Source organism: Vicugna pacos, chromosome 11, assembly GCF_048564905.1.
Source record: "Vicugna pacos chromosome 11, VicPac4, whole genome shotgun sequence".
Classification (NCBI taxonomy): Eukaryota; Metazoa; Chordata; class Mammalia; order Artiodactyla; family Camelidae; genus Vicugna; species Vicugna pacos.
This window is the reverse complement of record NC_132997.1, coordinates 6426735-6570913: the sequence shown is the minus strand read 5'-3', so window position 1 is coordinate 6570913 and position 144179 is coordinate 6426735. Positions and strand designations below refer to the sequence as shown.

Sequence of the window (144179 nt, the reverse complement as noted above, 5' to 3'; positions counted from 1 at the left end):
AAATAAGGCTTTGCTAAAAAGTAATGAGACATTCAGCAAAGGATGACTCTTGTAATGATGACAAGAGCAGCCCTCCCTAGAGTTCCCTCTCCACTGACCCAGGACCCACTGACTAATCACAACCACAGTGGCATTTGGCAGCCTGCCATGTCCCAGGTCTTTGAGATCTCTCACTCACACAACATCCAGAAACACTTGCAGGTGAGGAGCCCGAGGCTCAGAGTGGGGAAGCAACATCCAAGCTCACCTGCGGGGAGCATCAGGATCAAGTCCAGGGGCTAAAGGCCTGGACCCTAGTTTCAAATCTCAGCTCTGCTGCTTGCCAGCTGTGTGACCTTGGGCAAGGCACTTAACCTCTCTGTGCTTCACTTCCCCCATCTATAGCAGGAATAATGATAGAGCCCATCTCAAAGGGCTGTGAGGAGGATTTCATGCTGGTACATGAAATGTGCATAGAGCTGGCCCTGGCACATGGCAGATTTCATGGGAAGTCTTACTTCTAGTTTTATTATTATCTAAACCTATGACTTTCCACACCCACCCCACCCACACAGTACACTCTAGAAATGGAAAGTCTGAGCACATGGCTCTCCTCCTTAAAACCTCTCACCGACCCCACAGAACAAAGCCCAAACTCTACCAGGCTCCCTAACCCGAGGCTGGGAGTGACCCACAGCAGGGCAGCCACCTCAGCCTCCCCTCTTCCCACCGTCTCTATGTTCCACTTGCTACCTTGCTTCCCTTCCCATGGGGAGGTGTGCACATGCTGTTCCCTTTGCCTGAAACACTGTTTCCCAGCTCATCATCTGACTGCTTCTAGGCTCAGCATAAATATCACCTCCTCCAAGAAGCCTTCCTGGCCTCCAGTGCTGCCAGAGACAAACAAGCCACCCTCAGGCCCTGAGAATGCTACTTCTAAATGCTCAATACACTGAATATTCTAATTGTCTATTTACCATTTCTTTTCTTTTTTTTTACATTTTTTAATGGAGGTACCAGGGATTGAACCCAGGACTGGGCAATGGGAACAGGGCCTGGCCACTTGGTGACCATGTGTCAGAGGAATAAATGATGGAGATACATGAAGGCTAAGGCTACCCTAAGCTTGAGAGGATCCCAACCCTGAGATGGTACCATATCCCCCAGGGCTAGACCCTCCTGATTGAGTCTCTGTGGGGAGCCCCTTGGACATCCCACCCAGCCCAGTTAAGTACATTGTCCATTCTCTGCACTTGCCCAGAACTTCTAACACCTGTCTCTCCCATTGTGGCCACAGCCAACCCTCAGAGCCCAATCCGCTGTGGTTCAGCAAGCCAAGGAGCCATGCCCACAGCTTCTGAGCAGTTCCCAGTGCCCAGGGTCCAGGCCTGGAGCTTAGCCATCATGACAATCACAGCCAAGGCCATGTACCAGCCACAGAAGACTCCAGCCTCCTCCTCGTCTGTAAAAAGGGGGTAACTGCTTCTCCATTTATTAAGCACTCATGATGGGCCAAACCCTGTGCTAAGCATTTAATGCCTGATTTCACTGAACCCTCACAACAACCCAGTAAAAGAAGTAGTGTGGTCAGCTCCATTTTACAGATGGGGAAACAGAGGGTCAATGACTTCACCAAAGCACATAAATGGTAAGTGATGGAGACAAGACTGGAACTCAGGTCTTGGGCATGACAATGCTCAAGTTGAACCAAACTGTTTCTGTGGTAGGCAGCCTCCAAATGGCCCCAGTGACACTTGCCTCCTGGTATTCACACACTTGAGTGGTCCCTCCCACCCACCTTGTACCAGGGTTGGTCTGTGTGACCAAGAGAATACGGTAGGAGTGATGGTATGTCACTTCCAAGACCATGACTGGTTATAAAGACTACTGCTTCCATCTTGGATCCTCTCCATCTCTATCTCTCTCGACTCACTCTCTCTGGGAAAATCCATGTCACAAGAAACCTTCTGGAGAAGCCCATGTGAGTAAGGAATGGAGGCCTGCTGCCAACAGCCACATGAGTGAACTTACAGTGGATCTTCTAGCCCTGGTTGAGCCTTCAAATGATCAAAGTCCTGTCCAATGTATTAATGGTCATCCCAGGAGAGGCCCTGAGGCCAGAACCAGCCAGCTAAGCCACTCCAAGAATCCTAACCCTCCAGAACTGTGAGATAATAAATGCTTATTGCTTTAAGCTACAAAGTTTGGGGGGCAATTTGTTACCCAGCAAGAGGGAACGCATATGCCATCTCCCTCTGAAGCCCCTGTCCCACATACTCTGGATCTATATGATTCAGATTCCCCACTGGCAGGCTACGTGGCTACGTTCTCTCTTCCCTGCTCAGGGATAGGGAAGGTGATAGGGAGGGGTGGCAGGTGGGGACCAGGTGTACACTCACGTCCAACTTCCAGCCAGACTTCCGCCAAGGTGTCGCCCAACTCATCGACAGCTCGGCCGGCATAGATGCCAGCGTTCCTCTCCTGAGCCGCCAGGATCTGCAGCATCCCAGAGCTAGAGGCCTCAGGGGCCAGAATCATTTCAACACCCCCTGGACCAAAGAAGAGAAAGCATCAGGCAGGTACCCATGGTTGCCGTGGAAGGCCAGGGAATCAGGCTGCCTTCCTGACCCTGCCCTCCTGCAACTTCACAAGGCTGGAACCTTGGAGGGGTGAGTGTGAGGGAAAGGTTCCCCACAAAAGTCAGGACCCCTATTGTTTAACAGGTACAGATTTTCAGTTTTGCTAAATGAAGAGTTCTAGAGAAAGATGGGGGGGTTGTATGACACTGCAAATATTCCTAGTGCTACTGAACTGTACACCTAAAAATTGTTAAGATGGAGAATATTATGTATATTTTATCATAATTAAAAAAATTTTTAAGTCAGCACCCCTGGGTCCAGTTCCCCGAGCCCCACTGTTGACCAGAAGTGAGTCTCAGCCTGTCCCCCAACATGTGACAGGTTTATCACCCAAGAACTCCTTGCCTGGGCTTCCCTACCAGGTCCCCGTGCCCTCTGCCCAGGTGCAAGGTAATGCTTGGATCAGCTCTGGGAGGGGCTCAGGGTCACTGAGATGACCAACCCCTATGGCTGCCTCTCTGAGGGCCTTTCCCTCATTTCTCCTGCCTGCTGTCCCTCTGTCCCTGCCTTATCCCCCTACCCCTACCCCACCCCCAAACTCCTGAGGCCTGAGGGACTACCCTGATTCTGACCCCTTTTTACAATTTTTTTTTTATTTTTTAAATTGTGGTAAAACATACATAAACAAAATTTTTACCTTTTAAGCATTCTGAGCGTCCAATTCAGTGGCATTAAGTACCTTCACATTGTTGTGCAACCATCACCATCATTCATCCACAAAATTTTTTCATTTTCTCAAACTGAAACTTGGCTTGTTAAATACCAACTCCCCATTTTCCACTCCTTCAGCCCCTGGCAACCACCATTCTCCTTTCTGTCTCTATAAATCTGCATATTCCAGCTGTCACCCATGTAAGAGTCCACGCCTACAAGTGGAATCATATAATCTTTGTCTCCCTGCGTCTGGCTAATTTCACTTAGCATAGTGTTTTCAATGTTCATCCACGTTGTAATAAAATTTCATCTCTTTTTCTCAACTAAAACAATAGATGGTAAAAAATACATACAATTCATTATCCTAACCATTTTAAAGTATTCGGTTCAGTGGTAACTCTATTCACATTGTTGTACAACTTGAATTTCATTCTTTCTTAAGGCTGAATAACATTCCTTTGAGAAATCCCCCTTCAAAAATGGGCACCCCAGCCAGGCTGGTGGGGCTCTCAGCCACAGCACAGTGTGACAGGAGCACTGAACAAGGAGTCCCAAGGCCTCTGCCACCACCAGCTGGTGACCAGTGTCTGCACATGGGAGGGGGCTGATGATGGAGACGGAGCCCAGAGTTCTGCTTCTAGAAAGTCTGCGGCTGCAGCCCCAGGACCCACGTCCATTGGTGTGGGCCCAGGAACAGCATCTGTGAATCAAACCCCAGCTCAGAAAAACCCTTTACATCCGTTAACTCAGAAAAGCCTCACCACCAGCCCTATTGCCACTATTCCTGTTTCTCAGATAATCACATCATCACCATCACCATCACCATCACCATCAATGTCACTAAGAACAGCGAGCCCAGCCCGTAATCCAGGCCTGTTCTAAACAATTGACACATATGGACTCATTTAATCCACATATGGACACAACCAACCCATCTTTGATCTTCCCCATTTTTCGGCTAAGGAAGCAGGTTCAGAGATGCCAAGTCACTCACCCAAGGACAACCAGGGGAGCCAGAATTCAAATCTGGGTCTATTCTAAATCCTGCACCTAACTACAGCACCAGCCTGCATCAGCTCTGTGGACACTGGGCTGGGCTGGGGCTGAGTGGGGTTGCTGGAAACGTCTCCCTCTCTCCAGACATTCCATTCAGAGTGCCCCCTGTGACCATCCTGCCCCCACCCTCTAGGGCCCTAGGGGGACCATTCTGCCGGCCCTTCTCCCACCTAACGTACCTTGATACCAGATGACCCGGGGGGCCTCACATGCCAGCACAGCCTCCTCCCCGACAGTAGCGAGCACCACAGCATTTATGACTGAGATGGATGGCGGCTCTGTGTGGGGAGCAGACGGAGAATTAGGGACCAGCCCACAGACTCCCTGGAGTGAGAATGCAGCTTTCCGCAGCTAGGGGAGGGGCGGTGGGGACAGGATGGTGAGCACCTGCCTCCTCCCCACCCCAACATGCCACTTCCGGAACCCGGGACAGTCACCCCAGAACGATGTAACTTCAGCTGTTTTTTCAAAAAAACAGTTACTCCTGGGGCCAACCCCCACCCTGTTGTCCCTCATTGAACTTGAGATAAAAGCTGAAATTCTACAAAGTTCTAAAATTCCCCTCCCCACCCCACCCCCACCCAGCCAGCCTCCTTGCAGCCCCTTTTCACCCACACTCATTCCCACCTGAGGGCCTTTGCTCCACCTGGTCCCTCTGCCTGGAATGCTGTTCCCATTCATGTCTGTGTCAAGGGTCACCTCCTTGTGGTGGCTGGTCCTGTGGGTAACAGCCATTTCCCCTTCACCCCACCTGCACATCACTCCATCACACTACCCTCCATCTGGACAGGGACCATGTGTTCACTGCCATATCCCCAGTGCCTCCCACACAGTAGATGCTCGGTAAGTATTGTGGACCACAGGGACGGAGAGAGGGCTGGAGATGCCTCTCCTGCAGATGCCCTCGCCCGCATACATGTAGAGTAGAGGGTGACCATCTCCACATCTGTGCCAACCTCATTAGCAGCCTTGCAGCTGTAATTCCCAGCATCCTCCGGGGCCACTCCCTGAATAATCATGGTTCCATGGGCATCCACACGGACTCTGGAGTCATGTCATGAAACGAGTTCAACAGCAAGGGGCCGGTTAGATTGAGTCACTTGCGGTTGCTCCAATCATTTATGTCAATTAACAAATTAATTAACAAGATCACTAGTGACACCGCTCTACACTGGCTGCTTGCTCTGTGCTGGGCTGTGTGGTCAGCACTTTACTTATGTGGTCTTTTTTCATTTGTGGGGCTCAGAGAGGTAAGGTGACTTGCCCAGGGTCACACAGCTGGAACGGCAGAGGTAGGATTCAAGCACAGGTCTGTGAGATTCTGGAGCTGTAGCTCCTGATGCCTGGGCCCATCCTGAGGCATTGTTATGTTGCCAAAGTGATCTCACTCCTGAGTCTCATGTCATCCCAGGAAGAAGGCAGGGCACACGCTACTCCTCCATTCTCAGTTAGGAAGACTGAGGTTCAGAGGGGTCCCTGGGAGTCCTTGACCACCTGTTCCCAGTCCCAGAGCTCCAAGTCCCAGGGCTCTCACCTGCTGTCCTCTTGCAGGACATGACCCTCACGACTCCAGGAGATGTGGAGTGCCACGTACCCAAAGGCTGAGCAGCTGACCCTCACCTCCATACCCTGGGAGAAGTGCTGGGACTGGTGTGGATGCTGACCTGGGGGACCTCTGTGGTTTAAAGAGAGGACAAGGGGAGAAGAGGCTGTCAGAGGAGTCATGCTGAACCAGGTACCAGCCCTGGGCCCTCTTCACCTCCCTGCAGCCACAGACGGCAGAGACAAAGGAAGCAAAGGCTCTGAGGGGCCTGCATCCCTGGGAACAGCTTCCTTGGGACCTGGGGTTGAACAGACAGCTGCTCAGACACATCCCCAGACCCCACGGGGACCTGATTTCCCAACACCCCCCAGCGGGGGCCTTGAGCTCTCTAGATTTCTGCCCTGTCCTAGGCGCCTTGAAGAAGCTTAAAGAGCTGTTGAGATGCCAGGGCAGGGGCCCTGAGTGGACCCCAAGGCCTGCCTAATTATGGGCTGCAAACTTAGGTTTATCCTGGCCCTCAGAAAGCTTACAGTACAGCAGACTTTCAGGCTCAAACAGGCCTCCCGGGCCAACTCATCTATCTTGTTCCACCACACTCACTCTTACACTTTGGGAAATAGCACCCGAAAGAGGAGGATCTATCTAATCCTGGGTAGAACTGAGGCTATATCCAGGCACTAACACTTCAAGACGTGTGCTCCTCCCACTGCCTCCTCTACCCTCATCTGGTCAGTGCTGCCCAGCCCCTGCCAAGCACATCTGATCTCTGGGCTTTTGGAAATTTCCAGTGTTCCTTCTCTGTCCTACATGTTGGGAGGGGTGGACAATGGAGTTGCTCAGTGGCACAGGAAAAGGACAGCCAATGAAATTGGTTTGGCCTACAGCAGTAGACACTTAGGTTAGATATGAGGGTGAACTTCCCAACTGTGGGAACTACTACATTTAGGCTGGAAGGCTACAGAATGCTTTCTCTGAAGGTTCAGGAAACACCGGTAGGGCTGATGTTGCCTGCCAGAGGTGACGGCTGGGCAGAAGAATGGCTTGATGGACTTTATGGGAAAACACTAGGTAGTGTTGAATTGGGATTATAGCAATCTCACACCAGGAGCCAGACAGACACCCTCGTGACCCTGTTGGAGTAACTGGCCATGCACTGGTACTGCCCAGCGTCACTGGGAATGATGTCACTGACCTCCAAGGACAGGTTGGCCAGCTGTGTGACTCTGCCCATTGAGGCTGACAGGACTTGCCAGTCCCAGACCCATGTCAGGTTGTAGGGGGACTCGCCCAGGACCCGGCAGGACAGGATGGTGGTCTCTCCTGGGCACATGGTCACATTGGGGACAGGGACCAACTGTGGTGGGGGTTCTGCAAGAACAGGAACATAGGAGGCACTAAGGGGCTGACATGGGGAGGGGGACATCCTGCAGGCCCACCATGCTGGGATGGCACCACCCTACGTCCATCATACACCCGCCGATGGTTGAGCGTGTGTGCCTGCTCCCCACACATCGGCCAAATGCAATATTTAGCAAGAGCCACACCACTCTTCACACCCTTTGAGCCAATAATTCCACCCTGGGGAATAAAGCCTCAGAGAAATGCAGAGCTATTCTCTGTACACACAGCAGCCCAATGTGGAAATAAAAAAGACCACTGCCCACAGGAGGAAAGAACTAAGAAACCCGCTCTCTCTCAAGAGGAAAAGGCCATAAGAAGTGACAGATCAGAAGCCATCTAACCAGGAACGTGGGCTGAGAACCTGCAGGAAAAATGCTGGGTCCACATGCCAATGACCATGATGTCCAAGCATCCTAAAGGGGGAATCTGACTCTGGACCAAATCAAATAGCATTAAGTATTACTTACTGTTCATTTCATTAGGTTCAATCACAGAATCTTTATTACACAGGAAAATCAATTTTTAAAAAAAAAAGAGATACATACTGAAATGTCACATCAACTAAAATTTACTTTTTATAAGTTTAACTATAAAGTGAGAAAGCAAATACGACAAAAGATTAGCACTCGTTAGGTCTGATAAACGCATATGCAAGTTTCCTTACTCTGTTTTACTTTTCTCTGCTCACCACTTATAAACAGTAAAACATTTGCTGACATGCTGTATGTAGTGTTAGATGACAAATTATCCCATTTTTGTTAAAATGCACACATAGACAAAGCTCCAAAAGGCAGTAAATCTGAATGCTCTCAAGGTCCTCTCCACAATGGAGGGGTCATAGGTCATTTCCATCTTCTTTTCCTGGTTTATATTTCCCCAGTTCCTATAAGGAGCATGCGTGATTTTGTGTGAAATTAGGAATACAGAGTGGTGATCTCTCCATGTTCTTTGGGCCCCTTTTCTTCTCTTCAAGCTAGGCTCATTATTTTAAAAATAAAGCCAATTTCATTTCAAGAGGGTCTGCGGTGTTTCCAACCTTCCTGAGCCCAATGGTGCCACATGGTGGGGCCTGGAGGAATTAAGGGATCCAGACTACAAGATGGACAATGGTTCCTGGAAGGGCCTGGGAGCTTACCAGGTCCCAGCGGCCAGACCAAGAAATCAAGGGTGGGATTGAGGCTGGGGGCTGGGGCCATGGCCCAAGTGCTGGTCCTCAACCTTCCTGCAACTGAGGCCCACAGGCCATTCGTGGGTGAGACAGGCCAAATGGGAGCCAGCAGGCAGGTACAGCATGGGCATTAGACTCCAGATGATGGACAGCCCCCAGCAGCTTGCTGCATGCTTGCTCATGGTTGGAGAAACTCTGGGAGGAAATCTTAGAGGGAAAACTCAGGAAGAGGGTAGGGAGGGCATATGCAGATGGGCCCAAAGGGAAAGACCTGTGACAACAGTCTGGGTCTTTGCTCGTCGGGTCCCAGCCCTGCTGATCACTGTGCACTCATAGGTGCCTGCCTCAGCCTTGGAGGCCCATGGGATCTCCCAGCTGCTGTTCCCTGACTCCCTGCGAACACAGAACAGCTGGAGGCACACAGTCACACTGACCCCAGTCAAGGTCCTCCAGCCTCATCCAGCCCTCAGGGGGCTTGGGCCCCTGAATCCTGCCCAGAAGGGAGGCCCAAATCCTCTTGGAGACATGGTGAGAAGAGGCAGGCAGCCAAGGACACAAGGACATGCAAATCCCACGATACGCTATGTGACTTAGAGCAAGTCCTTCTCCCTCTCTAAGCCCTGGACTTCCAACCATTAAGGGGGAGGGGCTCAGAGGTCCTTCCTGCTCTGACCAGCGCAGAGCTGGGCCTGCATGGGTTGAGTTTTCAGAATCTGGGGAAGGCCCATGACTCCTTCACAGGGTGATGACCCAGTAGTGGTCATGCTGGGAGGTTCCCAGGAACACATTATGACCAAGGCCAAGGTCCCACCCACTCCCCTCAGATCCCTCCAGGGCAGTAAGCTCCCAGGAGTCCTGGGGCTGGGGAAAATGAGCAGCCATCAATCACTAACCAAAAGTGCCTCTCCTTGCCCAGCCTGGCTCCCTCCTACCACAGCTGTAGCCGGAAGGGGAGGCCACTGTGCACTGAGTAGGAGACCAGCAGGGGCTTGTACAGGTAGCCGTGGATCCTGGGGGGCATGCTGACAAGGGGGGCACCTACGGGCAAGAGCCAGCACTCAGGATTCCTCCCCGCACACCCCCACTGCCTGTCCTCACCACACCCAGCTACACAGAGCCCCAGAGGGATGAAGCAGGGGCTGGGAGGCCAGGATTCAATCCCTGACTCCACCATCTGGTGGCCACTGAGAGCAGGAAGCATCACCTCTCTGAGTTTCAGTTTCCCCCTCTGTCAAAGGAGGTTAATTGTATTATTGACGTCATTGAGTCATCGCGAGGGGCTGGTGAGAGATAGAGCACAGAAAACACTCGGCATCTGCACGTTGCACAACCCGCTCCATTGACGAAAGCTCCTGTGGTTGTTATGGTTTGTAAGAAGACTGACCAGGATGGACAGGCTGTTGCCCCCATTTTCTCAACTGTATGGGACAGAGAAGTCAGCCCAGCCCTGAAATCTGATGAAATGCTCCCCAGTCAGGACTCTCCAGGGCTGTGGTTGGGGATGTGCAACTGCTTGTCCACCTGGAGGTTCAGTTTCACTCAAAGTTGTTGGAGGGAAGCCTTTTTTTATGTAAAAATAAACATAGTTGGAGCATGGCTGTGAACATAAAATTCACACGCATTTGTGAGATAAAGTAAGAGACTTCAGTGAAATCTCATAGCTTTGTGATGAGCCTCTGGGGACACCCATCAGACACCACTTCCCTCCTAGTCTGACCCTGGACTTGGGTGACATGTAATTCTTTCCTTGGCAATTGAAATTACTTCAGTGGAAAAATCTGAGAACTGCCCCCCAAGGTTGGTCTCCGGCCATCAGAGCCTTGCTGGGTGATTGTGGGCATGCACTCAACCCTTGTGCTGCCCTACCTCCTATCCCCACCACAGATGCTCCGAGGGTGAGACAATATGCCAGACCTCCTCCGAGCACAGAGCTGGGGGTGGGAGGGTGGAGGGTGACATCATGCTATGGGCTCCTAGCCATGTCCCAGGGGAGATGGGTGTCGGACCATCGAGCCACGTCCTAAGCTGTGTGCACAGCAGCCACCACTCACCCCAACAGCCTGGAAGCCTCTGCTAGACAAGCTTTGGCTCCCTCTTCCTGGGGCTGAAACAGCACACAGACCCCAGCCCCAGCCCTCCCCATTCCCATGTCTCCAAATCTACAGCTTCCTGCTCTCAAACTCCCAGCTTCCCAGACCTGAAAGGGATGGGAAGCAGCTAAAACCTAACCACCCGACTTTCATCTAGAGCTGACATGGAGCCCAAAAGCCGGAGTTAAACTCCAAACTCTTAGATCCACCTGAAAGGACAAGAGAGAGAGAAATAGAGGCAGTTATTCCCCCTTCTGAAATTCCTTCCTGAAAATTCCTTCTCCAAGCTCTAAAGGCCAAGGGAGGAGGAACCCAGGGGCCACAGCAGGGCAGTGGAGGCCAGGAGGCTAAAAGAAGGGGTCCCAAGCCCCTCACCCTGCCCTGCTCTCCCCTACTCAGGTCCTTAAAGTCCTTCTCCTTCCCCTGGGCACCTTGATGCCCTCCCTGCATCCCTGTGTGAGGTGGTCAGGGGAAGGGGAGTCTGAGCCCCCTCAGCAAAGCTGATGCTGGAACATCAGTGACACCCACCTCTGTGAGCCGCTCCCAGGCCACTGCCAGGGGCAGGGCAGCATGGGAGGGAGGAAGGAAGGAAGCCAAGTAAAGAGGCTGATGGCCAGTGAACTCAGACAGCCCACCTCCCTGCTAGGACCAAAGGCATCTGGAAAGCCAAAGACTCTGCCCTGCCTTCTGGGAACTTCTAGCCTGGATGGTGAGACCTCAAGGACACACAAGAAACCAGCAAAAAGCCATATATGTGGGAACCAACACAACCACAGCAGAAGGCAGAAAACACTGAAGTGAAATATAACAGAAATTGAGATCTAACTAAAAATAATTGCTTAAGTATGCAGCAGCCATCCCAGGGGCCTAGGATGGGGATACAGGTGAACTTACCTGTAGTTAAAATCCTCTGTACATCTCTAGGTGAGATTTAAAGGGTGTTGGAACTGAGCCCTGGCAGCACTCAGACACCCACACAGGCCACAGTGCCAGAAATCATCATAGTAGCTAATACTTACCAGGTGCCAGAGGCTCCACTGAGCACGTGGTGTGGGATATTTTATTTAATTATCATCATCTGTGAAGGTAAGTTCCAGCTGTTTCCACTTTCCACTAAAGAAACTCAGGCAAGGCAATAATTCTTCTCAGGTCACATCATTAGTGAGTGATAGACCCAGTGTGAGGGCCCGCACTTGGATGAGCTCATAAACACCAGGATACGAGGCTGCAGAGAGCAAAGCAGGATGCCAGCTTGAGTTCCAGTTCTAGTTTGCCATTAGCTTAGTCCAGAGCCCAATACCTCTGGCTCAGTTCTGCCCCAGAACTGCTTATCCTTCAGTGTTTCCTGCTCATAGAGTCCCTAGATATGGAGTTAGGTTTGACCTGTTTCCCTTTTTAATCCCTACAATGAGTCACTAAATCAGATGCGTTGTTTCTACTTACAAAATGCTCTGCTACCTGCCCCCCTCCTCACCACCTCTTCTCTCCCTGCCTTGGACCAAGCCCCATCATTGCCCACCTGGAGTAGTCCCACAGGTTCCCTACTGGCCTCATCTCCAATCTCCCCCACTGGAATCCTTTCAGCTGTTGCCAGAGTGATCCAATATACAATGTAAATCTAATTGCATCAAGTACCTCCCTTCCCCACCCCTTTAACATGATTAGTAGCTTCCCATGACCAATAAAATAAGGCACCACTTCCTTGGCTGAGCATATAAATGCTTTCATACTTTGCTCCAGCCTGCATGTGCTAGGCAGGAGTCTGTGGTGGCCCCAGGGATCCCTTCCTTCCTTCTGTTATTCACTCTCTGTGTAATCTCCCATCCCGATCCACTTCTAACTAGTAGAATATGGCAAAAGGGATGGGATGCTACATCTAAGATTAGGAAAAGACCTTGCGATGTGCATTGCTGGCACCTCCCATGTTTCACGCTGCTCTCCTTGAGCTTTGCTCACCTGGATGAAGCCGACTGCCATGTTGTGAGCTTCCCTATGGAGAGGTCACATGGCAAGGAAGTGAGGGAGGTCTGGAGCCAATGGCCAGTGAGGAACTGAATCCTGCCAACAGCCACGTGAGTGAGCTGGGAAGTACACCAACCCCTGGTAGAGCCTGCAGATGACTTTGGTCCTGATTGTAGCTTTGTTGGAGACAAGACGCAGACCAAGGGTGCATAGAAGCTGTGAGATAATACATGTTTGCTGCTGTAAGCTAAATTTTAGGATGACTTATTAAACAGCAATAAATAATGTATACACTATTTGTCAGCTTTATCTTTTAGCAACTTCTACTTACACTCCCAATATTCCAATCACAGTGAACTTCTAATTTGTCCCCAACACATCACACACTCATCATCCCCACACTTTTGTATATATCTTTTTTTTTTCTACTCTTAATGGCATTTCTTTCTTTTCTGCCTGGTAAACACATGGTCCTTCATCAAGACCCATCTCTAATATGACAGCTGTTCAGCTGCCTTTCCCTGTTTATAAGCTAGCTGCTCCTCCCTTCTGCTCCCAAGACCTTCACGTGTGCTGGTGAATGGTGAACGGGTGAAGGTGCTCCTCTATCTCCACCTTCTCTGTCCCTGCTCCCCTCACACATTCTCCTCTCCTCCCAGATTGAGAATCCCAAGTGGAAGCAACTCTGCCTTCATCTTCCTATCATCTCCAGCACCTAGCATAGGGCCATGTACATATGTGCCATGATGCTTTTAGTTAGACAAAACTTAAAAGTTTGATATTAAATGAATGAACCTCTCGGCTCAGTTTCTTCATATGTATAATAATAATAATCATAGTAAAATAACACTGTGCCATAAAAGCAATAACATAATAATATGGTAATTATAATAGTAATGATATAATACTACTAATAATAAATCATCATAATAATGTAATAGAGAAGGGCAACTCTGACTCTATATTGGATCTGTTCCTTTAGTTTTAATGACTGTGCCCTGCTTTCTAGGCTCAGTCTTGCTAGCTCTGCACTTTTTGTGAAACAATGTTGCCTTTAGCCTGAAATACACAGGAGAGCCTATTCTTGAGGCCCTGAACTTTAAGGATGTTAGCGCTTCTGCACTTAAGTGGAGATGGCAAGTTGTAAAACAGAGAATAACCTTTGTTTTGTTGGAAATTTACAGGGGCATCGTGTCCTGGCCCAGGTGGACAGCAGCAAGAACAAAGAATGCCTGCAGCAAGAAGTTTGCAACAACCAACACACCCTCTCCCCTGTTCTTTTTTTTTTTTTTAAATAAAAGGAACCTATATTATGATTACAGCAGTTTGTTTTCCAAGGCATTAATCTGCCATCCTCTTGGTCTGCCAGCTTTCCAAATAAAGTCGTTATTAGTTGCCCAGACACCTCATCTCCCAAATTATTGGCCTGTCATGGGGTGAGCAGAATGAATTTGGATTTGGCAACAATTATAACATAATAATAAAATAAATCCATGAACCAGACTCTACACTAAATATCTTCACGTCCACTATTTCTGTGCCTCAAGATATCCTACAGGTTATTAAGTTATATCCATTCCACACAGACTCAGGGAGGTTAAATAACTTGTCTAAAGCCTCAGAACTAATGCTGGTGCTGGGATTCAATTCCAGATCTGTCTGATTGCCGCATTGGTTTTCTTTCCACTATAATCTTTAATTAAAAGGTCCCCAAGAATAAATTGTTAAGGATGATGGGGGGGGCTTTTGGAAAGGGAACAGGCAGGTTTCTCCATGTTCTAAGACTGGTGTGTAAAGCTCCTCAAGGAGTTGAGTAGGGGAGGGGACAAAGGCATAGGTGATTCTTCTCCCCAAGCAAACTAGTAAAGAATGACTGGAGAAAAGATCAATAGTTAAGTTGTAGTGGGGAGGGTGATGTAGGGAAGGCACAGGGGGATCTCTAAAACTGTAAGAAAAATGCTCTCCAAGGGCCTGAAGCTGAGCAGTGGATCCAACTGGCTGACTGATATATGGAGAAATTTAGGATGGAGTAGTGTTGGAAAGGGGTGCACTTGGCCTTGGGAATTTTGGTGAGCTTTTAAAATTCAGTAGACACCAACATTGGAATTGTGGATTCAGGCCACCTCTGAGTTTTGCTGCTTGCATTGGAGAACACGAGGTGCTTCTCATCATGTGGAGCTGGTGGATGTCAGGACAGCTGGTGTGCTTCCCCTCCATATACCTTCTGATAGTCAATCATTTCATAGAGTTTCTCTCCATTACCCCCATCACTTGATTCAGCAAGTCTTGACTCAGGGGATTGGGGTAGATCTAGGACTTCTGTTGCAGCCCATTGGTGAGGCAGGGCATAACCATTGAAGGAAGGACACAGCAATTGAGGACAGGACAAACTGGTTAGAAGCAAGATAACAGAAGATTCTACTTCCAGGAAATCTTGAGCCTCAAGGCACAACCACTGGCCCATGATAGCTCTGAGGCTGACCATAAAAGGCCAGAAAGTGTGTGTGTGTGGGTGCTGATTCCCGGAAATCTCTGCCCCTTCCCCAAAGTAGTTGGAATAATCCTCCTACTCAATAGCATATGAAATTATTGAGCCCATAAAAACGTACAATCCCACACCTCATGGTCACTCTCTCTCTTGCCTTCTGAGATGGCCTCACTGTCTATGGACTGTGTATCTATTTTCACTTTAAACACTCCACACGCCTCAGTCTCCCTCCCTCTGGCCTTTTGAGATGGGCTGCTTTCTGCCTGTGGAGTGTGTATCTATCTCCTGTCACTTTCCCTTCTGAGTGAGATGGACCCTACTCTGTCTATGGAGTGTGTATTTCTCTAAATCAACCTGCTTTCACTTTACTGTGCCTCACTCTTGAATTCTTTCCTACCTGAGGCAAGAACCTAGTATCAGGCAACATTGAGTAATTGTGACTTTAGTGACACGTTAACCAATCAAGTTAAATGCAGGAACCAGGGCCCCAAGGGAAGAGGTGTGTTTTCCCTCTGGATGGTGTAGTACTTTTGCATCTATTTTAAAATCATATTTCAAATGACTGAACAGGTTTGAGGGAACGTTTTCACTGTTGGGGTTTAAGGCTTTAAGTCTGTTTTCCTTTTCAAAATTATAGTTTCCCTTATCTCTCTCCCCTTCCCTGTGAGCTGTGTTATTGAAAGGCAAATTTCCTGGAGGGGTTGGGGAGGTGGGTGTTGAGAATTAGCATATCAAACAAACCCAATAAACTGAATGAAAATTGAAAATTAGCAGAATCCTGACTGACATCTAGTCTCTGCACTAAATTGAAGTTAATGTGACCCTGTCTTTTCTGTTTTAAACAAAGATAAGGAAATAGAGTAAGTTCTATTCAATTTCCCTCTGGGCCCATTGGCATTCCTTCCCTGTGATGAAAATATAAACAAATAACAGGAGTGGGGAAAAAAGGGAGGGAAAAGATCCCAAACATGTTAGTGGAAAATATATGTATAATCTTTGATATATAACTTAACAAAAGTTTATGGACCAAGGATAAGGAAGCCACACTGAACAGATGTGCTGGTTCTGAAATATGGTCCAACAAAGTCTGTAACAGGGTGAGCTTTACTTTGAACATTCTCCAAGTTGAAATGAAAGCTTCACAGAACTGATACATCAGGCACCATCAAATAAAAATGCTGATATGGCACTGCTCCCAAAACAAGGGGAAGAGAGGCTTGAGGGCTGGATGGGGAGGGGAGGGAAATGGGAGGGAGCAGTGAGCCAGCCTCACCTCCCTACTGGGGGCTCAAACAGTTGCTGCCCTGTGACAGTAAATACACAGCAGCCATTTCGGTCATTCCTATTGTCAACTGAAATAAACACATAGCCTTAAAGTTAAACGTTGTTTTATTTGGTGGGAGGACTCAAGCTGGGATGACAGCCTCTCAGATGGCCCTGAGGGACTGCTCCCAAGAGGTAGGGGAGGAGCTAGGATATATAGGAGCTTTACAACAAAGACCAGGTAGTTGGAACAATAAGATTACTTGTTATCTAAAGAGAATCAGGCATCTTAAGTTAAAGAATTTAGTGTTTTTCTATGTATGGGAGGAAGTAAACATTTGGGCTCACTGAATTCATTCCTTTGCCAAGCACCTAGCTACCTAGGGCCAGTATCCTGTCCTTTCTTATTCTGTCTGAATATGTCCGAGTGCATCATTGTGAGTGGCTGCAGGGGCAGGTCTGCAGGCTTGCCCTCACTGGGGGGTGGCGGCAGCCACTGATGACTTGGTTTCAGCATTCTTTGTTTACTGATATGTTTGCAGTATTTTTGTTCACAATGCTCACTCTTGGTCCTAAATTAGACCAATATTTTGGGAGACATTTCGTGACCAATTTTGTCCCATGGTGCTAGGAAGGCTTATTCCTAGATTAGGTGAAGAATCTGTTGACATGCCACTCAATGCTAGTTTTGGATCAGGCCCTGTTGATATTAAAAATTCTCTGGATCACCTGTCTTACTAGTCTATTATGATCCAGGAGATGTTTACCCCTCATTGCTCATACCCATACCTAGAATCACACTATTACAATTATTTTATGCAGGGTTATAAATTTTATCTATTTCTTCAAGATGTTCAGCCATCAATCTTGTTGCAGACCTAGTTACACACAGGGAAATGGAGGAGACAACAATTTTATAAAAGACAGGATATAAGTAATATTGTTAGTAATGTTAATAAAGCCACAAATAAGGATTTAATAGCTGAGAAGTTACATTTTGGGGTTAAAATTTTGCTTGTGTTTCTGATTGAGTTTGAGTGATCTTATAAGAAAATTTATATTTATGGTCAGGCTCAGAGAAGGTATTATTAATTGGCCAGGTGAGGTCTCTCACCTTGTAATGTGAATAGTGGCCTAAATAGAACTATCATTCCTTTTTAGAATAAATTTTCTGAGGGCTATCTAGTTAGAGCCTCAGAGTAGGGAAACCCACCAAGGTAACACAGAAGTACTGGACATAAGTTATTTACCATAAACCTAACAATTGGATTAGTTCATAATCAAAGGTGTGAGCAAATATCAAAGTAATTGGTATACAGGTCTGGTCCAGTGTCTTGGGTCAGCTGTCTACCTCTGATGTCGTCTTCTTCTCATATTGGCTTGGTAGCTTTTTCTTCATTTGAGTATTGTTTTAAGGTGAGCAGTACTCCATAGGCCAGTCCACTGCAGGGGCTCTCTCTGACTGGAAACTAATCCAAAAGTCAATTTCCTTTAGCTTTCACTGTGCATGGTCTAGTGTAGAGTACCTGGTAATGGGTCCTTCCATTCAGGTTGGAGACAGTTAAGTCATGTCTGTTCCAGTATGTATAATCCCCTGGTTGCAGATCATGGGGCATTAGAACTTTACCAAAGGATAGATTATTGAGCTTCAGAAACAAATCTAGAGTGTCCTTTTAATAATTCAATTAAACTTTGCAGCAATGTAACATAAAAGCAAGGAATGATTTGGGAAGTTTCTTAGTAAATATAGACCTCAATTAACAAAACTAGAATTTAATATCCATTAAAATATAATCTTTTTCTCTCTAAAGTTCCCTCATTTTTATCAAATATAGTCAAATCAAGATTAATTTGTTTATAAGTTAAGTCTAATTATTTGATCATATAGGCTGTTTTAAATTGGCTGTGTTGGAACTTTTAATAAGAAGTCTCAGTCTAAAATGTTAATAAGGTTTCCTAAGGCCAGGAAAGCCATGTCAAGGGCTTGTCATAGATTTTTGTCTTACAGATTTAGGTAAATTGTTTTCTCTTTGAGGTCCTTAAAATACTTTGAGATTCCTATATCTGTTAGGAGATGATCTTTTTAATTTAATCTTTTTAATTTAATTTATCTGATAGAGCCACTGGGGACCTAAGAGTTTCCAGTCTCTGGAGGGATCAGATAGAAAAGATAACTGTTTCAAGTCTGCTTACATAGGTGTAATTCATCAAATTGCTGTGAGTCATAACTAGCTTAAAAAGAAGAGTTTCTTTATGCCTGGGAAACACATTAAAGCCAGTAATATTTCAGACAAAGTCAAAAATTATAACCATATTCATCAGTTTACTTAGTCCCCTGTAACTAACCCTTTTGTTAACACTGTTATGAAATCAGAGTTCTCATTAAACCTTTAAAATTTCCTACCCAGTTTAGTTTAGCGCTATAGTTTGAAATTTACTAGAAACCAGTAAATCTCCTTGAAAAGAAAGCATTTTGTAAAATCATCAGAATATAACAATAACTGTCTATAAATGGCAAAAGATTTAAAAGCATGATTAAACACCATTACACTGTAATCTATAAAGAAACCTGGTCACAATAACCAGAATTATGACTGGTAACATATCAGATATACCAGAATTTTAGGGAGCCTATATAAATTATATAATATCTATATTAATAATATTTTCTCATACAATATAACCTAGGAAGATTTATTATTCATTTGACAATACTTCCCATGTTATTTAACATACCAAATGAAACTTACTACTTTAAAATCTCTCTTTGGGATGTTTCAGGGGCCCTCTGTAGCACTCCAAAGTTAACTGGAGATCAAAAGAACATTAATCAGAAATTGATATTTGGGAAGCTTGTTAAATGGTTTCAAAACACTTGGTCAAATAAAAGTATAGATCACTGTAAAGTAGTACTTATTCATTAACAAGAAAATATTTCAAATGTAAAGGCAGAACAGATCACTTAAGGAGTATAAGTAGTTTACAATCTGTTACTGAAGGGAGATTAACATTTTAAGAAAACTTTGTCCATTTAACAAAGAGAAAACCGAATCTAGTCTTTTACAGGGTTACTTGTAAAATTCATTTACTTTGACCAAATTTATTCTAAACTTAGCCAATCCCGACCATGTGCAAAACTCTTTCCTCAGGGTTCCTCTTCCACAAGCCTTCCACAACTTTCTATACTCATATTATTTTGTCCCTTATTTTCTCTTTCATTCAGAAGTAACCAGCTTCAGGACGAAGTTACTATTTTCCATTAACAAAATATAATTCCATTCCTTATATCTTCCTTTACACATTCACCTTATTTTCCTAGGATACTGAGATGTTTCCCTTAATAGTAGAGAATATTTCAGGGTGGCGCCAAACATTTATTAACATTTTTAAACACCTTTAGTTTCTCTGTAAGAGGAAGTCAAATGTTAAGTAATATTTCAATCTTATTTTATCTGAAAATGGCATAGCTATTTAATAAACTCCCTTCATTTAACTTAATTTAGCACAACTCTACAATTTAAAGATACAAAATATTTAGAGATTTTAAGCATACATTTTTAAAAATATATTTTTAGAGAATTTACCCAAAAGGTCTCATCTCATTTGCATTTTAATTTACTTAGAATTTTATCACACATTATTATATTATTATTATTATTATTATTATGACAAATCTGCAACAAGTATAACAGGATCTTACTTGAATTTCATTAAACCTAGGTACAGTAAGGGTTTTATACTTAATATTGATGACTCTAAATATGTCTTTATTAATTAGAACAAACTTAAACTAAACTTAATACCAAGCATTAACTTAATATTAAATATTTTCCAGTTCATGTGAACCTGACAGTCAATTTGGTCAGTTTTTATTTTAAAAATACTTAATTTGTACGCTCTTATTTTTATGTCAATTAAGCAGAGCTCTTTGACTTTTTTTTTTAAGCAGTAGAAATATCTCATATCCATAATGTGCACACAGACTTATAAATAGACAAAAGCTAGAGATCTCATAGCTTCACTTTAAATCTTATTTAAGAGTTAGGTATTACAATATAAATTTACTGCTTATAAATAACAGTTGGAGTAAGCTGAATTTGCATGCTCAAATCACTAAGGCTTACTATTTATGAAAAAGACAATTAAGATTTCTTGACAAAGTCTGAAGGACCTGTCAGAGTTCTGAGTTTTCAAATGCCAAAAATTTCTTTGGCCTTAAGTTTATCTCGTTGAGCTAATTAGGCTCAGTCCTAGGTCATTGTTTGCTGTATTTACATTTCTGATCTGCAAGACAAAGACAGTTGCTTCCAGTTCCCCAAAGAATTGGTCTGTCACCTAGGCCCAATTGTATCTTCTTAATTTGCCTTTCTTTATCAGTGAGAAGAGCTGTAAACAAAGAATTACATGTTTTAAAACTTTAAGGTTTACTTTATCTTGTCTTCAAAAGCTTTCAGAAGGCATTTAGTAAGATCTGTTTTCCTTGAGTTATAAGTTAAACCCAGGGTAAATCTCTTATTTATTTATTTTTTTTTTAGCCCCTGAATATTAGTTTTTAGTTTTACTTTATATTGGATGGCTCAGGCAACTCTATTGGCTTCCTTTAGTTTGTTTAATGTTTTCTGAGGGACAGATATGTGCACAGACTTATAATACCAAGAAGGGGAAGTGTTTTTCCATGGAAATATATCTATCCCACAACATAATTTAGCAAAAGAGATTTATATAAAGCCCACTTAAATATATCAATTTTACAAACTTTTATCTCAATTTTATTAACTCTTATACCTTTAATTTTAATATTTATTAGGTTTAATCAATAATTCTTATTGCTAGAAGAGGTGCCAGGAGCCTTTTTCTTTTATTAATTTCTTGTCCACTTTATCTAATTTTATATAAAAGTCTCTGGGATCACCAATTTTGAGCCAAAGGACTTAGGCCTTTGTAAAATTTTCATTTGATTAATTGATCTGTTGCCCCAATCATTGATCAAGTATCTCAGTCTATATATATATATATTTTTCTAGCCCTATAAATATATACATTTTAAACTGGGGTAAATAAAGCAGACTTGTTTGAACTTTAATGTTGGGGACCAGTAGGTGATCCCTTTTGCCTTTTTCTTTTTTTTTTAACTTTACATAGTGTAGTATCAAAACCTTGTATCTAAATCCAAAAATGTCCATTTTATTTATCCCATTCAAAATAGCCATCTAAAAAATATTTATCCAATTGGGATAAATCCCTTATTATTGTTAAGAAAAAATCTTTTGACATTTTTACATTTCTTTTTTCAGTTACTCAACCTAATCAACATTAATTATTCTAATGATTTTATTAGCATCTCTAAAACACATTGAAGAAAAAGAGAAAACACAAATGTAGCTTTCCAAACCGGTCTTTTCTCTCTTTTAAACTAAGTTCTTAGGTTAACCATTAGATATATTTTTCTACCTTTAAACTTGATTGATTTTAATAGGTACCAATAAAACAGCTGTTTATAATGAGAGCTCTCTTAACTTTCACCAATTTAGAAGTTTTTCCAAATTAAAGGAGCCATCATATGGCCATCAATTAATATATGTATATATATATACTTTAAACCAATAAGATGAAGAGGCTTTTCCACATTAGAGTGGGGATGTTGCCTAAATAAAATTCAAAAGTTTACTCCCCAAAAGGTAAAGGCCTTTGTGGCCCAGGCTGATGCAACAAAGTTCAAAATGGCAAAATGCCTAAGAATTGGTACAATCAAAGAACCGCTGAGAATCCCAATTTATTTGCTTGGCCGCCACATGCACACAATACTTGTACCCTTTGCATGGCAGAGTACAAATTTTCCTTTAAAAAAAAGGAAACATATACATACATACACACACATGAAACACCCAGAAAAAGACAAAACATCTACATTTCAAGGACACAGAAAGAGAAATCCAAGTTCCCCCTAAAGGGGCTTTTGTTTTTATAAGGTCAGAATTCCAAAAAATGTTTTATCAGGCCTGGCTAGTTACTTTCAGAGTGAGATTGTTTTTTAAATTCCCAATTAAAGTTGTAAGTTTTGTATGTAAATAAACCTGGCTGGGTTATTAGCTGGAGGCTGGCAATCTGTCATTTCTTTTTCTTCTGTTTTGAAAGTTCTATTCCCCATTTTAAGGTCAGGTTGTCAGAATAAAATTGGTAGTAGGTTTTCCAGCAGGGACAACTGTATGGCATGAGGTTTTTGCTTCTACCACTCTTGCAAGTTTCTCAGTCACCTGAGAAAGCTGTTACCAGCCAGAAGGAGGGTCCCATTTTTGGAGTTGAAAGGTTTCTCATAAGAGTTTTACTTTTATCCTGACAAATTTAATGGAGGTAGCCAAATTGAGGAAAGCATTAGACCAGCCTCTTACCTAACCACTCAGTCCAGACCCCAGTATCTTTCAACTGGGCCCCACTCAGGATGTCTCCACTGAGTGGGTATTTCCTGGTATCTTTCAAACAGCCCCACCCAGCATGTCTCCACCTGGGTGGGTATATCTCCCCAGTATGTTTCAACTGGAGGACCAGGTACCTGGATTCACCACCAAATAAAACTCAGGATCATCAACCAATATGGGAGATCTGAGAACCAGGAGAGACTCACCCAAATTCATCTGGACTCTGCAAGGAGGCGGATGGGCATAAAGGGCCTCTGCTTGTACCAAGGCTCCGGTTCCTCATAGAGTTCAGTCAAAGGAGAGAAGTCTGTTCTGAGTCCCTTCGTGGTTGCCAAAACTGTCGACTGAAATAAACGTGCAACCTAAAAGTTATGTTTTATTTGGTGGGAGGACTCAAGCTGGGATGACAGCCTCTCAGATGGCTCTGAGGGACTGCTCCCAAGAGGTAGGGGAGGAGCTAGGATATATAGGAGATTTACAACAAAGACCAGGTTTATTATCTTATTGGAACAATAAGATTACTTGTTATCTAAAGAGAATCAGGCATCTCAAGTTAAAGAATTTAGTGCTTTTCTATGTATGGGAGGAAGCAAACATTTGGGCTCACTGAATTCATTCCTTTGACAAGCATCTAGATATCAAGGGCCAGTATCCTGTCCTTTCTTATTCTGAGTCTGCTCAGAGTGCACCATTGTGAGTGGCTGCAGGGGCTGGGCTGCAGGCCTGTTCCCACTGGTGGGTGGCAGCAGCCACTGATGACTTGGTTTCAGCAGCCACTGATGACTTGGTTTCAGCATTCTTTGTTTACTGATATGTTTGCAGTATTTTCATTCACACTATTAACGCATTGGTGGCAAATAGTGACCTATTGAGGGGATGGCAGGGATTGCCTGGTGTAATTAAGCTGCTTTCTAGCAGTGCCTTCAAAAGTACTTTGCCTATATCCACCATCTGTGATTCATGGCCAATGTTTCTGCTGAGGGAGGAGTTTGGTCTAAAGGCAGACAGAGTCCTTTCCTGCACAGCCCACCCCAGCACCCTCAGCCGAATCTCCTCCAGGAAGCCTTTGATGTCTGTCTAGCTCTTAGGACAATGGAGAGAATTCCTTCCAGCCTTTCTTCTTATTCTCTTCACCTCCCTGAAATGTTGTCATCCCCATCTCCTTTTTTTCCATGTGTTCTACAAGGTTGATTTCTCTGCAGAAGGTGTCTTAGGTGGAATCTAAGTCCTGGTTTGGTACCTCCAGACCTAGGTTTGAATCTCTGGTCATGGGTGTATTTCTCTCTAAGATTCTGATTCCCACTGGAATGCCCACAGCACACAGTTGCTGGGGTGAGGGGTTAATGGGATGAGATGTACTAGTGGTACTGCAGATTACCAGAACCAAGCCATGGAAGCTTCTAACATCAATCTCCTTCCCTTATGGAGTGGAAACCAAAACCTCTGTATTTATCATTGGGGTTCAGCAAAGCCATTCTGACCTTCACATCTTTCACAATATACAATGGCTTCCTCACAGAAAATATGTTTCCTCCCCTGTGAAGCAGTGTATCTGAGTTTGATGTCTCTTCCTTCATCCATAACTAGACCACCTTAGCCTGTTGTCTAATCCCTTGAGTCTCATTTTGCTCTTCTGTGAAATGGCAGTAGTAACAGCAATAATAGTATCTTCCATGGAGGGTTTTTATGACATTCCAGTACAATCATGCATGGTAAGGACTCAGGTGTGATTACTCTGGTCTTTTTCTCTTTGCAAGGACTCACTAAGCCTCACAGCAGCTGAATCAGTTTTCCTAGGTGCTGGAGAGCATCTCACAGAGAGATAGCTCCCCAGTGGACTTTTGCTTGTCCCCAAATCCTGTTGTCCTCCTATGGAGACCTGAACTCCTCAAGGGAGGGGTGGGTGTCTGCCACATCTTTGTAGCTTCCAGAGTCCAGCTGTTCTCTGGGCGTATCTGGGTACTAAATGAATCTTTACTGAATGTAAATCCGTGGTGTGGGTTAAATTTGCAGAAGTCAATTTCATTCCATAGACACTAGAAGTTTTCTTTCCAGACACAAGTGCTAAGCAAGTGGCCTCTGTCTTTGGGGCACCCCATGTCTCCTCTCCTCTCTCTTTTCCCTTGCTCCTCATCCTGTGTCTTTCTCATCCATCCCTGGCCTTGGGGAAAACACAAGATCCCTGGCACTTCATGCCTTCTCCCAGGGGATCGTTCCCAATTCTGAGCTCCTCCACAAGGAAGTAAAAGCCTTCACTCTCTGACAGCAGAATCCTGTCTCCACTGTGGACTTCCCTGGCCTCTGGGGAAGGTTTTGGGAATTCTCAATTAATCCAGTGTTGGGGAAAGAATTGGACTTGTGGATTCTGTGATTCCTGTCTGCCTTCTATGACTTTATGACTGTCTTTCTGCAATGGTTGGGTCTCGAGTGGAAAGTCAAATTTCTGAGAAAACCTGGTGGGACCTAGGGCTGTACACCCCACTAGAATCCTTCTGGAACTCTGGTCTACAAAATCACCACTGTTAGGGTTGAAGCAGCTGGGGTAGAGAGTGCGAAATCATCTCAAGGTCCTTAGGTCCTTTCTCTCCTTTCCCTGATGGATGTCCAGAATCTCAGCTGGAAAATCACAGTCTGTCCTGGGGTTTCATACAGGGTTTTTTGTGATTATGACAAAGGACCTGCCTTGAGCCCCAGATGTCCACCTTCATGGTGTGATTTGCCGGGGAGGCAGGGAGATCCAAACTGGATGCCCAGAGCCTGACCTGCAGCCTGAAAATCCAGGTTCCAGATTTATTCCTTTAGGCATGTGGGGCATTTCTTCACTAGAGTCCCTGTTAACAGGTAAGGTTCCTGGGAGTGGGCTGATGTTATCCCCATATCCAGCCCCTCTTTAGAAGGGCTTGAGTACTCACAAGAACTAGACACAGGCTCTGGGGAGGAGGCAGAGAATCACAAGGGAGGGGATGAGTAAGCTGGAAACTAAAAGTGACTCCCCTAGTTCACAGACATCCTCTGGAGCCATCCTGTGGAGGAGAAGTTGCAGGCAGGAGGCATGAGTGTTTCCTTAGCATCTACCATGTGCCAAGGTATCTCATTTGTCACAGACAAATAAACAGACAAAACTATGAAATAGCTCTTTCCTGCCTTCCGCACCCAATACACTAAAATATAATCTCCATAAGGGGGGAGGATTTGTGTTATTCACTGCTACATTCCCAGCATCTAGAACAGTCTCCCACTGCTCGATCAACATTTGCTGAATGAACAAGAACTATTATAACCCATTTTACTGATGAGGGAACTGAGTCCAAGAAATCTTCACTGATTATCACATTCTACATAACTGGTAGATGGTAGAGGCTGGATTCTAACTAGGTCTCCCCAACTCACTGATCAAGTTTTTCTACATGCATTTGGTTGTGATTCTGCCCCTACATGTGTCCACCTTGGAGCAGGACCCCAGGACCCCCACCCATACCCACCTAGGAGTGCCACCATTGAGCTTTGGTTACCAGCTTGAAGAAGCAGAAAGGGATCTAGGCTGAGATTAAGAGGAACAGTGCCCCAGCATCCGGAGCAAGCCTTGGGTGCATCTCCATATGTGCTGCCCTCCTTTGTGAAAATGGGATTATCAACAGCCTCACAGACAGGATGTGAAAAGTAAATGAGACCACGGGTGGGCACAGGAATTGGAAAGCCATAATGTGATAACCACATTTGAAGGAAAATTGCTCACTGCCTAAAACCTGCAGCTTCCTCAATTAGGAGGACTGCACAGAAAGGGAGAGGGAGGTGAATTGCTCTCATATTCTGACTGTGGTAATCAGCCCAGTTATTTGCTCCTCAATTCTGAACCCTCTTCCCTCCCCACTTCTCCAAGAAAAGGAGATTATTTTTAATTAGTTTTACACTAGATAAATGAAACTCCACAATAAGTTAATGAGAAGGACATTGCACCAGGAGACAGCATGTTTGATTATTTTTGCAGAATTTCTTAAGCTTTATTATTTCCAGGCCATCCCTGCAGGAGTCCCCATGTCTGGGGTGAAGAACATGGGAAAGATGCCCAGGATTTCTGGGTTGTTCATTTGTGGTACTTGAGACCAGAAAGAAATACTCTTTACTTTCATGAAGGGAAAGCCCGAGACTGCTGTCAATCATTTTGGCTGTTCTCCAAGGGAGCAATTTTTCTGATACAACTGAGTAGCCCAAAGTCCCCTTAATAATGACCATAGCATTGAACAGGATAGCCCTGCTTCTCTGCATCCTCAGTTTCCATTTTTGCTTAGATCCTATCATCACACATTTGATTCTTACAACATGTTCCTGATGGATGTCCCAGGATAACTTATCCTAAAATTCTTCATTGGCTGTCCTTGGCCTGAAAGATAATATCCAAACTCTTTGGTTTCTTATTATCAGAGCTTTGCCTCCATCTCCTGAGAAACCACACACCCTTGCTCTCTGGTGCCTCTGAACATTTAAATGTTCTTCCTTCTGTCTGGGGTCTTTTCCTTATCCACCTTCTTGACCCCTCAGGGCAAATTAGCAGGGAAGCACTGTCAGATCTTCTGAGGCAGCTCAGGGTTGGTGGGGTCTCAGCAACCATCCCAGAGTGCCACACACACAGGTCAGAACATGTATGAATGTCCCTGCACAGTAACAGTACTCAGGGGCTCTGTCACTATGTGCTGCTCCATCTGGAATGAAGAATGAAGGGAGAGGCTAGAGAACTGTACAAGGCTCTTTGCTGCCTCAACCTGGAAATGATGAAAACTAACATTTCATTGGCCAGAGGTGGTTACGAGGTCCACCTAACTGCAAAGAGGCCACAGAATGCAGGGGAGCAAATGAAACATTATGTGAGCCTTGCTGTCTGTGCCACACTGACCTTAATCAAGTTTCTTTTCATCCCTGGGTTCAAAGAATATTCTGTCCAACCTTATTATGTTATAAATGGGGAAACAGAGACATCCTCCAGCTCTGAGACATATATATATACATACATACATACATACATACCCAGGACCTTATGCATGCTAAGCATGCACCCTACCACTGAAATATACCAACTCCCCTCTACTATGGTTTAATTAATTCTAAAACCTGACAAGAGTCAAGATCCTTCTGGACCTTGTAGATTTCATTTAATGGCTCTGCTGAGGGACTGAATATACCTCCTGGACCTCCATCACAGCTCATTGCACCTGTGACTTCTGGCTTTGGGGGAGGAAAGTTCTCTACCTCTTTATTTCCTCATAGTCTTCCCTATAAAATACTGTGGGATCACCTTCTGTGAAGACAGCATCCTTTGCTTTTTAGCATACATCGGTCCTCATAGGAGAAATTTCTATGGTGACAACTATAAATGAAGGACTTTTGTAAGAAGGTAGATTGTCTTGACCTAATGCTTTGTGTTGCTTTGCATAGATACTGCCATCTCATGCCTGTAATACATAAGATCATGTAACAATCATATTCAAATTGGTTTAAAATTTTAAAGTTCACTTGCAGCCTTGGGCACGGAAGGAAGAATAAAGGAAGGAAACTAAGCATCTAGTGTCTTATCCCCAGCAAAATGAATTGTGGCACTTAGACAGAATAAGTCACAGGAATGGCTGTAATTCTGCACCTGCAGCAATCTGATTATCCAAGCAGAGAAAAGAATCAGAACCTAGGAGACCCGGGAAGGCTGCATGCCACATGTGGTTACCAAGGTTTAGATGTTTATTTTTAGAACAGCATGATGAGTTGTTATATCTGTTTGACCCAAGAGAGAACCTGGGAGGAAAATGCTGTCTCAATCAATATTGAAGCAGTTTGTGTCCATAACAGATTTGTTGTGAGCATAATTAAAAGCCAGCATATTTTTATTGAAGTCATAGTCTGTTTTCAATATTAGAGAGGGGGAAAAAGTATAATGTGTTCACTAGCCTCTATGAAGATTGAAGAACAGATTCAGTACAAACTGCTGGGTAGCAATTCAAAATCCAAGCCAGGATGTGGTCTTCACTGTCATGTGAGGAACTTGGAGGGTACACTGTGGGCTGAGGGGACCAGGGAAAGCTAATGAGGTGAGCAGACCAGGGTAACAATGGAAAGGCAAAAGGCTGTGTGAAAGGACTGCTCAGACAGGAGGAGCAGCACAGCTACTGGGTGGTGGGGAAGCTGTACAAGGTATTGGGGAGCTATAAAATAATTGGTCAGCTAAGGGGATAGCAGAAGATTGTAAGGGTAGATTTCCAAGCCAACTAAAAGTGGTATCTTCCTCCTCAGAGCCCTAAAGTCACCTCTTTTTAATGATCATGTCTTCCCTTTTCACTTGAGATCTGTAAATCTGAGATTTATCCACATTTGCAGAGTTCAAGCACTCTGAAAATAATTCTATTCTTTTCTTTCTGTCTCACTGGGCCAACCAAGCATATTGCCTCACATTCAGAAAATATGCAGTACCCTATATATGCTTTGAGTTGAGTTAAGCTGAATTGAATTGAATTGAACTGAACTGAACTGAATGGGACTAAAGCTAAATTTGAGAGCTTTATGGCCAGCTGAAGTCTAATGAGGTAAAAAGTTGGCCTGTAATCTTTAATCCCATGTTAAAGAGTTTGGTCTTTATCCTGAAAGCAATGGGGAGCCATTGATGATTGTGGGCATGGGTGTAATATGTCTAAAAGCTAATCTGTAGCTGGCTGAAGTGGAGAGAGTCAGGAGACCTAGAGACCCATTATCATTTATGAATGGCTTGCAGTTGCTCAGGAGCCAGCCTGAGGTGATGTGAAGACCACGTGCTTAGATGCTTGCAGGAACCAGGCAGCTTCCTGAGACAGGAGAAGGTAATTGGGCACATTTTGTGGGCAGATTCACTTTGTTTTCATGTTAAACACATTAAACTAGACTTCATCTACTAAAAGAAATAGCTCAGTCTGTTTTTCTGGATTCCAGAGTTGTTCTCCATCTGCATTGTCATTTTCCTGATTTCAACTGAGTCAGAGATGCAAAGAAATATTTCTTTCCTATAAGACAAACAACAGTCTGAGCATGATAATAAATGGTAGCTCACACTTGACCTCAGTGCCAGGAAGACTCTGAGGAGAGATGGGCACTGAGACAGGCTGCAGCCTACATTCCAGAATAAAAAGGGCAGTTCCTATTTAGCTACAATTGATTGTTCATGAGCAGAAATGCAAGTCTGTTCACCAGATATTTTTGAAAGAAAAGTGGGAACCCAGAGCTCTCTGACTTCTCTGAATCTTAAAATATTGGCTCAAATGTATTTAAAACACTGTTGATGCCAAGCAGGTGCTCATTCCTACTTTTTGATCTATGTTTGGGTACAAAAAGAAAGAGTCTTAAGCCCCTGAACCAAGATTTAAGTCCCAACTCTGACAACCACTGATCTTGAACAAGCTACTTAACCTCTTTGAGCTCCAAACACCTATTATAAAAAAGCAGATAATATTTCTCTCCTTGCAGAGTGGTGAGGAATAAATTAGAGGATAAGCATATTCTAAGTACTGAAAAAAAATCAATAACTTTAGGTTTTGAAGTCTGGGGTGCAAGGATCCAAGAGCACTATTCCTTGGGTGTGGAAAGATTAGAAAAATAGATCTGTGGATTCAACTTGGGGCAGTGATGGGGCTGGGGCATTGGTGACAGTGTCCCAAGAAATTACTTGGTCACAGAAAGCATCTGAAACTTGGGCATGGAAAATACCTTTGGCCACAGTTCTCTAAGACATTGCCAGCTGTAATCAGTGGTCCATGTAAAGAAAGGTACCTCTGTGAGTGAAATACGTATGACTTTTAGGTGAACACAACTCATCTCAGATGGTTGTTGAGTTCAGGGACCTGGGAAGGAGGATGTTCCATGTGCCAAGTTGAACCAATAGAAAACAACAGCAAAATCAAGGCATAAGGATGATAAACGCAGGTAGATTCTAGTCTCCCACCTGTGGAGAGGCCTGAAATCTGTCCTATGTTTAAAGCTCAGCTTGCATTTGGTTTCAGTTTGATAAGCTGTCACCGAAAGCCCCTTTTCATGTCCTCAGCTTTCACAATGGTTGGCAGGCTGAGCCACTGGAAATTATCCTACAAAAAGGCAACCAATGTTGAAAGGCTTTGGCTGTGATGCTCTTTCCAGAGTTAACCTTTTTCCAGTATTGACATCTGTTGCAATCTATTTTACAGACTTCACAGAGGGGTCAATCATAAAAAAAATTAATAAAATTAAGGAGCAGGCTGGATGTCTTTTAAACCATGTCTGTATGAATCTGGATATGTGAGGTTTCCAGTGGGATCCTTATCTATATTCAGATGTGTATGGGTATATTTGGTTGAGCAGGCCCCACCTAAAAGGGAGGAACTTCAGCAGAGGGCCAATATGACTGACAGCAAAGTATTCTCATGGGAGGGGTTGGGGGTGTGGGTGGGAGGATGCATGATTATGAAGAAAGTCAGGTAGATCTCACTCCAGTGGGGCCCACAGGATCACCATGCTTTGTGCCAGGAGACAGGATGTTGGGATGGTATACAATAATCTGCCTTACTTAAAACTTTGTACAACACTGAGGCACCATAGTCTGTGTGGGTTCATCACCAGCTGTGTGTTCTGGCCAGCAGAAGTCCCACTAAGACAGAATGAATTACTCTATACTCTGTGGAAAAGTCAAGAGAGTGAGAGGGAGTCGGGAGTCAACTCCATGAGCCTCTCAAATCTCTCATATTTACTGAATACAGTCAAAGGAGGAATGCAGGAATTTAGGGAAGGATAGGGTGGGATCAAAATGAGTACAAAAGGCTTTGTTTATTGTTGGTGTTTGGCTCAATGTCAGAAGACCCTTTTTGGTAAATCATATATGTGTTGAGTCTTTCAGCTTATCAGGGCAGAATGTATGAGAATCAGCTGTTTAACAAGATTTTTCTTGGACTCAGGTGGCTGTGCCTGTCTTAGGTTGCCCCCTCAGGGGATCTTACCAGTCATTGGCTAACCAGCTTTCTCACCTGTGAGTCTGCAGCTTTATACCATTCCAGCCCAAGGCTGTTTTGGGGGCAGAAGACTAACAGCAGGCATGCCCAGTGTTTATAGTCAGGGGCCTGGGTCATTGCTAAAACATCAAGGCAGTTGCTAAACACATCTTCTTTAAGGAGATAAGTGGCTGGAATCTGTTACACAATTTGTTAACCCAATCATGGGCTCCCACAGTCTGTTCCCTTATATCTGAGGGTGTCCCATATCCAAAGGTGACCAAGAAGAGAGCCCACTCTCAAGCCTCACTACTGACAAGTGCTATTCCATCATGAAATAAGTCTGCCAGGCAAAGCACAGTAAAATGTGCCTCTAAAAAATTATTTGTGGTTTATCTTAAGTTAAAATTTAACTTACAATTCTGTTTTTAGTTTGTTTGTTTTTGCTAAATCTAATAAACCTACTATGAAATTCTCACTGTTTTAGGGGCACATAGTACCTCACCAAAGTGGCCCCTAGGGGCTTTGCTGGGGGCTATGTCGTAAGGCAAGAAGCTCATAGTGAGAACCAGTGAAATGTCAGTGATTTTTTTCTGACAGTGTGGTGCCATTAGTCTCACAGGCTTGTGTAGTTTGAGAAAACTTAGGGTAAACATGGATAGATTTTTACAAAAAAATTTGAAAAATAATCGTGGTGGACCTTAAGGCAGCTCTTGCACAGATTTTTTTTTATTAAGGTATAATTATATACAGTAAAATCCACCATTTATAATGTACAGTTTTCTCAAATAATACAGTCACACAAACAATCAAGATATGGGACTGTTCCATCATCCTCACAATGCTGCCGTACCCAGTTGCAGTCATAAGAATATCTTAATATATACAGAAAAATCATTAGACAAAATTTAATATACGCATCATAAGTCTCTTATTAGGCTAGGAAAAGAAGGAATCTTCCTTAATATGATACAGAATAGTCTACAAAAATATGTAAAATATCATACTTAAAGATGAAATATTGAAAATATGAGCAAATGATGCCAAATACCATTGCTTCTATTCAACATTATTCCAGAGATTTTTACCCAGTGCAATAAAATACACTTTAAACAGATATAAAGGCTAGAAAAAACTTGACTATCATACTTCACAGATGACATGTGGTAAATTAAAACAGCAAAAGAATTTATAGAACCACTATTTGAATTAACAAGTGAATTCAGACCCTATAAAAATTGCTGGAAAATGCCTACATAAACATAACTTTTACTTTCATGTGACAGCAACAATTTTTCAAAAATGAAAAATTAAGGAGGAAATAAAAATACCTGCACATCATACACATCCAACCAAAGATTTGTAACTAGTCTATATAAAGAACACTTACAACTCAATAAGACAAACAATCCAAGAAAAATAAAGATTGTACTAAAGAAGCTATATGAATGGCAAATAAGCAAATGAAAAATGGCTCAAAATCTTCATCATTAGGAAAGTGAAAATAAAAATCACAATAAGATACTACCACACATCGACTAGAATGGCTAAAATTCAGAAACCATCCATGCCCAGTGTAAATGAAGATATAGAGCAACTAGAACTTGCATATGCTTCTGGCAGAAATTTAAAATGGTACAAGCAGTCTGGAAAACAGTTTGGAAAATCCTTAAAAAGTCCAACAGATACCTATCATAAGTCCCACCAATTCTACTCCCAGAAATTTAGACAAGAGAAATGAAACATATCCAACACACATGTATTTGAATATTTAAAGCAGCTTTATTTATAATAGCCCCACATTGAAAACAGCTCAAAAGTCCATCAACAGGTAAATGGATAAGCAAATCATGACATCTCCATAAAATGGTATGCTACCAAGTGATAAAAAAGAGAGAATTATTAAGATGCACGACAACCTAATACTGTAAACAGATGTCGACAAATGTCGACAGTCAAATGAACCAACTTTAATAAAAGCCATGCAATGGAGCACCATAGAGCAATGAGAATAAACGATGTTTGCTACAGACAGTGATATGGGTACATTTACAAACATAATGAGGGGGAAAAAAGCAACACAAAATAATACTCTAGGTTTTTATATATATAAAGTTTATTTTTTTAAAAAGATAAAACTTACCTATTGTGGTAGACCTTCGGGGCAGTGATTACTTTGGGGAAAAGGAATAAGTGACTTAGAAGGTGCATGAAGTGGATTTGGGGGTGTTGAAAGTGGTCTATTTCTTGATATGGGTAGTGCCTTTATAAGTATGTTCATTTTGTCAAAATTGATTGATCTATACGTATGATGCTTTTTCCTTTTACTCTAGTTCCATATTACTTCACTAAAATAATTTATTTTAAAAAGCTTAGGAAGAAACTAAAAGGGTCTGAATTGCCTTGGTTACTGACCTTTAATATAGACCCACTATTACTCTCTCAAATCTGGGTGGACCCTTATACACACGTGTCTCCATCTCAAGCGCGCAGCCCCGCCCTCAGGACACGGGAGCCAATCCGCGCACGTGCTTCCCAGCCGTGTCCAGGCGCCCTCCCTGGCCGTGCCCCTCCCTCCGCCCGCCCAACAGTCAGTTCCTCAGGCAGGCAGGCGGCAGTTGGTTGAGCGAATGGCGGCTCTGCGGAACTTCAGAGCGGTGCCCGCCTTGCTCCGGGCGGCAACGGCGGCGGAGCGGTCCCTCCAGGAGGGGCGGCATGGGCAGAGTGGCGGCCGCGGATCTTCGTTCCCAGCGCAGCGACGGCAGCGACGGCAGCGGCGGCGGCGGCAGCGGCGGCGGCTCGGCAGCCAACCTGGCGCCGGTGGCAGTGGCGGCGGGGGCGGGGGGCACAGCCCCGAGATGGTCCGCGGGCAGGTATTTGCTGTGGAGCCACGCTCCAGCAACCTCTTACATTGGGGAGGGCTCCCACATCGTCGAGTGGTGAGTGTTCTCGCTCTGCGTGCCGGCTGCGCCCTCCCGCATGGTCCCCCGCCTGGTCTTAGTACACGCAGCCGCGGCGTGGGCCCCTGACCACAGCCCCAACCCCGAGCCGGGCCGGGACCCCAGCCAGGCTGCCCCGTCGTCCTTGCGCAGGCGTCTTGGGCGGGGCTGGGCCTCTAGGCTGGGGTGTTGCTTGGGGCGCTTCCCAGCCGGCCCTCTCTGGTCGCGGGGAGTGGGGGAGTGGCGTTCAGGCGGTGAGCAGTGGCGCCAGGGGTGGGGTGGAGACCAGGACCTGGGCACCCAGGACTCCCCACCAGGTTGAGTGCACAGTGGCTTGTGTGCACAATCCTGAAATCATCATCTTGTTTGCCCTCTGTGGGAGCCATGATTGGGTTAACAAGTTGTAACAGAGCCCAGCCGCCTGTCACCTTTAAGAACAAATGTGCTTAATAACTGCTTTGCAACAAGGCGCTTGTGCATAGGCACTTCTGTCTCCTTGCCATAGAAAGCAGAGACAATGCCTTGCTTGCATAGTTGAGGTTTTAGATAAGCACTCTGCTCATTGCAAAGCAATGCCTCAGGACCTCCGCTATAAACCCTGGGCATGCCTGCTGTTAGATAATCTGTTATTCCCAAAACAAGGAACTGGCTGGTCTGGTAGTCTGCTTTGTAATTAACATACCTAAAGAATGTATCTTGTTCCCCTCGCCCCATGACTTCCCTAAAGATAAACCAAGCCTTTGTACTCATAGTGACTTCTCCAATCTCTAGCCCATCCTGTCTTTCCCTAAATTCCTGCATTCTGTCACACCACTGTTAATGATTTTTCCTTTGATTGTACACAATAAATGTGGGAGCATTTGAGAGGCACCTGGAGTTTTCTCCCGACTCCCTCTCGCTCTCTTGACTTTTTCCACAGAATCTCGGGTAATTCATTTGGTCTCTGTGGGACTTCTGCCAGCCAGAATCCACAGCCCACCTTATCTGCATTTTCCATGGATGGATTCGGTTCAGCACCTTCCGTGGTGCCAGTGGGAATTGCCCATCATGTCCTTGGGCCCTTAGAAGAAATAATGCTTAACTGTGTACTGAAGAAAGTCCTTAGGTTCATAACATGTCAGTTGAAAGATTTGTTTTTTTAATCTGATAAGAATTTTTCCTAGTCTGAAGATGATTTAGATTGGGTAACTTTCTATCACAGTTGTCCACTTAATGTGACTTACATCTCTATTAGGTGAAGTGTCAAGTCCTCTTAGTGTAATTTTTTTTCCTTTCTTAATATCCAAGTACAAATACTGGAATATTAGAATCCTGTTCCAGACGATAACTTTTAATCTTCAGGTTGATGATATTTAATATAAGTTTAATCTATTTTGTGCTTTATTAGTATTTAGTAAATGTTGGTTAAGAATGCTGGGTTTATAAAGGATTTCTTGATTGAAATAATATTTGAATAAATGATATATTTACTCATTTATTTATTTAAATTTTTTTGAATTGAGATATAGTCCGTTACAGTGAGTCATTTTCTAGTATACATCGTAATATTTGTCGTACATATATATACATGTACATATTTTTTGTTTTATATTCTTTTTCATTAAAGTTTACTATAAGATACTGAATATAGTTCCCTGTGCTATAGAGAAGAAATTTGATTTTTATCTGTTTCCATTTTTTATTTTATCTTCCTGATTTCTTGATTGAAATATTAATAATACTTGACTCACTGATTTTATAAAAGCTTAATGTTTCCAGAAGGACTTAAAAGATTTTAAGGAAGAAAAAGAAATCTTTCATTTTCTGAATCTGTTCTTTTGGAATTTTGCCTTTCCTATGCAAAATCATTTCCTAATCGTTCGGTAGAGGATATAAAGAGTGGAGTTTGAATTGAGCCTTTCTGAGTGGGTGTGGTTTTGATAGGAAGACAATAGATGCAAGTGACAATCTAAGCTGTGGAATCCAATCCTGGAAAAGAACTTAGGTGGCAAATTGTGGGGAACTCTGTAGGCAGAAGGGAGTTTGACTTTATATTTGTGCAATGGAGAAGCATCAGAGTTTTTGAGAAGAGGCAGGCACATGATCAGTTTTGAAATTTTGGGAGAATCTACATCAACACTGGTGTAAATGATGGTAGAAAACTCAGATGGGGAATAAGGCTATGCAACCTTCTAGAGGTGAAGTGATGTAGTGGCATGGAAGATGGAGATGTTAAGATCAGTAACAGTCTCTTCTCAGAGGAGTGGTGGACTTTCCATCATGGCAGGTATGGGATGAAGCAAAGGATGATGAGATTTTACAGAGTAAGAGGCTGAAGAGGTGAGATTTGGATTTGGGAGAGATTCTGAGACAGGACCTGGTGATGTAGTATAGGGAAGTTTGTTAATTCCAAGGCTTCTAGCTTGGGGGCATGGTGGTGCCATTAGAGGAGGAGTACTGTAGGCAGAGGAGGTTTGTTAAGGAGAAATAGTTCTGGTTTGGACTTGTTGAGTTTATGATGCTGGTAGGCTATTTAGGCTATAGACAGAAGGCATCCTGAAAATAAGAGAGACTTAGAATCTGGAGATGAAAATTTGTGTAATTTGTAGTCTGGCGTGGATGAACACAGATTCTTATTTGAGTCATTGGTTAGGTGAAATTGTGTGCATATATTCTGTGTGTTTATCTTTTTAGTAAAGAATCCATAGCATTCAGTACATTTTCAAAGTGTTCATTATCCCAGAGAGGTTAAGAATCAGTGAGACAGAACAGAAAGACTGAAGAAGGAACCTTGGTAAGCAAGTAGATTTAAGAGGTGGGCAAAGGAAGAGAAAGCTGAGGACTGGTGATATATAAGACTTGGGAAAAAAGGAAAAAATGATATGAAAGAAGCTGAAGCTGTATGTTTCATCATCTAATTAAGGTAAGTATCTATGTTGGATAAACTCAGTTTGAAACATTTTCTGAATGACTGAGAGATTGTGAAGTCATCTCCATAGAGGTCCTAATTGAAGTCTTGAGAAGGGACACGTTGAGAAAAAAAATTTGTGAGCTGAGCCAAAGGAATGTCTGACTTTAGGTGTCCTTAGTGGGCAAGCTACAGAAGAGGAGGAGGAGATGTGGTTAGAGACCAGAGAACTGGGAGCCCACGTTGTCAGAGGAGCTGGGGGACATAGTGGTCACTGGGGATCGGTGCTGAGGACTGTACAGAGCACAGCGCAGCTGGAAAACAAGCTGTTTGTTGACTTTCAGCTCTCCTCAAAACATGATTTTAACAAAAATTTCATTATGCTCACATTCCTGATGGCACAGTATCCAGTCTTGTTAAAGTGTCTGTGATTCTGGCAGGCTAGTGAGAACTACCATTTAGTCAACACTTTCTGTTTTCTTTTCTTTTTTTAAATATATATTAATTAGTCCTCTTAACCAAAATGCAGAGGTGGTTCCTTTCAGTAAGTGGAAGTTTGGACACAACGAGGTTGCTTAATTTGCCCACGGATACCCAACTAGAAAGTGGTAGAGCATCTCTGTCTGGTTCCTAAGTGATACTCAACCAAAGATCAGAGTTGAGAAAATACATGCTTTCAATAGTAGAAAATATCTGTTGTCTGCTTTCTGTGTGATTTTCTTTTTAGCCTTTTACAAAAACCTTTCATGCAAGGTCATTCATTTAGAATTCATTGAGTGCCAGTTTTCCACAAGGAGTCAAGGGGCACCTACCCTTCATTAGCTCTTGCTCCAGACAGTGGGGTGCAGTTAAGCAGGAGCACAGAAGGCCCGTGGGGAGTGCTGTGGGGACAGAAGGCCAGAGTGATGTGGGACTGTCTGTGTCTGGCTTCACAAACCTTCGTGCTTGGTGTGGATGTATGATTGGGAGTTTGCCTTGAGAAGTGCACCCCAGGTAGAGGAGAATGCACATGCCAAGGCACAGAAATCTGAAAATGGCACATCTGGTCAGGAAAACCAGGAGTTGTTTGGAAAGGGAGGGTGTGGGTGGGTGCCTTGGGGAGAAAGCTGGAGTGGAGGCAGCTGGGATAGGTGGGGCCAAGTTCTGAAGGATTTTGTTTTCTAAGGAGCTGGAACTTGAGTTGGTAGGTGAAAGTAACTGAAGGAAGCCCTTTTTCTGCTGTATCCTCATCAAATTTTGTTTCCCTCTTTGTCTGTCTTTGACTTTGTACCCACTGTAATTGTTCTGTTTTCTTTCTGCTAATTTAGGGGTACTCAGTGGGTGTGATTTTTTACTCTGTCTCCAGGGGCATTTTGAAATGTATGTGGGTTTTGTTTTGCTTTTTGTTGTTACATTGATTGAAAGTGTTACTGGCCTTTGTATATGTGGTGGAGGCGGATGTGCCAAATGACCCGCATACAGTGCACAAGTGGCACAGTCAGTCCCTGCACCAGGGGAGCATCCTGTTAAGATGCCAGTGGTGTTTCCCTCCAGCCCATCCCCAAGAAGGGCTGGGCCCTAGGCATGTCCTGCCTTCCTCTGAGGTACATCTCCTGCATGAACTTGTCCTTATTAGTTTCAGCTGTAGCCCTCCCTCTATCCCTCCCTGGGACTTTGCTGGGTATTGGTACCAGCTGTTTGAAAGGCAGGACCAGCAGTGCTATAAATCATCTACAGAGGCTCCAGACCAGATTCCTAGTTGTGCTGGTTTGACTGTTAATTTGACTTTTAATAAAGAAGTCTCTTGTATGGTTTTTGGAACTCAAAGATGTGAGGAGACCATCTTACATGAGCAACAGAAAATCCAGAGTTTCTGAACGGTTTTGAGTACAAGGAAAATGCAAACAAAATTCATTTTCATATTAGTAACATCCCTAATAATGTGCTCCCAGTGGTTGGCTATAGTTGATATGCCATTCTGATGAAATGAATTGGTATGTTCTCAATTCTCAAGCATTAATAAAAAGTTTTATGAAAAGCATTCTAGTTGAGTTTTCTAGGAACCATGTATAGTTTATTCCTCACCTTGCTCGCAGTAATGTACCTACTAAGTAGAAAACAACTGATTCCCCAACAGGCATCTCATGCTACCCCACCACTCATCCAGCCTGCTCTGCCCACCCCCCTGCCTGACCCTGAGATGCTCTTTCTTCCTTTTTGCTTCTCTTTTCTCTTTCACTTCCTGGGGCTCCTGTACATTGGAAATCCAATAGAATATATGTTCTCCAAGGTCTGTCTCAGATGCTCAGTCTTAGAGCAGGTTCTGGTCTCTGAACCCATCTGAGGCTGGTAGGAGCTGGGGGTAGGGGTGTAGGGGTGAGGTCTGCATGGACTTCACCACAACCAGCTGACTATCATTAGTTGCAAGCTTGCCTTAGGTGCTGTGGTTTCAAAGTCATTTTCATCCTCACCTTTGAGGTATTATTTTTTTCACTTTACAGATAAGGAAACTAGGTCTCAGGTAACTTGTCCAGGGTTCACAGCCAGTAAATGTAGAGCAGAACTGAGATTTGTCTAGACCTGAAAACCTGACATTATTCTTTTCTTCCCTAAACTTTATAGACTTTCTTCTGTTATGGTGAGTTACCTGGAAACATGCTTCCTGCAGCCTGGGTTCCTGAATGAGTTGGCACCAAAGTATAACATGATTGTCATGGCCAACTTGGGCCTAATGTAGAGTTGGAAGAGGGAGGAACCAGAAACTTGGAAGGGGTGAGGAAGGTAGGTTCAAAGCAGCATCATTTTTATCAGAAGAGTGTTTATCAGTGTTGACCCTTCTCACTCCTCCTACTTACCTCCACCAGTTTCTTGATTTTCATTCATTTAGTAATGTTACCGAGCATGTACCTGACCTGTGTGCTAAGCACTAGGATCAAAGTGGTTTTAATGCTTTGGTGTTTACAGTCTAACAGGAAAGTAATCACATTTACTGAATATGATGAGGTGCAGAGTGTTACCTTTTATACCCATAAAAAGTGGAGCAAAGTTTTGAGAAGTAGTCCAGGAGGGTTTCCTGGAGGAAGTGCTGTTTAAGCTGGGACCTAGAGAATGACTTGGAGGTAGCTGAGTGAAAGATAGGGACGGGTGCTAAAGTAATTCAGGCACTACTTGTAGCAAATGGGTTGTAGAAATTGGGGAGTTTGTGATTAAGATCCAGGGATTTCTTATGGTGTTGCACGGACAGGAAGAGTAGTTAAAGCTTCAGGCATGGATGTAACCAGGAACTAAAAACTAGACCAAGGCAGCTACTTCCCTCCCTCTTCACATTTACAGAATCTTCTTGCACCCTGCATCTCTGCACAGTTTTTTTTTATTTATTCTTTTCATTTTGCCACATCCCCATGCACTTGGCAGAAGAGAGCTGACCCTAGCTTCCCAGGGGTATATGTCTTTAGAGCACTCTGACTCCTGGGGGAGAGGATACAATCCAGCTTGGCCTAGTGTCCACCACTGGTCTGGGCACCTGAGGCCCAGGTGGAGACATTTGATAAGGCTGAACCTCTCTAAGGTGGCAGAGTGAGGTGGGGGTGGTACTGAGATGTCTCCCGGTGACCTCTGGCACTTACCAGGCCAGTTCTTGCTGCTGCTTCCCCTGCTGATCTTGTGCTGGGCTGAGGCCTGCTGTTGGGGGCTGAAGGGGGAGGAGAAGGGGGGAGGGCAAAGTCATTTATGCGGGAGAGGGCCTTTGGGTTGCTTTTAGGGTGCTTCTACTTTCCCATCTCTGTCAGTGTGGGAATGGTAGCCAAACTGGATGGCATTTCTTACAATGTATTTAACATTTGACAAATATATAACATGTGAGTTATGCAGCCTAACAACAAACACCCAAGAACCCACCTCCCACTGACTGACTTCAGACCAGATTGAGGCCCATGTTCTGATCTGTGGCTGGGAGTCTACAGTAGAGCGGGGAAGAGTGTGGTCTCTGGACATCTGTGTGTGACCTGAGCTTGTTTTTCTCTCCTGTAGAGAGAGGGTAGTGATACCCACCTCAGGGTTGGGAGGATTGGAGCACACAGGTGAGTGCTGAGCCCTTAGCCTCGGGTTAGTGCTCTAGTTGTTACTCCCTGGAAGTGAAGGGGCCTGGTGAGACTAGTGTCCTCCCTCCCCTCAGTCTCTTGGGCATCATCCTGGAGTGTGAAGCAGAGTCTGTGGAAGTGAGACTGTTATACTTGAGTCACATGGTTGTGTTGTCTAGGGCAACATCCTCTCCTGGCAAGATTTATCCATAGAGCATCTTCTCTGCCTGGCCCTGGTCCATGTTCCTGCCTGCTCTGAGAAATGCTGCAGGTGTAGGAGACAGACTGATAAGGGAATAGATTACTGTCACTTGGTGATACAACTGATATGAGATAATTCTGGACAGAGCTACTAACTCCACCTGGTCTTCCCAGTTACTATTCAGCAAGTGTTGTTGGTATACACTAGGACACAAACTAGTTCAGTTACTTCAGTGAATAAAGCACCTAGTCCCCAGGCAGCTGATGGACAGTGGGGTGCCTGTCTTGGAGAGAGCCCATTCCATAGGTTGTTTTGTTTTGCTTATGTTTTCCTTTGCTGTGCAAAATCTTGTAAGTTTATTTATGTCCCATTTGTTTATTTCTGCTTTCCTTTTTCTTGAGTAAACTGCCTTGGGAGAACATTGCTGGGATATATATGAGATAATGTTTTGCCTATGTTTTCATCTAGGAAGTTTATTTTACCTTGACATATGTTTAAGTCTTTAACTCATTTTGAGTTTACTTTTGTATATGGTGTGAGGGAGTATCCTAGCTTCATTGATTTACATGCTGCTGCCCAGGTTTCCCAGCACCATTGCTGAAGAGACTGTTTTTATTCCATTATATGTTCTTACCTCCTTTGTCAAAGTTTAATTGACCAAAATTTGTGGGTTCATTTCTGGGCTCTCTGTTCTGTTACATTGATGCATATGTCTGTTTTTGTACCAATACCATGCTGTTTGGATGATTGTATCTCTGTAGTATTGTCTGAGGTCTGGGAGTGTTATTCCTCTAGCCTCATTGTTTTTCTTCAGTAATGCTTTGGCAATTCTGGGTCTCATGTGACTCCATTAAATTTTCATATGATTTATTCTAGTTCTGTGAAATATGTCCTGGGTAATTTGATAAAGATTGCATTAAATCTATAGATTGCCTTAGGCAGTGTGACCTTCTTAACAATGTTGATTCTTCTAATCCAGGAGCATGGGATATCTTTCCATTTTCTCAAGTCTTCTTTAATTTCTTTCATCAGTGTTTCATAGTTTTCCATGTATAAGTTTTTCACCTCCTTGGTTAGATTTATTCCTAGATTTTTTTTTCTACTTTTGGTGCTATTTGAAAAGAGACTGTTTCTTTACTTTCTTTTCCTGCTGGTTCATCATTAGTGTAAAGAAATGAAACTGATTTTTGTACATTAATCTTGTATCCTGCTACTTTGCTGAATTCTTTGATTAGTTATAGTAGTTTTTGTGTGGACCTCTTAGGGTTTTCTATATATAGTATAATGTCATCTGCGTATACTGTCAGTTTTACTTCTCTTCCAATTTGGATCCCTTTTATTTCTTTTTCTTGCCTGATTTATGTGACTAGGACTTCCAAGACTATGTTGAATAGGAGTGGTGATAGTGGACAACGTTGTCTGATCCCAGATTTTAGTGGGAAGATTTTTCAGTTTTTCACCATTGAGTACTATGCTTACTGTAGGTTTGTCATAAAGTTTTTTTTAATATGTTCAGATATATTCCCTGTATACCCACTTTGGTGAGAGTTTTTATCATAAATGGGTGTTGAATTTTATCAAATGCTTTTCCTACACCTATTGAGATGATCATGTGTTTTTTTTCCTTTCTCTTGTTGATGTGGTATATTTCATTGATTGATTTGCTTATGTTGAACCATCCTTGTGTCCCTGGGATGAAACCAACTTGATCCTGGTGTATGATATAATTTATATACTGTTGGTTTCTGTTTGCTAATATTTTGTTGAGGATTTTTGCATCTATATATATCAGTGATATTGGTCTGCAACTTTGTTTTTTGGTAGTTTCTTTGTCTGGTTTTGGTATCAGGGTGATGGTGGCTTCATAGAATGAGTTTGGGAGTACACTCTCCTTTTCAGTCTTCTGGAAGAGTTTGAGAAGGACCATTATGAGTTCTTCTTTGTATGTTTGATAGAATTTCCCAGTTAAGCCATCTGGTCCTAGACTTTTATTTGTAGGGAGGGTTTTTATTGCAAATTCAATTTCATTTCTAATGCTCAATTTGTGTTCAAGTGGTCAGTTTCTGCTTGATTCAGTCTTGGTGGACTGTATGTTTCTAGAAACCTGTCCATTTCTTCTAGGTTATCCATTTTGTTTCTATGTAGTTGTTTATAGTATGTCTTTATGATGTTTTGTATTTCTGTGGTATTGGTGATCCTGGATTTTTGTTTGTTGGAAATTTTAAAGTTTACTGATTCAGTAACTCTCCTTACTAGTTACTAGTCTACTTTGGAGCTTTCTGGGCTTCTTGTAACTCAGTATCTGTTTCCTTCCCCAGGTTAGGAAATGTTTTAGACATTGTTTCTTCAAATATGTTTCCTGTCCCATTTTCTCTTCTTCTGGAGCTCCTATAATGAGAATGTTACTCTGCTTGATGTTGTGCTATTAATCCCATAAGCTGTCTTTACTTTTCCCCCCCTTTATTTCCCTTTTTGCTTCCATATTTGAGGGTGTTTCTCTCACCTGTCCTTGAGTTCCCTGATTCTTTCTCATGCTTCGTCTAATGTATTTTTAAGTTCAATATTGTATTCTTTGGTTCTGTGACTTCTGTTTGGAACTTTCTTATATTTTCTAACTTTGTTGAAGTTTTCACTGTGTGCATCCATTTTTTAATTCTCAGTTCAGTGGGCTTTTTTTTATGAGTGCACTTTGAATTCTTCATCAGGCTAATTGCTTATCTTCATTTCATTAAGATTTTTTTCTGGGGTTTTATCGTGTTGTTTCATTTGGAACATTGTTCATAGTCCTCTGTTTCTTCATTTCACTTGACTTTCTGTGTTAGTTTCTATGCATTAAATAAAATGACCTTCTCTCCCAGTCATGAAGAGTTGTGCAGGAAATGAAATTTGTCAATTAACCCTGACTACTCTTGGTTGTCAAGGAAACTGTGATTGTACAAGCAGCTTATATTATTTTTAACAGTTCCCAGCTGTGGAGGATGTGCCAAGATTTGTCACTATCCAGAAGGGGAGGCTCTCAGTCAGCACCTAGATTCAGGCTGATTAGAATAGAAACCCTCCAATAACTGCTTTAAAAAAATACAAATATATTGAGTCTTTGGACTGGAAGTGTAGGCCCTGCTGACCCCCAGAGCCAGGAAGCCTGGAGGTGTTCCCTGGAGAACAGTCGTAAGCAACAGGACTTCAGATAAATGCCCAAGCTCCTTTCTGGGAAATGTCAGTGAGTTGTAACAAGGCAGACTGATAGTGCAAAGATGGCACCTGCAGCCTGCCTTCCGTGAGAGCACCTCTGTGGCCTCCTGATGTGTGCCAAACCTGACCTGCCTCCAAGTCCAAAGCTCTAAGACTAGGAAGTAGGCCTTTGTTTCACATCAAGGCTAGGGGTGTATCTCAGTGTAATATGCAGTTCCCTGAAAGTGGTAGCCTGCCAAGAAGTGTCTCTCCAGTTGTTATAGTCCCATGGGACCCAGATATGCAATCGGCCAAGGCCTCCAGAGCCAGGTAGTGAAGGAGCATCCCCTGAGTGGAAGCCACAAAAACTGGGTCACCAGTGTGTAGACATTCCCTGCTTGGAGATACTGGTACTCTGGAGCCCATCAGAGGGAGAGTGTGAAGATGGCTGGAGGGAGGCAGTGGGAGAGTGCAAAGATGACACCTTCTGAATAAAGGGAAGCAGAAGAAAAGAAAAAAGAAGAAAGAAATATAGCAGGACAGAGGGAGAGCTGGGAAGATGGCTCCTGCTGGCTGGGGCATAAAGTTGGCTCCCAGAGGGAAGGGAAAAATAATAAAGATGGTACCTGCTGGTTTTATTAAGGCAGAGGGAGAGTAGGAAGATGATACCCACCACCAGCCTGAGTCTCTGGGGAGAATCCCAGCAGCCCCTACCCCTCAGACCAATGCTTCCAAATTAGGAAATGAATCTCTTTCACATAAAATCTGGATGCTTTTGAAAGGGCTGCTTCTGCACTTGGCCCTGGGACCAAGATCACAGGCCCTTTAAGAATGGGTCCTGAATTCACCACAACTCAGTGGGTCTCACAGGCATGTGACCCAAGTGTCTTCCAATTCAGATGTTTTGGGGTTTTCTCTCTCAGTTGTTAGTCTTCAAAGTTTGAGTCCCCATGCTGGGGTACAAACTGTTCACACCTCAGGGAGAAGTTCCCCATTTTGAATTCCCTCCTGAGTGTGTCTGTCCACAGCAGGCATGGGGTTTATGGTGAAATTGTGTCTCAGCCTTTCCCACCTCCTTTGATGTGGTTTCCCTCTGGTTTGCCTGATGAGAAGAGGTTGCTCCATTTCTTAGGCTTTTCCAGAGAAAATTGTTCCTCATGTAGTTGTACATTTGTTGTGTTTGTGGGAGGAGGTGAGTTAAGCATGTTTCCACGGTGCCACCTTGAACTGAAACCTATTGTGTATGTTTTAAATTTTGGTTTTCAAATGCTCAGTTCACTGCTAGAATATGGAAGTATGATTAATGTTGTGTATTTATGTTTATGTATGGATCTTGAATTCTGGGATCTTGCTAAAGCCATTTATTATAATTTATTATGAGTTTTCTTACAGATTCCTTGGAACTTTTTCCATAGATAATGATGTCATCTGTAAATAATGACAATTATATTTCTTCTTTTCTAATCAGTATGCCTTTATTTCCTTTTATTGCTGTGCTACACTAACTAGAACCTGTAGTGCCAAGTTGCAAACTGACAGAAGAGAGCAGACATTCTAACATTGTTTTTGAACTTGGGGGAAAGCATTAATTCTTTCACCATTATGATGTTAGATGTGGGTGTTTTGTAGATGTACCTTTAAGTTGAGGTAGTTCACTTCTGTTCCTAGTTTTCTGAGCATTTTAAATGTGAATGGGTGTTGAATTTTGTTTAATGCTTTTTGTGTATTAATTGATGTGACTTGCATGGGTTCTCTCCTCTAGACTCTTCATAGGGTAGATTACACTGTTGATTTTTGACTATTGAACCAGGCTTGCATTCCTGGAATAAATTCAACTTGGTGATAGTCTATTCACATGGATGCTTATGGTAGGTATTCTTGTGAATTTCTTGCAGGAGGCTAAATTACATTTCCCCAATGAGGTCCATATCTAATCACTTCTGTGACAATGTGTGAATGTTACCTTGTATGGCAAAAGAGAGTTTGCAGAAGTAACTAAGTTAAAAATCTTGAGATGAGGTTATCATAAATTTTCTCAGTGTACTTAATATAAAAGTAGGGACAGAGGAACTGAGTCAGAGAGACCATGATGTGAAAGGAGCAGAGATTAAAGTGATGCACTTTGAAGATGGAAGAAGGGACCAAACTCAAGGAAGGCAGGCATCCTCTGGAAGCCAGAAAGGAAAAGGGAACAGATTTTCCTGTAAGTTCTCAAAAGGAATCAGATCTGCTTGACACCTTGACTGATACCAGACTACTGAGCTGCAAAACATTATTATAATACATTTGAGATATGTTAAGCTACTAAACAGTAATTTGTAATTTAATGATACAATTTGTAATTTGTAATAACTTGTCATGACAGCCAGAGAAAATGAGCACACATATTTTGTTGAGAATTTGTGTGTTTGTGTATCCATATTCCTGGGAGTATTTGTCAGAAATTTTCTTTTTTGAGCTGTCATTGTTGGGTTTTGGTATTATGTTATGCTGGTCTCATAAAATATTTTGAGACATAATCACTTTGCTTCTATTTGGCAGAAAAAATTTTGTGGAATTCGTGTTATTCTCTTGAAACATTTAATGGAGATCTCTAGTGAATATATGGATCTGGAGATTTCTTTTTTGGGAAGAACTCTACCTATGAGTTGAATTACTTTAAGAGTTTTAATATATGTTAGATCATCTATTTCATCAGAGTTAAGTTTTTGGTAGCTAGTGGTTTTTAAGGAATTTACCAATTTCATGTCTGTTTTCCTTGTGTGTGGGTATATATATTATGAAGTGTAGTCAGTTTACAATTTTGTGTCAATTTCTGGTGTACGGTATAGTGCTTTAATCATACATGAACATACATATACTTGCTTTCATATCCTATTTCATTAAAGGTTAATTGTAAGTTGTTGAATATAGTTCCCTGTGCTATACAGTATAAACCTGTTGTTTATCTAATTTATGTATTATAGTTAGTATCTGCAAATCTCAAACTCCATATTTATCCCTTCCCATTCTTGTCCCCTCTGATAACCATAAGTTTGTTTTCTCTGTCTGTGTGTTTCTGTTTCATAAATAAGTCCACTTGTGTCTTCTCCTTTAGATTTCACATTTAAGTGTTAGATGGTATTTTTCTTTCGCTTTTTGTCTAACGTCACTTAGAATGCCATCTCCAAGCCTATCCATGTTGTTGCAAATGGCTTTATTTTATTTTTGCTTATGGCTGAGTAGTATACCATTGTATACATACACCACAATTTACTTATCCAGCCATCTGTTGATGGACATTTAGGTTGTTTCCATGTCTTGGTTATTATAAATAGTGCTGCTGTGAACATTGGGGTGTATGTATCTTTTCCAATTAGAGTTTTCTCTGGATATATGCACAAGAATGGGATTGCTGTATCTTAGGGTAAGTCTATTTTTAGGTGTTTGAGGAATCTCCATACTGTTCTCCATAATGGCTGCCCCTAACTACTTTCCCACTGACAGTGTAGGAGGGTTCCTTTATAGGAGGGACTGTTCAATATGCAAATACAAATCTGTTGACACCAGTCCACACACTTCCGGGATATTAACTGTGGAGTGCCTTTGCAGAATCATTAGCCCCTAAGGCCACAACCAGATGGGTCATCCTCCCTCACCTGGACAAGACACTCCTGCACAGAAGTCCCACAAATCCCACAGTCATGCTGAATGACATTCCCCTTTTACACACTTTTAACAGGTGCCCCATTAGCTTCCTCTCAGCCCATTCCCCTCATGTTCTTGGGATTAAGAGGGAGCTGTCTCCAACACTCCCCACATTGCAATAAACCTAGGAGACTAGAAGAGGCTCCCTCTACAATGGTGCAGAGATAAGGGAAGCCCTGTTTTTCAGGCCAAGTCTTCCTCTCTGGTCAGGACACCAAGGCAGGAAACCATGGTCTGTCATCTGGCCACCTCAGGGAAGCAGACTGAAGCTCCCCAAAGACAAATGTTGTCTCCAGGGTCCATTCTAGAGAACTGGTTAGTATCCAGAGGGCTGAAAGTCACAAAAACAGCTCTTCTTCTCTAGTTTGTTCAGGGATGCAGATGATGATGGAATGTGCCACAGGCCCATGGCCAACCAGGCTTGAGGGAAAAGGACAATGCAGGGGTCCCTGGGGAAATTGAGAGCTGCAGGCTGCCAGGAGCGTCTGAGGACCCCGTGTCAATGTGGAGGAAGATCTAGTCAGCCACCTGTGGATCCATAGCTCTGGGGAACTCCTCGCCCTCCTTCTTAGGACCTTTCTCTGCAGAGCAGTGCAAACATAAATAAGACTACAGTGGTCTTAGATTATTTCCAAACAAAACTATCATTATTCACATTTTACATACAACCCTCCAAGGTGCTGCTCCCTCCCACAGCCACCTATATCCACTTCCCCAACCCTCTAACTGCCCACCACCCCACTCCACCCTGGTCCTTATGGTCCCATCCTCCTTCCCTGCCCTTCCTCCCAGCCCCCCAGATCAGCTGGGGTCAGCACTGAATGAGGAGGAGCCCCTAAGGTACCCTGGGATCCCCCTGGGGGGCTGACACTGGAGGGCTGACCCACTATTCCATACTGGCTGCAGTTCCTCTTTCTCCTCCTCCTCTTCCCTGTGACAAAAAGGTCACACCTCTTTTTTGACTGTGAGGCATGTACCAGCCCCAGAGTCAAGGCCAGCATCCCGGAGATCCCAAGGTCAGGGTTAGGCAGGGACAGCTTCCCAGCAGACACTGGGCCCCCACTGGAGCCCGCTTCCTAGACTTGGCAGCTGGTGGAAGTGGTGGACTGAGGCCAGTTGTCTGAGGGGAGGGGGCCTGGGGATCCCCCTGAACTCCAGAGCAGACAAATCTCAAGGGCCCTGGGGCAGAGCTCTGGGACATCCCCCAGGGCCACAGGCTGTACTGAGAGGCCAAGAGGAAGGCCAGGGTGGGGAGCTTCTCCTTGTCCTCACTGCAATCATCCCCTGGCCCTGGGGCCTTCTTAATAGAAGACCTCTCTCTGAGAACTGAGGCATCCCTGGGTTCCAGGCTCCATCCAGTGCGGTTTTGACCCTGGGAAGGGGAGAGGGGCAGTCCAGCCGGGAATGGAGGGAAACCCTGATGTCTTTGAGAGAGAATAAAGTGTTTCATCCTGAACAGGTCACTTTCTGTTCAGTAGCACCTTAGAAGTTCCTTGAAATCAACATCTGGTGGGCTTTCTTCATCACTGACCCCTAGCTGGGGGCCTTGGTCATGCGTCAGGGCATCTTGGCTGATGTCAGGCTCACAAGGACTTGGGTCCAAACAGGGTGCACTGACTGGTGTGTGCCTGCACACCCAACTCCTCCTTCAGGACTAGGAGTCATTTCTGCACCAGCTGGTAGTAGGGAGGTGGACTGTGACTGGCCCTGCATACACAGGTGTGGGAGGAGGGCTGGGTGGTGGGATGATGGCACTAGTGTGCAAGAGAAGGGATGTCTCCAGCACTCCAGTCAAAGTACAGACACTAGAGCACTCCTGCTGTCCTCCTGGGCCTTATTCCCAGTTGTGTATCCTTCCTTTCCCGATGGGCCGCCATTCTCTCCTTCCTATGGTCCTGCATTGCACCCAGTCCCTAGCAGGTGCTCTAAAATGCCAGGCCTTCCAGGCAGGGGGGGATGAACAGAGCCCTGTGGGCCTCCTGTTCTGTGGTCCCATCCCTCCCCCATCTGTCCTAGGTCTTTGCTTCTCTTGGTTACCTAGGGGTCCCTCTCTCCTCTGGCTCACCTCTTCAAGGGTGAGTCCTTCTTCCTGTCCCAACTCCTCAGCTAGGATCAAGAGATACAGGTGTGGTTATACCGAAAGCAAGTCTGCCAGGGATTGAGGGTGAATGAGAGCCTCCATGTAAGATGGAAGAGGCTGTGAGTATCCTTGTCCTGGAGTAACTTGTATGCCATGAATACCTGGAGGGAAAGTGAAAAACAGAGACCCACCCCATGTCCTCCAAAAGATGGCCTGCTTTATTTAAACCACTGAGGCAGTCAGCTACACACACACACACACACACACAAAGCTGAGGGACAAGGTTCAGAGTTTAAGTCCCAAAGGCCTGGGACGAACCCCAATCCTGTTGCTGAGAGTGCCAGTCCCTGGAATCTTGCAGCCCCCAAGCTCCAGGCCCAGCCCACCTTGGTGATGAAGTCTTTCTGGTAACACAGCTTGTCTGTAGCTCAGGAGATCCAGGTCCGTGTAGGTCATGTTCTGTTTCTGCTTCAGTTCATTTCTGTCCTCTTAGAATTCTGCATCTAGCTCCCCAGTGGCTGAGGGGACAGGCCCCACCAGCTCCTACATGGTGTCCACATACTCTTTCACAGCCTCAGGGAATTTACTTAGGTGCCATGGTCTCCCAGGGACACTAGGATCTGTGTAGCTGCAGGTGGGTCGGCTGGGCCCTGGGGCCACCCTTCCTAGGCACACACACTGGGGCAGAGCGGGAGGAGGAAATAAAGGTTAGGGGCTCCTGCGTCCAGCTCCTGACCATGCAGTGCACATGTCGGTTCAGACAGTGTTTGGACAACAGGGACATGGGTTTGGTTGGAGTCCTGACCACCTGTATCTTCACCCACAGTGATGGAGAATGAGGAGGGAGAGGTAAGGGGGAGCTTCTGAGAGAGTCACATGTGAGGAAATGGGAAACTTCAACTTTCCAAGTGTCTCCCCATCCCGCCCACTTCTCAGGTAGACTTTATATGGGGTCCTTAGAAAGGAAGGTGGGACTGAAGTTACAGAACTGACCAAGTCAATACCCCAGAGTGACAAAGGGCAGCTGAGACCCCTCTTGGTCACTGTCGAGGTTGAAAGACCAATGAGCCCCTTGAGGGAAAAGGACTGATGTGGGGGTAGTGGCCATCCCTAAACCCCTGTTACCTTTGCATTCAACTCCAGTGGGCACATGGTTACCTGGCTGAGGGCACACTTTTGGGTCTGGGGGACCCCAAGTTTCCAGCCTTGGTGGTGCTGGAGGAGGCAGGCACTGCACCCACTTCATCCACTGCAAATGCTAAATCTGCATGTCCTCCTTTATCTCAAACTCCATGACCCTGGGGGGTTAGGGAGGCACAGGCCATGCTGAGAAAAAGGCCTCAGCTCTGGAGCCCACCAAGGGAGAAGAGATGGAGGAATCAGAAAAGGTTGTGCTGGGGACAGTCAAGGCCTGTGAGATGCAGCAGGGAGCTGCTCCTGGGGGAGATACCAGATCTATGGACACCCTTGCCTCCCCAGTATTGGATGGTGTTCGATAGCATAGACCGAGGTCGCTTAGTTGAAACAGGCCTGCATAGAAGGTCCACAGAGGAGACCAGGAAGGTGTCACATGGACTGTCCTGAGAGCACTAACTGGATGTGATATCATTTGGCGGTGTGACTCACAGGAGAACAGAAGCCCTGGAGGGTAGGGGTATTGTCTACTTGATCCATTAAATGATGGTTTTTCCTAGAAAAGCACTGGTCCCTAGTGGACCTTCTTATATATTTGAGGAATGAATGCGCCCAACAAACCCCATCACACAGATCTGAGTGGGCCTGGTAGCCACTTATACCTCCCAGGGATCCCTGCAACCCACACTCACTAAAATTGTTCCCAACAGAGCTTCTTTTCTAATTTTTATTTATTTTTTTTAACTTTTTAAAATTGATTTATAATAATTTTGCAATGTTGTGTCAAATTCCAGTGTTCAGCACAATTTTTCAGTCATACATGGACACATACACATTGTCACTTTTTTTCTCTGTGAGCTACCATAACATTTTGTGTATATTTCCCTGTGCTATACAGTATAATCTTGTTTATCTATTCTACAATTTTGAAATCCCAGTCTATCCCTTCCCATCCTCTGCCTCCCTGGCAACCACAAGTCTGTATTCTCTGCCTACGAGTCTATTTCTGTCCTGTATTTATGCTTTGTTTTTGTTTGTTTGTTTTTGTTTATTTGTTTAGATTCCACATATGAGCGATCTCATATGGTATTTTTCTTTCTCTTTCTGGCTTACTTCACTTAGAATGACGTTCTCCAGGAGCACCCATGTTGCTGCAAATGGCATTATGTTGTCAGTTTTTATGGCTGAGTAGTATTCCATTGTATAAATATACCATATCTTTATCCAATCACCTGTTGATGGACATTTAGGCTTTTTCCATGTTCTGGCAATTGTAAATAGTGCTGCTATGAACATTGGGGTGCAGGTGTTATCCTGAAGTAGGGTTCCTACTGGATACAAGCCCAGGAGTGGGATTCCTGGGTCTTATGGTAAGTCTATTCCTAGTCTTTTGAGGAATCTTCACACTGTTTTCCATAGTGGCTGCACCAAACTGCATTCCCACCAGCATTGTAGGAAGGTTCCCCTTTCTCCACATCCTCTCCAGCATTTGTCACTTGTGGATTTTTGAATGACGGCCATTCTGAATGGTGTGAGGTGATACCTCATTGTAGTTTTGATTTGCATTTCTCTGATAATTAGTGATATTGAGCATTTTTTCATGTGCCTTTTGATCATTTGTATGTCTTCCTTGGAGAATTGCTTAGGTCTTCTGCCCATTTTTGGATTGGGTTGTTTATTTTTTTCTTATTGATTCATATTAGCTGCTTATATATTCTGGAGCCAACAGAGCTTCTTGATTCCACAAGAATCAGAGAAAAGGTCTTGGGATGAACACACTGTGCCTTGTCCCCTCCAAAGCCCTTCCTAACAGTGACAATTAATGAGATCACATGTCCCATTTGAAATGGGAAAACATTTCCACTCAAGGTCAAAGTCTCAATGACACAGGAGACAGAGGCTTCCTCATAGGCAGGAGGACAATGAGCAATTAACCCAAACACAGCTCCTCTAGCTGAACTTTCCAGGGTCCAGGTCCCCAGAAAGCACTGTCCATGAAGGATCCTCTCTGTCCCTACCTTCCTAAGTCCTGATCCTCTCTTGACCCCAGTGCATACAGGGGCAAACTGAGGCTGAAGGAGGTAGAGTGACAATCCCACATATGACTGCTAGTAGGTGGCTGAGTTACCAATGTCTCATAAGGACAGAGTGCTCACTTTTGGAACAGAAGTTCCAGCATTTGCTGGGTGGTGTTGAAGGCTCTATAGATGCCCAAGAATGTGTTCAGGTAGGAGGGGTTGCTGCTCAGGATGGCAGGTAGCAGGTTTACCACCAGCTTCTCCAGCCTTTGTTGCTGGAGGCTCCACACCCTGTAGGTCTCATCCCTGCTCCTCCCTGATGGTCCATCTTCCCCCTGGGATGGAAGGTGAGAGACATGAGTCAGAGGCAGCACCGAGGACCACCAGGGGGTTCAGGCTGGAGCTCAGAATCCTCAAGCCTCATGGTCTTGTGCCAGAGGTGGAATAGGGGAGCCCTGAGCAGACACACAGTTCTTGGGATCAACAGTACAAGGGGTAGATGGTGATTATTAAAAGCATTGGTGTCTCAGATCATTGTGTCAGCACCACAGTGCCAGTATCTCCCTGCATCAACTATCTCATTCTTGTGACTGCAATCACAACATCCCATTCTAGAGATGAGAACACAGAAGCTGATCCCTGGGTGAGAGGGATCAGGATTGTCAGGCCAATGTAGACACGTGGAGACAGACAATAAACAGGACAACCTGTAGAATAATGCAGAAACACCCTTGACTTAACATGAACTGAGATTCTGTCAAAATCTCTTTCTATTTTCTGACTCATATGTGGGCACTGACTTTGCATCTGGCCAAGGCAGGGCCTGGGCTGTGAGGACAGGTGGGAGAGCTGGGGAATAGTTTCCTTTGCCAGCAGGTCTCTAAGAGGGAGCCCAGGGGAGGAGCAGGGCAGCTCTGGGACCTGGGGCTTCCTGGGTGTGGTGTCTCTTCCCTCACACTCACACTGAGCCCATCCTGGCATCTGTTGGTTTTATGGGGCACCTGCCCCTTTTGCAGGGAGATAGAGCAGGGGACTCTGGACCAGATCCTGTCCCATGTCCTGTGTGAAGTCCTGCAAACACAGTACCCAGTGGCCAGGCAGAAACCTCAGAGCCCTGTCTCACTGCCTTCCTGGTCCTCAGATCCATAAGACATCTCCACTCCAGTCACACACACTCAACTCTGCACAAACCTCCAACAGGGACAAAAAAGCTGGCAACCAGAGGGCCTTGGTTTCCCATTGGCATGGATAAGAAGGCCCCTCAGGAGTCCTTTTTCCCTCCTGCCAGCCCTGCCCAGGTGTAGTCATGACAGGATCACCAGGCTCAACAACCAGTTCATTTCAGACTGGACACATCCCCTCAAGTCCCCTTTCCCCCCACATGGAGGTGAGGGGAAGTGGGCCTGCCCAGGGAGGGCTCCTCGAGGTGACTGGTCCCAGACTGGCTTGTTCCAGTCTACCTGGTGTTACTTTAGGTGAGATCCTCATAAGGGACCAGAGGCTTCAGGGTTCAACAAATGCCTTCAGCAACTGAACAACCTCTCAATCAAGGGTTTCCTTATGGAGATGTCCTGGGAGATCAGGAAACAGGAAGAGAGCATGTTTCTTCATCAACTGTCTCCTGCCAAGTGAGCTGTCTCTGGGGCCGTCACTAGAGTGTGGGTGCCTGGTAACCAGGTTCCATTTCTGTTGGGGTCTTTTAAGGAAGTGATGTCACTTCCTGGAATCTACTTCCTGGAACCCCCTCCTCAGACAACACCTCCACACACATCCCTCTGGGCTGCTGTCTGCTCACCCCCTTCTTGATGCAAACCCACTTCTTCCACAGTTACAGCAGCCCTGCCCTCTCCACAGCTCCCAGGGATGGTCTGCATGCAGCTGTGAGGAGATGACCTGGCTTCTAGTCTCGTCTTCATTCTTACCTGTTTTCCATCCTCAATAAGTCCTGGTGTCTGTCCAGGCCTTTCTGTCTCCCTACCTGCACAGTGGGAATGATTCTAGAATGTTCTTCCACGGATGTCCTCAGGCATATGCAGAATAAGACCTGAAAAATGAGGAAGTGTTGTTATGTGTAGGTGATGCCTCCTATCCCTTTTTTCTTTGTTTTACTCCCCCATGTCTGTTCCTTTTCTGGTCCCACCCCATAATCCTTATTCTATGTCATTGAACATGAGTGTCTATGTGTGTGTCTTTGTGTGTGTGTGTTTAAGCTAGTACTCACACTCTGACCAGCAGAAAACTGCTCCCACATGGGAGGGATGTGCAAGATCATCCTGAGGTCTAAGGGTTTCTAATTTCCAATGCAAACACAATGATGGGGACTGAGGCCCTGGCTAGCAGATCAGAGCTCATGACTCAAGGCTATGCAGGTAGAAGGACTGGAACTTGGATCAAAGACAGTGTGTCTCCACTGTCCACACTCAGTCCCACAGTGCTGGGGGCAGTGAAACTGTTCAGTTCTCTGGTCACACAGTCTGTGGGCTGAACTTCTCCAGCTGGGCGTGTAGTGACCCAGGGACAGATGAGCAGATGATGGCTGTCATCACCAGGCAGACTTGACAGTCTCATTTGCTGCTTCCTTTATGTTCCTGTCTTTAAATCCTTATCCCCAAGACTGAGGCTGGCTGTCAGGTTTTATCCAGGCTCAATCCCAGTAGAAACAGAGATTAGGTCACCAGGAACAAGAGGCTCTTTACTCAGCTGGAATATCTCAGCTTGCTTGTAACTCGCTGAGAAGCAGTTTCTCCCAGTGAATTCATTATAAAGTGGTCTCAGTTTTGCCATTTGTTTAGATTCCTCATATTAGTAATATCATGCAGTATTTATTTTGTCTGACTTACTTCACTTAGAATGAAAATCTAGGTTTCCCAGACGTACACCCCAGTGCTCACAGCAGCACTCTTTACAACAGTCGAGGCACAGAAGCAACCTAAATGTCCAAGGACAGATGAATGGATTAGGAAGATGTCATATGTGCACACAATGAAATATTACTCAGCCATAAAAAGAATGAAGTAATTTCATTTCCAGTAACACAGTTGGACATGACGTTTATCATACTAAGTGAAGTAAGTCAGAGAAAGACAAATACTTCACTTGTATGTGGAATCTAAAAAAAAGATACATATGAAAATATTTATAAAACAGAAACAGACTCACAGACATAGAAAACAAGCTATGGTTACCAGGATGAAAGTGTTGGTGAGGAGGGTTAAAGTAGGAGTGTGGGATTAGCAGGTTCACATGATTATACACAAAATATATAAACAACAAGGACCACTTTATAGTACAGGGAACTTTATCCAGTAACTATTAATAAAGTATAATAAGATGAATATGAATCACTATATATATAATATATAATTGAATCACTATGCTATACAGTAGGAGGTAATGCAACACTGTAAATCCAATACACTTCAATAAGTCATGGGGACAGAGAGGGTGCAGGGATCCCAGAGGACATACAGCTGCCCAGCCCTGATGGGAGTGGGGGCTGAAGGATGATGAAGGGAGAGCACCCCCAGGCAGAAGGACTCCTGAAGGGAATGAATGGGGAATCATGTGATGGGATTGATGGCTCAGCTTGTAAGGACTACGCTGCCAAATGACAATGAGAATGGACCAGAACAGGTGAGGTGGGTAGCTTTGTGCCTCCCTGGGAGGCTGGCGCAGGAACAGACAGGCAGGAGGAAGTGTGAATGGGATCGGGCCAAGGCTCTGTGTTTGGGGAGAAGGGGAAGGATCAGAGGGGGCTGATGGAGGAGAGGTGAGAGGATCTGGGGATCACTTAGCCCAGAAGCAGAGGGAGACAATTCCCAGATTTCTGGCAGAGGAAACTGGGAGGATGGTGCTGCCATTCCCCAAACACAAAACAGAGAAAGTGGGCTTGAGGGAAGGATGATGACTTTCCATTTGGACATGATACTAAAGTGTCTGTAGGCCTCTGACTCTGAGTCTGGCTGCCTTGTGTTACTGGGAACTTTTAGAAATGCAATTTCTCAGGCCCTACCCCAGATCTCCTAAATCAGGAACCCTTTGGGTGGCTAGGGCCAGCAATCTGGGTGTTAACATCCCTCCAGCCCTTCCAGGAAGGGTGTGCTGGTCAATGTTTAACAACTCATTCCTGGGGACAGGGGAGGAGTCCTGATTTTAGTGTCTGCCAATTCAGTGGTGGGAACCATTCCACCACAGCTGACTTCTGGCCACTCGCCTGATGTCACTGCACACAGGGTTGTGAAGAGGCACAATTGTCACTTGCAGGCAGCATGAACTAGCTCCAGGTGGTTGTGATGTGAACCTAGGGCCCCAGAGACCCTGCTGGAGACCAATTGCATGAATGTATCTACTAGGCAGGTAGATGTGTGGGTGTAAAGCTCGAGGGAGGAATTGGGGTGCAGGAAGTGTTCTGAAGATGCCAGCGGAGATACAAGCTCTGACTAGGTAAACATAGGGACAGAAACATGAGTAATGATTCTTGGTTCCTGCCCTTAAGGAATGTGCAGTCATGTAGAAAAACAGAACAAAGTATTCTAGAGAATGACAGAAGCACCAAGGGTGTTAGACCCTCAATCTGGGAAGTTTCCTGGAGGAGGTGGCAGGGGCTGGGTTTTCAAACACAGGAAGGGATTTGGGTAGATGAGAGGGAGGCCAGTATGCCAAGCAGAAGGGAGAGGGAAGAAAACAGCAAACAACATCCAGGGGCTGCATGTGGGTGAGCACAGCCAATAGGAGGGGTTAGCACTGTCATGACAGATGGGAGGCCAGGGAAGTCAGGACCAGGAGGGAACTGGGCTCAGAGCAAAGGAATTTAAACTTCATTTTGAAACCTATGAGGAATTGTTAAAGAATTGGAAGGAGTGGGGGTCTATGATCAAAACTTTATGGAAATGACAGGCCAGCCAAGAAATAAGCACCACTCAGAGGGTTGGAGTACTCAGATTTATGCTGGCGGGCTCAGAGGGGCTTCTGCTCTGAAACTCTGAGCACCTTCAAGACGTGTGCTTGAGGTTTTATAGGATTAATTACAAGCTTGGGATTTTTAGCGAATAGGGGGTGAAGAGATCAGCAATATCACAAAAGGGAAGAAGGGAATCAGTAAGCTAGAACTTTTTAAAAAAGGAACAGATCAGTTACCAACACTAATAAAACTTAAAATTATGATTTAGTCTAGCAGAACTCAGATCAGTAATATGACACTGGTTAAACTTAGATTTATGAGTTAGGCCCAGCCCTGCTTTTCCTTCTCAAACTGAAAGGTCATGCTACCTCCTCAATCATCATGCTCTATTTGCTATGAAATTTCTTCTGCTTCTCAAACACATGAAGCTGTTTGTCACCTCCAGGTCTCTTTGTGTACACTTCCTCTTGCCTGGGACCCTCTCACACTAGCTCACCTCTGGGTTAACTTCAACAAGTTTCTGCCCAAATATCACCTCCATCGGGCCCTCCAGGGCCATGACATGAATTAGAACAGGCCCCCTAAGTTCTCTCCATCACAGCACCTCCTCCAGCTCCTTGTGAGAGATGGCATGAACCACAAGCTACAAGGATCTTATTGGTTTCTGTGGCTGAGTTTAAAATGTGTGCATTTCAACTCCAATGCCAAAAGGGAAAAACAACTGACTTCCCACAAATGAAAAAAAAATTAATTGTATTTAATGGCATTGAACTTTGCTCTCAAGGCCCTATTCTAATGTTCTCCCAGCTCAGGATACTTGGGCCAAGTTTTAGGTTTTCCAGATCCATTTAAACATTCTCTGTGCAGTTCAGAGTTTGATTACAGTTTTAACAAACACCCTCAGTTTCTCAGGGTGTCTTCGTATTCCCTCTCCCTTGTCTTCATTTTCAATGGGCCCTGGGCACAGGGAAAGCTCATACACCACAACCCTTGGAAGTGGGTCTGGAGAGGGGAGAGGCCTGATGCGCTGCTTCTGGATACCAGCCTTTAAAACTCTGACAGCTTCAACTGCAGTGAGATGGGGCAGGGCTTTCAAAGTTAAACACAGAATTATCAATTGATCCAGCTGTTCCACTTGTAGAACTAAATTTCCAAAAGAATTCTAACCAGGGTCTGTGTTCACAGTAGCATTCTTCTCAACAGCCTAAAGGGGCAAACAGCACGTGTCTATCTGCAAATGAATGAGGGAATCAAATGTGGTGAATACACACAATGGAATATTATCCCAATTTGAAAAGGAATTCCGTTCTAAAGTTAGGTTTACCAGTGGGTAATGTGGGCAGGAAGGTATATGTTGAGTATATGAAATTCACTCCTCTTGGGGAATGATGGAAATGTTAGCTATCTTAATTGTTGTCGTTGTTTCATTGCTGTGTATATTTGTTATGGAAATGACAGGCCAGCCAATAAACAAGCTCGACTCAGAAGGTTGGAGTACTCAGATTTATTACACCGGTGGGCTCTTCCACTCTGAAACTTTAAGCATCTCTAAGATGTATGTGAGGTTTTAAAGGGTTAATTACAAGCTTGGGGTATATTGGCCAATAAGGCATGAACAGCTCAGCAGTATCACTATCACAAAAGCAGAAGCAGGGAGTCAGCAAACCAACTCTCCAAGGCCAGATATGTCTCTCTGAAAATCCCAGTTGGCTAGCAAAAACATGAGTGGGGAATCAGCAAACCGACACTTATTAAACTTAGATTTATGAGTTAGCCCATCCTGGCTTTTCCTTCTCACTAATTCTTTGCTCTTTTAGTATACTAGCTAAATAAACAACCCTGTCCAAATTCAAGATTTTACTATTGAAAAAGCATGGATACTTATGAGCTCTAAAATCTCATCCGGATCATCATATGGTTATATAATATGGGAAGGTAGGAATGTTGCCTGTTGGTCTCTTTTTTAAACTGTCATACTTTGGGTGGGCATGCACAGGTGAATCCAGTCCTGCAGTAACTAGCGGATAATTATTTTGATTTGCAGAGGTTTTTAGAAGGATTTATCCAAGTAAAATAATTAATTATATTCACAGGATGAACATCATTCTAAACATTCTAAGAGGAAAGTTAAAAAATTACTTGGATAGCCAGAAGGAAATATTTTTTAAAAATAGAAGAGAAAATGTGAGAATTAAAGGCATTTTCTCTTTCACAGAACCTTGCTCCTCCTCACTCAGTCCCTCCCTGGTTCCTTCTGCTTCCCCTGAGTGTCTCCCTGCTCACCTCTCCAAGCCTTAAACTGACTCAGGGGAAGAGGAAGGTGGTAATCTTTTAGATGGGTGGTTTCCATTAGAGCACTTCTTTAGCTGGTAATAAATTACCTGCTCAGTTTGAAGACACAAGGTTATGTACTTCATGGCCTAGGCTGAGTCCACTTAGTGTCTTTGACAAGATTACACTTTCAGGAGTTCTTTATTATCCACACACCATGTAGCTAGAAAGGCAGAAATGATAAAGAGAATCACAGAAAAATTAAGAGCTTGGAGAAAAGTGCATTTCTGCGTAGGAGGGCAACAGATGAAGAACAGCTGTACTAGTCACTTGGAAAAGGCAAATAATCAAGGTATTACCTTAATTAATATAAGTACATTTAGGGAAACCAAAGTTCTCATGTGAATCACATTTTTCTTGTGTTAATGTGAAGGAAACCAGCCAATCCTAATTGGGTCACCAGCAAAGGTGATGCCATGAGAAGCTATCCAGAACTCCTGGGTAATGCAAACGTCTTTCTCATCAATTGATGTTTCTTATTTAAAGGCTTCATTTCCCCATGCCCCAGAATTTTGCAGAAGTACACCTTCAGTGTGTTTTCAGTTTACAGCCTACACATGGGAATGTACCCTGATTACTGCATGGCATTCATCAGCCAACAGCTGCATGGAATTCTGCAGTTAGTAGATTTTGCTCCTTTGATAGAACAATCATTAGATTAGGGTCTGGAAGATCACTACATCAAGGGACATGGTGGCCAAGGGAAGCTGACTACCTGCCACCCCACCCTCTGTAACTATGGAATAAATAGGGAGTTAAGAACTCATTGAGAAGAGTTGCTAAAAGCTGTACTTGAAGCCTTTCCACTAAAGGTGAACTGGGAGATGTCACAACAGTGTGCCCAGAAGATAGGTTGATTTCCATCAGTGATTTGTTGAAGGTTTCTCAGAATTCCCTGGTGTGAAACAGGGGGCAGACCAAAATATGCTCTAGTTTTAGCAACCTTTGTTTTAGCTCTCTTGCTAACTATTCATATCCAAATTAAGGGAAAAAAATGTTATGGTGACAGGAATAAACTATTAGTCAAATCTTAGCAGCAGCTACTCAATTTGGGGACAATCTAGAGAAAGACAAGAAAAGAAGAAATTAGACTGTGTTGGCTGCTTAGTTAGAACTTTTTACCAAAAGGAATAATCCCTACTCTGGTCAACCTATGAAAGAATCAAAGGAAGGGACTGTAAAAAGAGACTATGGAGGATGAAGGGATTGCAGGAACAAGAGAATCAGGAGAACCTAAATGAACAAAACCTTCAGCTAGGAAATACTTGGCAAATGGCTCAAAATTGGACAGACTGAGAGAATCCTGGTGGTGCGAACTGGCAAACAATATGTGTCAGTGACTTTTCCTCAGGCTAATGTCTTTGATTGTTCTGATAAAAACTGGTGCTCCGTCACAACATTGTAAAATGACTATAACTCAATTAAAAATGTTTAAAAAAATAAAAAGACATTTAGAAGTTCAGAGACTCAAAAAAAAAAAAAGACTGGTGCTTCTTATTCTACAGTTTCCTCAGAAATTAATTTCTTTTCTTTTTTTTTTCAAGATTTAAAAACCTTTTATTTATTTTTTTTCTCCTCAGAAATTTCTTACTTTCCATCTGGCAATAGATCATTAGAGGTTGTTGGTATTTTGAACCAGTCTCCTTGTTCCTTTTCCTCCACAATTCCCATGAGATCAGGTCCTCTCACTAAGGAGTGTGTGTTCTTATTTCTCCCCGTTCATCTATAAACCTATTGGGGACAGACCTATGTGCAACTAAAAGATTACCATATTCTGTAGTCTGGATGGAATATCTATGGAGCTCCTTGGGGAAAAAACACCCAATTTGGTCACTATGTGCCTTTTGAAAGAAAAGGGGCATGGTATAGAGTGGCAGTCTCACATCATGCTGGGCAAGCACACCAAGCAAAAACAAAGCAATGTATCACTTTGGGTCTAGGAAATAATATTTTCTTTCCCTTTGACCTTTGTGGAGAGGTTTTCTGAGTTGAAAGATTTTTTTTTTATTATATTTCCCCAACAGTGGACAACCTTGTCTTCCTGATCTTAGGAGGAAAGCATTTCATCTTCCACCATCAAGTATGATGTTAGCTGTGTGTTTTCAAAAATGTACCTTATTAGGTTGAGGCAATTCCATTATATTCCTAGTTTGCTGTGGGTTATATCATGAAAGTGTGCTGATTTTGTAAAATTTTTCCTCTATCTATTGAGATAATCATATGTGATTAAATGAGACAACAATTTGAGTTTATTCTATTAGTATGATGTATTACTGTAGTAATCATTTTTAACCTGTAATTGATGGTTTAGCATCTTGAAATCATTGGCCAAGCTAATGGCTAAATATGTTAACATACATACCACTCCTGTGTTTCCACAGGTACATAAAAATCATATTACAAACCTCAATACCTGGGTTTTGCTTCCTGCTCAGTAGGGCACTTCTGTACCTTACATAGTATAGTTAGGTTACTATAGTTTATTAGCACCATTCATGATTTTCCTTCATGTCTGTGTCTCTTGGCCAAAACTGCTTGTTCCCTATATGGTCCTGGATGGTGTGGTGTGTCCCTTCCTCTTGAAGAACTGTAAGTAATAAGGTTTTCTTTCACTGGCAGCGACCTCCATGTCTCATTTTACCATACCTGATTAAAACAAATCCCAGGTGCATCTTAACAGTTGGTGCAGTGAGCAGGGTGTTTCAGTGATGGATGGGAATGATATGTCTCTTACTAACTGGATCCAGTTGACCACAAATGCTGCTTGGGAAGGCACTGCTGGCTATTGACACACTTGTGATTTATCAGCTACTGCATCATATTGTGTCTGTTGGGGTTCTCAGTTTATCTAATTCAGTTGTGTCAGAGTTCAAACAGCTGAATCCACCCTTAGCTCAAGATGCTGTGGTCTGAGCAGTTGGTCCCTATGTGTTTGTGATGTACCTAGTCTGGATGAGGTCTCCAGGGATACTTAGGGTAATTTGCTATTGTCCTGAGCAAAGGTCCCCTAAAGGGATGGGAACAGTTACTCTCCCACCTTCACCTGATGGGTGAGCCCTATCTGTTGACCTTCCAGGACAATGTAGGTAGGGGCTGCTCCAATAGTCTTCATTATTTTCCTTGTATGCAAAAGACATACCAGCTTGTCTCATTAGGTAGCAGAATATTGCCTGACTAGGCATCTTCAAACTGAAAGGACCTACTGGCTCTCAGTTTGGGGGTACCCATCCCAAAGAGACCATGGCTCCCCACAAATGTTATGTTGCAAAATCCTCTGCTGTTATCTGCCTTGCTGCTGTCACAGTTTGATCCCAGACCCAAGGATATAAGGTATAAGAGGTCCCATCCCTGGAGAACTCCCTGGAGACCAATGACCCAATGTTTAATGAAAAAGAGAAAAGGAAAGGGATATCTGGTTCTAACTAACCCCAAACTCCCAAGGATGTGTTCCAATTAATTAAAAAATTATAAAATACCTAATCAATGCGCATGAGATATCTTAAGTGCTGCTGCTTATCAGTATACAAAAGGTCTTATACTCAAAACAAACAAAAGAAAATTGACATCTAAAGCTGATGCCACTTCTGCACTTTTGGATGTAAATGCCAGACCTTCTGAGGTCAAGTAGACATCCTATTGACCACCAAGGGAGGCCACCACTCACAGTGCAAACCACTAGGAATCACCAGGAGTTTTCAGGTAAATACCCAAAGGGTCTGATCAGGGGCAGACAGAGCACAACCCACTTAATGATACAAGCTATTATAAGAGTTTGTTTAAGAGTTAAAAAGAGGTGAAAGGAGCTGATTATAAGGCAGAGAGTGGCTGTACCAGGTAAAAGCTGCTGCCCTAGAGCCACCTGGCCACTCCCTCTCCTTCCATTTTTCTTAGCAGCAGAGAAAAAAGCTAAAAAGCACATCTTCAAGCTGTTAAAAGCTTTAAAAAGAAAAGGGGAAAACCCTAGATCTGGGAGAAAAATCAGATAATGAAATAAATGACATATATGATATTTTAATATTAATATAGTAAATAAATTATGTATGTGTATAAACATGTAATTATATTAAAATAATTCCAATTATGAGCCCCTGCAACAGATAAGTGATGATGCTTACTCCAACAAATGTTGTGAAAGCATAAAGAGAGGGCAATGAGAAGGAAAGGTCTGGCTGGGCTAACTCATAAATCTAAGTATAATAAGTGTCAGTTGGCTAATTCCCTGCTGATGTTTCTGCTTGCCAGCTGGGATTTTCAGAGAGACATGTCTGGCCTTGGAGTGTCGGTTTGCTGACTCCCTGCTTCTGCTTTTGTGTTAGTGATACTGCTGAGCTGTTTGTGCCCTATTGGTCAGTATACCCCAAGCTTGTAATTAACCCTATAAAACCTTAGTCACACGTCTTGGAGGTGCTCAGAGCTCCAGAGCAGAAACCCCTCTGAGCCCGCCAGTGTAATAAACTTGAGTACTCCAACCCTCTGAGCGGCACTTGTTTCTTGGCTTTCCTGTTATTTTCCATAACAGTAAGTCAGATATAAACCAGCATATACTAACAGCTAAGCATAAGATATGTATTATTTTCTCAGTTAGTACTATAGAATGTGATAAAATAATTTTTTGATCAATAGGAATTCAGACTGAGATACAGTAGTTGCAGCAGAAGTTGTGAGTACACTCCACATCATAAATCATCATGTCTTTCAGCTCAAATGACTGAACACACTGCTGCCAGAAGTACTTTCAGATTCTAAAGTTGCAACCAAAATGTCAAGTGCCAGGACATGTCCACTGCAAAAACAACACAAATAATAGCTTCACTTAGGATTACAGAGATTATCAATGTTCTAAATGCTTCATCTTTTTTTTCCAGCACAGCCTTGGATGCAAGCAATTGCAATGCAGAAAATATATATTTACCTCTTGCTTCTACACTACTCTTGCTAGTGGTAAAACAAATACAAATTTTGCTGGATGTTTACATTTTACAAAAATGTTTATTCTAAGCTTAAATTATGAATGACTCTATGGAAGATGTTGGCTGTTTTGCCCATATACTGCATAATGCTTGCTTTTCAGATAGCTTTGTTGCCGAGTCCAAACTCGTTCTGCTCACCACATGACAGGCCAATAAATTGGAAGATGAGGGGTTGGGGCAAGGAATAGCCACTTTATTAAGAAAGCCAGCAGACTGAGAGGATAGCCAACAAATGTCTTGGAGAACCATCCTGCTCCAGTCAGAATACAGGCTCCTTTTATACAAAAAACAAGGGAGGGGTTGTGGTTGGTTATTGCAAACTTCTTGCTGTAGGCATTCTTTGTTCTTGCAGCCTTCCACATGTACCAGGTTATGGTGTCCCTGTAAACTTCCAACAAAACAAAGGTTATTCTCTATTTTGCAACTTGCCATCTCCACATAAGTGCAGAAGTGCTAACATCCTTAAAGGTCAGATCCCTTTGAATAGGCTCTCCTGTCTATTTCAGGCCAAAGACAACATTGTTTCATAAAAGGTGCAGAGCCAGCAAGACTGAGACTAGAAAGCAGGGCACAGTGGTCGAAACTAAAGGAACAGATCCAATATAGAGTCAAATTTGTTCTCCTTTATTATAGCTTCTGTTGTCCTTTCTGTTAATGTTGAAGTAATTGTCATGAAGTTGTTCTCTGACTTCAGTTTTTATATTATTTGAATTCAGTGATTAAAAGATTTTTGTCATTTTTGTTGGCATTTAGTATTTTTCATTTTTCTTGTATTTAGAAATTCATTGGTGCTCTCTAACAAACACAGCTGGAAGAGTTCTCAGTTAATTTAAAGCTCTGAACTAATAATTTTCAAGGAAAGGCCTCAAATTCTTGTTTACTTTTTGAATCCATTGAATGAATCCAATTTGCTTATTTTTTGTTTATCATTTTCAGTATTTCTTTAGCAATAGAATTATGGGAAGTGAAAGAGCAAAAAGTGTTATTGAAATATTCCATTGTTTAATGGAACTTGGTGAAGTCTTCCTGTCAGACTGTTCTTAAAAGGGAAAATATTAGTTATGTATAGGAAAATAGATTCTGGTTTGTGGATAATCATTATTGTATCTGTGATGACTGTATTTTGAAATGAGTTTCACCTCTTGAAGAATTTGATTGTTTTATAGGAATGTTACTAATTTCTCTTCTAACACAGAGACAAGTGGAATGATCATGTGTGGTGTTAAAAAGGAAAGGAAAAAGTTGACCTAAAAGTTCTCTTTTTGTCAGTGGACATGTTGAGAAGTCATTAATCAAGAGATTGAACATAATCCTGAAGAACGGAAAAGGCAAATTGTGCTGAGAAGGAAAATCCGGACTGGGCTACCTTGTAAATCTAAATTAATAAGTGTTGGATTGCTGAATCTCTGCTCTTTTTTTTTTTTTTTTTTTTTTGCTAGCCAGCTGGATTTTCAGAGAGACATATCTGGCCTTGGAGTGTTGGTTTGCTGGCTCCATGTCTCTGCTTTTGTGATAGTGATGATGCTGAAGCTATTCACGCCCTATTGGCCAAAAATCCCAAGCTTGTAATTAACCCTATAAAGCTTCATGTACACATCTTTGAGGTGCTCAGAGCTCCAGAGCAGAAGCCCCTCTGAGCCTGCTGTCACCATAAATCTGAGTACTCCAACCCTCTGAGTGGTGCTTGTTTCTTGGCTAGCCTGTCATTTCTGTAACAGTGCCATGAATGATGTATTATGTGTTTAATCGCATCAATTTGTAGAGCAGTTCCCAGAGTTGTTTACTTTATGCTATTATATCTGTTCATAATGCTAAAGTTGTGTGTTTTTTTGTTACAGAAATGACAGGCCAGCCAAGAAACAAGCACCACTCAGATGGTTGGAGTACTCAGATTTATTATGCCTGCAGGGTCAGAGGGACTTTTGCTCTGAAGCTCTGAGCACCTCCAAGACATGTACATGAGATTTTATAGGGTTAATTACAAGCTTGGAGTATTTGGCTAATAGGCGTGGAACAGCTTTAGCAGCATCGTCACAAAAGTAGAGGCAGGGAGGCAGCAAACTGACATTCCAAGGCCAGATAGGTGTCTCTGAAAATCCAGCTGGCTAGCAAAAAAACATGAGCAGGCAATTAGCAAACCGACACTTATTAACTTAGATTTATGAGTAGGCCCAGCCCAGCTTTCCCTTCACATTCTTACTAATCAATGTCCAATGGACAAAAGAACTAAATAAGTAAGATGTGACCACTGTAGAAGATAAGTTACAATGTAAATAGAACAATGTCAGTGGACTATCTCTGGAAGAAATTCTGTAACTGAATTCTTCAAAACAAAGAACTGTTAAACAGAGCCAACACATCAGGGAAATGTAACATATGAAAGAGATACGTAATTTAAATATTTATACTTTATTTCAGTTGAACAAGTAATAAAAGTATGTCTCACGGCTTGAGCTTTATTTTCTAAACCTGGCAATTCTATCCAGTGTACTGGAAGTCGCAGACCCCTCTCTGAGCTGGCTGGAGGGCTTTCAGGAAATGCACCACGCGCTTTCTGGCCCAGGACAAGGCAGTCACTCTGAGCCTTCTGTGCATGTGCGCTGCCCCACTTACCCTCCCCGTACTTGTCCCTGTGCTCCCATTCTGAGGCTGTGGTCTTGCGAGAAGATGGTGCTGGTGCCTCTGGTGGCTGAAGGTGGGGAGCAGAGTTAACAGGACTCGACTACTGAGTCCCTGAGTGTTGGGCGGGTGGAGCAGGGGCCCCCGCGCGAGAGGGGTAAGTGAGAAATGGCTTTATCCTTGGACTTCGGTGTGAATATGGCTCTGTTTTCATGAAAATGAGGAGAACCGCCTCATCCCAGCGCTTGTTAACCAAGCAACAATGAGTTTTCTCATCTTGGGGGTGAAGGGTGGTCTGAGGCCTTGGTGCGACCGCTCGCGGACTCTGGCTTTCTGGCGCTCAGTAGGTATGCACTTCTCTTCTCAGTGGAGAACCATTTTCTCTTCCTCTCGGGATCTCGCTCCATCCTCCCAAACACCTGCGGTCAGTGTCACGTCCCATTTTAACGGTGAAACAGGCTCAGAGAGGTGATAGGAATCCAAAGTGGCGACTGGCGCAGGGGCAGGAGGAAGGATAGAGTCCATACCTCATTCTCTGCCCAGCATAAAACTTGAGCGTGAGTCAGTCGCAGCAGTTAGCAGCTTTATGGCCCTAACCCCCTGAGGAAATCACTTTGAAGTGAATGCGGCATTGGATTTGGGGAATTTATTTTTGCTGCTAAAGAACTTATGAGCCAGGCACATAAATGGAGGCGTCCCGGTCCCTCTGACCACCCCCGCCCCAGCATTGCCTGTGTTCTCAGTAGCGCCAGTTTGCTTTTACAGGTGGTCCTGCTTGTAATTCAGGCCGTCAGGAAGATCCCAGAGCTTTAGATTTTGGGTGAATATTCCAACTGGCTTGGGTCAGACTTTCTTGCAACAAAGCAGCTTTTGTGATGTAAGAAGGGGGTTCCAGGAGCAGGAATCCCTGGTCGGACAACCAGTTGGCCTGTGACTTCAGTACATATCCAGAGCCCAAGTGGAAGGAGCTCTTATTGCTTAGCCAGAGCAATTTGGGTCCTCCTGCCAGAATCACTGTCATATCCAGACTGTCACAGACTGGGTGGTGGTGGAATTTGGGGCCAACTTTCAGAAGAGATGTAAGCTGTGGCTGGGATAGGAGGGCGAAACAAAAGGAACAGAAGGTACAGCTTCTTGGGGAGTTATGAAAGCATCGTGTGGAAGGAAAAGCTTACTAGCCACAGGGGAGGAAATTACCTTCTTCATCCCTTCATTCTTTACTCCACTCTTTCTGGACTCTAAGCTGCTACCACACTACACCACAACTAGAGATATGCTGATGACCTTCCTGTCTTGATCTTAGAGAATCAGAGACAGTACTGCAAGGCAGGTCTTTAAGACTTGTACTTCAGACAGGTCTATTTCTGCTTTAGTTAAAATATGGTGTTGGGATAGTGTGGGCAGGAAATGGGTGTAAAATATTAAGTGGTTACAGTCATACATTTTATTATGGCAGAATCAAGAGCAGGCATTGAGTCTCTTGATAGTTCAGGCAGGTTTTTTATGTTTTGACAACAGATAAATCAAAACCAGTTTTGTGTGTGTGTGTGTGTGTGTGTGTGTCAAAAGATACTTTTGAGGCCCTGAAACCAAGAGGAATTTTTTTCTTCCCTTCCAAAAGAGACCAGCCCTTTAAAACACCCCATCCCTTTTTTTCAGAGTCTTGGGATTCTCTGTTTTTTGATGAACAGTTTACATTTTTGTTCTGTATTTTTGCTCATCATCAGTTTTAAAAGCATTATATTCCATTCCTCGGCTTTTCCTAATTGGCTGAATTAGTTTAATATGTTTACATCTTTCTGGGTTTGAGCATACATTCTTAATAAACTAGCAGGAAACAAATGTTTTTACATTTGAAACTAGTGTGTCCAAGCACTGCATAGTCATACAGTGTCATACATCAACACAGAATGCTCCCTCCCTGACTGTTACCCTTTCTGCCCCTTCTAAAGTTGTCTCCCTTTCTGGGGTACTTGCCAGCTACTATGTGGAGCTCTTTAGGCAGGTGACATCTCTCATGACCTTTCCTTCTTAGCCGTACCCTTACAGTTCTGCTCTCTCTTCCAGGACCAGAAGAAAATGATCACATCCCCTGTGAATTCTTTAAAATTTATGCACAATTTTGCTTAACAGTGATTATTTGAAGTTTATAAAATGTACATTCATGTGAAACAGTAGAAATGAATAAGTTAATATCAGGAAAGATAGAGAGCAGAAGTCAGGAAATTACAGTCCATGGGCCACATGCAGCATGCTCCCTGTTTATTCATGGCCCAAAACTAAGAATTTTTAGATGATTGAGAAACAAGCAAATCAAGAGTAATGTTCTGTGATGTGAAAATTGTATGAAATTCCAATCTCAGTGTCTGTAACATTTTATTGGGACATGGTCATGCTCATTCATTTATGGCTGTGGCTGCTTTTCATTTACATACATCACAAGGGCAGAGTTGAGTGGTTGTGGCAGAGACTGTATGGCTCACAAGCCGAAAATATTTGCTGTGTGGACATTTACTGAAAATGTTTGCTAACCTCTAATACAGAGTAGCAGATCCATAGAAGGGCAAAGATGCCATGTAGGTAAATGTGAGTCTTGTTATCTTACTGAGTTCTGAAACTAGGACATAGAAATTTTTTGAGAGGCTTCAGTATGTGACATTGTGAATCTTCCAGTGACAGCCTTAACATTACATAAAGAAGTGGTAAGAATACAGAAAACAGTTCTTATCCAATCTGGAAGAAGTTAAGAAATGTCAAAAGTACATATGTGATAAATAATTCAAATGAATTGAGCCAGTGTTAGGACTCATGATTGTTCAAAGAAGGGGCAGGTCTGTGTAGACCAGGGTGAGGTTAATAGGTTAGTAGGATGAGGCTTTGTGACAGTCCTGAGGACTGGACAGAATCTAAATCTTTGTAGAGCCTGATAAGGGATTCCTCTCATATTTAATTGTGGTAAAATACATGTGACATGAAATTCACAGTTCAACCTTAAAAAGTGTAGAATTCAGTGGCATTTTGTATGTTCACAATGTTGTGCAACCACAGCCGCCATCTACTTCTAGAATCTCTTCCTTATACCAAAAGGAAACCCCGTGCCCTTAATAAGCAGTACCATAAGTTAATTAACAGTTGCTCCCATTTACCCCAGCCCCTAGCAACTGCAAATCTATTCCTGTTTACAGACCTGCCTATTTTGGATAGACCATATAAATGGAGTCATGTAGCCTTTTGTGTGTGGCTTCTTTCACTTACCATGTTTTCAAGATCCATCCATGTGGTAGCTTATATCACTTCTTCATCCCTTTTATGACTGAGTAAATATTCCATTGTATGTGTGCATGTGTGTATGTATGTGTATATATATACACATACACATACATATGCACACACATATGTATATATATATGTAGTTGATGGGCATTTGTGGGTGATTCCTGTTTGGTTATTGAGAAGAGTGCTACTGTGAGCATTGTTGTACAAGTTTTTGTTTGAAGACCTATTTTCAGTTCTTTCCTAGGAGTGAAATTCATGGATCATGTGATAATTCTGTGTAACTTATTTTGAAACTGCCAAACTGTTCCACAGCAATGTCCTTTGCAAGTCATATGAATTTTATGTTACCCTTTCTATTTCCACACAAAAGGCCTTTGAAATTTTGATAAGGATTGCACTGTATCTGTAGACCACTTTGGGGAATATTGCCATTTTAAGAACAGTGAGTCTTACAATCTATGAACATGAGGTGTTTTTCTATTAATTTAGTTTTTTAAATTTCTTTCAGCAATGTTTTATAGTTTTTAGTATACAGATCTTACATATCCTTGCTTAAATTTATTAAGTATTTTATTATTTTTGATGCTGTTGTAAGTGGAATTGTTTTCTTCCATTTGATTCCTTATTGATAGTGTGTAGAAATACAACAGATTTTAAAGTATTGATCTTGTATCTTTCAGCTTTGCTGAATTTATTCACTAGTTCTAACAGTTTATTTGTAGATTCTTTAGGATTTTCTATATAAGTCATCTGCAAATAAGAGACAATTGTACTTCTCCCTTTCCAGTTTGAATGCCATTTGTTTATTTACCTACCTATCCACCTACATACCTACCTATTTGCTCTGGCTAGAATTTCTAGTACAGTGTTGAATATATAAGTAGCCAAAGCAAGTAACCTTGTTTTTTGTTTGTTTTGTTTGTTTTAAAATCATCTTAGTCTTCTTAAGTGTACAGTTCAGAAGTGTTAAGTTTATTTACACTGTTGAGCAACCAACCTCCAAAGCATTATCATCTTGCAAAACTGAAAGTCTTTACCCATTAAACAGACACTCCTCACTCCCCCCTGCCTCCTATTCAACTTTCTGTTTCTATGAGTTTGACTACTCTTGATACTTCATATAAGTGAAATGATACAGGACTTGTCTTTTTGTGACTGGCTTATTTTACTTAGTGTAATGTCTTCAGGGTTCATCCATGATGTAGTATGTGTCAGAATTTTCTTCCATTTTTAAGGTTGAATGATATTCTATTGTGTACATATATCATTTTGTTTATTCATTCATCTGTTGATGGATATTTGGTTTACTTCTGCATTTTGGCTATTGTGCATGGTGCTTCTATGAAAATGGGTGTACAAATATCTCTTTGAGACTCTGCTTTCAATTCTTTTGGATAAATACCAAGAAATGGTATTGCTGGATCACATGGTAATTATATTTTTAATCTTTTGAGGAACCACTGTACTGTTCTCCACAGCGTCTATACCATTTTATATTCCCACCAACAGTGCACAAAAGTTCCAATTTCTATGCTTCCTCATCAACACTTGTTATTTTCTGGGTCTTTTGATAGCAGCTATCATAATGGGTATAAAGTAGTATCTGATTGTGCTTTTGACATGAGTTTTCCCAATGATTAGTGATGTTAAGCATATTTTCATAAGCTTATTGGCTATTTGTTTATTTTCTTTGGAGAAATATCTGTTTAAGTCCTTTGCTCTTTATTTATTTATTTATTTTTTGTTATTGAGTTGTATGAGTTCTCAGAGAGCCCCCAGACAGGTCAAAACACAATTCTTTGAAAATAAGATACATATATAGACATATGTTTTATTGTGCTTTGCAGATATTGCATTTTTTATAAATTGAAGTTTTTTGGCAGCCCTGCATTGAAACAAATATGTTTGTGCCATTTTTCCAGAGGCATTTTCTCACTTCTTGATAATTCTCATAACATTTCAAACATTTTCATTATTATTATATTTGTTATGGTGATCTGTGATCAGTGACCTTTGATCTTACCATTGCAAAAAGATTGTGACTTATTGGAAGCTCAGCTGATGTTAGCATTTTTTAGCAGTAAAGTATTTTTCAATTAAAGTATGTACGTTTTAAAAAATGTAATCTTATTGCACACTGATTAGACAATAGTATATGTATATGCACAGGGAAACCAAAAAATTGATGTTACTGAATTTAGTAAATTGGTCTGGAACTGACCCTGACATATCTACAAGGTATGCACTCTGGCACCAGCAAGCCAAACCAGGAATGCCTTGGTTTTTCCAGATTTTTTGTTAGATTGCAGAGTTCTGAAAAACTTGATTCTGAGAGTCTCTTCTAGTTTAATCATTGCTTCACAGGAGGGATGGAATTCTGGGTTTCCCTACTGTACTATTTTACCCCAAGATTTCCACATCAGTTTTATTTTCAGTTTTTAAAACTTTTTTTTTTATTGAAGTATAATTGATTAACAACATTGTGTTAGTTTCTGGTATAAAGCAAAGAGATTCAGTTATACATATATACACATATTCTTTTCCATGTTATTTTTCCATTGTGTTTTATTACAGGATATTGAGTGTAGTTCACTGTGCTGTACATTAAGATATTGTTGTTTATCTTTTTTATATATAGTAGTTTGTAGCTGCTAATTCTAGACTCCTAATTTAAACTCCCCCATCCTCTTTCCCCTTTGGTAATCATAAGTTTGTTTTCTATGTCTAAGAGTCTGTTTATGATTTGTAAATAGGTTCATTTGTGTCATATTTTAGATTCCATGTTAGTGATATCATAAGGAATTTGTCTTTCTCTTTCTGACTTGCTTCACTTAATGTGATCATCTGTATCTCCATCCATGTTGCTGCAAATGGCATTATTTCATTCTTTTTATGGCTGAGTAATATTCCACTGTGTATGTATACCACATCTTCTTGATCTGTTCTTTGACCAATGAACACTTAGGTTGCTTTCATGTCTTGGCTATTGTAAATATTGCTGCTATGGACAATGGAGTGCATATACTTTTTTGAATTATAGTTTTCTCTAGATATATGTTGAGAAGTGGGATTTCTGGATCATATGGAACTCTGTTTTTAGTTTTTTGAGGAACCTCCATTCTGTTTTCCATTGTGCTGCACCAATTTACATTCCTCCCAACAATATAGGGGAGGTTCCCCCTTTCTCCACATTCTCTCCAGCATTTCTTATTTGTATTATTTTAATGATGGCCATTCTGACCAGTGTGAGGTAGTACCCGATTGTGGTTTTGATTTGCATTTCTTTAATAATTAGTGACGTTGAGCCTGTTTTCATGTGCCTATTGGCCATCTGTGTGTTTTAATTGGAAAAGTGTCTGTTTAGGTCTTCTGCCCATTTTTTGATTGGATTGTATATTTTGTTGTTATTTTTGAGTTGTATGAGCTATTTATATATTTTGGAAATCAATCCCTTGTCAGTCTCATTGTTTGCGAATATTTTCTCCCATTCCATAAGTTGTCTTTTCATTTTATGGCTTCCTTTGTTGTGCAAAAGCTTATAGGTATGATTAGTTTCCATTATTTATTTTTGCTTTTATTTCTATTGCCTTGGGAGATTTACCTAAGAAAACATTGGTACAGCTTATGTCAGAAAATGTTGTGCCTAATTTCTCTTCTAGGACTTTTATGTCATCATGTCTCATGTTTAAGTCTTCAATCCATTTCAAGTTTGTCTCTTAGTATTTAGGTGCTCCTGTATTGCAAGCACATACGTTACTGACTGTAACATCCCCTTCTTGAATTGTTCTTTTTATCATTGCATAGTGTCCTTCTTTTATGGTTTTTCTTTTAAAGTCTGTTTTGTCTGATATGAGTATTGATACCCCCACTTTCTTGTCATTTCTTTTTGCATAAAGTCATTTTACATCCTTTCACTTTCAGTCTGTATGTGTCCTTTGCCCTAAAGTGGACCTCTTTTGGTAGCATATTGTAGGCTCTTGTTTTATTATCCAGTATGCAACTCTGTGTCTTTTGTTTAGACCATTTAGTCATTGACATTTAAAGTAATTATTGATGGATATGTATTTATTGCCATTTTAAACCTTGTTTTGTGATTGACTTTGTAACTTTGTATTTCTTCTTTGTTCTGTTTTGTTTTTCACATTGTGTTTTGATGGTTTTCTTTTATATTATGTTCATGTTCTGTTCTTTTTGCTTTTGTGACTCTATTGTATATTTTGATTTGTGATTACTCTGTTTTTGAAGCATGTTAACCCATTACTGTATCTATTTCCTTTAGACTGGAAGTCATATGGGCCCAAACACATTCTTAAAAAAAAATCCACAATTTTTTACTCTCCTCCACCACATTTTATGATTTTGATGTCCTCTTTTGCATCTTCGTATTTATTTATTTTTTTGCCATTCACTGTAGTTATCACATTTCCAGTTGTGATATTTTCTTTTCTATGTATTCCTGCTTCTTTTCTATTTAGAGAAGAGCTTTCACTATTTCTTTTAGGATAGGCATAGTATTCCTGTATTATTTTAGTTTTTACTTGTCTGAGGAATTTTTTATCCCTCCCTCTATTCTAAATGATAATCTGGTTAGGTAGAGTATCATAGATTGCAGGTTTTTTCTTCAGGACTTTAATATATTTTGCTACTCCTTTCTGGCCTGCAATGTTTCTTTAGAGAAATTAACTAGTAGCCTTATGGAGATTCCTTTGTAATTAACTCTTTGTTTTTCTCTTGCCACCTTTAAAATCTCTTTAATTTTGGCCATTTTAATTACAATTTGTCTTATTGTAGGTCTTTTTGTGTTCATCTTGTATGGGATCCTCGGTGCTTCCTATACCTCGATATCTGTTTCCTTCTTTACATTTGGGAAGTAGCCATAATTTTTTCAGATACATTTTTTCATCTCCTTTTCTCTTTCTTCTCCTTCTGAGATCCCTATTATGCTTAGGTGGGAAACTTTATATTATCCCATGGGTCTTATATATTGCTTTCATTTTTTTTTTATTTGTCTTTCTGTCTGCTGTACTGACTGGGTAATTTCTGTTATTCTGTCTTCCAAACCACTTATTCATTCACACTGCATTATCCAGTTTGCTGTTTGTTACCTTTAGCCAGTCTTTGTCTCAGCAAATGAGTTTTCTAAATTAATTGGCTCCTGTTTATAGTTTCCAGTTCCTTGTTACAGTGATCTGCAATCCCATCATTCTTAATTCCTTCCGTAATTTCATTACCTCCTTTTTGAACTCAAGTTCTGGTAGGCTGGAGAGGTCTGTTATGTTATTTACTCTTTCAGCAAAATCCTCTTATTTCTTTAGTTGGTAATGGTCCTTCTGCTTTTTCAACCATAAAGTCCAAAGTGTTCAACATAACGACTTATATATATCATGAAACAAATACCACAAAAAGTTTAATATCCATCATCTCATATAGATACCCCAAATGTTTTTCATTGTGATATAACTCTTAGAATTTATTCAAACTTTCATATATACCATACATTGTGTGAACTGTAATCATCATGTTGTACATTACATCCCCAGTATCTATTATACCTGGAAGTTTGTAACCTTTTTGCTTATCTATTTTATTTATTATTGAAGTACAGTTAGTTTACAATGTTGTGTCAACTTCTGGTGTACAGCATAATGTTTCAGTCATACATATACATACATATATTTGTTTTCATTTTTTTTATTATAGGTTGTTACATGATATTGAGTATAGTTCCCTGTGCTATATAAAAGAAACTTGTTATTTATCTATTTTATATAGTTAGTATCTGCAAGTCTCAGAACTCCCAGTTTATCCCTTCCCACCTCCTTTCTCCCTGATAACCATAAGTTTGTTTTCTATGTCTGTGAGTCTATTTTTGTTTTGTAAATAAGTTTGTGTGTGTGTGTGTATGTGTGTGTGTGTTTAGACTTCACATTTGAGTGATATCATGTGGGTATATTTTTTCTCTTTCTCGCTTACTTAGAATAATGAAGGACCTAGAGAATAGTCATTCTAAGGGAAGTTTGTAACTTTTGACCACTTTCATCCAGTTTCCTCTCCCCACCTTTTAGTCCTCCACTCCCAGCCACTGATAACCACTAATCTGATCTCTTTGCCCATGAGTTTGATGGTTTTTTTATTGTTACATTTTTGTTTAGATTCCACATATAAGTGAGATCATACAATATCTTGTGTCTGATATCAGATTTTTCATAATTCCTTCAAGGTCCATCCATATTGTCATAAATAGCAGAAATTCCTTCTTTTATTGCTGAGTAATATTCTCTATATATTTTATATTCTATATATATTTTATTCATAGTATTTTATACCTCTTAATTTTCCCTACCTCTATCATGCCCCTCCACCTTCCTTGTCCTACTGGTAACTGCTAGTTTTTCTCCATATCTGTGAATTTGTTTCTTTTTTGTTATATTCACTAGTCTTTTTTATATTCTGCAAATAAGTGATATCACACAGTATTTGTCTTTCTCTATAAGACTTATTTCACTTAGCATAATACTCTCCAAGACCATCCAAATTATTACAGATGTCAAAATTTCATTTTTTATGGCTGAGTAGTATTCCATTGTTTGTATATACAGCACATTTTTATCCATTCATCTGTTAATGGACACTTAGGTTGCTTCCATATCTTGGCTGTTGTAAATAATGCTGCAGTAAACATTGAGTGCATGTATCTTTTTGAATTAGTGTTTTAATTTTTTTTTTTTGGAAATATACCCAAGAGTGGAATTGCTGGGTCACATTTTCAAGTTTTTTGAGAAACATCCATACTGTTTTCCACAATGGCTGCACCAGTTTACATTCCTACCAACAGTATATGAAGGTTCCTTTTCTCCACATGCTCTCCAACATCTGATATTTATTGTCTTTGATAATAGCCATTCTGATAGGAGTAAGGTGATGTCTCATTTCTCTGATGATTAACAATGCTGAGCATCTTTTCACACATGTGTTGGTCATACGTATGTCATCTTTGGAAACATGTCTATTCAGGTCTTCTGTCCATAGTTTTTTTTAGGGGTTTTCTCTTGCTCTTTCATTTGAGACAGATCCTTCTGTTTTCTAATTTTGCTTACTTTTCATCTTCTAGGAAATAAGTGAAACAGTTACAGCCACATAAGTGGCTTCCTTATGTGGAAGCATCCCCATACAGTCGGTGTGTACCCAGTGGATTTGATAGGATAGCTGGATCCAACTTGAACACAAGTTATGCCTTTCCTTAGGGTGTGCTGGCAGTTGTCACCTTGGTAGTAGGTATTACTGGAGATGGAGAGACTACAGCTGAATCCAGGTTTGAGCTCGGGTTTCCACTCTGCTCAGTGGCTGTCTCCACCCTCTTAGAAGTGGGCATGAGTCACATATTGCTGGACTAGGATCCCTGAGGGTCAGGTCCCAGCTGGCTCCAAGTATGTGCTCTCCCCACTTCTAGCAGTGGTACTTTTGCTCCAGAGGGGAGCAGCACTGGTGCAAGGTTGGGCATTTGGCTTGAACTGGGGCACAGACCATGGTGGTCCTTCCAGGGCAGACATCTGGACTGCTTCTGTTGTAAGCCTGGGCAAGCAGCTGCAGTGCATGTCGCCACCTTGCTCAGATGCTGCTTTGGGTCTGAGCCTCCTTTTTCCTCCCAACTGGCTCTCCTCTTGGCCTCTGCCACCCTTGCCCTGGTGTGGAACTGCACCACAGAGCACATAGGGCCTGTGTGGGCCCCTAGCGTGGGTCTGGGCACCAGCTGTGTTTGGCTTCAGATGCAGATCAGAGGTGCTTCTCATATGCATTCTATGTAAATGCCAGTAATGGCCACCCCTGCTCTTCTCAGGTGCCAGACTGGGTTACACACAGCTGGGACCTCATCCCAGTGTGGATCTGCATAACAAAGCAAGTGGGACTCCAACGTTAGCTGGGCTCGGGCTTGAGGACCTGCCGCAGCAGTCGCAGGAAACCAGGCAGCCATATGTGCAGTTTTCAGTCTGTGTGTTTTGTCTTGCTTCAGGAGCAAGCAGGCATGTGCATGCTCCACACTGGTGAAGTCCAGGCTTCCCATAGCCCTCCTTTTAACCTTACTGGCCCTCCAGTTGGCCAAGGGGCTCACCTTCCCTGTATCAGACCCCATGCTAGGGTGCCAAGTATGTGACTTGACCACTAACTCCCCGAGGAGGATCTCTACCTGTGTATTCTCCCTTTTCTTCTGTGTCCTCTCTCAGGGGCACAGGTCTCAACCTGATCACTTCTCTTCCCTTACAGCCATATTCTGTGTGGATTTTTCTTACAGCCTTGGTTGCACAGGAGTCTCCTGCCAGTCTCCAGTTAGTTTTAAGTGAGAATTGTTCCACATGTGGATGTATATTTGAAGTGTTTGTGAGGGGAGGTGAGTTCTGTGTTGTACTGTACTATCTTCATCTCCTACCTCTGTCAAGTGAATACTTTGCCCGTTAAGTTAAATCTAGTCTTATTTATAAAGTCATACAACATAGATGTATGTGGAGACATTCTCAGAATTAATAGGAGACTTGGGTACAATATTAAGGTATTACAAAGTTACAAAGCAAGTAATACTAGAAACATCACCAAGAAGTAGTTATTGAATCCAGAGGATCTCCAGCGGCTCAGGATAAGGTGGATTATTTTTCACATGGGAATTAGAATTATTTTCCATCTTTAAATTCTCCAGTTCTCAGAAATACCATGTACTGATAAAAGTATAAAAAATCAACTCTTCAACTAATTTTATCACAAAATGTCTGTCCTTGTATGAATGTTTTTAAAATTTAATTGAATTATTCATTCATCAACTACTTATGAGAATCTACTAAGTGCCCTGTGCTATATACTGTAGGTTCTAAGAAAAATGAACTGTGGGCCCTTACAAAGGAGCCACTCAGTAGGGTGGGAGTGGGAGGTTAGGACACTGATAGAATATTGTTGAAGTCTTATAACTGAGGTACACAAAAAATTCTGCTTCATATTCTTTCTCTTTAAAAATTGCAGCTGTTTTATTGATCACCTTATCACACTTCTCTGTAATAAAAATATATGATTAATTGAGGTTGAAGGTTTGTTTAAAAATTTTCCTGTCATGATAAAACTATTTTATTATTCCAATGAATCAAAACAAATATATTTCAACTATTTATGAATAAGTGTTAAACACAAAAGTAAAGTTTTATTGGAAATACATCTTACAGAAATGGAGTTGGATGGAGTTTTTAGAAACTAGTGTATTTTATTAGTCAATGAGAATTACTCCCATGAAAAATAGTTCAGCCTTAAATCTACTCTATGTTCAATTCCATGGCTGTAAGCATTGAGAAAACTTGTTTGCATAAATAAGTAGATGTGAGTGAACAGAGTGAACAGAGTTTTGTTATAGTAATATCTCTTAATTTTTTGAATTGCTCCTGAATTATATGCTACCAAAGATCTATCAAAGAAAAAATACTTTTAATGATCTATCAACTGATAACTCTGATTAGGGTTTCTTTCAATTTAATTGAAATCAAGTATAGTCACCCCTTGGTATCTGCAGGGGACTGGCTCCAGGATCCCCTCCAAGGATACCAAAAGTGACTAATGCTCCTTAGGTGACTCTCTCTATCCATGGATTCCACATCTTCAGATATGGAGGGCAACTTTAACTGAAAACCCCTTGACTTGTAAAAGGATATGTTCTCACCCACCAATCAGCTGTTCCTTTCTTTGATGTACTTGAGGGGCTTGCACCATGAGGGTATTGCATCTTCATAAGGTTTTCCATATTCTTAATGAGTATGTTATTGGTAAAGAAAATGTAACTAGACATTTTAATCCTATTTTGAAATGCTCTGTCTGCCCTTTATATTGATAATTTAACCTGATTTCATTTTGTTGTGGTTACTCATTTGAATTTATAGCAGCTTGACTTCAATATCCTGCCAAAAACTGCTCCTTTACAGCTTTGTCCCCACTTCTTGATGTCACAAAATTACATCTTTATACATTGTGTGCTCTAAAACACAAACTAATAAATCTTTTAAATGTGTTATTCTCTAAATTATGTAGAAAAAATGATTTGGAATTACAAACCACAGTTAAATTAATAAAACTTTTATTCCAAATTTAAAAAATGTATAACTCAAATCATGTAGAAAATGGAAAGTACAGTTATAAATAATTGTCATAGTAATACTAGTTCTGTAATTGCCTATGTATTTCCTTTTATTGGATCTTTATTCATGCAGTTTAAAGTTAATATTTAACATCCTTTCATTTTACCTTGCAGGGCTTTCTTGAACATTTCTTGCAGGGCAGGTCTAATGGTCATTAACTCCCTCAACTTTCATTTATCTGGGAATGTCTTGATTTCTTCTTGAAGAGCAGTTTTGCCAGATGTAGTATTCATAGTCGACAGGTTTTTTTTTTCATTTAGCTCTTTGAATATATTGACCCACTGCCTTCTGACCACAAAAATTTCTGATGAGAAATCTGAAGATAATCTTAATTGAGGATCCCTTGTGTGTGATGAGTCACTTCCCTCTTGCTGCTTTCAAGATTTACTCTGTCTTTTGAAAGTTTGATTGTAAGGTATCTTAATATGAGTCTCTGATTTTATCTTAAAATTTGGAGTTTGTGAAACTTCTTGGATGTTTATATTCATGTCTTTCATTAAATTTGTGAACTTTAATTCAAACATTATTTCTTTAAGTATTCTTTGAACATTTCTGTGACTTTGAATGTTTCCTGTGCCCCTTTCTCTCTCTCTTCTTGCCCTGGGACTCCCATGATGCATGTTTTGCTGTGATTGATGGTGCTTCTTAGGTCCCTTAGGCTCTGTTCACTTTTCTTGGATCTTTGTACTTTACATTCCTCAGCCTTGATAATTTCCATTGTCCTATCATCAAGTTCACGGATTCTTTTTTCCATCAGCTCAAATCAGCCTTTGAATATCCATATGGATTTTTCATCTCAGTTAATGTACTTTGAAGCTGCATAATTTCTTTCTGGATTCTTTTTAGGTTTTCTATCTCACTGATTTCCATTTTGTTCACATATCATTCTTGATTTTCTCCACATCTTTCTTAAGTTCTTTGAGCATTAGTAAAAGAGTTAAAATCTTTGTCTGATATATCTGCCATTCAGTCTTCTGTAGTGATGGGTTCTTTTGATTTTTTTCTTTTGCATGGCCTATACTTTTCTGTTCCTTTGTATTCTTTGCAATTTTTTGGTTGTACATTGGTAAACACAGGTAATAATGTGGTAACTCTAGAAAAAAGATTTTTCCCCTTTGCAGGGTTTGCTGTTCTTTCTATTTTTGTTAATTTTTGGGATTGATATATGCTCTCTGTGCCAAGAATCGGCTTGATGTGTAAACAATGTCTTCTTAAGTCATTTCTGGGCCCTTCTTTGGGCAAGCACAGTTACTATTTAATTTTCCCAGTATTTGTAATTGTTTTCAATTTCCTAATTATTAATTTGTTTCCGAAAGGGAAAAAGTAAAAAAAAGGGGGGGACCAAAAAATGAAGGGGCTTGTGACAAAGTGGGGAAGTGCATCAGTGGCTTTCTGCTTCTTTGCACCTCTGTGATCAGAAGTATCAATGAGCAGTCAGAGCACAGATCCCCAGTATTTGGAGGACTTTGCTCTTTTTACCCACTCTAGCTCCTGTAAGGAGCTGCAACTCTGCTCTGGGCTGAAATTCATTGAAATTAGCCAAAAACACCATCCAAGCCTCCTCCTGGAAGTTGTAAACCTTCAATGGACTCCAGTGTTCCAAAATCCTACATTTGGACAGATCCTGCCAGTGCAGCTGTTGTATCTGTGGGTATATCTGTCTGGTGATCCTACCCCACTATCTTCCCAGAATTCTCTCGCATTCCTATTTATAGCCAAATAATATTCCATTGTATGTAAATACTACATTTGTTTATCCATTCATTGATGAATTCATTCATTGATGGACATTTGGACTTTTTCTACCTTTTGGCTATTTTGAATAGTAGTGCTATTGTTTCTGTATGTAGTTCCTGAGTGTGTATATGCACACACACATATATGAATATGAAATTTCACACATCATGTCAAATACAAATTTTTGTGTTTAGCTTTTTGAGGAACAGTCAAACTGTTTTCTATAGCATCTTAAACCCTGTTTTCCATTTTTTAATTGTAGTCATACTAGCATGGCTGAAGTGGTACCTCATTGTGGTTTTGATTTGCATTTCCCTAATGACTAGTGAGGTTGAGCATCTTTCTATATTTGAACATTAAAAAAAAATTTTTGGAAAAATGTCCTTTAAATGCTTTGCACATTTTTTAATTGGTCCTTTTTGAATTTTAAGAGTTCAGTGTATATTCTGGATATCAGACCTATGTTAGATACATAATTTGGAAATATTTTCACCAATTCTGTAAATTGTTTTTTTCTTTCTTGATAAGATCCTTTGATGCACATAAATTTTTAAAATTCTGATGAAGTCCAATTTATCTGTTTTTACTTTTATTGTTTATGCTCTTGGTGTCATATTTAAGAATACATTACCAAATCTTATGTTTTCTTCTAAAAATGTTTATGGATTTAACTATTCTATTTAGAACCATTTTGAGTTAATTTTTGAATATGGTGTTGAGGTAGTTGTCCAACATTATTCTTTCCCTGTGTTATCCAGTTGCCCCAGGACCAGACAATTCTTTCCCCATTGAATGTTCTTGGCCCATTGTTGAAAATCAGTTGTCCATAGTACATGCATTTATTTCTGAGCTGTGTATTGTTCCATTAGTCTTCATGTTTATACTTATGCCAGTACCACACTGTTTTGAGTACTGAAGCATTGTAGTACTTTTTGAAATCAAACTCCTCCTCATTTGTTGTTTTCATTTGTTTAAGATTGGACTATTTAGGACTGCTTTCAATTCCATAATTTTGAGTATCAACTTTCCCATTTATGCAGAAAAGGCTATTGGAATTTTAATAGGGATTGCAATGAATCTTTAGATCATTCTTGGTAATATTATCACTTTAACAAATATAAAGTCTTCTAAATCCATGAGAATGGACTATCTTTCCATTTATTTAGGTGTTTAATTTCTTTAGCAATTTTTTGTAGTTTTGCATATCCTTGGTTAAATTTATTACTAGGTATTTTACTCTACTGGATGGTATTGTAAATAGAGTTTTTTTTTTTTAATTTACTTTTTGTGTTGTTCATTGCTGGTGTAGGAAAAACCAAACCCTGATTGTTGTGTGTTGATTTTGCAGTCTGCAACTATGGTGAAATTCATGTATTAGCTCTCGTAGCTTATTTTGTGTATTTTTTTGTGTATGTGTGATTTTCTCTATATAGGATAATGTATGCAAATAGAGAGAGTTTAACTTCTGCCTTTTTAATATGAGTGTCTTTTATTTTTCCTAATTGCTCTTGCTAGATCTTTTAGTACAATACCAAACAGCAGTGGTGCGAGTGGGCATCCTTGTTCTGTTCCTCATCATGAGGAAGCTTTCAGTCTTTCACCAGTATGTTTTTTGTAGGCTTTTCATACATGCCCTTTTATCATGTTGAGGAAGTTTGCCTCTGTTCTTTATTTTCTTCATGTTTTTATCATCAAATGATGTTGGATTTTTTTTTCCTGCACCATTTGAGATGATCATGTGGTATTTTTTCATTTGTTTTACTGGGGTGGTGCTTTACAGTGATTGATTTTATTATGTTAAACATCAATCTATTCCTGGGATAAATCCCACTTTGTCACAGTGCATAATCCTTTTAATATGCTGCTGAATTCAGTTTGCTAGTATTCTGTTGTGGATTTTTTCATCTGTATTCTTCAGGAATATTGGTCTATGATTTTCTTTGCTTATGAAGTTTTTATCTGGCTTTGGTTTCAAGGTAATGCTCATAGAGTGAATTAGGAAGTATTCCTAACTTTTACAATTTTTTGGAAGAGTTTGAGAAGGATTTGTACTTTTTTAATCATTCATTAGAATTCACCATGAAGACATCTAGTCCTTGACTTCTTTGTTGTGCTGTTTTTCATTACTGATTGTGTTAACTTGTTACATATCTGTTGAGATTTTGTATTTCTTCTTAAGCCAATTTTGGTAATTTGTGTTTTTCTAGGAATTTTCCGATTTCATCTAGTTATCTAATTTATTTGGTGTACAGTTGTTCATAATATTCTCTTAAAATGATTTCTTCCTGTAATGTCGCCACTTTGATTTCTGATTTAGTTCTTTATGTCTTCTTTCTTTTTCTTAGTCCACATAGCTAAAGACTTATTAATGTTGTTTTACTCAAGGAATTAAGTTTGGGATTGACTTTTTTTTCCTTTCTGATTTTTATTCTCTCCAATTGTTTCTGCTCTAATATTTATTATTTCCTTCATTTTGTTGGTTTTGGGTTTCATTTGCTCCTCTTTTTGTAATTTCTAAGTTTGTAAAGTAATGCTATTGATTTGAGATCATTCTTCTTTCTTAATGTAGGCATTTACTACTGTAAATCTCCCTGTATGCATGTCTTTGGCTGCATCCCATAAGTTGTGATATTTCATGTTTTGTTTTTCTTTTGTTTCTAAGTGTTTCCTAATTTTTCTTGTGATTTCTTCTTTGACTCATTGATTGTTTAATAGTGTATTATTTAATATCCATATATCTTTAAGTTTTCCAGTTTTCACTTTGTTACAGATTTCTAGCTTTATTATGGGCAAATTGTTTATGATGATTTCAGTCTTTTTAATTGTATTGTTACTTGTTTTGTGGTCAAACCTATGGTCTATCCTGTACAGTGCTTCTTTTGCCCTTGGGAAGAACATATATTCTGCTAATGGTTGGTATTCTACATACTTTTCTTATGTCTGTCTGTTTTATAATGTTTTTCAAGTACTCTGTTTTCTTACTGATCTTTTGTCTAGACATTCTTTTTATTGATTGAAGTCTTGTAGTGAAATTTCAACCTGTTGTCATAGAACCGTTTCCTTCTCCCTTCTAGTCTGTCAATATTTGCTACATATATTTTGGTTCCCTCTTCTTTGGTCCATTAATGTTTTTGATTGATTTATTTTCTTAATTAATCCTTTTCAAAATATATAATGTCCTTCATGCCTTAATGACTTAATAGTGTATTTTTTCCTGATATTAATACAGTGATCCAGCACTATTTTGGTTACTATTTGCATGGATATATTTTTCCATCCTCTTACTTTAAATACACTATGCTTTGGAGCTAGACTAATTTTCTTTTTCTTTTTTCTTTTTACATTTTTTATTGATTCATAATCATTTTACAGTGTTGTGTCAAATTCCAGTGTTCAGCACAATTTTTCAGTCATTCATGGACATATACACACTCATTGTCACATTTTTTTCTCTGTGATTTATCATAACATTTTGTGTATATTTCCCTGTGCTATACAGTGTAATCTTGTTTATCTATTCTACAATTTTGAAATCCCAGTCTATCCCTTCCCACCCTCTACCCTGCCCCCCCCCGGTAACCACAAGTCTGTATTCTCTGTCCATGAGTCTATTTCTGTCCTGTATTTATGCTTTGTTTTTGTTTGTTTGTTTTTGTTTTTTAGATTCCACATATGAGCGATCTCATATGGTATTTTTCTTTCTCTTTCTGGCTTACTTCACTTAGAATGACATTCTCTAGGAGCATCCATGTTGCTGCAAATGGCATTATGTTGTTGGTTTTTATGGCTGAGTAGTATTCCATTGTATAAATATACCACATCTTCTTTATCCAGTCACCTGTTGATGGACATTTAGGTTGTTTCTATGTTTTGGCTATTGTAAATAGTGCTGCTATGAACATTGGGGTGCAGGTGTCATCCTGAAGTAGATTTCCTTCTGGATACAAGCCCAGGAGTGGGATTCCTGGGTCATATAGTAAGTCTATTCCTAGTCTTTTGAGGAATCTCCACACTGTTTTCCATAGTGGCTGCACCAAACTGCATTCCAACCAGCAGTGTAGGAGGGTTCCCCTTTCTCCACAGCCTCTCCAGCATTTGTCATTTTTGGATTTTTGAATGACAGCCATTCTGACTGGTGTGAGGTGACACCTCATTGTAGTTTTGATTTGCATTTCTCTGATAATTAGTGATATTGAGCATTTTTTCATGTGCTTTTTGATCATTTGTATGTCTTCCTTGGAGAATTGCTTGTTTAGGTCTTCTGCCCATTTTTGGATTGGGTTGTTTTTTTCTTATTGAGTCGTATGAGCTGCTTATATATTTTGGAGATCAAGCCTTTGTCGGTTTCACTTGCAAAAATTTTCTCCCATTCCGTAGGTTTTCTTCTTGTTTTATTTCTGGTTTCCTTTGCTCTGCAGAAGCTTGCAAGTTTCATTAGGTCCCATTTGTTTATTCTTGCTTTTATTTCTTCTGAGAGAAAATTTTTGAAATGTATGTCAGATAATGTTTTGCCTATGTTTTCCTCTGGGAGGTTTATTGTATCTTGTCTTATGTTTAAGTCTTTAATTCATTTTGAGTTGATTTTGGTATGTGGTGTAAGGGTGTGTTCTAGCTTCATTGTTTTACATGCTGCTGTCCAGTTTTCCCAACACCATTTGCTGAAGAGACTGTCTTTATTCCATTGTATATTCTTGCATCCTTTGTCGAAGATGAGTTGACCAAAAGTTTGTGGGTTCATTTCTGGGCTCTCTATTCTTTTCCATTGGTCTATATGTCTGTTTTGATACCAATACCATGCTGTTTTGATGACTGTAGCTCTATAGTATTGTCTGAAGTCTGGGAGAGTTATTCCTCCAGCCTCTTTCTTTCTCTTCAGTAATGCTTTAGCAATTCTAGGTCTTTGATGGTTCCATATAAATTTTATTATGATTTGTTCTAGTTCTGTGAAATATGTCCTGGGTAATTGGATAGGGATTGCAATAAATCTGTAGATTGCCTTGGGCAGTGTGACCATTTTAACAATATTGATTCTTCCAATCCAAGAGCATGGAATATCTTTCCATTTTTTACACTCTCCTTTAATTTCCTTCATCAATGGTTTATAGTTTTCTGTGTATAATTCTTTCACCTCCTTGGTTAGATTTATTCCCAGATATTTTATTAGTTTGGGTGCTATTTTAAAGGGGATTGTTTCTTTACTTTCTTTTTCTGTTGATTTATCGTTAGTGTAAAGAAATGCAACTGATTTTTGAAAATTAATTTTGTAACCTGCTACCTTGCTGAATTCTTCAATCAGCTCTAGTAGCTTTTGTGTGGACCTTTTAGGGGTTTTCTATATATAGTAACATGCCGTCAGCATATAATGACACTTTTACCTCTTCTTTTCCAGTTTGGATCCCTTTTATTTCTTTCTCTTGCCTGATTGCTGTGGCTAGGACTTCCAGGACTATGTTGAATAGGAGTGGTGATAGTGGGCATCCTTGTCTTGTCCCAGATTTTAGTGGGAAGCTTTTGAGTTTTTCACCGTTGAGAACTATGCTGGCTGTATGTTAGTCATATATAGCTTTTATTATGTTGAGATATGTTCCCTCTATACCCACTTTGGCGAGAGTTTTTATCATAAATGGGTGTTGAATTTTATCAAATGCTTTTTCTGCATCGATTGAGATGATCATGTGGTTTTTGTCCTTTCTCTTGTTGATGTGATGTATTACATTGATTGATTTGTGTATGTTGAACCAGACTTGTGTCCCTGGGATGAACCCCACTTGGTCATGATGTATAATCTTTTTTATGTGTTGTTGGATTCTATTTGCTAAAATTTTGGTGAGGGTTTTGGCGTCTATGTTCATCAGTGATATTGGCCTATAATTCTCTTTTTTTGTAGTGTCTTTGCCTGGTTTTGGTATCAGGGTGATGGTGGCTTCATAAAATGAGTTTGGGAGTATTCCCTCATTTTCAATCATCTGGAAGAGTTTGAGAAGGACTGGTATGAGTTCTTTGTATGTTTGGTAGAATTCTCTAGTGAAGCTGTACGGTCCTGGACTTTTATTTGTAGGGAGGTTTTTAATTGCTATTTCTATTTCCTTTCTAGTGATCGGATTGTTCATGTGTTCAGTTTCTTCTTGATTCAGTTTTGGTGGACAGTATGTTTCCAGAAACTGGCCCATCTCCTCTAGGTTATCCAGTTTGTTTCCATATAGTTTTTCATAATATTCTCATATGATATTCTGTATTTCTATTTTGTTTGTTGTAATTTCTCCATTTTCCTTTCTTATTTTGCTAATTTGTGCTTTCTCTTTTTTGTTCTTTGTGAGTTTGGCCAGAGGTTTGTCGATTTTATTTACTTTTTCAAAAAACCAGCTTTTGGTTTGGTTGATTTTTTTCTATAGTCTTGTTAATCTCTATTGCATTTACTTCCTCTGTGATCTTTATTATTTCCTTTCTTCTGCTGCTTTTTGGGGCTTTTTGTTGTTCTTTTTCTAACTGATTCAGGTGGTGGGTTAACTTGTTTATTTGAGATTGTTCTTCTTTTTTGAGGAAGGCCTGTATCACTATAAACTTCCCTGTTAGCACTGCCTTTGCTGTGTCCCATAGGCTTTGAGTGGTTGTGCTTTCATTATCATTTGTCTCAAGGTATTTTTTAATTTCAGCTTTGATTTCCTCATTCATCCATTGTTTTTTCAATAACATATTGTTTAATCTCCATGCTTTTCTTTTTTTCTCCTTTGTTTCTCTGTTGTTGATTTCCAGTTTCTTGGCATTGTGGTCAGTAAAGATGCTTGAGGTAATTTCTGTCTTCTTAAATTTGTTGAGGTTTCTTTTGTGTCCAAGTACATGATCGATCCTGGAAAATGTTCCATGTGCACTTGAAAAGAATGCATATTCTATTTTGGGGGGGTGTAATGCTCTGAAAATATCCACCAAATCTAGTTTTTCTGTTGTAGTATTTAATTTCTCTGTTGCCTTGTTTATTTTCTGTCTGCAAGATCTGTCTAGTGATGTTAATGCAGTGTTAAAATCTCAAACTATGATTGTATTCCCATCAATATCGCCCTTTATCTCTGTTAGTAATTCTTGTATGTACTTAGGTGCTCCTATATTGGGTGCATATATATTAACGAGTGTAATGTCTTCATTTGTATCACTCCTTTAATCATTATAAAATGTCCCTCTTTATCTTTCTTTATGGCCTTTGTTTTAAAGTCTATTTTGTCTGAAATCAGTACTGCAACACCTGCTTTTTTGGCTTTTCCATTTGCATGGAATATCCTTTTCCATCCTTTCACTCTCAATCTATATGTGTCCTTGTCCCTAAAGTGAGTCTCTTGTATGCAGCATATTGAAGGTTCTTGCTTTACTATCCAGTCTGCCACCCTAAGTCTTTTGAGTGGAGCATTTAGTCCATTAAAATTTACAGTAATTAATGATAGATGTGTGTTTATTGCCATCTTGAACTTATTTTTGCAGTTGAATTGGTATATCCTCTTTGTTCCTTTCTTCTTCCTTTAGTGGTTTGCTAATTTTCCTTTATATTATCATGGATTTTATTTAATTTTTGTGACTCCCTTGTAAATTTTTGACTTCTGGTTACCCTTTTTTGTAAATCTATTAACCTATATCTGTTATTATTAAACTGATAATAACATGATCTCAAACCCATCCTACTGTTAAAAAAATTTAAAAAAGAAAGAAAAAAATTCTATATTTCCCTGCCTGCCTCTCCCACTCTCAGTGATTTGTATGTCTTCTTTTATAATTTCGTGTTTTCTTTATTTGTAATTCATGAGTTATCACCTTTCCAGTTGTGAGTTTCTCATTTCTGTAGCATCCTGCTGCTTTTCTATTTAGAATAGCCTTTTCAATATTTCTTTTAGCATGGGTTTAGTGTTGCCAAACTCCTGCAGCTTTTTTTGTCTGTGAAACTCTTTATTTCTCCTTCTATCCTAAAGGATAGCCTTGCTGGATAAAGTATCCTAGGCTGGATCTTTTTTCCATTCAGGGCTTTGAATATATCTTGCCACTCCCTTCTGGCCTGTAGTGTTTGTGTAGAGAAATCAGCTGAGAGCCTTATGGGGGTTCCCTTGTAATTCACTCTTTGCTCTTCTCTTGCTGCCTTTAGAATCATTTCTTTATCCTTGACTCTGGTCATCTTGATTATGATATGTCTTGGTTTGTGTCTATTTGGATTTTTCCTGTTTGGGGCCCTCTGAGCTTCCTGTAATTGGATATCTGATTCCTTCTTTAAGTTTGGGAAGTTTTCAGTCATGATGTCTTCAAAAACCTTTTCAATCCCCTTTGATCTTTCTTCCCCTTCTGGGAACCCTATTATGTGAAGATTGGGACGCTTTATATTATCCCGTAGGTCCCTTATGCTATTATCATTATTTTTTATTTGCTTATCTTGTAGTTCTTCTGAATGGGTGCTTTCTGTTGCCCTGTCTTCTAGATCACTAATTCATTCCTCTGCATTAACTAGTCAGCTTTGCACCGCTATTAGATCATTCCTCATCTCTGTCAATGAGTTTACCCATTCTGCTTGGCTCTTTTTTATAGCTTCAATTTCATTTTTGACATATTTTATCTTTCTAAGCACTATCTCTTTTAATTCCTTCAGCAATTTGATCACTCCTTTTTTGAAATCTTGTTCTAGTAGGCTATCAATGTCTATTTCATTGAGCTTTCTTTCAGGGGATTCCTCTTGTTCTTTTAATTGGGAAAGGTTTCTCTGCTACTTCATCTTGCTCATACCTCTCTGGCACTGTGGTTTATGGAGTATCAGTTGTCTATTTTGGATCTTAAGGATTTTATCTATCTAATGCCTATTTATGAATAGAACTTAGGAAATAAAACAAAGAATTAATGAGAGAGAGAGAGAGAAAGATTTTTAAAACAACGGAGAAACAGGGTTGAAAACAGTGTATAATGAATAATAGAAGAGCGAGTTGAAGCGGAGTATTAATCGGGTTGAGACGTCCTTTTAAATCCTTTAAAATAAAAGAAAAAGAAAAAAAAGGGTGGGGAGATGAATAGATGTATTTGAAGCCTGTGTCTAATCAATAACAAGGCATCAAAACCCAAGAGAAATAGAAATGAATTAAGAAGTAAAAATTAAGAGAGTAATTGAAAATAGAACAGGTAAAAACAGATTTAAGAACAAAACAAAAAACAAACAAAAAAACCAAAAAACCAAAAACCAAAAACCAAACAAAACAAAACAAAAAAGGGATTGTCGGTGTTCTCCTGGAGTCTGTGTGCTTTTAATGTGAAGTCCTTCTGTCTTCGTCCTGTTTTGGAAGCTCAGCTTGTTTTCATAGGCCCTCCGTTGTTGCCCTCTTCTGTGCTGCTCCCAGCACCTGTCAGCAAGCAGATTGCGCCTCCTCCTAACACGGGGTCAGATGCAGCTCTCCTCTGCTGCGGGAGGGCGGGTCACTGCCCCTCCGGATGCCGCAGTCAGATGTTGCAGACTGGCCAGGCAGGAGGGCGGGTCATGCCCCCTCCCAGCACCTCGGTCAGGGGCTGTGTTCCTTCCCGATAGGCGGGGGGTCGCTTTCCCTCTGCCTGCGCCACCGGTAGCTCCGCTGTTCTGTGTGGCTGCGCGCTCCGCCGTGCCTGCGCTCCGTGGGTGGGCTCGGGGAAGACCGAGGGGCAGCCTCGTCCCTGCTCCGAGCCAAGACCCAGCTGCTTGTTTGTCTTTGTGGAGCAAGTTCTCTGAGGGACCAGGATGGAAGGATCCCACCTGCCCCGGGCTGTAGGCCTGTCTCAGTCTGGCCCTTGAGGCTGCTGAGCCCTTTGGTGCGGTTGCAAGTTTCCCCCCTGCCCCCCCCCCGCCCCATGCTAAGCGCTGGAGAATATGGCGGCTGTGCCTGGGCCCCGCCTCTCTTCCCCTGAAAAGTTTCTGCGGGATTTCAGAGATGGGGGTATGCACCCTTCCCCTGAGAGCACATCAACCTTGCTGTTTTATGGAGGTCCCAGGTTGTTCTGTCCTGTACACCCACAGCCACGGCGCCCAGCCCTTTGCAGTCCCCCGGGGCTGCCTCCGTGCAGCCGCCCCCATCCTCCGCCTGGCTTGTGCAGCCCGGCCCTGCCCGCCGCTGCCGGCCCGCGTCTCAGGCTGGGTGTCGGGGGGATGCTCTGTGCCCGTTTTACTTAGTTCTGTCAGACAAGGGCTCCTCTGTACAGTTTCGAGCCTCGGAGGCTCCCCCTCCATCCCGCTGGCCTCTCAGTTGGAGAGGGGAGACCCAGCAAGCGAGCGCCAGTCCTCCTTTGCCGCTCCCTCCCCGCGGGACCTGTCCTGCACTGCTTTGCCTTTTGTTCTTTCTTTTTTCCTTTTCTCCTACCAGATTTTTGGCGTCTTTATCTTTTGAAGCGGGCGATGTTCTGTTGGAGTTCTGCAGGTGTTCTGGTTGGCTGAGTCTGTAGATGTGGATCTTGGTGTATTTGTGGGAGAGGGTGACTTACAAGCGTCCTTCTACTCTGCCATCTTGCCTCTTCTCCAGGATTTGTCTTTTAAATGATGTAGGGGGAAAAAGTGAAGTTGCAACCCCAAATGCAATAATACTGACCTCTATATTTATTTGCATAGTTATCTTTACTGGAAGTCTGTATTTTATGGCTTTGAGTTAGTTAACTGTCTCATATTATTTCATCTCAACCTGGCGCTCTCCCTTTCGCATTTCTGGTAGAGCAGTGCTGTTGGTAATGAACTCCTTTGGTTTATGCTTATCTGGAAATACCCTCAGTTTTGAAGGACAATTTTCCTGGATATAGAATTTTCAGTTGACATATTTCTTCCCCCCTTCAGCACTTTGAATATATAAACCCATTGCCTTCTGGCCTCCAATGTTTCTGCTGAGAAGTCTGCTGCTAATCTTAGGATACCTTGTATTTGATGAGTTACTATTCTTTTGCTGCTTTAAAGATTTTCTTTTTTTGTGTGTGCGTTTGATTGTAATGTGTCTTGGTGAATGTATTTTGAGTTTATCCTACTTGGCATTCTTGGAGTATCTTGGATGTGTAGATTCATGTTTTCCTTGAAATTTGGAGAATTTGTGGCCATTATTTGTGCAGTTATTCTCTTCTCTCCTCTCTTATTTTTCTGCAACTCCATAATGTTTATGTTGGTCTGCCTGATGGTGCCGCCTAGGTCATTTATGCCATGTTTACTTTTCATTCCTTTTTGCTCTGCTCCTCAGACTTGATAATTTCAATTTTCTTATGTTAAAGCCAGATGATTGTTTTATGCATTCTCAAATCTTGTTAAACTGTTTCAGTGAATTTTTCATATCTGTTACTGTAATTTTCAGTTACAGAATTTCTGTTTCATATTTTTGTTGTAATTTCTATCTCTTTACTGATATTCTTTTTTCATTTATAAATTGTTTCCCTGGCTGAATTTATTTCTTTGTTTTGTAGTTTCTTTTTGCTTTTTTAGTATATTGATTTAAAGTCTTTGTTTAGAAAGTTCAGTGTTTGGTCTTCTTCAGGGACATTTCTGTTAATCATATTTTTCCATTGATTGGGACATACTATCCTGTTTCTTTGTATGACTTGTCATTTTGTTGTTATTGTTGTTGAATCCGGACATTTGCATATTATAATGTTATTGTATATTGTATAATATAATTTTAGAAAATGCTTTCTTGCTTTTCTCCATTTTGCTGTTCTTGATTGTTGATGGCTTCAGTTATCCATATGACTTTTCCAAACAGCCTTTTTTCCTCAAAGTCTATATTTCTTGTCATGTGTGGTCATTGAATTCTCTGTTCCTTTAGCTTGTGTTCAGTTACTGTTTTGACAGACTTCCCCTTGAAGGCTGGGATAAATCTAAAGCTGAATAAACCTCCCAAACCTCCATCTTTCACAGTCTCTGCAAACTGGCTCTGTGCTGTTATTTTTTAGTACTTAGCATGTCCATATTCAACTGTCCTAGCTTTCACATCCTGCTTGCAGTGCTGTAGAGATCAGCTGAGGTGAAAGCTTAGGGTTTTCTGAGGTCTTTTCCCAGCATGCATTCTGTCCTGTGTATGTGTATGGCTTTCTAAATTCCCTGGTGTATGCAAGTAGTTTTGATTATCTTAATTTCCCAAAGAAGATACTCTCTCCCCAACTTATCCCCAGGCTTTAGGTGATCTGTTATGTCTCTACTGTAATCTTTTGCTCAGGTAAGTATGGATTTTTCTTATTTTTGAGCATTGCAGAAAATCACTGCTTTTCTGCCTGGACTGAGGTGTTTTTTTCCCCCTATGATAAAAAATTTATTTATTTATTTATTTTTAGTTTTTTGGTATAGTTGATTTGCAGTATTATGTTAGTTTCATGGATACAATATAATTTGATATTTGTATATGTTGCAAAAGGATAAACAAGATATGACTTTGTTGCTAGTGTTTACTCCTTTCCCCTATATCACACGTTTTATGGAAATCAGTTTACTAGTTTGCTTACATGTTGAATATTCATATTTTTTTCATTTTTTCACTCTTCCGTATTTATTCCAAGTTTCCTTCTGACTTGATAGCACTGACGCCATTAGATAGGTGCCCTAAATGGGCTCTCAGATGACTGTTACAATCCACAGCCACTGAAAAAATGATAATACATTTGCAAATAAGAAAGAAGGATATTTTGCCATTTGTGCCCTTTGTTCACTTTTTTTTTCACTTCAAAAACCAGAATTTTATAACCGGCATAAACATTTCTATTACATCAAAATATCTAGAAATAAACTTAACCAAAGAGGTTACCTATACTCCAAAAATCAAAATGACACAAATAAATGGAAAGATTTCTTGTGCTCTTGGATTGGAAGAATCAACATTATCAAAATGACCACACAACCCAAAGCAATCCACAGATCCAGTGCAACCCTCATCAAAATACTCATGACACTCCTCACATAACCTGAACAAACAATTGCAAAATTTATAAGGAACCACAAAATATGCAGGTCTTGTTTTTGTATCCATTGAGTCGGTCTATGTCTTTTGATTGGAGCATTTAATCTATTTACATTGTATGTTCTTATTGATATTTTAAAAATTGTTTTGGTTTTATTTTGTAGGTCTTTTATTTTTTCCTCTTATTGTTCTATTTTCTTGTGGTTGATGACTAGAAAAATTTCTTTAATATTTGTTGTAAAGCTGGTTTGGTGGTGCTGAATTATTTTAGCTTTTGCTTATCTGTGAAGCTTTTGATTTCTCCATCAAGTCTGAATGACAGCCTTGCTGAATAGAATAACCTTGGTTGTAAGTTTTCCCCTTTCATCACTTTAAAAATATCATGCCACTCCCTTCTGGCCTGCAGTTTCTGCAGCAAAATCAGCTGATAAACTTATGGGAGTTCCCTTGTATGTTATTTGTTGCTTTTCTCTTGCAGATTTTAATATTTTCTCCTTATCCTTAATTTTTATCAGTTTGATGACTCTGTGCCTTGGTGTGTTCCTTTTTGGGCTGATTCTGTTTTGTACTCTCTGCACTTCCTGGACTTGGGTGACTGTTTCCTTTCCCAAGTTAGAAAAGTTTTCAGTTATTATCTCTCCAAAAATGTTCTGAGGTCTTTCTCTCTCTCTTCTCTCTCTGGGACCACTATCATGTGAACATTAATGTACTTCATGTTGTCCCAGGGTTCCCTTAAACTATCTTCACTTCTTTCCATTCTTTTTTCTTTTTTCTGTTCTGCAGTACTGAATACGACTAACCTGATCCAGTCTTCTGCCTCATTTAGTATATACTTGGTTCCTTCTAGTGTGTTATCCCTTTCAGTAATTTTATTCTTCAACTTTGGGTATTCTTTCTTTATTCTGACTCTTTGCTGAAACATCCCCCAGTGCATCTTTACTCCTGAGTTCTCTGAACAGCTTCATCAACATTAGTCTAACCTCTTTCTTGGATAGATTGCCTATCTACTCGTCACTTATTTCTTCTTCTAGAGTTCTAACTTGTGTGTTGGCCTGGATGATATTTCTCTGCTTCCTCATACTTTCCATCTTTCTATTTGTATTTTTAGGTTGGTTAGTTATGTTTCTCGACCTTGGAGAAGTGACCCTCTGTGGGAGACATACTGTGTGTCCCAGCAGTACATTCTTCTCTTGTCACCCAAGGGCCAGAGTCCAGCTGGTCCCATGGTAGAGTCTGGCCTGTGTTTGTGGACTCCTTCCACAGGCTTTGGGTTTGCTGCTTTCTTACTTATGGTGCCTGCCCCCTGTTGGATGAGGCTGAGCTAGAAGCTTACACAGGTTTCTTGGCAGTAGGAGTCAGTGCCTGCCCACTGCTGGGTGAAGCTTGCTTCTGGACCTCTGGTGGTTAGGGCCCTGTTTAGGGGCATGTCTAGAAGTGTTTATGGCTCAGGAGGTCTGCTGATGTGTGGGGTAGGTCTTGGTGCTGATGGCCCCATCAAGATGACAGCCTCCAGGAAAGCTAATGTAGTTGAACACTCCCCAAATGTTCACCACCAGCTTTTATGTCCCCTGGGTGAGCCACAGCCAAACCCTAACTCCCCTGGTGACCTTCCAAAACCAGCAGGCAGGTGTGCCCTAGATTCCTACGAAATCACTGCCTCTGCCCTTGGAACTGGCACATATTAGATTCTGTATGTGTGTTTCCCAAGAGAATAAAGTTTGTTTCCCCCAATCCTATGGGGATCCTGAAGTTAAGTCCTGCTGGCCTTCGAAACCTGTTGTCCTGGGATTTTTTCCTCCCAGTGCCATAACCCTGGCTTGTGGAGCATAATGTGGGGCTCAGAACTCTCACTCCTGTGAGAGGGCCTCTGTGACTTAATTCTTCAGTTTGTGGGTTGCCCACTCAGTGGGTTTGGGGCCCAGATTATACCACAAGCACTCCCTTCCTACTGTCTCTCTGTGGCTCCCTCTTTATGTTTCCAGTTGAAGAAGATCTTTTTTCCTAAGTTCCAATCTTTTTTACCCAGTGGTTGTTTAGCAATCAGTTGTGGTTTTGTTGTAGTCATGAGGAGAAGCGAGCTCTTTGTCCTACTACTCCTCCATCTTGTCTTCTCTCTCTGATGGATTCCTATAGCTAACTATTCTCACTTTACAGAAAAACAATATTCTCCTGAACATATTGAGGATTCTATTTAGAATATTTCAAAACTTTCCCTTATTTTTGTACTTCCTCCCTTACTCTTCAGTCATTCTGTTCATTCTGGTGGCTTACTTTTAATGCTTTAGTTTTTTCTTCTTGTTTGTTAAGTCATCATTTTCCTCTCCTGTTTTTCTCTGAAGATCTAGTTTGATTAACACAGGTGACTTGGTAGGTAAGGATGCAGATACGGATGTATCTTACTGCAGACTCTCACCAGAAGGTTCTGTAGGTGAGTGGGTAGGGGATGGACATGGGAGGACTCTCCTTCAGGCCAGGCTGAAAGGAGGCAGGCAAGCAAGCAGGAGGTCCCCCTTCAGTTCTTGAAATGGAGAATGGTATATCCTGAAATTAGAGTACTAAGATCTGTTTCATTAAGTAGTTGCTTTAAACAAAACTACATGCTATTATGGAGGATTGAAGTTTGAGGAGCTGCATTTCTTAGTTGGCTTCACTTGGGTCAGAACTGTCTGTATTGTCCATATACAGTCATCCCTTGGTCTCTGCAGGAGGTTGGCTCCAGGACCTCCTATGGATACCAAAATCTGCAGAAACTCAATTCCCTTACATAAAATGGTGTAGTATTTGCATAAAACCTACTCACATCTTCCTATACATTTTATTTTTTAATGTTTTTTCAGTTTTGAGATAAAATTGACATATGGCACTATATAAGTTTAAGGTGTACAACATAATGATTTGACTTACATTATGAAATGATTACCATAGTAGGCATAATGAATATTCATCTTCTCATATAGATAAATTAAAGAAATAGAAAAAATATTTTCCTTTTGCTGAGAACTCTAAAGATATACTATTCTTAAAGATTATCATTTATAACATACAACATTAATTATCTCTATCATGTTGTACATTACATCCCTAGTACTTATAACTGAAAGTTTGTACCTTTTGTTTACCTTCATATAATTCCCTCCTCCTGCCTCCCTACCCCATCTCTGGTAGCCACAAATCTTATCTCTTTTTCTATGAATTTGTTTGCTTGTTTTTGAAGTATAATTGACCTGTAGAACCATGTTAGCGATTCTGTATACAACATAGTGATTCTGTATACATTTCAAAATGATTACCATGATAAGCCTAGTTATCATGTTACTATACAAAGATATCATATAATTATTGACTATATTCTCTGCACTGCACATTTTATACCAGTGATTCATTTATCTTGTAAACCAAAAGTTTTTGCCTCTTTAATATCCCTCACCTATTTCACGTGGAATATAATATGTATGTGTAGTCAGACTGTAATAATCCTACCTAATAAAACTGAAAAAGGAAAAAAAAAAACTATTCCTCACCTATTTCTCTCCTTACCCCACCACCTCTCCTCTGGCACCCACTTGTTTATTCTCTGTATCTATAACTTTGTTTCTGTTTGGTTGTATTTGTTCATTTGTTTTGTTTTCCAGATTCCACATATAAGTGCATTCATATAGTGTTTGTCTTTGATTTATGTCACTTAGCATAATACTTTCTAGGTCCATCCAATGTTGTCATAAATGGCAATATTTCATTCATTTTTATGGCTGAGGAATATTCTGTTATGTATATATGTACATATATACCATATCTTCTTTATTCAGTCATCTGTTGATGGATGCTTAGGTTGCTTCCATGTTTTGGCTATTGTAAATAATGCTGCATTGAACAGAGAGGTACAAGTTTCTTTTCAAATTAGTATTTTCATTTTCTTCAGATAAATAGCCAAAACTGGAATTGTTGGGTTATATGGTAGTTCTATTTTTAATTTTTTGAGAAGTATTCATATTGTTTTCCATATTGGCTGCACAAATTTACATTCCCATCACTAGTGCATGAAGGTTCTCTTTTCTCCACATCCTTGCCAACCCTTGTTATTGTCATTTTGATAATAGTCATCTGACAGTTGTGAGGTGATATCTCACTGTGGTTTGATTTGCATTTCCCTGATGATTAATGCTGTAGACCACCTTTTCATGTGCCTATTGGCCATCAGTATGTCTTTTGAACAATGTCTGTTCAGTCCCTTCCCCACTTTTAATTGTTTTTTTAATGAATGTCAAGTTGTGTGAGTTCTTTGTATATTTTAGGTATTCACCTCTTGCCAGATATATCTTTTGCAAATGTCTTCTCCCATTCAGTAGGCAGCTTTTTCATTTTGTTGATAATTTCCTTCAATGTGCAAAACATTTTTAGTTTGATGTAGTCCCAATTGTTAATTTTTGCTTTTGTTTCCCTTGCCTAAGCAGACATATCCAAAACATATTGCTAAGACTGATGTCAGAGAGTGTACTGCTTGTGTTTTCTTGTAGAAGTTTTATGGTTTCAGGTCCTACATTTAGGTCTTTAATCCATTTTGGGTTTATTTTTGTATGTGGTATGAGAAAATAGTCTAGTTTGACACTTGCGTGTAACTATCCAGCTCTCCCAGCACCATTTATTGAAGAAGCTATATTTCCCCCATTGTATATTCATGCCTTCTTTATGGTAGACCCTCCCATATAATTTATATAGTCTGTAGACTACTCTAATACCTAATACAATGTAAATACTATGTAAATAGTTGTAAATACAATGTAAATTCTACAAAAGTAATTGCTGGTGTTTGGCAAATTTAGTTTTTCCTTTTAGAACTTTCTGGAATTTTCCCCCCAAATATTTTCAATCCACAGTTGGTTGAATCTATGGATGCGGAACCTGGGCATATGAAGGGCTGACTATATAGATTTATCTATTTTTTTAATGTGTCCCAGCTTTAGAGAATGGCTGCTCATCAGCTTTAGTCTTAACTAACTGCTGGGTCTCCACAGAGTAGGGGGCCACCAAGGTGCCCTGGCAGTCTTGTTTTGGCAGTGAGTCAGCCATCCGACTACCTGTGCTGACCCCTGCCTGGTTTGAAGGCTTAGAGCTTGGTGGTCTCTGGCTGTGGTTGGAAGCTGCCGCTTCTGCCTACCTGTGTTTCTATAAATTGTAGGCAATGTGCCTCTAGTTTCCTTCATTTGATGTTTTTTGCTGATATTATCCAGAAGTTACATTAAATTGTCTTTTTTAGTGTATTCTGTTACTTGCACATTTGTTTGTTTTATTTTTGTTTTATTGTTTCTTCCACTTCTATTATTGGAGGCATCAGAGGCAGATGTGTGTTTTAAGTCCATTATCTTTAATTGGAAATGTCAGATATTTGTGAAATTGTGCTCATTATTTTCCACTATTCTCTGTCATCTGATTGTGTTCTCAGATTTCAGGAAATTTCTTCTCAGCCTTCATAGCCTACTTTTCTTTTTTCTTTTTTCTACCAGCCACTCAGATATTGGTGTTCCCTCACATTCTGTGCTGGTATCTCTTTACTCAGTCTGTCTCATTGCCATTTTCACCCATATCCTTATTTCCATTGTAGACCCCTCTCCTGAATTCCAGAATCATCTCTCTCACCTTTAAGTGAGTATTTCCACTTCCATGTTTTGAAGACATTTGGAGTCCTGTATGTATGTCTAGTATCCATCTCATTGTCACTGCTCTTCCTTCTGTTTCTCCAGAGTTGACAAAATTTCCAGAACCTCCAGGGCAGATTGCACAGACTCTCTGGGAGTAAACTCTTCCTCTCTCCCTTTGCTCAGCAAGTTCCCTGTGTAGCATCTTCAGTGCTGCCCCCCTTAATTTAGTCAGTCCAGCTCCACCCTACTCTGGGATCATTGCTTCTTCAGTGACAATTAGTTTGTATAACTGGGACAGAGATGTGTATTCCCATTGCATGATTGGCTTCCTGCTGTTCACAGCAGTGACCTGTGATGAGTGGAGGTGGGGGAAGGGAGGAGCAAGTCCCCAGAGGAGTGTGTAAGATGGTTCTGCACACATCATATATTGTCAATCCTTTAGGGCATGGGAAGAAAATATTAGCTGGTCTATTTACATTTTTATCTGAAAAATAACAGAATTAAGCTCTCTTCAAATGTGAATTGACAGTATTTTATTTAATTTATAGATAGATATAAATAAAACTGATGGTTGCTCAAGAATTTTAGAGATTTAGTTGAGTGATTAAATATTTGGAGATCTCTAACAGGATTTAAGTCAAATAGATGAGCTTGTTTCCACCCCAGAATCTCTTCCCCCTGCCTCTGCAGCCTTTATTTTATCACAGGTTCAGACCTGCTCTCCTGTCCTGTTGTGCAGTCTGTTGATTTACCACATTTTTTCAGGTCTTCTTAACTTTCATTGATGTTTTGGTATATATTTATAAAGAAACTGGTATTTACATTTAATCACTGAAAGTTTTATCTGCTCAGTCAAATCCAAGGTGCTAACACTCTCATGTGAACTTGCACAGAACCCCTGTATGATCTCTGTCTGTGTTGCACAGATTTGTGCTGTGGGTCCTTTAAGTCCTATGGTAGGTATGTCTTTATATGTTTCATTATAAGATTAAGTTTTTTTTAGACCAGGAAGAGTATATTATTCAACTTGGAATTCCCCAAAACTAGTACAGATCTGGGCACATAAGGGCATGCAGATATTTTTCCCTTAAGTAATAAATTAATTCACCAGTGGTATTTCTACTATGATTTCTGTTTTTACTCACAAAGTGTAACACAAAGCAAGTTATATAATAGAGGTCCTTTGTAACATTTCTGGTCAATTTGCAATAGTAAAAATGGTAAAAATTTGTATTTAAACACTTTTTTTCCCACATCACCTGATTCAGACCATTTCAGATTGAGTAGAAATATGTTTTCCTAGGGATCATTGTCATTCAGAGATGTGACTGTGGGCTTCACCTGGAAGGAGTGGCAGCAGCTGAACCCTGCTCAGAGGGCCCTGTACAGGGATGTGATGCTGGAGACCTACAGCCACCTCCTCTCAGTGGGTAGGTAGCACTTGTTTCATGTAGACCCCCAGTACGCATGTCCTTTTTTATTTACCTGTGGAAGTTTTGTAGAATATAATAATGTTTAGGTTGGGGACTCAGAGGTAAAGGACAGTTTATCCCTTGTGGGTACCAGAAAGAATGTGTTGTCCTCTGTCCCATAACAGGATTAAATGAGCATTTTTAATTGTACTCTCTTTGAGGTATACTGTCCTCCTCCTTCAAAGGCCCCAAAACTCATCCAATTTGTCTCATGATACAATTCTCATTTACAGGATATTGCATCCCTAAGCCAGAAGTGATCCTCAAGCTGGAGCAAGGAGAGGAGCCATGGATATTAGAGGAAGAATCCTCAAGCCAGAGTGTCCCAGGTGAGTTAGTGTGAGTAGGAGCCAGATGGAGGTTAGGAGGAAGTTGGATCACAAAGGGTTAGTTCAGAGATTAAAGCCATTGAAATGGTCTTTAGGAGTCACTTTTTAGTGGCTCTGGACCTTTGGAAGCAGCTTGTTGACATGACTCAAATATCCAAAGTCACTGAGTCACCCAGTATCTCCTATTGTCACTCTCATACCCAAATGGTTTCCTTCTTTTTTTTTTTTAAAGGTATATATAGAGTTAAATACACAGGGTTTAAGTGTTCAAGTAAATACAATTTTGTGTATGTACAGACCGATATTTCCATTATCAAGGTGGAACTTTTTTTTAGCACCCCAGGAGGCTCCCTGGTGTCCTCTTACCAGTAAATAACATCTCTTCCGTCTGTTATCACAGATTAAATTTTCCTGTTTTTAACTTCAGATAACTGCAGTCATACAGTATGTACTGTATGTGTATTTGCACTCTATATATACATACACACTATATAGTGTATATATACTACACACACACATATATATGTGTGTGTGTGTGTGTGTATATAGTATCTAGCGTCTTTGGATCAGCGCTATGTTTGTCAGATACATGTGTATTGTATATATTTGGAGTTTTTGCTTTGTATTGCTGTGTAGTTTTCCATTGTGACTATTCCAGAATTTATCTGTCCATTTTATTACTGAAACACATTTGGGGTACACATTTGAAACATACTTCTCTTAAATAAACTTATTTTGAAATTTGGGGCATTTGAAAAAGGGTATTATAAATTGTTTCAATTCAAATATAGTTGATTTACAATAATGTATTTGTTTCAGGTGCTTCATTTAAAGTTATTATAAGATAATGCCTATAATCCCCTATGCTATACAATATCTATTTGTTGGTCATTTATTTTATAAACTGTAGTTTGTGTTTGTTAAACCAGACCCCTAATTTGTCCCACTTCACTTCAGTCTCCCCTTTAGTTACCATAAGTTTGTTTTATGTATCTGTGAGTCTGTTTCTGTTTTGCATATACATTCATTTGTGTATGTTTTTTAGATTCCACATATAATTGGTATCATACAGAATTTGTCTTTCTCTGACTAATATCACTAGGGCATAATATTCTCTAGGTCCATTCACATTGCTACAAAAGACACAATTTATTTTTTATGACTGAGTAATGTTCCATTGTGTACACGCAAACACACATACCAAATGTTCTTTATCCAATCATCTCTTGATGGGCACTTGTGTTGTTTCCATGTCTTGGACATTGTAAATAATGTTGCTATGAAAATTGGGGTGGATGTATCTTTTCCAATTAGTGTTTTTGTTTTCTTTGGCTATATACTCAGGAGTGTTATCTGCAAACAGTGACAGTTACACCTCTTCCTTTCCAATTTGGACACCTCTTATTCTGTGTGTGTGTGTGTGTGTGTCTATGATTGCTGTGATTAGGGCTTCCAATACTATGTTAACAAGTAGTGATAATGGGCATCTCTGTCTTGTCCCTGGATTTAACAGGAAGACTTTTAGCTTTTCACCATTGAGTATGATGTTGGCTGTGGGTTTGTCATATATGGCCTTCATTATGTTGAGCTATGCTCCCTCTATACCCATTTCAATGGGAGTTTCTATCATGAATGAATATTGAACTTGATCAAATGCTTTCATCTGCATCTATTGAGATGATCATGGGATTTTTATTCCTTTCATTAATGTGTGTCACATTGATTGATTTGCAGATAATGATCCATCCTTGCATCTCTCAAATTTACCCACATGATCATGGTGTGTGACCCTTTTATATATTTCTGCATTCAGTTTGCTAATATTTTGTTGAGGATTTTTGCTTCTATATTCATTAGAAATATTAGCCTATAATCTGTTTTCATAGTGTCTTTGTCTGGTTTTGGTATCAGGGTACTTATCACCTTGTGGAATGAATCTGGGAGTGTTTTGTTCTCTTCAGTTTTCAGAATAGTGTGAGAAGGATAGATATTAGCTCTTTATGTGTTTGATAGAATTTCCCTGTGAAGCCATCCAGTCTTGGACCTTTGTTTGCTGGGAGATTTTTTTATTACAAGAAAAACCATTGTCAGTTTTTGACTTGTAGGTACCATAGCCTTAAGGTGCTAGCGCAGAAGCCCTGAGGGTTGAGTGGGAGCTGGTTCCATTCCTCAGAAGGAAGCAGTACAGGAGCAAGAGGGGCTGGAGTGTATGCCCACTGTAGTTGTCCTGGCACATGTAGTGTTCCAGGACACTCCCAGTCTACTGTCCCTGACAGCACCAGTAACGCCCACTATCACATTCAGTGTAGTGTCAGGTCCAGTCCAGCTCTGTCCCCCATGTGTGCACTCTCAGCAGCAGCACCCTTCACCCTAGTGAGGAGCTGTGCCATGCAGTAAAAGGGGCAGGAGCGGGTAGTTGGTGTGGTCTGGGAGGCAGTCCTGGGAAACCAGCCAGAGTTATGAAAGTCTCAGCCTGCCTCATCTGCCTTCGTTTTTGAGCAGGCAAGCATGTGTGACATGCTCTTCATGAGCGGTGTCCCATGTTTCTCACAGTGCCATCTCCAGTCCCACTGATGTTCATACCAGCCAAGGGGCCTTGTCTTCCTAGTGTTGGGCCCCAGGTTTGGGGTGCCCAGTATGTGGTTTGAACTGCCCACTCCCTGGGGAGGATCATTGAGTCTGTGTAATATCCCTACTAGGGGTGCAGGTCCCAAACTGATTGCTTCTGTTCCCTTCCTTTCCAGCTCCCTGTGGGTCTTTTTTTTTTTTTAACAGCCTTAGTTGTATAAGAGTCTTTTTGCCAGTCTCCAGATTGTTTTCAGTGAGAATTGCTCCAAATATAGATCTATTTTTGATGTGTTCATGGGAGGTGAACTCAGCATTCTCCTCTGCTGCCACTTTGATTTCCTCTTCCATAAATATTCTTGCGTGTATATTTTGGAGGACATCATTTTTGTTAGATGTATAACCAGAAATAAACTTGCTGAGTATAGAGTAGTCACATATTTAGCTTTAGTAATATTTAGCTTACACAGTTTTCCAAAATGTTTGTACTAAATTATATCACCACCATCCATGTGTGAGAGTTCCAGTTGCATTACATCCTGTTAGCACTTGATATTGTCAGTCTAATTAATTTAACCATTCTGGTCATTGTGATGTGTTACCTCATGAAGTTTTAATTTCCATTTGTCTGGTGACTAATGATATTGAACATCTTTTCATATGTTTGTTGCCTATTGAGATATCTCCTTTACTTAAGTGATTATTCAGGTCATTTACTTTTATTATATTGAGTTATTGGTCTTTTTATACTGATTTATAGTTGTTTAAAACTATTCTGAGTATGAGTCTTTTGTCAATAGTATGTATTGAAAAGTACCTTGTTTAAACTATGTCATCACTTTCTTAATGATATCTTCTGATGAACAGAAATGTACTTAAAAGACTATCCTTTCATTGAATTGCAGTTTTATCTTATATATCAGGTGATCATTTATGTGTGATTACATTTCTGGGCTTTCTGTTCTGTTCTTTTTGATGATCTGTCCAACTTTATGACAATACTACATTGTCTTTTATTACAGCATTATAACTTATTAATAAGTCTTGATATCTGGCAGTTTTAGCCTTCTAGGTTTGCTGCTTTAGTCAAGATTGCTTGGTTGTTATACAGCATGAATACAGAATGTTGCCAGGAATATCTTTAATCTACAGAATATATTAAAATGATACCTATGTTTTTAGATATTCTGGAAAATTCTGTGCTGCAATAGGTCTTCTACATTTTCATAAAATTTTAGAATCAGCTCATCAGTTTACACACACACACACCCCTGTTGGGACTTTCTTATTTTTGTTGTTGTTAAGATGTCATTGGTTATTTTGGGGGAGAATTGACATCTCAGCAATGCTGTTTTCAATCCATGACCATGGTACCTTTACTTAGGTCTTCAATTTCTCCCTGGTCCTGTGGTTTTCAGTTTAGCAGTTTTTCCAATTTTTCATTAAATATGTTCCTAAATATTTTATACTGTTTTCATTTTTTCATTTATACCATCTGAACTGTTTATTCTCTAATTGTTTAATGGGAATATATAGAAAAACAGTTGATGTTTACACATTTACAGTGTATCCTGGAACCTTGTTTCCAAGATCAGATGAGATTGGGCTCATTCAGGGTGGAATGGTCGTAGACCCTGCAACCTTGCTAATTCACTTATTCTGGTAGTTGTTTTGCAGATTTCTATAAATTTTCTACATAAACAGTTTTATCATCTATGAATAAAGACAAGTTACTTCTTCCTTCCCAATCTTTATACCATTTTTCTTTTCCTTGCCTTTTGTACTGGCTAGGTGTACTAGGAAAGTGTTTTATAGAAGTAGTGAGAGTGAACATCTGGATCCTGTTTCTGACCTCAGGGAAAAAATATTCAGTATCTTACCATTAATTTTGATGTTAACTGAAAGATTTCTGTAAATACCCTTGATTTTTTGAGGAAGTTTTCTTCCATTCCTTGTTTGCTAAGACTTTTTAAACAATTATGAATATTGAAATTGCCCAAATGCTTTATTTTTTGCATGTAGTGAGATAACCATATGGCTTTCCTTATTTGTTCTGTGATTATGGTGAGTAGTCTTAATTGATTTTCAAATGTTAAACCAATCTGATATTTCTGAAATATATCATCTTTGATCATAATATATTGTTTTTATGATTACTGAATTTGATTTTTTTGTGTGTGTCCATGGAGATGTTACCCTGTAATTTTCCTTATTGTAAACTTTCCACATTTGGGGTTGAAGACTATATTATTTTCATTTTCATAAGATGCGTTGAGCATTGTTTCACATTTTTCAATTCTGTGGATGATTTTATATAAGATTGTGAGCCATTTGGGTCTGAAGTTATCTCTTTGTGGAGATTTAAAATTTCAGATTGTTTTTAATATTTATCTTTGTTAATATTATGATAAATAAAATACATGTAGTTTCTGGAACAGTACAGATGAATTATTATTAAAGACAGGTAATAACTGTGTGATTCTGACATACCTTAATATCTTATTCTTGGTGCAATGAGACAGAAGCCAAATGTCCAACACATACATGCAAAGTTAGTATTGCAGGTGAAGAACACTGATAAAATTAACCTGGCCATGTTTCTATAAAAGAGAGGTAGATTTCCTCTGTCCTCTTTTTAAAGGGGATAAAAACCTTTGTTCCCTTGGAGGATCCTGAGTTCTCTCTAACATTTTAGCACATAAATACATTTCTTCAGGGAGAAAAAAGACTTTTGTTTCCAGCTTTACACCAAGGATGTCACCAGAGTCCAGATGAGATCTTGAATTTTCAGAAATTTCAAAACAGATCTATGCCCCCTCCCCACACACAGCTTTTTTGTCACCCAGTTAGTAGGCCAGAGACCATCCCATTCTGAAGACAGCAGTATTTAATACTATGACTGCCTTGCTGAGGTGTATATACCAAGAAGTGGGTGAGGAAAATAGAATCAGACTCATTCTTCCTTATTGTTGAGAAGTCAACAGTGGTGAGATTTCCTCTAAGAGGGATGAAATCCAGATTTGATACACTCTCCCAGAAATGGGTGGCCCTGCCCACTACCTTGTGCCTTCCACAAGAATCACAAATTAAGAATTCAGGCAGCTTTTGTAATCTTGGTTGTACAGGCTATTAGAATAAGCCTTTAGCAAGGTAACAAGTGATACAGACAGTTCTGCCAGGATCCATGGTGTTTCCATAGCTTATAGCACCACAGGGATGTTTCTCAACACTGTCAGAGTGCTGCCATTGAGCAGTATGACCACACCTGCTTTCAGTCTGGCGAAGTTTAAGGCCAGAGCAGACAAGGCAGTTAGGGAAAACCTCTGTGACTCCAGGCATTAGATGATTATTTTGCTGGCCAGCAAGGCTTTACCTGTAGGGTTTTCTTTTTAAAAGTCTTTTTCATCTTGTCAGTCATAGATCACAAGTTGAAACCCTGAAGGGTGGGTACAACAGCCTAGAGATCCATATGAGCCTCTGATGTGTCAGACATCAGATTGTAACTCATTAGCTCATTTTAACTCATTTGCTTATTAGCAAATAATATTACTCTTCCAAAGCCATCTCCTAAAGTGTATCTCCATCTGGAGACTGCCCTGGTCATGGTATCTTCTTTGTATACTGCCTTCCCTCAGGTAAAAATAATTTCTAAGCCTTTTAAAGTCCCTACAAGAAAAACTATCCATCATGGGGGCTTGTTCTTTCCAGTAGTGTAAGATTCTAGATATGGATGCTAAGGTTTTACCACAAATATTCTTTCCCTGATTGGCATGACCATCTCTAGGACTTATGCCAAGTTGATTTATACCATATATTCTGATGTAGTAGCCACAAAATAACATAAAGCTGTTCTTAAAAATTACCCCTTTGAGTGATGTCAGCATCATGGCAGTGTGAGATACTTGTTTTGTCTCTCCCCTTCAACCTACAACCAGTAAAACATCTGTAACACAACACATCCTCTGCCCAACACACCAGAACACCAGAGAGTTCCGTATATCTATACATCTGAAGGTGGCTGGCCTGGAACACATAAAGGCGGCAGGACCAGAGGAACAGATAAGAGTGGGTGACAGTGGATGAAAATGAACAATTTATGGAGAGGCAAACATCTGGGCTTACCTAGGAAAAACTATATTCATTCTGGATTTGTAAAATGATGGCTTGATTCTGATCTGAATCCAGATATTATATGTTTGTCTCAGTGATATGTTTTAAAAAATATGTATTATCAGTTCTTAGGACATTGAGCTCAAGGAAGTAGAGTATTGTAGATAGCACAGCAGTAAAAACAGTCCTGCATAACCAAAATCTTAAAGTAAAGGTAAATGAAGCTTTTGGAACCAGGTTTAGAATTTTATCCAAGGTTTTGTTTTCTTGGTATATAGAGATGTTGAAAAATGTATATGAAAGCAGGATTGAATACTGATACTAAATCAGATGAGATTTGTTTGGGCAAAAGTCAGGAAGCATTGCAAAGGGGTTTGATGGTCAGGAGAGGTCCACTGCTGACCAGTGCTGATGAAATAAGGGGAAAATACCACAACTAGGGTAGAGCTGTGCAGTCTGATCCTGTGGCAAGAATGGTTTGTCTACTCTTGGGTTTTGCTCTTGTTTGCATATTTTTATTCCTCATGAACCAGAAGTAGAAACAATTAAATCTTGGGTTTTAGTACTGTTCCTTTGTGAACTGGAGCTTAGAGCATTGATTCATTACTGCTAGGTAGAATAGGAGAGAAGATGTGACTGGATGTATACACGCTGTTGTCATATTCTAGGCATGAGAGATCATGACCTAAACTGATGAACTCCCCCAGATCTAATGCTGTTTCCTCTAAATATCCTTGTCAGCTAATCTTTCTTGTCACTCTATTTATATTTCAGAATTAATTAATAGCAGTAGAAACTATTCAAGAAACAAGTTTGATGAGTTTAACAAAGGTAGAAAATGGCTCCATGGTGACAAACATGGAATAACTCATTCTGAAGAGAAACCTTATGAATGTAATAAAAATGGGAATGGCCTCTCTCTTAATGAAGACTCTGCTCTGCATCAGAAAATTCAAATTTTGGAGCAACCTTTTGAATACAATGAATGTAGGAAAGGTTTCCATGAAAATTCACTCCCTGTTATTCAGAAGAAAACTTACACAGGACAGAACACCTGTGAGTACACTGAATGTGGAAAAAACTTCTGCAATATGTCATCTCTTACTGCTCACCAAAGAACACATTCAGATGATAATCACTATGATTTTAATAAATGTGGAGAAAATTTCTTTGAGGAATCCATTCTCTTTGAACAGAGTATTCACCCTTTGAGCCAGAAGTCAGACATCATTCAAATTCAGGGAACCCACTCAATTGATAGTATAATTGAATATAATGAATATGGAAACTGTTTCAGTGAAAAGCAAATTTTTGGTGTACAACAGAGCATACACACAGGAGAAAAAACTTATGAATATCATGAATATGGAAAAACCTTCAACCAAAAATCAGCCCACACAAGACATCAGAGAACCCACAAAGAGGAAAAATCCTGGGAATGTCATGAATGTGGGAAAACTTTCTATGAGAATTCATACCTCATTAAACATAAGAGAATTCATACAGGGGAGAAACCTTATGAATGTCAGGAATATGGGAGATCCTTCATTGAAAAGTCAACTCTCACCCAACATCATAGGACACACAAACGAAAGAAATCATATGAATGCCATGAATGTGGGAAATCCTTCTCAAGTAATTCGGCCCTTACACTACATCAGAAAAGACACACAGGGGAGAAGCCCAATGAGTGCTGTGAATGTGGGAAAGCCTTTCTCCGAAAATCAGACCTCATTATACACCAAAGAACTCACACAGGGGAAAAACCTTATGAATGTAACACATGTGGAAAATACTTCCGCCACAGGTCAGCCTTTAATTTGCATCAGAGAATACACACAGGAGAGAAATCCTTTATATGTAATGAATGTGGTAAATCCTTCTATGTGAAATCATACCTCATTGTACATCAAAGAATTCACACAGGGGAAAGACCTTACGAATGTGACGAATGTGGGAAATCCTTCTCTGCGAAGTCAACTCTTAATAAACATTTGAAAACTCATACAGGTGAGAAGCCCTATGCATGTATTGAATGTGGAAGATTTTTATGCAGCTTCAGGAGTTTCACACAGCATCAGAGGACACACACAGGAGAGAAACCTTTTGGATGTAATGAATGTGGGAAAAACTTTCGTCAGAAGTCATCCCTAACTGCGCATAAGAAAACTCACATAATACAGAAACCCTATGAATGTAATGAATGTGGAAAATCATTCTGTCTGAAGTCAAGACTCACTGTACATCGTAGAATACACACAGGGGAGAAACCCTATGAATGTAATGTTTGTGGAAAATCATTCTATGTCAACTCAAAACTCACTGTACATCAGAGAACACATTTGAGGAGAAACTCTATAAATATAAATGAGGGAAATCACTCTGGGTGAAGTCCAGAGTTTATAGAACAGAGAACACAAAGTGGAGAGGAAAATCTATTAATATAATGATTTTGAGAACACCTTTGTTCAAAAATCAGTTTTCACAATACAGAGCAGAGAACATAAGAGGAGAGAAAATAATATGAAGATATTCTGGACATTGGAAAATTTTCTACTGGAATTTGGACCATATAGTATATGAGATAGCTGAGTGGAGAAAACCTATTGGTGAAGGAATACAGGGCAGATTTTGCCCAAAGTCACACCTTACTAAATAGCAGAGAAATGATATATAGCATTTGTAGAGAAGTCTTTACTCACAGGCCAGGGAAAATGCACAAGCTATAGGAAATTATAGGAAGACATTTACTATGAGGTGATATCTTATTAGGCTTGTGTGAAATACTTGAAGTGGCATCTCAGTGGGTATCAGATAGTAGTTATTAGAAAAGTACTTCTAAGTAAGTGGAAGCTTTAAGTTAAAGTTAAGTTTATCATACATCAGAGATGTTCAATTGAAGTGTTTAGCAATTTAGGAAATGTGGAGAATGTTTTCATTTTAGCACTTTGCTTTGTTAAAATACAGTCTGGTCCATTGCCCGGTGTGCTTTTTCTTTCAATTAAAGGTATTATATGTGACCTGGAGTTGGCAGTTGTAAACAATTCAAAGATTTATTACTCAGGCATATATGAAACAAGGAAAGGTTTTTGCAGTGGACCCATCAATAAGAAGACTTTCTGATGTCCAGGTGGAGAGAGAGAGCCTGGTCTTGGTGACATACATATGACAGGAGCATTCCAGCAGGATTTTTTAAATAATTCTGGGGCGTACTAATTTTGAGTGGCTTGTCCTGAATTGATGGATCAAAGGGGTAAGGTAGGTTGCCTTGAATGCAACTTACTAGCTGTAGTGGAATTGGGTGAGTATAGAACGTAGGTGGTTTCTGCCCTGCCAGTGTCTTACCAGTTTGGCCAGCTGTCATCCATCATGTGAGTGACTTATTGCACCCAACGTTATTTCCCCACATACTTACCACTTCTCACATGTGATACAATGATTTTTTAAAGGGAAAAATTCACATACAAACATATAAATTGTCAAGTACAGGGCTTTAAAAAGCACAAATAGATTCTTCTACTCAATAGGCTATAGTAGCTTTCAGCAGACCTTTGCTCTTACTAAGGACAACTAGAAAGGCAGTTCACAGAAAGTATATTTAAATGCAACCTGTTATTGCAAAGCAAAGAGGGCTGGTATGGTAAAATTCAGGAGAGGAGTGAAAAAGTAAATGGGAAAATGGGAGCACCTGCCAATTCTGGCTACAGGGAGAAGCCTGAATATTGAGCTTGGCTCAGGCAGAGGATTATGGCTTGGTGTCAGGGCAGGGGAGATGTAGGGTGCAGGGAGGCCAGAAAACAGAGCCCAGCAGAAATCTGGCAGTCAAGGCTGGAGTGAAAAATTTTGAAACATAGGAGACTTCAAACACATGGCCAGTTTATCAAAATTTTCTTTACTGAGGGAAAGGTGAATAGAATTCAGGAACTGCCAGCAGGCTGGGCCCTTGGTGAACACAGCATGCTCTCAGTGACAGTGCAGAGTCCTACCAGAGGTAAACTGTACCTTACCAAATCTGCAAACAATTCCTGACTCATATTTTAAAAATCTCCCAGAAAGAAAACTCATAGAAACAGATGACTTCACTCTAGTTATTACAAGTATTTAAAGAAATAGTACCAAGCTTTTATAAGCTCTTCCAGAGAAAGGAGGATAGGAGTTTTCCTGTTCATTTTATGAAGCTAGTACAACACTGATACCAAAACCTGTAAGTTATTTCAGGAAAGTAAAGTTACATTCCACTATCTTATGAATTTAGATGCAAAACTCTGAAATTAAATAAAAATTCCAGTCATATCACATATGTTGACTAAATGATATTAGAGGAATCAAAGGATGCATTTAATGTTTAAAATTCACTTGATTTGGCCTTCTATTCCCCTTCCTCTCAGATTCTGCCTTCTCCCTTGAAATTTGTACAATTGTCTCCTGCTTTCCTGTCCTAGAGTGGGAGTCAGAAGAGCCCTGACACGGGGGATGAGAAAGGTGTGGAGGTGATGTGCCCCTTTGCATCAAAAGTGCTGAGGGCAGATGGAAGAGATGATCAGCAGGGCTGAGATGCTGGTAACACTGGGCAGATAAGTAAATGTACTGAGGGTGGTGAGAGCCAGGTTCCTCACTGTTGGAGACGGTATCTGTAAACACAGAAGGGGAAAGCTACAAAACCACCTAAGGTGTTGGAATGTAATTCATATTTTAAGTACACAAATCGAGTAGTGCTTGTGGGTGTGTGTTTTGGATCTGGGTGCTGAGAGGGCCTAAACACAGTGACACCCACATAGGGTTGAGCACACCAGGTGCCAGGTGGCTAATTTTAAGTACTATTCTCCCACCAATAAACAATGAGGTCTCTGAAGGTATGGTTTATTGAAAGTCAGAGATGGGGAGAAATACAAGATGATCCTGAATCATCTTATCTGTTAGACAATAAAATGTCAAAGAATAATGGAAGCACATTAAAAGGAGAAAAGAATCATCTTGTACAGCTTCCACTGGCAAAGTTTGACACAATTTTAACATCAAAACAAATTAACAGCATAATAATGCAGAAGGTAAAACAGGAATCCATTAATTTATATAGATATAACTATGTTAATCCATGAAGGAAGGACAGCTTTATACAATGCCAGCTAATAACTGTAGAAGGAACAATGGCAATGGAAAAACACAATGTGGTAACCGTCATACTGGTGGTTGATTCAGTAAGTAGCTGACAACAAAGGCTAGAGTTTGTGGGTAGAGGTTTGATGGACAGGATGTTGGCATAATCTCCAAATATTTCCTCACAAAATACTAATCAGCTACAGAGGTGAAAACAGTAACTTTATGATAAACCTGGCAGAGAACAACATAATCAGATGATCAAAGTTCACTTCACCAGAGGCAGAGCAAGTCACTTTGTTGTACCCCCTGATGAGATGCACTGAAAAGAGCCAGCATCACTAGTGCTATATTCCTGCTAAGGATGGGTGGCCAGAGTGTGATCACGAGGAACCATTAGATGAACTCACTTGAAAGGTTCTTTCACAAAATGAAAGCCTATGTTTAAATTGGCAAGGACATAAAAGGAAAAGACTTCCAGATTGGAAGAGGCTGAAGATTCTTAACAAGGAAACAAAAAGGAAAGAGCCATTAGCATAATTCATAGTTTATGGATTGAATGGTAGTGTCTATTTATTGATTTGGTTCAGTAAGCAAGTGTTTTGGAGGGGGAATACACACTCCAGTATTTAGGGGAAATAGAGTCTCATGTCTGCTGGTTTTTTTCAAATGCATCAGAGAAAGAGGAATATGTGTGAGTGTGTGTATAGGTTTAAGATTGCAAGCAAGTGTGCTAGAGGCATGGAGGAAATGCAGTGCACAGTTGGGGAAGTCTGAGTTTTTGTGCACCACTTACGACTTTTAAAGTTTGAAGTCATTTCAAAGTAAATGTATGAACATTTAATAAGCTAATTGATGTAACTAACATATAAGTAGAAAAAGGCAAGTGAAGCCATGTTAGCATCTCAGTAGATGCAGAAAACATCTTTTAAAACACTACACACCTTCATGATTGAAAAAAACTAAACTAGGAATGAAAGGAAATTTCACTAAAAATAATAAGAAAATAAAAATCATCCTAAGCAGATAAATACTGGACTATTTCTTCCTGATATTAATAATGAAACAGGAAGTCTTGTCACCACGACTTCTATTCAACATTGGACTGAAAGCTCTATCTTGGTCAGGTTAGAAAGGACAAAAAAATCAAAAAAAGGCATAAAAACTGTTAAGATTGAATTAAAACTCCTTATTTTCAGGTGATATCATTGTATTAGTAAAAAAGTCAATAAAAAGTCTATGGAAGAGTTATTAGAAATAAGTGAATTTAGCAAACTGACTATATAAAAATCATATTTTTGTGTGTAACCAACAAATAGAAAAAATATGATACCAGGACAATTGTATCCTTTCTGGCTAGGGTAGCATGGGCTAGACTTACCCTCCTGCCTGACAAAATTGGGTAAAAGGAAACAAAAACTACTTGTTTTCAAGTCACAGGATGTCAGGCAATAAAGGGCAGTGATCCTTGGAGGTGATGGGTAGGTTCACTATATTGTGATGGTCACACATTTATATCTGTTAAATTGTATCAAGTTGTATAATTCAAATATGTGCATTATAAATACTGTGTTACATTGTCGCTACATTTATAACAGGCCTAAAGCAGTTCTAGAAATCTAAAAACTGCATCCCAAAATTGAGAAGTTAAAAAACAAAAAGGACTTTTAATGACTTTGAAGGCTGATTTCTCCCCAGACTGGCTGATTCAGTGCTGCCCTAATCACCATCCAACATTTTTTTTGTCAAATTTAAAATGTATATGCAGATTTAGTGACCAATAATAGCTAAGGCAATCTGAAAGTGGCAAACTCAATCTATAGGACTTATACTGCCACATAACAAGGCTGTTACAAGCATATCTCAGAGTTATTGTAGGCTTGAATTTGTATCACTGCAATAAAGTAAATATCACAGTAAAATGAGTCATAATTGTTTTGGCTTTCCAGTCATATAAAAGTTATATTTACACTATAGTATATAAAGTGTGCCATAGTGTTATGTCTAAAAAAACGTTGCCTTAATCAAAAAATACTCTTTCTTAAAAATGCTAACCATCATATGAAACTTCAACTTGCAATCTTTTTGTAACAATAACATCAGGGACCACAAATTATCATAACAAGTGAAATAGTAATGAAAAGTATGAAATATTGTGAGAATTACCAGAGTGTGACACAGAGACATGAAGGGAGCAAATGCTGTTTTCTCCTAGACCCCATCCCCCAGCCTGAGCCCCTAGACCCAAAGTCATCCCACTTCCCATCAGTCTTGTCCTCAGGAAGTCCCACCCCTTTCTTTGAGGCGGTTTGATGCAGTTTAACCATTTCTCTAACTCTGGGCCCTGTGACAATTGCTTCATTCCTGACAGCCTACTTTATTTGCAAAATCCATGAGCATAACATTAAATAGGCAGTTTCCAGGAACAAAAAGGTAACAGGAAAGATGCAGCTGAATTCCATTTGGTGAGGACATCCCTGGGGAAGGGTGAGGCCTTGAGCCTGGTTGAGGAGGCCACAGAAATGGGGGTGGGTCAGGGAGGCTCAAGGCTCTTCTCTGCCACTGCCTGGAGCTCATCTCATTGAGGTTTTCCAGCTACAATCTGCAGGCACAAGATCCCCCATCTGGCCGGACAAGGATAGATCACCTAGGGACGCCCATATCCAGGAACCCTGCTCTGGGCACCAGGCCCATATCAGTGGGGTGGAGAATCCCTGGTTACACAGGGCCTGCCTGGATGTGGCCACCCCCGTGTGTCAGGGCAATGTTGGAAATGGGTAGGGGCTGCTGCAAATAGTTGATTAAGATGAACCCAGAACCTACACTGGCCCCAATATGAAATGTGGATTGCGAGGCTACCGGCCCATCTTGAGCACCACTACCAGTGGTCACCCCCTCACCTCCCATCCCAACCCATGTGTGGCCCCAAACTCATGCCCTGGACAGGGCTGTGGGAAAAAAACACTGCTCTGGAGAATACTTGGGTGTAAAATGCATCAGAAGCTCCTCACAACCCCCACCCTGGGCATGGGGTAAGGACTGTGCCACCCTCTCCAGCACAGTGCTCACAGGCCCAGCTGGGAGCCCTGGGGGCTCTAGCCACCTGCTCCTTCCCTGCTGATGCTCATATAAGTGAGAAGTCCTGCAGTGATGTTAAAGCAGGCACATAGCTAGATAAGAACAGAGAAAGACATAGAACAAATGGCAGATTTGGGCAGAAAGGAGGGCCACAGGCCAAATGCATGAAACCATACATCATATAAGCACCAGGGGTCCCTGGGCAGAGAAAGAAAAGCAGGAACCTCTGGGCTAATAAGTGGTCACACCTTCAGACATCAATAGAGAAAGGACAGGACAGGCAGGAATTTCCGGTGTCTGAAACTTTTTGCTCATTTTCCCCACATTACAATAAAATTAACTTTGCAAGATTAGAAGTACCCATCATTCACCGACTCCATGACATTTCCCACATAGAATAAATTAGGATAAAAATCCCTCCTCCCTTTGGGAAGGTGGAGTTGGGATAAAAATCAGGGATTATGACCCCAGACCCTTCCCTCCCTAATAAATATTCTGCATTTTTGCACCCTATGTAACCAACTTGCCAAAGAAACTCAGGGCAGCCCCTCACCTGAGCCTTCCCACTCTCCCCTTGGGTGTGCTATCCGTCCTTTAATAAATTCTCACTTGACTTTTTTAACCACTGTGTCTTGTCTCTGAATTCCTTTTGGGACAGGACAAGAACCTGGAACACCAGTTACATCCACCAGCAACAGAATCATGCACTCTTTTGCCTTTCGTGTCTGGCATACTTTGCTTAGTGTAACATCTTCAAGATTCGTCCATGTTCTAGCAGGTATCAGAACTTAAATCCTATTTTTTTCCTTTTTGCATTGCCATTACATTGATTTTCTTTCTTTTTTTTTTTTTGAAGTCCTTTATTGTGGTAGATTCCTGAACAGTAAATGACACTTATTTCAGGTGTATAATTTGATGAATTTTGATAGATGTATATAACATTAAAACAACTACCGCAATCAAGATAGCCAACATTTCCATTATTCCCCAAGAGAAGCAAATTTCAATACCCAGCTTATACATTTCTGCCCACATTACCCCCTGCTAACCCTAACTTTAGAACTGAATTTGTTTTCAAGGTGGGATAATATTCCATTGTGTGTATTCACCACATTTGATTCCCCCATTCATTTGCAGATGGACACATCTTGCTTGTCCCTTTAGGCTGTTGAGAATAATGCTACTGTGAACACAGACCCTGGTTAGAATTCTTTTGGAAATTTAGTTCTACAAGTGTAATTGCTGGATCAATTGGTAATTCTGTATTTAATTTTGAAAGCCCTGCCCCTCCTCACTGCAACTGAAGCTGTCAGAGGTAAAGGCTGGCATCCAGAAACATCACATCAGGCCTCTCCCCTCTCCAGTCCCCCTTCCAAGGGTTGTGGTGTGTGAGCTTTCCCTGTGCCCAGGGCCTATTGAAAAGGAAGACAAGGGAAGGGGAATATGAAGACACCATGAGTAACTGAGGGTATTTGTTAAAACTGTAGTCAAACTTTGAACTGGACAGAGAATGTTTAAAGGATCTGGAACACCTACTAACTTAGCCCAAGTATCCTGAGCTGGGAGAACATTATAATAGGGCCCTGAGAGCAAAGTTCAATGCCATTAAATACAAGTAAAAATTTTTTTTTCATTTGTGGGATAATAGTTGGTTTTTCCTTTTGGCATTGGAGTTGAAATGCACACATTTTAAACTCAGCCACAGAAACCACTAAGATCCTTATAGTTTGTGGTTCATGCCATCTCACAAGGAGCTGGAGGAGGTTCTGTGATGGAGAGAAATGAGGGGCCTCTTCTAACTCACGTCATGGCCCCAAGGGTCCCTAGGAGGGGGTGACACTTGGGCAGAAACTTACTGAAGTCAATCCAGAGGTGAGCAAGTGTGAGGGTCCTAGGCAGAAGGAAGTGCACACAAAGAGGCTGGAAGTGACAAATAGCTTGATGTGTTTGAGAAGCAGAAGAAATTTCATAGCAAATAGAGCATGATGACTGAGGAGGTAGCATGACCTTTTCAGTTTTGATCATAGGCACCACTCCTTCCAATTCTTTACCAATTCCTCATAGGTTCCAAAATGAAGTTTAACTTCCTTTGCTCTGAGCCAGTTCCCTCGTGGACCTGACTTCCCTGGCCTCCCCTCTGTCATAACAGTGCTAACCCCTCCCATCAGCCGTGCTCAACCCCATGCAGCCCCTGGAAATTATTGGCTCTTTTCCCTTCCCTCTCTTCCCTTCTGCCTGGGACACTGGCCTCCCTCTTCTCCACCTGCCTAATGTCCTTCCTGTGTTTGAAAACCGAGGTCCTGCCACCTCCTCCAGGAAACTTCCCAGGTTGAGGGGCTCACCCCCTTGACACTAATGTCATTCTCTCTGCAATGGTTGGTTAATTCTCTTTCTAAGTGACTGCACACTCCTTAAGGGCAGGAACCAAGAATCATTACTCATGTTTCTGTCCCTATGTTTACCTGGTCAGAGCTTGTATCTCCACTGACATCTCCCAAACACTTCCTGCACCCCAAGTCCTCCCTCGAGCTTTACACCCACACATCTACCTGCCTCACAGAAACATTCAAGCAATTGGCCTCCATCAGTAGTTCTGGGGCCCTAGGTTCACATCACAACCGTCTGGAGCTAGATCATGCTGCCTGAGAGTGACAATTGCTGTGTCTTTTCTCAACTCCCCATGGAGCAAAGTCAGATGAGTGGCTAGAAGTCAGCAGTGGTGGATGGTTCCCACCACTGAATTGGCAGATACTAAAATCAGGGCTCCTCCCCTGTTCCCAGGAATGAGTTGTTAAACACTGACCAGCACACCCTTTCTGGAAGGGCTGGAGGGTTTGGTAACACCCAGATTGCTGGCCCCACCCACCCACAGGGTTCCTGATCTAGGAGGTCTGGGGTAGGACCTGAGAAATTGCATTTCTAAAAGTTCCCAGTAACATGAGGCAGGTGGACTCAGAGTCAGAGGCCTACAGACACTTTAGCATCATGTCCAAAAGGAAAGTCATGATCCTTCCCTCAAGCCCATTCTTTCTCTGTTTTGTGTGTGGGAAATGGCAGCACCATCCTCTCAGATTCCTCTGCCTGAAATCTGGGGATTGTCTCCTTCTATTTCTGGGCTAAGTGATCACCAGATCCTGTCACCTCTCCTCCACCAGTGCCCTCTGATCCTACCCCTTCTCCTTGACCTCAGGGCCTGGGCCTGGCCTCATTCACACTCCCTCCCTCTTGTCTGTTCCTGTGCCAGACTCCCAGGGAGGAACACACCTACCATCCTCATCTCTTCTGGTCAATTTTCCTTGTGACATGGCAGCATGGTCCTTACAATCTGAGCCATCAATCCCATCAGAGGATTCCAGCATGAAAGTGGTCATAGATCCCCATTCATTCTCTTCAGGAGGCCTTCTGCCTGGAGGTCCCCTCCCTTCATCATTCTTTAGCCCCACCCCCATCAGGGCTGGGCAGCTCTATTTTCTCTGGGATCCCTGCGCCCTCTCTGTCCCCATGGCTTATTGAAGTGCATTGGATTTACAGTGTTGTATTAGTTCCTGCTGTATAGATAGTGATTCATATACATGTATATATATTCTTCTTCATATTCTTGTCATTATAGGTTATTAATAGTTACTGGATATAGTTCCCTGTACTATAAATTGTTCCTTGTTGTTTATCTGTTTTGTGTATAGTCGTGTCTACTTGCTAATCCCACACTCCTAATTTATCCCTCCTCACCAACACTTCCCATCCTGGTAACCATAGGTTGTTTTCTATGTGTGTGAGTCTGTTTCTGTTTTATAAATAAGTTCATGTGGATCATTTTTTTAGACTCCACATACCAGTGATATATTTGCCTTTGTCTGACTTACTTCACTTAGTATGTTCAAAGTCATGCCCATCCCTGTTACTGGAAATGATATTATTTCATTTTTTATGGCTGAGTAGTATTTCATCATGTGCACATATGCCGTCTTTCTTACCCAATCATCTATCCTTGGACTTTTAAGTTGCTTCTGTGTCTTCACTGTTGTAAATAGTGCTGCTGTGAATATTGGGGTCTATGTCTGGGAAACCAAGAGACTGTCATTCTAAGTGAAGTAAGTCACACAGACAAAGATAAATTCTACAAGATATAAGTAATACAAGGAATCTAAACAAATGGCAAAACTGAGACCACATTATAATGAAGTCACTGGGAAAAAAGTGCTCCTTAGGGGGCAAAAAGCAAGCTGAGATAGTCCAGCTGAGTAAAAGCCTCTTTTTCCTGGTGACCTCACCTCTGGTTCTACTGGGATTGGGCCTGGATAAAACCTGACAGCCAGCCTCAGTCTTGGGGAGAAGCATTTAAAGATGGAAACATAAAGGAAGCAGCAAATGAGATTCTCAGTTCTGGTGATGACAACCATCATCTGCCCATCTGTCTCTGGGTCACTGCATGTCCAGCTGGAGAAGTTCAGCCCACAGACTGACCAGAGAAGTGGACAGTTTCTCTGCCCACAACACTGTGGCACAGAGTGTGGACAGTGGAGACACACTGTCTTTGATCCAAGTTCCAGCCCGGCTACCTGCATAGCCTTGAGTCATGATCTCTGACCTCTGAGCAAGGGCCTCTAGCCCCTCATTGGGTTTGCTTTGGAAATTAGAAACCCTCAGATGTCAGGATGCTCTGGCCCATCCCTCCCATGTGGGAGCAGTTTTCTGCTGGCCACACAGAGAGTGAGTACTGGCTTAGACACACCCACCCACACAAAGACACACACATAGACACCATGCTCAATGACATTGAATAAGGATGATTGGGTGGGATCAGAAAAGAAACAGACATGGAGGAGGGTGTAAGAGAAAGAAAAAATGGATAGGAGGCATCTCCTACATATGACACCACTCCCTCATTTTTCCATTGTTATTCTGCATATGCTGAGGACATCCCTGGAAGAAACTGCTAGAATCATTCCCATTATGCAGGTGGGGAAACAGACAGGCCTGGACAGACACCAGGACTTATCCAGGATGGTGAACAGGTAAGAACAAGGAGTGGAGTCTGGAAGCTGGGTTGTTTCCTCACAGCTGCACGCAGACCCTCCCTGGGAGCCATGGAGAGGGCGGGGCAGCTGTAACTGTGTAAGATGTGGGTTTATGTGGAGAAGGGTGTGAGCAGGCAGCAGCCCAGAGGGCTGTGTGTGGAGGTGTTGTCTGAGGAGGGGGTTCCAGGAAGTGGACCCCAGGAAGTGACATCACTTCCTTGACCATAGACCCTGGCAGAAATGGAACCTGGTTACCAGGCACCCACATTCTAGTGATGGTGCCAGAGCCAGCACACTTGGTTGGAGACAGTTGATGGAGAAACATGTTCCCTTCCCATTTCCTAGTCTCCCAGGGCTTCTCCATCAGGAGACCCTGGAGTGAGATATTGTTCAGTAGCTGTAGGAGTTGGTGGAACTCTCAAGCATGATGCCCATTGTCCATTGTGAAGAGGTCATGTAAAGTAATATGAGGTGTCCTGGAACAAGCCAATCTGGGAACAGCCACCTCTGGGAGCCCTCCCTGGGCAGGCCCAATTCCCCTCATCTCCATGTGGGGGAAGGGGGACCTGAGGGGAATTGTCCCATCTGGCAAGAACTTGTTGAACCTGATAGTTCTGTCATGACAACACGCAAAGACAGGGCTGGCAGGGGGGAAGAGGAATCCTGAGGGACCTCTTACCCATGCCAATGGGAGTCCAACACCCTCGAGTTGTAAGCTTTTTTGTCCCTGATGGATGTTTGTGCAGAGAGTTGAGTGTGTGTGACTGGAGGGGAGATATCTTATGGATCTGAGGACCAGGAAGACAGCGAGACAGGGCTCTGAGGTTTCTGCCCGGCTGCTGGGCACTGTGTTTGCAGGACTACACACAGGACATGGGACAGGATCTGGTCCATGGAGTCCCCTGCTCCATCTCCCTGCAAGAGGGGCAGGTGCCCCATGACACCAACAGACCCCAGGATAGTCTCAAGGTGAGTGAAAGGGAGGAGATGCCACACCCAGGAAGCCCCAGGTCCCAGAGCTGCCCTGCTCCTCCCCTGGGCTCCCTCTTTGAGACCTGCTGGCAAAGGAATCTGATGCCCCATCTCCCCCATCTGCCCTCACAGTGCAGGCCCTGCCTTGGCCAGATGCAAAGTCAGTGCCCACATATAAGTCAGAATCTCAGAAAGACACTTTGACAGAATTTCAGTTCATGTTAAGTCAAGGGTGTTTCTGCATCTTCTATAGATTGTCCTGTTTATTCTCTGTCTCCATGTGTCCACATTGCCCTGACAAATCTGATCCCTCCCACCCCAAGATCAGCCTCTGTGTTCTCATCTCTACAATGGGATGCTGTGACAGCAGTTACAGGGATGAGGTAGTTCATGCAGGGATGTGATGTCACTGTGGTGCTGACACAGTGATCTGAGACACTAATGCATTTAATCATCATCACCGCCCCTTGTACTGATGATGCTGAGAACCTTGAATCTGCTCAGGGCTCCCGTATTCCACCTCAGGCACAAGACCCTGAGGCTTGAGGATTCAGTCTGAGCTCCAGCCCCAACCCCTGGGGGTCCCTGGTGCTTCCTCTGACTCATGTCTCCCCTCTTTCTTCCCCAGAAGGAAGATATACAATCAGGGAGCAGGGATGAGACCTACAGGGTGTGGAGACTTCAGCGACACAGGCTGAAGAAGCTAGTGGCAAACCTGGTGACTGCCATCCTGGGCAGCAACCCCTCCTACCTGAAAACATTGCTGGGCACCTATAGAGGTTTTGCTATGGCCCAGCATGTACTAGACCTTGTGTTCCAACAGTGAGCACTTTACTCTCATGGGACACTGGTGACTGGGACACCTAACTGCAGTGACATGTGGGATTGTCACTTTACCTCTCTGAGCCTCAGTTTACCCCTTTGCACACTGGGGTCAAGAGAGGATCAGGCTCTAGGAGGGTAGGAACAGAGGAGCCCTTCATGGAAAGTGCTTTCTGGGGCCCTGGCCCCTGGAAAAGTCAGCTGGAGATTCTGTGGTTGTGCTAATTTGTCATTATCCTCCTGCCCATGAGGAAGCCTCTGCCTCCTGTGTCACTGGGACTTTGGCCTCGAGTGGAACTGTTTTCCCATTTCAAAGGGGATTTGTGATGCCATTAGCTGTCCATCCTAGGGGAGTGAGAGTAGCGATCCCTTGGAGGGACAAGTGGGGCCCCAGGTCCACTCAGATATGTGCTATGAGGCTGGGTGGGCTCAGTCATTCATTCCTCAAATATGTAGGAAGGGCCCCAAGGGACAGGGGCTTTTCTAGGAACAACCATCATTTAATGCATCTAGCAGACAACAGCCCTGCCCTTCAGGGCTTCTATTCTCCTCAGAGTCACACTGTCACACTAGATATCACATCCAGGTAGTGCTCTCAGGACAGGCCATATGACACCTTCCTGGTCTTCTCTAGATATGGATGCATCCTTCCCCATACTGATGAGGACAGTAAACCCCTGCACCAGCTGAAACTGTGAGTCTCTCCGAATGAAGTGGGAGGGACTCCCTTTCTCAAAGACTGTGTGGAGCTGTGGGCTGTGTGGATGGAGAGGGCTAAGAGGAACACTGGATCCAACACATCCTCTGATTCTGGCTTGAGAGCAGAAGTCTTAGGGCTTCTCCTGGAAAGAGGAAAGGAGACCCTCAGAGCTGTGGATGTGGCTGTGGTGCTGTGAGGGACATCCAGGAGGTCTTAGGACTGGGTAAGCTCCTAAGAGTACCCACAGCCATCCCCTCTCCATCCCTGCCCTGCCCTCTACTTCCTTCCTGGGACCCAGCACACAAGGGGTGGAGGGCATCCTGCTTACCATCTGGTGGAGCCTCCATGGTGAGGATTTAGCTGGTGCTCAGGGGACCCAGTGAGACTCAGGGGACAGCTGTGGCATCCTATTGGAGGTGAGTGCCAGAGGCAGGAGGAGATTCAGGCAGGGTCCCTGGAGGGTTAGACAGCAGGCAGGTGCAGGAGCTAAATTCTGAGCTGTGAGGGGGCCCGTGGGAAGGCTGGGTGGCAGACACAGCCTGTATGTTCCCTCCTGGGTCAGACAGTCATAGAGCAGCTACTGTGTCCCTGAGAGGGCAGTGCTTAGAGCAGACAGCTTTCCTATACTCAGAGAGGACACATCCAGTAGGTATAGGCAAGGAGAGGGACCGAGCAGTGTGACAGGTGTCCTGAGGAGGTGTGGAGATGGTCACACCAATGACAAAGGGCTGTCCCTTCAGAAGGCTAGCAGCAGCCTCTCCTGTGTGTTCAAGGCTGCCTCTGCCCAGACTGCCAGGTAAGATGGGACGTGGAGCAGTGCCAGCATCTGGATGGGCAGGAGCCAAAGGCAAAAAGGCCCAGGTCCCTTCAGTGCTACCCTGGGAGCCCAGCCTCCAAGGAGAGGCCAGGCCTCTGACTCTGGTGCCTTCTGACCACCCCCAGGGCCATGTCCTACACCCTGGGAACCTGGCTGCTGCAGTACCAGATGATTTCCACCAGCCTCCAGAATTTCCATGCCTTAAGACAGTGCTCACTTATGTATAGCTGAGAATGCCTGGCTCAGACCTGGAGCAGCAGGCCCACCTCCTCCTGGCACAGCTGGAGCAAGTGGAACTCCCAGAGGCAAAGAGTGATGGTGAGTAGGATGCAGGGTAGGTGATGGGTTGAGTGAGGAGGGGAAGGCACTGGACCACACAGAGCAGAGCCTCCTGAGGCTGGAACTGGCCAGGAGCAATTAGGAGGCTCAGAATCCTCATCCCCTGGACTGCAGTCTGGGAAGCCTTACTGGGGGTGGAATCATGGACTGAGAGTTCATTGAGTAGCAGTGAGGGCTCCCCTGTCTTTGGGAGACATGTGGGAAAGCAGTCCTATTGATGAGAGTTTCCCTTCTTGGAGCGACAGCACCAGCTGCAAAACCCGCTGGGGAAACCCCTCTGGGTGGAGAGCCAGCTCCAGCTCTCCTGCATGCGACAGCGCCAGAGTCAGAGCAGAACAACGTGCTGTATCGGTCAGGCTCTGTTTCCTGCCCTCATCATCAGTGCCAGGAAGCCCACTCTCCTGAGGTGTTTGTGAATTTACAATTCCTGATTATTCTTATTAGTGATAATATATTACTTATGACCTGTTGTGTCTGGCTGAGTAACAGATGAATAGAATGATAATCATTGTTTTTTGGTTTAAATTTTAAACTTTTAAAAATTAAAAATAAGGCAGGGCATTGCATTAAGGCAGGGTCCTGGATATGGTCCGCCCAGGGGAAATTTGATTTACAACAGTGACACCCACTTGAGCTCCGATGAGCAGAAAGAGTCTTCCCAAAAGATATCAGGTGATGGAGAAGCTGCAGGAAAGTCTGAGCCTCAGGCCAGGCATCCTAGGAGGTGCTTACAGGCCCTGCAGTCTCTCAGGCTCCCCAAGCAGTGATGGACTGCCCCACCCCTTGTCCATCCCCCAGGACTGGCATCCTTGTATTCAGCTTCTGCAGGGGATGCAGCTCTGCCTTTCTCCTAAGACCACAAAGAGGGGATGAGTGGGCCAATGATGTCCATCACAGTAAAGTCAGGGGGTCCCATGGCCTGAGGTAACTGAATGAGGCCTCAGTTAGCAACCTCTCTCTTCTCTGCCTTAAGATGGATGCCCCCATGCACACAGCATAGGTCCTCACAGGGAGGAGATGCTGAGCTCTTCCTGGAGGGGGAAAGACTGAAGCCCCTGATTCAACTGGGAGCAGAAAAAGGAGAGATTAGAGGACCCAGGGGAAGGGCCACCTGGGCTGAGGCTCCACCTTCATGCTTAGGAGCACAGGCTCACTGTCGGTTTGTAGGACGTGGCCAGAATTGATCACACCCAGGTGTGAAGGCAAAACCAAATTCAACTTGACAAAACACCTTCAGTACAGAAGCCCAGACATCCTTTGTCCACTTGGAAGTTTTGGAAGCTTGAGATGCTGTGTAGCTCATGATGGACCTGGGGTTCTCTCACATACTTCCAAATTCTTGGAAAACCACATACAACACCTGTCAGATTTCTGATTCTGAGAAGGGCCCCACCTGGTCAGACCTCTAAGGAGATACTCCAGTGTCTGCCAGTCATGGAAGACTTGTGGCTAAGCTGTCAGGACCTGTAGTCAGGCTGCAAGGGCCATCCAATCCCCTACCAGTTACCCACTTATACGTTCTGTAGTTTTGCTTTTAGAATTTCTTCAACCCGTCAACCCCCAGGGTTCATACTGTTAATTACAGGTAAAAGCTGTGAATTCCTGGTTTGCAAACATTGCAAATGACAAATCAGTCCTTTTGCTTCAAGAAATCCTGATTCTTTTCTGGGATTTAATTCCAATTTTAAGATGACATCAGAAACAGTTCATAATTTATTTAGATTAATTATTTTCAAATCATGATTGTTTATTTACTGTATGTCAAGCAGTGAGCAGAGAGCAGGCTGAGAACTGATTGAGGAGCTTCCTGGTCTGGGAGAAGCTCTGAATCCACAGAAGGAGAGAAGACATTCTGGGAAGTGCCTGCCATACTAGGAATATGGACAGGAATCATGCTTGGTACATTCAGGGAGTGATCCTAGATTTAGAAGCTGCCTGGGGGTGACAGGATTGGGCTCCACTTTCAGAGAAAAACAGAACATGGTTGTGGGGGAAACTGGTAGCTGGAGCAATGGAAGAAAGTCCTTTATGGACAAGGGATCAGAAGGAACATTATGCAGCTTGGAAATTCATGTTTTCTAAAGTTTTCAATAGATAGGGTAATTACACATGTTAAGTGCAAAAGTGACCAGTAATATATGTCATTTCAGTTTTTCAAGTTGTGCATCATTTTAGATGAAATGAGACAAATATGGTGTGTGATACACTTCTAATCTGTTTTTACATTTTATTGTTAATATAAACAGCAAAGTGCCCTACATGTCTTTGTTTGGATAGACTCACTTCTCTGCACCAGATACAAAGGGCTGGGATGTGCACAAGTGACCCCAGCATGTTCCCACTCTCTCCCTGCAGGTCCTGTGACACATCGACCTCCTTTCCCTTGTCTGCTGTGGACCCACAACACAGCTCAGGGGCTTCATCAACACTCCCTGACACCTTGCCTTTGGGAAATGCTGTGTCATGTCATGATCAAGACAAGGACTTCAAGTAGAAGGCACACTCAAGACTTCAATTTTATGGAATTTGGTTTCTCCTAACTGCAAGACTGATGTTGAGACGCTCTCTCTGCCACATGTACTGCGAGAATGAAGACCATTCACAGCAATCAGACTATCAACATTCCAGAAAATGTCGACATCACTCTGAAGGGACTCACAGTAATTGTGAAGGGCCAAGGAGGCACCCTGCGGAGGGACTTCAATCACATCAATGTAGAACTCAGTCTCCTTGGAAAGAAAAAGAAGAGGCTCCGGGTTGACAAGTCGTGGGGAAATAGAAAAGAACTGGCTACTGTTCGCACCATCTGTAGTCATGTACAGAACATGATCAAGGGTGTTACACTGGGCTTCCATTACAAGATGAGGTCTGTGCATGCTCACTTCCGCATCAATGTCATTATTCAGGAGAATGGTTTGCTTGTTGAAAGTTGAAATTTCTTGGGTGAAAAATGCATTTGCAGGGTTCAGATGAGGCCAGGTGTTGCTTGTTCAATATCTCATGCTCAGAAAGATGAGTTAGTTCTTGAGGGAAACAACATTGAACTGGTATCAAATTCAGCTGCTTTGATTCAGCAAGCCACGACAGTTAAAAACAAGTGTATCAGAAAAATTTTGGATGGTATCTATGTTTCTGAAAAAAGAACAGTTCAGCAGGCTGATGAATAATATCTAATTTGTCTGGGTACAGAAAGAGCAAGATGCCAGATGACTCTTCAGATTCAGTTGTAATATCTTAAGGATACAATAAAAGCTGTGTTGATTGGGAAAAAAAAAAAAAAGGTTCATGTTGTGTGTGTGTGAATGTTACCTGTTTGTCTGACATCCCATGGAGCCAGCAGCACCCATGCCATTCCTCATAGCCACCAGAGGGAGGTGTATAACTGTTTATGACAAACACTCTGCTCCATTCAAAAGTGGTCCTTTCCAATTTAGCCTTCATCAGAATGTGTTTTATAAACCTAGGATTTCTTTAAGGTATATAGATTTGCTTTTCTTCTTTAATCTCATTTCAGATCTAATGTAAATACACTACAATTCACAAATATAGTTGAGCCACTGAGTGCAAGTTGTCCCATGTGACAGATAGAAATGTATAATTCTGTGTCCAACCCCCATTTGTGTCCACCTCTGTCCCTTCCTCATTCCCTCCAACCATCTGTAAATATCTATTTAATTGATACACTTTGATCATCAGTGTAATGTTGTAGAGATATTTTAAAATATATTGTCTTTTGCGTATGTGATGTAGATCATTGTGTGCAAGTTGTCTGCTCACAGGACTGTGGGATTGTCCCTGAGTCCCTAGGGGACAATTGAAGGTGGCAGTAGGTTTCAGTGGGAGTCACTGAAAGGGAAGGTCTTCTGCTCAGCACAGCCAAGGTGGGTCCACACTGTCTCCTGTCCCTTGAGCAGTGATTCTGCTTTCCCCTGGGGAGCTCTGCTAAAATCCTGTGTATCCTGAAGGGGCATCAGGGTCAGAATGAAGGACACTGATTATAGGAACTCTGGGAGGGGACAGGTTATGATTTTAATTACCTTGGTCCTTTGCCTACAACAGCTTTTCCTGTGTTGTGTTACAACAAACACTCAGCCACCTGGGAACAGAGTCTATGCAGTGGTTTAAAGTGTATTACAGGTCTCTAGCCCAGCACTTGTCCAAGAGGATGTGCTTGTATTGCTGAATGAATACATTTGGGAGGGAAAATATGACAGGTTTGCAAATGATTTTGAAATGGGGACTCTCCTGGAGTTTTCCTGACAGGAGGTCATCATAAATAGGCACCTTCCTCATCTGCCAGGCTCATTACCCCTGATGACCTTCCCATGGGTGTGTCTTTGAAGAATCAACTCCTGGCTCTGGGTGAAGGAAGAAGGAAAACAATGTGTTTCCTTAGCATTCTGGGACATGAGGTTACTTGGTGGCAACTGTAGCTCTTCAAAATCAGTGCCACCCTCTGAATTTGGGCCCCTGTATTTCCAGAAGTCCCCCAAGGCTCTAGTCCTCTCAACAACTAGGTCAGATCAAAGTCAGAGGAAGTGTGGGGTGAATGCCGTGTTCCTCTGGGGACAGGTGCCTCTACCTTCACAGGGAGAGTGGGCTGTGGAGGGTGGGTACAGTGCCATTTTTGGATCAGCTGTGTCCCAGGGGCCCTTTGCAAGGGACCACATTGGTTTTTGGTAACCTCCTGTGGACTAGGTGTGCCCAGGCCAAACATAATATCTTGACAAGAATGTTTCAATTCAACACAAATGTACTATCCCTACAGAGCCCAAAATATATAATAAAATTATTTAATCTAGATAGAAATCAGTGACCTGGAAAAAAGTTGGTGTGCGTTAAGGTGACCATCTCCACACAAATCTCAGTAAGCTCCTACTTAATGTGCAGGCAGCACTGTCCACCTGGGCTGCTGGCTGTGAAGCTGTTTGTTATTTCTGGAGTTCCTGCCCTGTTCCCCTGCCCTGCAATGACACAGTGAGCATTGTGCCCGGTGATGAATATGGCCACCCCAACAGCAAATGGACATTGGGATTCCTTAAGAGGCACTTTACAAAGGCAGATTTCCAGGCTCTGGTCTTGGAGATTCTGACTCAGTAGATCTGAGAAGGAGACCAAGAATCTGCATTTTCCTTTGCAGGCAGGCCTGTGGAACAGTGTTTGGACACGATCAAGTAGTGGTGTGGACACTGTTGTCATGCAGAGTATTGCAGGGATCCAGGCTCAGCCACTCCTTCCTATGGGCTCCCTGCCCATGAAACTTGCAGCCTCAGTTTACTTTTCTAGAAAAGGAATACATCATATATGGTCTGCTTAAGCCCTGGGCAGCTTGTGGAGATCAAGGGAGATGATATGAGTAACATAAGAAAACAGCTAACATTTATTAACTATTGACCATGTTCTGGGCACCAGATGAAGCACTTTTCCCGCATAAGTCTTCATAAAAAACGTCATAGGAGGGATTTGCTTTCATCTCTGTTACTTCTGTTTAAAAGATGAGTGAGCTGAGACACAGGGAGGTTAGGCATCTTGTCTAAAGTCGTTGAGCTTGGGATGTGAGCTCTGGCATGAGCGCAGGGCCCAGGCTCCTCTCCAGTTCCACTCGTGAAACCTGGTAAGTGCTGAGCACATGTGGCAGTGGTGCAGATCCAGCTTTCCTACCCCGTCCCCTACTGACAGCATCAGGATTTAAGGTCTAAACCTGAGGGATATGACAGGTTGGAGCCTTGAACATTAAATATGGCTGGCCAGTGCCCTTCTGCAGTAGAGCAAGGAGCAGGTGGTCCTCATCTGACCCTCCCCTCCCTGCCAGCTGTCAGGGGTGTGGAAGCATGCACCAGTTTCTGCTGATGGGAAGGAAGGAAAACACAATGACAGTAACAAGTCCAGCTGGGGCACAGGCTGCCATCTTGAATTGCCATGGCCAGAAGCCAAAAGTATTGAGAAGAATTCTTAAATCAACAGCCCTTTACACTTGTATATTTGACAAGAATAAGAGGATGCTACAATTTATTGAGCATCAACTCTATGCAAAACCTTTTTGAATTGTCATTTCTTTTGAGCCTCACAGAACCCCCGTGAAGCAGGGCTTTTTCTGAGCCCATTCTACAGGTGAGAATCCTGGGTCTCAGAAGTGTTAATTAACATCTTCAGGGGCCAGCAAGCAATGGACAGTCGATCATATTCAGAGGGGCCTAGCTCCAAAGCCCTGCCCTTCCTGTGCCACAGCGCCCCACACAGGGCACTTCCCCTCCATCATGGTGGCCGGCTTTGACAAGGCTCTTACCTCACAACCAACTGTGGGATAATCTCTCTATACAACTGTAGATCTTGAAAATTGATACTCTGTCTCATGATAGGACCAGGGCATCCTGAAGCATGTGGGAAGGCTAAGAAGAGAGGGTTAAAAGGGGGTTCAATCTCATGCTAAGTGTGAGCTCACTTCAATTATCAGCCAGGCCAGGATGAAAAGTCACAGTTAACCGAGCACTACTTAGTACCAAGAACTTGCTCATAAATGACATGAGTAAAGTGTCATCACCACCTTGCCAGATTGGGTTGTATTATGCCATTATGGATGCAGAACCTCAAGGTCAATGAAGGGGAATGAAAGAGGGAGGTGGGAGTGCTATTCCCCCCTGTCCTTCCCCCCTCAGCCTGGGCCTGCCCCTTCCTTGCCCAAATCCTCTCCCACCTGCGGACTGATAGGCTAGTTCCACCTGCTCAGGTTTATCCTTTCAGCATTAGGCCAGTAATTGCCATTAACATGCAAATTCTGTAGGAAAGGCTAACACTTAAACCCTTATCAGTTGTTTCCACTTTGGAGCTGGGATGGATCAATCAAAGTAAAGTATGGTTGGTTTTGATTCAGGAAGGCAAGGGGGTTGGAGAGGAAAAGAGGGAGTGCAAGGCTAGAGGATAAGAAGACACAAAATGGGAACTTGGGAGCCCTACTTGTGGCTTCACAGACTCTGGCCTCTTTTCCCCCAAATATCTACATTTGTATGAATTCATCTTTGAACTCCTTGTGTTCATTCAGGTATTTGATAATTGTTCTTGCTCACTGGAGCCCCTGCCAAGTAGAAGGTTCTGGTACTGAGGGGCAGCTCAGGCCCAGGGTGAGGGTTCCTAGCCTTGCCAGATAGGTATGTTAGTGGCTTTCCCATTTCTGTTTGTGGAAATAGTAATGGGGAGGCAGGCAAGGTGAAGAGGTTCAGGTTCTGTTTTCAAATGTATTATGAATGAGAACCCCTTTCCAGGCTCAAGGGAGAGCTCCGCATATGATACATCACCACCCACGCATGGACATACACACACACAGAGTTCCACCTGCCCATGAATGATCCCCCTGAAACACTCAGCAAAGCAAGGGTTGGGATGTGAGTGATGGGAGATGGTGAGTCGGTGCTTTCCAAGGCAGGACAATGAGTTCCCTAACCTCTGTCACTGGAATGAGCCAGCATAGCAGTTAGGAGCCTGGGCTGGACCATTTTCCACTACCAGTGCCTGGAGCAAGTCATTTAATCCCTCCACAGACAGCTCCCTTTTCTTATCTGTAAAGTGGAGGTAATACCAGGATCTACCTCATAGAATTGGTATGAGAACTGAATGAGCACACATAAAACACTTAAAACAATGCTTGACACCTAACAGGTGCTCAGTAAATATCTGCTGAATGAATAGAATAGTCATTTTATCATTATTATATTCTTACCAGGAGGAACTTCCCATGGTGGCTTCAGATTCAGTGGGAAGAGGGAGCAGAGCCATATTAAGGTCCCCACATCTGTCCTTCTGGTGGGTCCAGATGGCCTGCAGACTTGTCTCAGTTCTCAGTCTAGGAAGGAAAGGGAGAACAACCAAATGTCTCAAAGCAAAACAAATGATGGAATCTAGGATAAGACAGAGGGGGGGTTGATGTCTTACAATTAAATAAAGGCATTGCCACAGAGCCGCTTCTGGAGAGACAGTCAAGCCAGGCCTGTTTTTGTGTTTTTGTTTTTTTGTTTTTTTTTCCCCTAACTCCAGGCTTGGACTGGTTGGTAATGTTGAGCTTCCTTTTGGATCTGAATGATCCATAGAAGGAAAGCTTATTTTTCACTCCCCCCCCCCCCAGTGCTCTTCACTCTTCACTCCCTTCTCTGCCCCCTTTCCTGGGATTTGACCCCAATATAAGAATCCAAAATGGTGGCACTTCCTTGATGAAAGCAGAGACAGTGTAGCTGTGAGTCTCTAGAGGGGATGGAGTCCTACATAAAGTACTTGGCTGATCTCCTTATGAAAAGCAATTGACAGATGGGGACTGAGCTGTGCTTTATCGTCCATGCCCCCACTTCTTGACAACGTGGGAAGGATGACTTCAACAGACCCTGGTATGAGGCCTGGTGGAGGCGGGAACAGCTGTGGGGCAAGGTAGCTCCAACTGGGGCATGTGGGACTTTAGTTTCTGACACATGCATGTATGTAAGGGGATCCAGCAGCTGGGCAGCCAGTGAGCTTGGGTAGAGAATCACTGACAAAGCAGCAGTAGCTCTGAATAAATCACAGTGACCTGGGCTGCAAATTTCACTCGAGGGGATGGGGACTTGGATCAACATGGAGAAATGGCATACACCTCAATTTTTCCTGCAATGCCAGAGGAATAAATCAAGTCAGTGTTGAATGCAAAATTAGCTTTGGCCAGTCTTCAGAGTGATTTGAGCTATTTAGGAGTCATGGAGAACAAGCCAAAGGAAGTTCAGCAGTTTGCATCTTGATTTGTCAAGGGAGCAGAAAGAGGGGATGGATCACCAGGTGGCTGCGTTCCCTGAGTCACTTATTAGAGAGCAGATGAATGAAGATGGCTGGAACTCATGAGAAGGATCCTAGAACATTGACTTTGTGACAAATCCTGGCACAATTTAGCAAGCAGATCATAATCCCAGCAGATGCATGGGTAATCTGGTGTTCCCGCTCAGTGGCCCCAGTCACTGAAAAGACCATATCAATTTCTGAAAACCTTCCTACAGGCTAAAATCTTCTTCAAGACCCTCTGCAAAAGGTAAACTCAGGCAGAATGTAGACATTAGGGATTCAGTGAAGAAAAAAGCCACAGAAGCGCTGAGGCCAACTCCACTACAGCCATCCTGTTGGAGTTGGGAGTGGATGCTGTTGGTGCCCTGCTTGTCTCACCTTTCCCAGCTGGTGCACTCCTCCAGCTGCTGTGAGTGTTGGCCATTAAAGGCTCCAAATGCCCCTTCCCCAGAGAATTGCTCTCTGCCAAATGCTTGTCCTGTCAACCCTTCTACCTCAAGGTGAGACCAGCCCTGTGCTCTCATCTGTACGCCAAAGCTCCCTGCAGGGTCAGGCCGAACCAGATCACCAGCTGAGGCCACATCCTTGCTTTGTCCTTTCCTCTACAGGATCCTGGCTCCCCTGTGCACCTTTACTGAGACCACCCCCTCCAGACATCATTTGAACAAGAATCCCCATTGTGGACTTGGCTTCTAAGTAACCCAACCTATAAGACAGTTGGGGAAAGAGGGGCATTTCACAACAGTCCCAAACCTGACTATGCATCAGAATCACCAGGGCAGCTTTTGAAATACAGATTCCCAGGCCCTGTGTCCCAAGAATCTGAATCAGCAGGTCTGATGTGATAGTTTTGCTAAGTGGCTCCTTGGTAATTTGAAAGCAGGCAGTCCTTTGACCAATGGGAACCACTCATTCTGGCTCATGACATTTCTTTCCTTACATAGATCTTTTAGAAAACAGTAATTGATCAAGTTCAGGAACAAATCACACCATCTGTCAAAGACTGAGAAGCAGAGATTTAAGTAAATGGGTCCACAGTTCTCAGCAAGTCTCTTGCAGTGCAGTGTGCTATACTGACTCTCAGAACTTTTTAAGCAAATTGTACCTTCACATGCTCTTTTTCATGTGTCCTGAAATGTGGAGGTCTGTCTGGCTGGGAAAAGGGAGTCTCTTTTGAGGCACTGAGTTACCATGGAGCTTTCCAAAAAGAAGTATCTGACCAAACTGAGAATTTAATTAATGCTTCCCAGTCCCTGCACTCAGGAGTGTTAACCAGCAAACCCCTCCCCCTCCTTTTTTCACACACAGGCCAACATTTTCAATATGATTTGCTGTGTGGATTATTTGCTGATGAAATTTGAAAACAAGTATTTTGTTCTGCTATTGGGGACCCTGTAATAGGAAGACTCATGACTAGGTTCTTGTGAAAGACACAATCCTAACACATTCTAAGCAAGTGGATTAATTAAATAACTGAATGAAGCTGGTTCAGCCTAGTGCAGAATATGGGACTATTCTGCATTTTGTAATGATAATGATGAGAATCTTGATAAGAAGAGCAGGAAAACATGATTGCTGAGATTTGTTTGAGTGCTTACTGTGTACAAGGCCCAGCACTAATTACTTGGTCTGCATTATCTTTTTGTTTTTTTTTCAATTTGAAGTATAGTTGATTTACAATGTTGTGTTAGTTTCTGGTGTAAACATCAGTGGTTCAGTTATACACATATATATTTAATCCTCCCGGGAACTCTTTGAAGTAAATATATACATTAGGGGTGCATGAAGGCCTCAAAAAGATGGAACATTATTTGTCTGTCGTGTAAAAAAAAATCCAGGGCTGGTATGTAATGAGAAACCCAGGCTCCTTCCAGCTCTTGGATCCACCATCTTTGTGGTCCTCATCTTCCCAGCCCAAGATGGCTGCTGGAGCTCCAGTCATCACATCATTAGCCCAAACAGGAGGATTAAAAAGGAGCATGATGCTTGTGTTCTAAAGAGACTTTCTAGAAATCCCACACCACAGCTGCTTAGATCTCATTGGCCAGACAGAAGCCTCTAGCTGCAAGTGAGGCCTGGACATGTAGCCTTTTGGTTGTATGACAATGGACTGAGTTTTAAAAATTGAGGTTTTTATCAATTTGGAAGGGAAGGAAAATATGGCAGAACAGTTTCTGCCATAGTAGGGGATATTCTTATCACCATTTTGCAGATAAGGAGGATGAGGCACTGAGAGATTTAGCCTCATGACTTAGCCGTGTTCACATAATTTATGGTGGCAGAACCACAGTAGGACCCTGGTCTCTCTGACCCAGGGGTCCCTCTTAACTAGTCTTCCTTCCTGCAATTTTTGCTATTTTGTAAAATAGCCATGTTACCTTAGAGTTACACTTGTTCATTTTTTTCTGGGATGCCTTTGCCCTCTTCTTGGTATAAATCCTAGCCATGTGTCAGAACTCATCTCTGAGGTCCCAGAAAGCCCTTCCTTTCACCCCCAGCTGCTTTCTTCCTTCAGCAAATATTTATTAAACAGCTGCCTCCAGTGCCAGGTACTGTTCTTGGCTCTTGTGCTGCATCAGTGAGAAAAACAGATTTCTGCTAGCTTAATAACTGTGTCATCTTGATCATGTTATTTAAGCTTTATGAGCCTCAGTTTCCTCATCTGTAAAATGGGAATAATAGAATATATCCCACAGAGTCATTGTAAGGATTGAATAAGATACTAAAAAGAAAGTGCAGTCACAGACATCATTACATTTCATAAAATGTACCTATCACTGTGACTTCTGGTTGTTGTTTTGAGCATGTCTTATCTTCCCCAATAGGCTGTAAACTTCTCATGGGCAGGAATAGTATCCAGGGCCTCTAGCATCATCCAGATATCTTACTTACCAACGTGCGGTCTTAGTAACTGTTGAGTAGATCAAAAGGGTCCCAGGGTAGAGAGGACTTCCTGCTTGCTTATGCTTCTAGATCAGGAAACTGAGAGGCAGAGATAGCCCCATAGGAACTTTTTTTGGTCTAATTTAAACTTTGAGTTGTGGCGAGTGGTGTGCTAAAGAGAAACTAGACTGACAAGACTGAGTACTAATCTGCTCATACTCTCCTGGAAGGCCAGAGGAAGAACATATATTCTTTTCTTTTTAGGGTTTCTTTTCTTCACCTTCTCTGATAGATGGAACATTCCAGCAAGTCCTGTGCTGACCACTTCCTGTGTTTTTTCTGTCTCTTCTTTCTCCCCACCATACATTCTATTGCTCACCTTGGTCTCTGCCACCTATGGGAATGATGCTACTGGCCTAGTGTTGACAGAAGAAATTTCTGGAAGTCCAGAGGCATCGTGCATCCAGGGTCCCAGAGCTGTTGCATTCTAGCCCCGCAGACAGAATCCCACAAAGATCTAACCAGCAGTTCCATTGAAAGTGCACGCCGGGTGTGCTGGCCACTGCACTCCCTCCACTTTGTATTCTCAGCCCAGCCCTCCCCCCAGCCCTTCTGCAGAGGTGAAAGGCAAGTTCACAGGATGCAGGGCCTTCTTTCTTCCCTGACATCTGGTTGGATCTGGGGCAGCTAAATAGTGGCTTTGCCAGGAACAGCAAAAGCTTATTCACTGTGGTTTTTAAACACCAACTGCAAATACTTTTCCTTTTCAGCTTGGGGTCACTCGGAGGGAAAAAGCAGGGCTGAGAAGGAGATTAACCTTTTAAAAACTATTATGACTTTCAACAGAAAATAAACCAATGGCATCCTTTCCTTCTGTTCTGAGTTTTTATGAGTGATTGTTGTTTGAGGCAAGACTGGGAATCCAAAGATTTTTAAATACTGTTTTAGCTTCTTTTTCTACTCAAAAGTCCACCTTGATTGCGTTCAAGAGCCCACACAAATCCCAGGAAAGCCCAGGGCCACGCTCTTTGCTTTCTCTCTCATCTGTCCTCATTTCTGCCCCACTTTGCCTCTACCTTCTCCGTAGCCCTTTGATTTCTTCCCTTAAGTGGGGCCCCAACACTCTACAAGTGGGAGGGGACACAGCCAGAAGCCCTGCACTTGGCAGCATTTTAGGCAGTGCCCCTGCCATCAACGGGCACTGCTGACAGATGCCTGGAAGGCTGACAGCTGTGTCTGGATCCAGGCTTCTGCCAGAACTTCTGTTGATTTGGGCCATCTTAGTGCATCCCAGAACCTTAGCACCATTCTGATCCTCTTCAGAAATGATGTCACCCACTCCGGCTCTGGCCCCACATGATTGTGGAGCAGAAGCAGGGAGCTGATGACCCTGCCATTGCCAGAAACCTGGTGAAAGTGTGAGAAGAGAGCAAGTCCCTCTCCCTTGTGATGAGTTATTTCCGTGTCCTCACTGGAACACAAAGCACACATTCTTCTCTGACTCTCCCTCAGTTTCCCTTCTTCCATTTGCTCCACCTTTCCAGCTTCCATACGTGGATGCAGTTGCTGACTTCATGTGGGAGGGAGAGCCTGTGCCATGAGGACATAAAGGCGGTTAGAGCAGAGCTGTGGGAGTCTCTGTTCTCCCTTTCTTGCCAGGGGGATGATCTGAAACAGGCTCCAGGGTGGTTGATGTTTGTGAAAGGGCTGAAGGATGCTTGCCATGTACTATTACTGTTGTTATGGCAACACAATGGTCTAACACATTGTTACATGTGCCGTTTGTGTTGGGGATGGGAAGGGATCAGAAATTAATTTGCAAACTTCAAAGAGCAAACTCCAGTTGTATCCCACCCTTATCCTTTCAGCACGTGTGCAAGTATTTGCCAATCTGTTGAATAGCTCAGCCTCACACTGACTTAAATTGTTTTCACAGTCAAGTGAGACAGTCCCAGCCTGGTGTGAAGAATGAGAGATGATGGGGTGATGGAAGTCAGTGTATTCCTTCTCATGACTGGGCAGTCAACATCGGGGCTGGGCTGGGCTGCTTTAGCTCCCTGGGTTTAGGTATTTGTCCAGCTTCTGGGCTCTGCTCACATGCTAGTGGTTTCCATAGCCATGTGGCACTTGGCAAAGCTTCTCAAACTCTTGGGGCCTTAGAGTCTGCATGTCCAACAAGCTCCCAAATGATGCCAGTACCACTGACCCCATGCCCTCTATTGCACCTGGAGCAGCAAGTCTGGGAAGAAAGTACCACTGCCTTCTGAACTCCTCCAGGGCTGAGAGCACTGCTAAGCCCCTCCTCTGGGACAGGGTGTGCTGGAGGCTGCCTTGGAATCCTGATTTGCCATTCAAGTGAACCCCACAGTGATTAGCAGCAGGGCCTGCACTTGGGTGAGACCATCTACCCCTCCAGGGGGGAGTCTGTGAGGCAAGGCAGATTCTGTGGGAAAATCTGCCACCCTCCTTGCCTAAGGTTGCCCTCCCTCACCCTCCTACCCCACTGAGATCCAATTTAGGCCCCCGGGACTCCCAGAGTGCTTTGAAGAAACATCCCATCCCTAAGAAGCAGAACAGGAATCCAAGCATGCCTCTCACCTGATGCCTGCCCAAGAATGCAGGTATCTGGGGTCAGAGGCACTTCCTGGCCAGTCTCAGGGGAAGGGGCTAGGGAGGCGAGCCTGATGGAGAGGGGATGGTTCTGTAGCAGCTCCCCATTCTGGGGCAGTGAGAAGAAAGAGAGCCCTCTCACAGCAGCCAGCAGGAGGGAGGCAGGCCCTGTCTGACCCTTAGTGATGACCTTGATGGTTTTGCTCAGAGGCTCCAAAGCTTTGTGGACTTTGGGCTGTTCTTTCTGGCTGTGTTTGCAACTCTGTGCCCCTTGTGAGGGGGTGGACCACTTAGGAGAGGGGGAACAAGCCTTTTCCCCTCATCCTCTGTTGCACTGACACTGGCCTGTCTTCCAGAAGGGCCCAGAGGGCAGCCCAGAGTGGGATCAGGGCAAGAGACTCAGGCTGGGGTCTGGGGTCTGGGCTGAGGGAGAGGCCTGAGTGGGCTCCATCCTGAGTCTTGCACAGGCTGGCCCTGGGACCTACCTGCCAGTCCCTTTCCCCTCCTTTGTCACCCTGCCCCTCCTGTATTCTTGGAATTCTTCAGTATCCTACTCCCAACCTGAGATCAGAGAGATTGCTTTATCTCCCTGTCGCCCCAAACAGCCATGAACTGGGAGTCCTCAGACTAAAGTTCCCCAATTTCTAGTTTCTGTTCCATTTTAAATGGCCATAAACCATTTGGGGGGCTAACCTGAGTTCTGTAGTCCTAAATCTGATAGTCATCACAGGAGGTCAGCCGCAGATTTGGACCTGTTTTTGCAGTGTTGAACTCTTTGCAGCACTCCCCCTGCACCGTGGTTAGCCCTTCCACTTTGACTCAGGCACCTGAGTGGCAGGGGCAGTGCCTGTCTTACATTTCTTCTAGAGACTCTACCACCATCCTTGTTGTGTTGAGCAGGCAGTGGGGCGGGCAGAGGTTGAGTGTTGAAGTGGCTGCTCTCCTGCCCCAGCTAAGTCCACTTACTCCAATTTTGCCTCCTGTCTCCCTGGAGCCTGATGCTGTGCATGGCTCCAAGGGCCATGCTTTGGCCAAACCACTACCAGTGTGGTTGGTTATCTGCAGCCCTGCTGCATGGAAGGATGTTCCACCTTACCATCTGAGAACAAACCCTCTGCATTGCTTTTCCAGGTGTGGTGATGGGGAGGCACTGGTTTGTTTCTGCTTTGTTACCTAAGGGCCCTTAGGAGGGGAAGGAATCATGCCTGTGGACCAGGTAGCTTCTGGTGGGTGCTGCTGAACCTCTGTCAATTTCTTCAGGGCATAACGCTTTCCAAATTTGGGAGGAAAGTTGTTCAAATCTGAATCCCAAATATCATGCACACTTACGATGAATTGCCATTATTTGCTGTGCAGGCTGCACCTCAGACCAATCCAATCAGAACCTCTGGGGGTGGAGCCAGGCATCTGTGCTTTAAAAGTCCCCAGATGGATTCCAGTGTGCAGGCATGGTTACTGAGAATCGTTGACTTAGGGGAGAAGTAGCGACTTCACTCCCACTCTACCCACCAATTTCCCTCAAGGAACTGAGTGAGACAATTAAAGACCAAAAGTCACACATTCTCATGAGGACAAGGGATCCTGGGTAGAGTGTCCAGCCACCAGGCAATATTCATCTGGTCCAAAGGACCAAGTACTGGGAGGGAGTGTCAAAGAAATAAGTACATGCCATCAGTTTCCTGTCTGCGCTCCTGGAGAAAGATGGGGAGAAGGTTTAGGGCCACTTGACCTGCTTTACCATGGGGAGTTTAAGATCCAAGGCATGAGGATGGCTGGCAGGCCGGGGGGTGGGAAGTTGGCAGGCTCATGGCAGGGGCTCCTCCTTCTCAGAGCTGCCAGCCTGCTGGGAACTGGGTTGTCCTCTGGCAGGAGCAGCAGCAGGGTCAGGGCACCTCCACCAGCTCAGGAACACTCATGAGTGGGGAGACCAGGGCCTTCAGCTATGATGCCTCCAAGTAGGACTTGCATTCAGCACAATAAAAGCTGAGGGGAAAAATGACTGTTATTTGCTTCAAAACAAATTTTATTACACCAGGTTTCATTATAAAACTATTACAGTTTTGGGTGTGTGTTTATTGCATAAACAATGTTGTTACTCTGATCTTCACCATCTGTCAAACCTGGGCTTCAAAGGGAGTTTTATTTCCTAGATTTAAAGCCATGGAACAATTGTTTCATACAATTGCCTTATAAGCATAGGAATAATTTAAGGTAAAGTAAAACTCTCAGCTATCTTTCCTCC

At 42.1% G+C, this 144179-nt stretch overlaps 1 protein-coding gene and 1 pseudogene across 8 annotated transcripts; both read left to right on the top strand.

Annotated features, from left to right (window-relative positions):
- Positions 1 to 34237: 34237 nt before the first annotated feature.
- On the top strand, positions 34238 to 127537 carry LOC102542792 (uncharacterized). Of its 8 annotated transcripts, XM_072972247.1 has the most exons (10): positions 34238 to 34564; positions 103636 to 103762; positions 104038 to 104133; positions 111583 to 112818; positions 119642 to 119761; positions 123943 to 123998; positions 124860 to 124970; positions 125602 to 125691; positions 126430 to 126489; positions 127438 to 127537. In XM_072972247.1, exons 1-9 carry the CDS (start codon positions 34256 to 34258, stop codon positions 126454 to 126456), a joined length of 2172 nt encoding a protein of 723 aa, XP_072828348.1. In that variant the 5' UTR covers positions 34238 to 34255; the 3' UTR covers positions 126457 to 126489; positions 127438 to 127537. The 8 variants fall into 8 exon arrangements, 6 of the variants coding, with proteins under 6 accessions (XP_072828348.1, XP_072828349.1, XP_072828347.1 ...); XM_072972248.1 differs by lacking the exon at positions 125602 to 125691; XM_072972246.1 differs by lacking the exon at positions 127438 to 127537 and having other exon boundaries at positions 126430 to 126533.
- A 2702-nt stretch (positions 127538 to 130239) lies between these two features.
- LOC140699617 (large ribosomal subunit protein uL6 pseudogene) lies at positions 130240 to 131391 on the top strand (annotated as a pseudogene).
- Positions 131392 to 144179: the final 12788 nt, after the last annotated feature.

What these genes read in the sequence shown, in the direction of transcription:
- LOC102542792 (XM_072972244.1), top strand. Translation starts at nt 34,256, where the DNA reads ATGGCGGCTCTGCGGAACTTCAGAGCGGTGCCCGCCTTGCTCCGGGCG. An exon ending in GGCTCCCACATCGTCGAGTG is followed by an intron (nt 34,565 to 103,635) that starts GTGAGTGTTCTC and finishes ATGTTTTCCTAG; the next exon opens with GGATCATTGTCATTCAGAGA. An exon ending in GACCCCAGGATAGTCTCAAG is followed by an intron (nt 124,971 to 125,601) that starts GTGAGTGAAAGG and finishes TTTCTTCCCCAG; the next exon opens with AAGGAAGATATACAATCAGG.